The sequence below is a fragment of the Scyliorhinus torazame genome, chromosome 9, assembly GCF_047496885.1.
Source record: "Scyliorhinus torazame isolate Kashiwa2021f chromosome 9, sScyTor2.1, whole genome shotgun sequence".
Lineage (NCBI taxonomy): Eukaryota > Metazoa > Chordata > Chondrichthyes > Carcharhiniformes > Scyliorhinidae > Scyliorhinus > Scyliorhinus torazame.
In genome coordinates, this window is record NC_092715.1 from 92,775,344 (window position 1) to 92,919,522 (window position 144,179).

The window sequence follows — 144,179 nt, forward strand, 5'->3', positions numbered from 1 at the left end:
CCGGAATGTGGTGCAGGTTCGGGTTTCGGCCGCCCTCCTGATGGGTTGGTTGGGGTTACCACAGTGAAGAGCCTGGTGCATGCCATCGGCACCATTAGTGAAGGTGTCCAAGGTGTCGCGCAGTCGATGACGGCATGATCAAGGCACTGCGGAGCTTGTCCAATCTCAGGTGGGCATGGCTGAGGTGCTGCAAAGCATGGCCCAGTCACTGAGGAGCATCGCCGAGGGCGTCGACACCATAGTGCAGACATTGGGGAGCTGTCAGGGCTGGTGCTGGGGACACAGTGCTGCCTACTCACCCTGTCCGCTCTGAGGAGGACGGCCAGTTTTGTTCTTTACTGCAGGCCAGTCCGTGTTGCCCAGGGTACTGACGGCCTCTGCTACCTGCGTCCAGGCACGATGGACGGTGGCGGCTGGCAGCATCCTTCCCACCCTTGGGTACAGAGTCGCCTGCTTCTCCTCTACGGGATCCAGCAGGGTCTCGAATTCAGCGTCCGTGAAACAGGGTGCCGCTCTCCTTGCTGGCTTCTTGTGGGCTGGGATGGTATATGTGAGGAGTGAAGTGTGTATATGTGGCTGCAGCTTGTCAGCCTCCTGAGTGTCAATCCAGAACCCGGTGAATCTGGCACCATTTCTCATTGGAATTGATTGTGTTCCACGTGTGCCGCTGCTAGCCCCTTAACTGCTGGTGAATTGGTTCAATTACCGTCCCAATTTTGCTAACGTAGCAGTCCACGAATCCTGCACCAACGTCAACATTTAGTCTCAGGAACAGAGAATCTGGCTAGTTTGTGCCTGTTACCTAACTGCCTTTGCCTTGCATCAATAAATCCTTGTGTTACTACTGGAAGCCTCCAGCTTCCAGTGTATGTCTCGATCCACCACAGGAAGCATCACAAAAATGGACTAGTTTCATGTCATTTGGGTCACCTAAGGCTGGAAACATGACTACACAATTTTGTTAATGTTTTATTTGTCCTCAAAACCTCCTCAACTATAGCATGGCAGCACACTAGCACAGTGGGTAGCACTGTTGCTTCACAGCTCTAGGGTCCCAGGTTCAATTCCTGGCTTGGGTCACTGTCTGTGTGGAGTCTGCACGTTCTCCCCCTGTCTGCGTGGGTTTCGTCCGGGTGCTCCGGTTTCCTCTCACAAGTCCCGAAAGACGTGCTGTTAGGTAATTTGGACATTCTGAATTCGCCCTCTGTATACCCGAACAGGCGCCGGAATGTGGCGACAAGGGGCTTTTCACAGTAACTTCATTGCAGTGTAAATGTAAGCCTACTTGTGACAATAAAGATTATCATTATTATTAGCATGTTTCATCATAGCACTAACTTCCACTACCTCATAACTGACATCGGGTCTTGTCGGATTACATCACCAATTTAACTGTCCAATTCTTAACTGTTCTGTTTCTACTTTGGCTCAAAGATCACCTTTCTGTGATGATCTAGGATTTGGCAGCTGAAGTACCTGTGTGGAAGCTGTGTTTGTCACAAGGTGGCAGCACCAAGCACTCAAGTTCAACTGCATCAAAGGCTGAAATTGAAGCAGAAAAACGTGGAAATAAACAAAGGGTGCGGTTCACCTGAAAAATGACTAAATGTTATTTTGGGCGAGATTCACTGGATGATTTGTGCTTACTCTAGATTTAGAATTAGGTTTATTGTCATTGTCACAGTGAAAAGTATTGTTCTCCTTGCAGTTCAGGTAGTTCGTTCACTGTGTGAAAACATAGAACATATGATAAATACATGAGGATACACAATGAAAATACATTAACATAGACAGCGGGTGCTTTCGTTGGCAGCTATGAAGGAGTAGGTCACACATTTGGTGGCTCCCGCTCAGGTCGGAACTTTGGGTTTTTTGTTGGATCTGAAGTGGAAAATTGATATTGGTCGCAATTGTGAAGAGGAATCCTACATCAGTGCATGGAGAAGTGGACCAGGAGTGCTCGCAAAGGAAGAAATAGACGAACGGAGAAAGCTGAGGCTGCAGCGGGTGAAAGCATGGCGGAGGACCGGAATCCTGCCTTGACGACCCAGCGGTCGATGGAGCAGTTGATACAGGAGGGCTTTGCCAAGCAGAAACAGGAATGCTTGGGCCCGATTAAGGAATCGATTGCGCGACTGGAACTCAGAGTGGATGCTCAAGATCGGGCACTGACTGAGCAGGAGGAGCACCAAGCTGCAGGGGAGTTGGAGGTGGGGATGCTGAGAGACCAACAGAAAAGGCTCCAGGAGAAGGTGGAGAATCTAGAGAACAAGTCCTGCTGGCAGAACCTGAGAATCGTGGGTCTCCCGGAGGGATCCGAAGAAACGGACGTGGGGGCATACATAGCGGCTATGTTTAAAGCTACTAGGGGAGGGGATGTTCTCCCGATCCTTGGAGGTGGACAGGGCGCTAGCTAGGAAGCTGCGTGTGGGTGCCCCCCAGAGAGCAATTCCACAGGTACCTGGACAAGGAGTGCATTCTACGGTGGGCCAGGCAGACGTGGAGCTGCAAATGGGAGAACAGTGCCCTACGTATATATCATGATCTGAGCGCAGAAGTGGCCAGGAGAAGAGCAGTGTTCAACCACATAAAATCTACCCTTTTTAAGAAGAGGGTAAAGTTAGGACTGCTGTACCCGGCCCATCTTTGGGTTACGCACGAAGAGCAACATTTCTATTTCGAGTCGCCCAAGGAAGCGATGGACTTTGCGAGAAGGAAAGGGCTGGTATCGGACTGAGGTGTTTGGACTGAACTTTGCTGCAGTCCTCATGTGTTTTTTCTTTTTTGTTTTATTTTGGTTCTCTTCTCTTCAGTTATTTTATTTTTTTTAAAGAAATGTTTTTGTCTTTGGATGTTACTTATAATGCCGTTTGTATTGAGCTGGGGTCTGCAGACGAGCTGCTTGAGTTAAAATTTGCATTTGCACTGATGGGGGATGGAGGTTATAATGAGAATGTCACTTTAAGAAATGTCTGTCTGCTCATGTTACTGCAGTGATGTCAGAGTGTGGGTGGAGCTGAGCTCTGGCTCTGCTTTTTAGTTTCACTTTGAGAAAATCTTGGGTGTGTCTGTGCCTTTTTGGTTTTGTTTTATTTCTACATCTTTCTGTTGTATCTATTCACAGGTGCTATCCCACTACTGAACAGCACGGAGGCTTTGACCTTTGAACAGCGCCGCAGTGCTGGTGGCGACCCCGGCGGCGGCTTGGTCTTCGGTGACTCCGGGAGCGTGTCAAAATCCTCTTCATCCCTGGGTGTCAGCAAGGGGAGGACGGATTGTCCCGGAGCGGGGGCTGCGGTGAGGTGCGCCGGGGGGGGGGGGGGGGGTGCCGGGTCGGAGGGGGGGGGGGGGGTGTGGAACCAGCTGGTGCCAGGTCCCTGAGGGAGACTGTGTCTTGCCGGCCGTCGGGGTACGCTATGTAGGCGTACTGCGGGTTAGCATGAAGTAGCTGTACCATCTCAACCAACGGGTCCGCCTTGTGGAGTCGAATGTGTCTACGGAGGAGAACGGGTGCCGGAGCTGCCAGCCATGTCAGGAGCGAAACTCCGCAGGTGGACATCCTAGGGAAGGCAAAGAGATGTTCATGGGGGGTTTCATTAGTCGCGGTGCACAGGAACGACCGAATGGAGTGAAGTGCGTCGGGGAGGACCTCCTGCCAGGGGGAGGCTGGGAGATTTCTGGACCGTCCCATTCTCCCGCTCCACCTGCCCATTTCCCCGGGGGTTGTAGCTGGTTGTCCTGCTCGAGGCAATGCCCCTGTTGAGCAGGTACTGGCGCAGCTCATCGCTCATGAATGAGGATACCCGGTCGCTGTGGACGTAGGCGGGGAAGCCGAACAGAGCAAAAATGGTGTTGAGGGCTTTGATGACGGTGGCAGACGTCATTTCGGGGCATGGGATGGCAAAGGGGAATCGGGAATCTTCATCGACCACACTGAGAAAGTACGTGTTGCTATTGGTGGAGGGGAGGTGCCCTTTGAAGTCCGTTCAAAGAGGCATAAGGCCTTCACCAGGCACGCACGGTCTGGCCGGTAGAAGTGCGGTTTACACTCCGCGCACACCTGGCAGTCTCTGGTGATGGCACTGACTTCCTCGATGGAATAGGGCAGGTTGCGGGCCTTGATGAAATGGTAAAAACGTATGACCCCTGGGTGACAGAGGTTGTCGTGCAGGGTCCGGAGTCGGTCCACTTGTGCGCTGGCACATGTACCTCGGGATCGGGCATCTGGGGGCTCGTTGAGCTTACCGGAGCGATACAAAATCTCGTAATTGTAGGTGGAGAGCTCGATCCTCTGCCTCAAGATTTTATCGTTTTTAATCTTGCCCCACTGTGTGTTATTAAACATGAAGGCAACTGACCGTTGGTCAGTGAGGAGAGTGTATCTCCTGCCGGCCAGGTAATGCCTCCAATGCCGCACAGCTTCAACGATGGCTTTGGCCTCTTTTTCGACGGAGGAGTGCCGAATTTCAGAGGCCTGGAGGGTGCGGGAAAAGTATGCCACGGGCCTGCCTGCCTGGTTGAGGGTGGCGGCCAGAGCGACGTCTGATGCATCGCTCTCGACTTGAAAGGGGAGCGTCTCGTCGACCGCATGCATCGCGGCCTTGGCAATGTCGGCCTTGATACGGTTAAAGTCCTGGTGAGCCTCTGCCGTCAGAGGAAAAACAGTGGATTGAAGGAGTGGGCGGGCCTTGTCCGCATAGTTTGGGACCCACTGGGCGTAATACGAAAAAAAACCCAGGCAACGTTTGAGGGCCTTGAGGTAGTGGGGGAGGGGGAGTTCCATGAGGGGGCGCATGCGATCGGGGCCGTTCTGGACCACATAGCTGAGGATGGCTAAGCGGTTCGAGCTGAACACGCACTTCTCCTTGTTATACGTGAGGTTGAAAAGAGTGGCGGTGTGGAGAAATTTGGCAAGGTTGGCGTCATGGTCCTGCTGATTGTGGCCGCAGGTGGTGACATTGTCCAGGTACGGGAAAGTGGCCCGCAGCCTGTACCCGTCAACCATTCAGTCCATCTCCCGTTGGAAGACCGAGACCCCGTTGGTGACGCCGAAGGGAACCCTAAGAAAGTGGTAAAGGCGGCCGTCTGCCTCGAACGCAGTGTATGGGAGGTCCGCCTTGCGGATGGGGAGCTGGTGGTAGGCAGATTTCAGGTCTACTGTCGAGAAGACCCGGTACTGTGCAATCTGATTGATCATATCAGATATGCGTGGGAGGGGGTACGCGTCGAGCTGTGTGTACCAATTGATGGCCTGACTGTAGTCAACGACCATCCTGTTTTTCTCCCCAGTTTTGACCACTACCACTTGGGCTCTCCGGGGGTTGTTGCTGGCCTTGATGATGCCTTCCCGAAGCAGCCGCTGGATTTCAGACCTGATGAAGGTCCTGTCCTGGGCGCTGTACCGTCTGCTCCTGGTGGCGAAGGGTTTGCAATCCGGGGTTAGGTTTTCAAAAAGGGAAGGTGGGCCGACCTTAAGGGTCGCGTGGCCGCACACAATAAGGGGTGGTAGGGGCCCGCCGAATTTAAAGGTTAGGCTTTGGAGGTTGCACTGGAAGTCCAGGCCGAGTAGCAAGGCAGCGCAGAGGTTGGGGAGGACGTAGAGGCGGAAGCCGCTGAACTCCATGTCCTGGATAGTAAGAGTGGCGATGCAGTACCCCCGAATCACCACGGAGTGGGACCAGGAGGCCAGGGAGATTCTCTGGTTAGCGGGATGTACCGCGAGGGAGCAGCGCCTTACCGTATCGGGGTGAATGAAACTCTCAGTGCTTCCGGAGTCCAGCAGGCAGGAGATCTCGTGCCCGTTGACCTTCCCTTTAGTTGAAGCAGTCTCGAGGTTGTGTGGTCAATCGTGATCGAGGCGAGACGCGGCTGGTTGTTGGCGGTTGCAGGCAATGAGCAGCCGGATGAGGTGCCCGACAGGCATGGGTCCTGAGTCGGGTAAGATGGCGGCGCCCACGGGCCGCACGTGTCGTGGGAAAAGCAAGATGGCGCCGCCCATTGGTCCTGGGCGGAACAAGATGGCGGTGCCCACGGGCCTTACATGTTGCGAGTCGAGCAAGTTGGCGGCGTCCACTGGCTGCATGTGGTCCGAGGAGGGGAAGATGGCGGCGCCCTTTGGCTGCACGTGGGGGGTGCCTGGAGAATAGCGGCGATTGAGCGGGCCTGGCACACTGCAGCGAAATGTCCCTTCTTGCCACAGGCCTTGCAGAGGGCGCTCCGTGCTGGGCAGTGCTGTCGGGGGTGTTTTGACTGCCCACAGAAGTAGCATTTGGGCCCCCCAGGATTGGTTGGCTGCCGCGCGGCACAGGCGTGCGATTGGCTGAGGGCGGTCGCTGATGGGGTCCATGGTGGGGTGGCCATCTGCGGAGTCCACGATGCACAAGGGGTGTGGGCCGCACGGTCGGGGGCATAGGCCTGAATGTTGGGTGATGTGACCGTAAGTGAATGCACTAGTTTTTTGGTCGCCGCGCGGTCGAGCGTGGCCCCCTCTAAGAGGCGCTGGCGGATGTAGTCAGACCCTATGCCCGTAACAAATGCGTCTCTCATTAGCAAATTCAAGTGTTCCGTGGCCGAAACAGCCGGACAGTCACAGTCTCTAACTAGGGGGAGCAGGGCGCACCAGAAATCTTCCACCGACTCACCGGGAAGTTGACACTGCGTGGAGAGGAGGTGCCTGGCGTAGAGTGTGTTAGTCCGCTGAGCGTAGTTTTCCTTCAGTAGCGCCATGGCCTCTGTGTAGGTCGGTGCGTCCTGGACAAGTGGAAAGACGTTGGAGTTCAGCCGTGTGTAAAGGATCTGGAGCTTCTGTGCTTCTGGAATTTCATCTGGCGCAGACCCGATGTACGCTTCAAAACAGGCTAGCCAATGTTCAAAGACCTTTTTGGTGTTGTCTGCTTGTGGATGCAGCTGCAGGCGATCCGGCTTGATGCGGAGGTCCATCTTCTGAAAAATCAGTGTAATAAATTGATGCATGATCAATTACACAAAGACGAGAGTAGGATGTAATCGAGGCCTTATTACACTGAGATGTGTGGCCTCCTACAGCAGCTGACGAAATGGCTGCTGTACTGGGAGCACACATATTTATACTCTGCCTACTGGGCGGAGCCAACAGGCAGGGATCTACCCCCGTACCTGTAGTACAGGGGCCTTACCGTAAAGCACCTGTATCAACATCCTATATATACAATATATACATCAGTGGTGACTACCACAGTTGGGAACCGGGTCGGAGATTCTGCTAGGGTCAATAAGGCGTTCGAGAAATTCTACAGCAGGCTGTATGAGTCGGAACTCCCAGCTGGGCCGGAGGGGATGAGGCAATTCTTTGGGGGGGCTGAAGTTCCCGAAGTTTGATGAAGACTTGGTAGAAGGGCTGGGGACCCCCGATCAGATTGGAAGCGGATGGGCTGAAGGCCATGCAGTCGGGTAAAGCCACGGGACCGGATGGGCACCCCGTGGAGTTTTACAAAGAGTTCTCTGGGATGCTGGGGCCACTGCTGATGAGGCCATTTAATGAGGCAAGGGAGAGAGGGGGGCTGCCCCCACTATCTCATTGATCCTGAAGTGGGATAAGGACCCGGAGTTATGCGGGTTTTACAGACCGATCTCTCTACTAAATGTAGACGCCAAATTGTTGGCTAAGATCTTGTCCTCAAGGATTGAGACTTACGTTCCGGATGTGATTGGGGAGGATCAGACGGGATTTGTTGAGGGGAGGCAGTTGGCGGCCAATGTAAGAAGGCTGTTGAATGTAATTATGATGCCCCCAGAGGGTAGGGACTCAGAGAAGGCATTTGACCGGGTGGAATGGGAATATCTGTGGGAGGTATTGGGGCGGTTTGGATTTGGGCGGGGTTTCATTGACTGGGTCAGGCTGCTGTATCAGGCGCCCTTGGCGAGTGTTCGGACGAACAGGCTGACATCGGGCTATTTTAGGCTGCACCGGGGGACGAGGCAGGCATGCCCCCTCTCCCCGCTGTTGTTCGCACTGGCCACAGAACCGCTGCGTTGAGAGCCTCAAAGGGCTGGAAGGGATTGGTCTGGGGAGGGATGGAACACAGAGTCTCGCTATGCGCGGATGATCTGCTCTTATATGGGTCGGACCCATTGGAAGGGATGGAAGAAATTATGGAGATTCTGGGGGATTTTGGCTGGTTTTCGGGTTACTAATTGAACATGGGGAAAAGTGAGATGTTCGCGATCCAGGCAAGGGGGCAGGAGAGGCGATTGGAGGAGCTGCCGTTTAGAGTGGTAGGGGTAAGCTTTCGGTGCCTACGCATCCAGGTGGCACGGGAATGGGAACGGCTGCACAAGCTAAATCTGGCCCGACTAGTAGACCAAATGAAGGAGGATTTTTGGAGGTGGGTCATGCTCCCGCTGTCACTGGCTGGGAGGGTACAGACAGTGAAAATCACGGTCCTCCCAAGATTCCCGTTTGTGTTTCAGTGTCTCACCAGCTTTATTCCTCGGTCCTCTTTTAAACTGGTCAACAAAGTGATCTCAAGCTTTGTATGGGCGGGCAAGACCCCGCGAGTTAAAAAGGGGATGCTGGAGCGCAGCCGGGGGCAGGGCGGGCTGGCACTCCCGAACTTTAGTAATTATTACTGGGCAGCGAATATAGCCATGATAAGGAAGTGGATGGGGTGGGGGGGAGGCGGGGAGGGGGGGAGGTGTCGGTGTGGGAGCGGGTAGAGGCGGCATCCGATCCCAAGAGGGTCATTCAGGAGTCTGGCAACAACGGGGAAGAAGCTGCTTTGAATCTATTGGTGTGTGTTCTTAACTTCTGTATCTTCTGCCTGATGGAAGACATTGGAAGAGAGAATAACCCAGGTGGGAGGGGTCTTTGATTATGCTGCCCGCTTTTCCCCAGGCAGCAGGAGGTGTAGACGGAGTCAATGGATGGGAGGCGGGCTCGCGTGAGAGACTGGGCTGTGTTCATGCCTCTCTGAAGTTTCTTAGGGTCTTGGGTCAAGCAGTTGCCATACCAAGCTGTGATGCCAGATAGGATGCTTTCTATGGTACATCTATAGAAATTGGTAAGAGTCGTTGTGGACATGCCAAATTTCCTTAGTTTTGTGAGGAAGTATAGACACTGTTGTGGAGCATCGACGTGGGTGGACCAGGACAGATTGTTGGTGATGTGCACACCAAGTAATTTAAATCTGTCAACCATTTCCACCACAGCACCATTGATACAGACGGGGGCGAGGTCACCAGAGGTGATGGTCTCCCTGGATGCTGAGAAAGTCTTCGATCGAGTAGAATGGAGGTACCTCACAGAGTTGCTTGAACGGTTTGGGTTCAGAGCAGGATTCGCCACGTGGGTGACACTTCTATGGCGAGCGCACGGACAAACTCCACCAGTTCTGAATACCTTCGGCTGCACAGGGGAATGAGGCAGGGTTGCCCGCTATCCCCGTTCCTGTTCGCACTGGCATTGAGCCACTGACTATTGCCCTTGAATCGGCGGATTGGTTGACAGGCATCTGAAGAGGGGGCAGAGAGCATAGAGTTTCATTCTATGTTCCTGTACATGTTGAACCCCCTAGCCAGCATGGGAAAGATAACCAGACTCATCAGGTTACAAACTCAACCTGGGAAAGAGCAAAATCTTCCTGGTAAACTCCTGAGAGGGAGGTATGGAGCTGGAGGAATTACGGTTTAAAGTAACCCAGATCAAGTTCAGTTACCTGGGGATCCGAGTGGCCCAGACCTGGAGGAGGCCCACAAATGGACCCTGGTGGAAGAGGTGAAGAGGGGCCTGGAAAGATGGGACTCACTCCCTCTTTCACTAGTCGGAAGGGTACAGCCAATCAGAATATACATGCTGCCTTGGTTCCTCTACATATTTCGATCACTCCCAATCTTCAGCCCCAAATCCTTCTTCACCAAGGTTGACAAATTAATCATGGCTTTCGTCTGGAGGGAAGAGTGCCTAGGCTTCGGAAATCCATTCTACAATGAGGGTAGCCCGTGGGAGGCCTGGCCCTACCAAATCTTCTGTTTTACAACTGTGCGGCCAACGCGGAGAGGGTGAGGGAGTGGCTAAGGGAGACGGATGTGGATTGGGTCTGAATGGAGGAGTCGTCCTGCACAGGGACCTCTCTCCGAGTGCTGGCCACTACACCATTCCTGGTCCCCCCACACACACACTCTCCTGGAGCCCAATGATAGTAGCCACCCGAAGGACAAGGAACCAGTTTAGACTATATTTTGAACTGGGCAAGATGTCCACGGGGTCCCCCATCTGCAACAACCACAAGTCTGCGCTGGCAGGGATGTAAGCTATCTTTGGAACATGGTGAGGCAGGAGGGGGGGGGGGGGGGGGGGGGGTCGTGGGGGAGGGAGGGAGAGACAGAGAAATGCTGACGGTACAGGGCATGTATGTGGACAACACACTTGCGACCCTTGGGGGAACTCACAGAGAAACTAACTCCCGAAAGGGAACAAGCTCAGATATCTGCAACTATGTAACTTGCTCCACAAGGAGACAAAACTGTTCCCCCAAAGACCCACGCACACAATCCTGGACACAGTGGTAGGGCTGGACTGATTAATGAATGACAAGTTCGGTGACATATACAGGAGGCTCATAGAAAAGATCAGGACCCCACTGGACAAGACAAGACGGAAGTGGGGAGAGGAACTGGGCACGAAGATAGGGGGAGGATTCTGGATCGAAGCACTGCACAGGAGTGAACTCTCCTTTCTCCTGCGCCGGGCTAAGCCTGACGCAGCTCAAGGCTGTGCATAGAGCACACCTCACTGAGACTCGCATGAGCCGTTTCTTCCGGATGTTGGAGGACAATTGTGAAAGGTGCCCGGAGGGTCTGGCCAACTACATCCATATGTACTGGTCCTGCCCCAGACTCAGGGAATTCTGGACGGCCTTCTTCAAAGCTATGTCCAAGATGGTGAGGACCGAGATGGAGCCATGCCCGTCTTTGGCAGTCTTTGGATGTCAGAACACTCAGAGCTCTGGACCGGAAAATAGGCGGATACCCTGGTCTTCGCCTCACTGATCGCCAGGCTTCGGAATGACTCTCAGATCTGGCCGAATTCCTGAGGCTAAAAAAATTTAAATAAGAGAATCCAAAGAGAGATTTCAAACTACTTTGAGAAAATTCACAAGCCTTTTTACCAGCAGCCAGCCAAGGGAATAGGGGGAGGCAACTAACTGGGGGTAAGGGGGTTGGTGACGGTGACAGAAAAGGGGGGATAGGGATAGCTGCCCAGAGAGGGGCAAGCTTGAGAGGAACAGGGAAGGCATGGGGAGGAGGGCCACCTACTGGAGGGGGCACAAGCCTCCCATACGGGGAGAAACTGAGGTAAAAAGCAGACCAACCTCCCCTCAAAGGCCTAAAGACCAAGGGGACTTTCCCGCCACCATCCCACCAACGAATGAAGGCAACAGACAAGTGAGGGGAGGAACCTTAACCACACCAGGACACAGAAGGGAGAAACTGGAGATAGCCCTTACCGCCATGCAGCTGGCACCCGAGTGGAGCCCGACAAACCATCCTAAAAATCAAACATTGTTGTAAAAATGTAAATATTATCTAGCGTTAGGTAGCCCATAATAAGAAGGAAAGGGAGAAGATGGGGGGGGGGGTGTAATTCCAGAGTTGCATGTGCTCACTCCCTATGAGGAAAGGGCCCTGGAGATCGTGGGGTTGCCCGAGGGAAAAGCAGTGACCGACAGCGAGGTCAGCCTGTGCCAGAGAGGTAAGGACCTACTGCCCCTTCATCCAGGTGACTTGTCTCAAGTGAGTTGTTGGTCTCTGAAACAATTATCCTTCCCTCTCTGACCCCATGTCCATTGTCTTGCAAGATTAAAATCTAACGAGGCCGAGTCATCCGGAGTCGCTGCACCCCCACCACCCAAGAGACCGCAAAAGAGGAGAGCTCTGAGGAGAACACCGACAATGTGTCACAGATATCACCCCAACCTCCCACCATTGCAGAGACACACACCTCAGTGCACGAGATTAGCAGACAGTCTTCTGGGTCACTATCTGGTGAGTACCACTCAATGCTAATGCACATCAGGTGGGGGCAGGAACATCCAAGGGAGACGCCAATCAGAGGTTGCTAGATCCCAGACCCAGCTGGGCCCCAGCCTGATGCCAAGCCTCTGGACAAGGTTCTTCCTGAGCTGATGCAGATGCTAAGCCTGAGCCGTGAGATTCAGGAGGAGACGTCAATGATACTTCTGTGACTGCAAGGCCAATTGGAGGAGTTCCAAAGCTTTCAGGGCAGGAGATGGTGTCGCCAATGCATGGCACCCAGGCCAACACCGCTAGAGTGGCGACCACAGTGGAAAATCTGGAGCATGGCACCCGGGTCGTCGTGAGTGATGGTGCCATAGGCGTTGCTCAGTATCTAATGACCATGGCTAAGGGCCTCGACATCATGTCCCATCCACTGAGGGAAATGTCCCAGACACAGGTGGACATAGCCGAGGCACTCCAGAGCTTAGCACAGTCACAGAGGACCATTGTTGAGGGCTTTGACACCATGGTGCAGCCAATGGGGGCGTCTAGGACTGGCAGCACCAGATGACTTAGCGGTTTCAGTTCACTCCAGCTGCCCCTCCATCTCATGGAGTTACACAAGGCACAGGGCCCTACAGGAACACTCAGGGAGGAGGAGCCCCTACAGGGCCTTCCAAAAAGGAGACTACAGCGGTCTCCAGTTCTTTTGAATACCCCCCTCCTGACACCGGTGCATCTCAAGAGCAGTGGGCAGAACAGGGCGGCATGGTGACACCTGTGACACTGGCAAGTCGGCAGGGGCCCTACGGCTCCAGGCTCTCCAGAGGATGATCACCAAAGGCATCATAGGCTACAGGGCTTGGAAGACAGGAGGCTTCCTCCAACGTAGATGTACATCCTGGGACACACCTCAACTTAACAGTTGATCACAGAGAATCAAGAAGTTTTAGGAACACTGAGTGAGCATTAGTCAAGTCAGTATTCATAGCTAGGAGGAATGGATAATTGCCACATTAAAATGTTCACAAGTAAAACTTTTCACACCTGAAATATCTAATGCCTCTATCATTTTGATCTTCACAACAGTGTGGGTCTCCCTCTCCACCTAGTCGCTTTATGCTACAGGCCCCAAGAAACGGACACACATTCCTCTTCCTCCTCCGACATGTGACCCTGCTGCTGTGCCAGGTTGTGGAGGGCACAGCAGACCGCCACAGAGCGGGAGATCCTCTGGGGTGTGTACTGCAGGGCAACACCAGAGCGGTCCAGTCAGCGAAACCGCACTTTTAGCAGCCCGGTTCAGCACTCAATGACAGAATGGGTGGCAATGTGGGCCTCATTATATGTGCGTCTCCGCCTTCTGGCCCCTTCCTCCACCTGAGGGTGGCCGAATCTTGAGGTTGTGCGGCAGCCCCGTACAGATGTGGTGCAAGCTCTAGCCTGCGTTGGCCTTGATGCTTTTGCCGATGTCTGCCCGCCTTGGCTGTGACAAGCAGTACAACTGCAACCTCCGTGGGATCAACTCCAACATTCATCATTGTATCAGGAAGGATTTGGAGAAGGAGACCAACATTCGCTTCGGTCTTTCATCTCAGGACCCTCAAATCCCCCAACCCTCCCCCACCCTTACCACGACTGTCCCACCTTCTCTCAGAGTGCCATCCCATGAACCAATTGTTTTGATAAACTGCTTTGCACACTCACTCCCGGCCAGATCAAGAGCCCCTGGATTCCAGACCTCTGCCAGCAATATCAGGGAGGTCGTGCTCAGCTCTCTTCCTTTCATCTGGATAGTTACCCTTTGGCAGTGAGAGGGTCCTCAGTGGTGAAGCCCTGCTCTTCAGTGTTTGATTGTTGGCAGCTGCCTCTATGGTGCTGATGTACCTAGAGTACAGGCACACTGTTCAGGTGTCAAAGGTTGCAGGACATTCCAGGATCACAAGTAGGGTTCTGGTTGCCATATTATAAAAAGGATACAGTGGAAATAGTGCAATGAGGATTTACAAGGAAGATATCAAAATGACCAACAGACATTTGTATTTGTTCTGGATTTGTTATCTCATGAAAAACAAAAGGGTGAGGGTGACCGAATCGAGGCCTTTAAAATCATGAAAAATGTTTGACAGAATGGGTGCAGATGGAATCTTTTCTCTTTGTGCAGAAGAGCACAGCTAGATGCCATCATCATAAGTGGGTCACCAAGAAATCCAATAGGGAACTAACAAAAAACTTCTTTACCTAAAGAGTAGTGAGAATGTGGAACTCGCTACCATGGGAAATGGTTGAAGCAAATAATATAGAGACATTTAAGAGAAAGCTAGATAAGCATTGGAGAAGGGAATAGATGGTTAAGATGTGGAGTCTAGATGGCTGGAGCTAGATCTGGATGTGAACAGGACAGTCTGTGTGTCTTCGGGAGCTCTACACGTTCCACAACATAGTTGCTGAATGGTTGCAATGGTTTGACCTCGGATTGGTCTCATTCACCTAGTCCTTCAGAATCAGTCTTCACTTGTCAAGGTGGACAAATCACAAGGCACAAATTTAGGAGACATAACAGCTCCTGAATCTGATCTGGCCTCTCCAGCAACAATTTACATGGTTCTGACCACTGTCACATGCCAACATTATCTTGTACTACAGCTGAGATCTGGGTGAAAATGAAGACCAATACAAGATGAGCCACTCCTTAATTGTGTCTGTAAAATCTCAGATATTTTGACCAGCTTATTAGCCAAACGTTTTACCCAGGTACCTTTATAGATGAGGCGAACAAAGGACAATGCAAGTATATAAATCAAATAACTTTATTCAACACTAAAACACTTACCCTTAAATTAACCCATTATTAACAGCCCCAAGATTCTTAATACCATTGTGCTTATGAAGTCAGTCGCACTGGAGTCCGATTCCCTTGAGTCTCGTTTTCCCACTGTCTTTGCTGCGAAGGTGGATCTCGCACACTGCTCCCTTCCATCTCTCAACAGGCGTCTCGATTGCCTCTGCTTGGAGTCTTTGCAGCTGGGAGGTCCGGAGGTTTGATTCTTATATTCCTCCTTGTGCCTTTCCAGAATGTTCTGCTGCCCCCAGCTGAATAAATCACAGGTTGCGAGTAGCACCACCCGTGGAGGTGCTAATGGCCACCCAGCAGAACATTGGTGGTCCATTTCCTGGCACATTGTTTTGGAATAAGGGTACATACAAGCAATCGATCCACGAATAGAGCTGAATATCTCTTAATGGGTGATTGATTTACTCAACCATATGAATAGAGCTAATTGCTGCTTGTTGGGTGATTGATAGGGTAGGTCCAGACATGCCCTGGCAGCTTGAGTTTCAGTGTATTCAAATTTTTGGTCAAGTTTGAATTCTCATTAGCCTGCCTGGAGTTGACCGCAGTTTGATTTCAAATGCCCAATTCTTAATTTAGAGTGTCTAATTTTATCGGGCAGAAATCCAGCCCGTTCGCGATCACCACTCCTTCTTTGCGAGGTTTTACCTCTTTGTACAAACCTTACACCCTTGGTACTATGTTCGATGTAGAAAAAGACAGGATCAGCTGCAAGTAGGGCACAAGCACCATCCGTGACTGCTTAGGTTGAATGACCGGTTTTTGTGCTATATATGCCCTGTGTAATCCCACATAATTTTTTTATATCGCATCTTGTTAAGCATTAGAGAAGGGAATAGATGGTTGCAATGTTAGATTTAGAAAAGGTGGGAGGAGGGCCGAGTAGAACATAAGTACCGGCAGAGACTGGTTGGGTTGAATGACTTGTGTCTGAGGTATCGAATGACCTGTGTCTGTGCGGTATCTACTATGTAACCTGCCTTTATTTAGTACCTTGAATGTAATAAAGTGTTTCAACATGCTTCACAGGAATATTATAAAATAAACTTGAATATTGAGCCACATAAGATGGTTTTAGGTGAGAGATGAGGCCATAAGAAATAGGAACAGGAGTAGACCATTCAGCCACTCGAGCCTGCTCTGCCATTCAATAGGATCACGGCTGATCCGGCAGAGGAGGAAAGGGACATTGGGATGCAGAGAGGTTTGCACAGGGAATTCCAGAGTTTGGGGACAATTTACTGAGCTTGGAAATGTGGAGCAAACAAGCGAGACAAGGATATTCGAAACAATTCCTTGTACTTAAAAAGTACTCAGCAGAAAAATGCAAGTACCTGATAGTGCAACCACAAAAGAATCCAAATCTCTCACACACATATGAACGTATCTACCTCTACTTTAGCTCAGATGTACGAACACTGGAAAATGGTTTAAAGTTTGGCAGTCTGTACATATTTCAAAAAAATATTTTTATTCAATTAAGGACTATACAAAAACAATCAATAATAAAAGACAAAACACAATCTTCCAAATTTGAGATTTATTTCTCTTGTTTCTATGAAAACATTCCCTTTTTTCCTCCCCCCTTATCACATCTCCCTACCCCCCTCACTTTATCCAACAAATCGATCTGTAAATAGAGACAAGAAAGCTTTCATTTCATCTAGAATTCCCCATCTGAGCCACGAATGGGCAAAGTTAATTTTTTCAAGTTTAAGGAATTCCACAAGATCGCCCAACCATGTCGATATTTTTGGAGGATCTTCGGATTTCCATTCTAATAAAATTCGCCTTTGAACAATCAGTGTGGCAATGCTACCATATTGGCTCTTTTCCCTTCTATTAGTCTGGTATTTCCAACACTCCAAAACTTGCTTCAGGAGGTCTCGGTAATATTTCCACCTCAACAATCTTTGATAATATTTTAAACAGCCAGTTCTAAAACCCCACTAATCATGGACGTGGTTAGCTGGTCCTCCTTTATGATTTATCTTCTACTTCTGTGAAGAATCTGCTCATTCTTTCTTGTGTCATATGGGCCCTATGTACTATCGTGAATTGTATTAAGCTTAGTCTGGCACATGAAGGTGAAGTATTGACCCTGTGCATAATTTCACTCCATAGTCCCCATTCCAGTTCCAAATCCAACTTTTTCTCCAACTTGTTTTATTTCTTCAATTGGTGTTTTCTTTGTGTCCATTAGCCATCTATAATTGTGAGTAATTTTCCCATCTCCCAAATCATCTGGTAACAGCAATTTATCAAGGAGGTTGCTAGTTGGAAGTCAAGGGAAAGAGGATAACTCCTTTTCCACCAAATTTCGTAATTGAAGATATTTAAACTTCTCCTTCTGCATTTGCATTTTCCCTCAATTCTTCAGGGGTGGCATGGTGGCACTGTGGTTAGCACTGCTGCCTGCGGTGCTGAGGACCCAGGTTTGAATCCTGGCCCTGGAATGTGGAGTTTGCACATTCTTCGTGACTGCGTGGGTTTCATCCCCACAACCCAAAGATATACAGGCCAGATGGATTGGCCATGCTAAATGTCTCTTAATTGGAAAAACATAATTGGGTACTCTTCAAACTTTGCAAACCTACCTTCTAAGATTGGCTCAATCCCTCTTTCTGTTTGAATGTTATATCCAATCTTGTCATGGTGAATCGATGGTTTCCAGAAATAGGGGCTAGCGCCGACATGTTCCCCAAACCAGAATGTTGTCTCTTTACATTGGGCTGGATTCTCCACAGCCCCGTACCAAAATCGGGCTTGGCTATTCTCCAGGACCTGAGAATCGTTGTGATCGCGGAGTACTCTGCCCGGCTGGGGGCCCATTGCCAGAGGCCAGCCCAGCAATCCTCCGCTCCCGACCGACCGAGTTCCCGACAGCACGGAACTAACCAGCTGTTGCGGGTCAGGATGCTCGCGTGGCAGCTGTGAACTCAGTCCGCGGCCACCCTGGTGGGGTGCAGGGGTAATCGGACACTGGGGATCGGACACTGGGGGAGAGGGCCTTGTCGGTGGCGCGCGGCAGATCAGGGAGCTCTAGTTTATACGTGTGGCTCCGCGGTCTGAGTCCGCCATGGCGCTCGGCGCGGCCGCTGGAGGCCTTGTGCATACGTGGACTCAAAACCGGAAGTGCAGGGGCCCGTATCTGCAGCTAAAGCTGCGTGGATTATTCTGGACCCCTGCTAGCCTCCTGCAGGTCATTGAGTCAGCTCATCTTTTTTGCAGGAATCTCCAGAGTAAAACTCCAGCGTTTTTACACCGGCATGGTAGAATCCAGCCCACTGTTTTTTTTTTTTTAAACTGGGAAATGAACAATTTGCCCTCCCAACTGTAGCCCCAAGAGTCTTCTTAATAAAATCCATAATTCCTTTTTACAGAGATGAAACGGAGTACTATATAGATAGGACATCACACTAAGAAAGGTTCCCCTTAATACAAAACGCCAAGTTCTTTATCTCTATACCATGAGGTAAAAGTCCATTTGACATTATTCACCTTTTATGAGCTTCTATTTCCTTCATGGATGCTTTTGACTTTAATCAACCAGACTTAACATCATATTTCCTTGTCACATTCCATGTCATTACCCCCTCCCTTGAACTATTTCCAACCATCAAACCAACTTTCAGGGACTTGATTGTTCAAATTTGCCGGTTATCAATTGTTTATATTTAGAGCTATAATGGCTATCCAGTCCAAATGTTCTCATTTCTTATCAGACTACTGGCTTGGTTGTTGCGGTGGGCCTCAAGGTCTGGCATGCCAGTGTCAGGAGATTTAGTTCCAGGTTTTCATTTATGAGAAAACATAGGTCTTCCTTAGCTCTGAAGAAACAGGGGCAGCACGGTGGTGCAGTGCACTGCTGCCTCACGGCACTGAGGACCCAGGTTCGAATCTCGGCCCTGGGTCACTGTCCGTGTGGAGTTTGCACATTCTCCCCATGTCTGCATGGGTTTCACCCCCATAACCCAAAGATGTGCTGGTTTGATGGTGGATTGGCTATGCTAAATTGCCCATTAATTGGGGAAAAAATAATTGGGTACACTAAATTTAAAAAAAAAAAAGCTCTGAAGAAACAGCTATGAAGTGTTCAGCAGTTTTTATTTTACGTTGAAAAATCTGGCTTTGCAAAACATGCCGGTACATAGGGCACGATTCTCCCAAAAGGGCCCTCAGTTAGCGCATTTAACCGTGCGTTTATGGTGCTTGTAGTGCTTTTCCGTCGCAGCATGGCTGGTGGATCATGCCCATAGAGTTAGATTAAGTTACAACAAACCGTACAGTGGTAATCTGCATTCTTACACAGTGAAATGATTAAAATGAGGAATCTTGTTAGACAAAAATCAGAACAGCAAAGGGAGGGACAAAGCCGTATAGGGATTGGAAAATGAAGATGAGAATGTTAAAATCAAGGTGTTGTTTAACCGGGAGTCAATATAAGTATCAGGTATGAGACAGAGATTGCAAATAGTCTGGTTCAGCCTCAGCCAGGTACAGATACGGATTTGAAGGCTAGAGAATGGAGTTTGTGGAAGGAATCAATGGCTTCCCAATATTTAACTGGAGGAAATTTCTGCTCATCCAGGACCAGGTTTTAGTTTATGAGAAAACATTAAGGGCATTTGGATTGTTCTTTTTTGGAAAATAAAATTTTAGATGGCCCAACTGAAGTTTTTCCAGATTATACAAAGGGAATTAACAAAAGGATCTGGGCGAACTGTTCTCTATTGTAAAGAACAGATTATAAAATTAAAAATGAGTTTACATGTATTTCAGGCAGTATCTCTTCTCCCAGTTAGTATAGCTGTGGAAGATACCTAGCTGTGGATACTGAAAACGTCAACAATCAGTTCAAGACACAGTAGGGAAAATTTACCTCTGCACTGCAAGACGTGAACTTCACCAGTGAAAATGCTTGTCTGCCTGATAAGAGAATCCATTTTATTTTTATTCAATTGGCATTGGTGGAATACAAGTCAGAAGAGTTTAGAATGATGAGCAAACAGTTGCCTCTACCATGCGATCACAGGTGTGGTGGAATCAAAATATATCCTAAATGGGCGGCACAGTGGTTAGCACTGTTACCTCATGAAGCTGAGGACCCAGGTTCGAAGTTTGCACATTCTCCGTGTCGGTGTGGATCTCACCTCCAATACCCAAAGATGTGCAGGGTAGGTGGATTGGCCATTCTAAATTGCCCCTTAATTGAAAAAAAATTGGGTACTCTAAATTTATAAAATATATATATATCCTAAAACCGTGGGTTCCAGGAGAGGGAAGTAATTGAAAGGACACAGCAAATGGGGCTGACCTTTGGAAAAAGGACAGGCTTGATGGATGGACAGGCTCGCTGGACTTACAAGCTCTATCTTGTTCACAAAATGTTATATACTTTACTTAGCTGTATTGACTTCACAACCCCAAACAAATGCAAATATTTGAATATTTACAGTAGGATTTGGAAGCTTTGGAGGCTTGCACATCTCTTTAGAAGCATTTGTATTAATTTGGTTAGCTGCTAAATATGTGCCAGGGCAAATTGGAGCTAATTAGTTAGAAAAACAGCACACAGCAGCTGTCCCCAAACAAGTCTTCTCATAACATTGCTCAATTATATCATAAAATGCAAGTTGCATTCTGGGAAACACACAGAAGTACACAGTAATTAGATTACTTAAGTACAGCAGATTTTTCATGTCAGAACCTTCCGTGCAAAATACAAGTATCATAAAAAAAGTAAGATATAGAATATAACAGATCAGAAAAGCTGTGGAACTACAGTAATTCTTTATATATAGGGCAATAACTGAAATCTATATAGTGACTTTCGCATAATATAATGTCCCAAGGTGCATTATAAAACATAATATGACACTTGAGTCTCATAAAGGAGATATTGGGCTGGGTTTTTGTTCCCAAGGCAGGTAGTTTGAGGCGGAAAGTTTCTTGGCTCGGATGACACAATGTTCATTCTGGGGTTGGAGAAAGAGACATTAGTCGATTTGGTTCTGTTACCCCTGGACACAGCTTGGAGGCAGGCACAGGTGCTGCTGAGTGCAGAGGCAGGCTGATAAAAGGTCTGCTTCAGTTCTGTCAATTTGTACCATTTGTTTTATTAAATATTAGGCCCTCCAACCCTCTCCCACTCTCCATCCCTATACAAGCCAACTCATGCCAACCTATAGTTCCACACCCATGCTCACGGCGCCTTAAAGTCCCGTGCCAATCTAGTGCCAAGTCATGACCCCTTTTATTCCCATGGCTCATTACAGGCACTTGGTAACTTTGTGTCAACTTATGCCAATCCATCCCCTGAGCAGCATCCTTTGTCTCTACACCCACCTTAATGCCAAATGATCCAGCCAGTATCCATTGGCGGACCTCAAGAGTCATGCCGAGATAAAATAATTTTTGAAGTATATAACAATGTTAAAAAAGACCCATTTATGAAAGTCCATTCAATATATTTAAATATCTTTAAGTATTTAATTCCTGATTATGACAAACATTTGAATTTATAACCCCACATTGAAGACAGCTAATTCTTCAATATCCTCTTTGAGCTGTCAACTTACAACCCATTATCCGATAACGATAATAGGTTATAGAAAGCAAACAAACATTAATAATGCTGTTATAATAATTGATTATGGAAAGCAGCCAAGCATTAATGTTATAATAACACGCAAGCTTATGTCAACAAATAGCTATTATTAATATCTGCGAGATCTGGGGCTGGATTCTCCGCCAGTGGGATGCTCTGTGTTGCCGGCAGCCCGGGGGTTTCCCAACGGCGTGGGGAAACCCTATTGACCAGCCGGCGGAACGAAGCATCCCGCCGGCGTGCTGAAACAGAAATGTGGCACGGCGGGGAAGAGAATCCAGCCCCAGATTTTTTATTCAACTTTCACAGACCTCCCATAAGTCCTGAAAGATGTGCTGTTAGGTCATTTGGACATTCTGAATTCTCCCTCCATATACCCGAACACGCGCCGGAATGTGGCAACTAGGGGCTTTTCACAGTAACTTCATTGCATTGTTATTGTATGCCTATGCCTACTTGTGACAATAAAGATTACTACATGTAGGCAGCTTTTTAATTTCTACAGGGTGGACCATTTAAATAACTTGACAGTTCCAAAGCCCTTATCCACCATTCAAAATCGTGATCTCTCGAATGTCCATAATGTGGGATAAGTCCTTGTTCCAGTGAAAATTGGATCAATTTGGACTCATCTGTATTTCATTTTCCCACATGCGGGAGCCATGACCCACCATCATTGCCCTCCCAGCAACAATAACAAGTTTGGAATTTTGAAAAAGCTAATTGAAGGGATGTGGCCATTGCTGGCTAGGCCAGCACTTATTACCCATAGATCATAGAATTTACAGTGCAGGAGGCCATTCGGCCCATTGAGTATCAAATTGTTCTTGGGAAGGCGGTGGTGAGCGGCCTCTTGAACTGCTGCAGTTCATGTGGTGTAGGAACACCCATAGTGCAGTTAGGGTGTAAAAGTAAAGGAACAATAATATATTTCCAAGTAAGGATGGTGAGTGGCTTGGCTTGGAGGTGAATTTCCAGGTGATGGGTGTTCCCATGCACCTGATGTTCTTAACCTTCCAGATGGTAGTGGTCAAGGGTTTGGAAGGTGATGTCTAAGGAGCCCTTAGTAAGTTTGTGCAGTGCATCTTGTAGGTGGTGCACACTGCTGCTACTGTGCGTCGGTGGTGGAGGGAGTTAATGTTGTGGATGGGGTGCAAGTCAATTGGGCTGCTTTGACCTAGGTGCTGTCAAGTTTCTGAGTGTTATGGAGCTGCACTCAACCAGGCAAGTTGAGAGTAATGTATTACACCCCAAAACTTGTGTAAATTGTGGACAGGTTTGGGGAGTCAGGAGGTGAGTTACTCGCCACAGGATTCCTAGCCTCTGACCTGCATTTTTGGTCAATGGTAACCACCAGGCTGTTGATAGTGGTTGATTCAATAATGGTAATCGCCTTGAATGTCAAGGGATATCCCGATCCTTGTCCCACCCAGTGAGTCCTCAACTCTGAAAATGTGGTCTATTAAGTCAGATGACCAAAAACTTGGGAAAAATGGTAGTATTTAAGGAGTGTTTTAAAGGAAAGGGACATAGCGAAGAATGGGCAGGGTATTCCAGATATTAGACTCTAGGCAACTGAAGGCGGAGCCACCAATGGTGCAGCAACTACAAATGGAGGTGATACATGCCAGAATTAGAGGAGCGCTGATAGCCCAAATTTTTGTGCGGGGCAGGAGGAGTTGCAAGGATAAGGAAGGGAGAAGCATTGGATACATTAAAATCAATATATTGCTTGAGCAGAAACCAGTGTTGGTCAATGAACACAGTGATGCTAGGTTAATGACATTTGCTGCGAGTTAAGAAACAGCTACCAGAGGGTGGTTGTGCAGGTGCAAATAGACAGTCTGAGTGATAATGTAGATGTGTGTTTGGAAGCTCATTTGAACAGCAAATGTGAACAGACTGGTTTAACCTCAAACCACTGGAAAATATATGAAGATGTTGTGGAAAATAGACTGGAAAATATATGAAGATGTCATGGAAAATAGAATCAGTGAATAAAATACTGAGCAGTCCCATAAAATAGACAAAAACCAGACAGCTTTGTTTGACAAAGTATGACAGGAATCCCACTTCTGTGCCTTAATGGGGTTTTGTGCTGCACTTCTGGTGAAATAGGGCTGGCAGAGTGGAAATTATTTCAACGAATCCCCCGTCATAGAGTTTTGACTTCCAGGAATAAAGATTTGTAAAGAAAATAATAATTCAGTTATTTAACAAAAGTGTTTAAAGAACATATTGTTCCATGGAACTTAAATCTTGGTTCTTTTGGGGGAAAAAACTAAATTTGCTGTCTTGTTTCTGCTGAAAATCAGAGATGTTCATTCGTCACATTTGAAACAGCAATGAGCACAGAAGAAGCAGATAATCCAGGATCTCGCATCATCAAAGTAATGCCTTCATCATTGCTGCGCCTGATTTTCAGGAAGATAAAAACATGGAAAATTTAATTCACAAGCATAGTGACCCTGAGGTATTATAATGCCAAAACATGTCTGTGTGTGTCATGGTGTCAACTAAAGATATTACAACAATACAGATGTGTGCAAATGTGTAAGGCATCAATTAACTGTTGAAATGAAAACTTCTATGGGGGCGGGGGGGGGGGGGGGGGGGGGAACTTCTATGGGGGGGGGGGGGGGGGGAAGACTGAAAATATATTCGAGAGAACAGAACCAACACATTACAGAACAATACAAAATTGTTCATGCAACAGCTGAGTTGGTGTTCCAGCAAATACGTTGTATTGTTTCAATGACCGCGACTAATTAACAATTACCATATCCTTGGGCACATAGCAAGAAAATAATACAACAGTTATAATGTCCCACTATAAATTAAATAAAGCTTTGGAATGGAGCTGAATTATGTCAGATGCCACAAGAGCAAGCCAATGTAGACATCATAACCCTCATCTCCCCAACCAGAGAACAAATGTAAACCTCAATCCATCGAACCTCTTAAGGTTTTTTATCCGATGTCTGGAAGCCCAGGTTCTGGTTGGTAAATAACAAGTCAGATTTCCCTGAAAAGGCAAGGATTACAGTGTGAGTATCCATTCAGTTTTCTTATTTGAGCTAGCTTAAAACAGTAAACCTCTGATTATTAAATCAGTCATATGAGAGCAGTCAGATGATGTCTGCTTGTAACCAGGAGATCTGCAGCAATACAATGGACACCAAATCTCATTAACAGTAACATCATTAAATCCCTAATGTTCTTCAAGTAAGCACCATCCTTCCTCGGTGGAGTCTGAAGCCAAAAATATCCTGTAAATCTGATTAAATGGCATTATCAGTGATAAAGGATCAGGGCCAAATAGATTTCTTAATAGCTCTCAAGGTGTGATGATTCACTGACGGTTGTTTTCTTTCTTTGAAAATCAGGACCCCTGGATTCTATTGCTCAAACCTTGTGTCAAGTATATATTATTTGTAAGCAAGTCTAAGCAGTGAATATTGGCAGATTTTCAGTGTTGGAGGTGCCTTTAAGTCACTGGATTGCAATTTGCAAATCCTGGGCAATGATTTTATCTTCCGAGGGGTGTAATGTGCAATTAAAAGCTTACCGAGGGTATGATGCATGAAATTACTGTAATCGAATTTGGTTGCATTGTGCACCAAAGTGTTATATTACGCTTTGTTGTAATATGTCATTATTCTTTGCCTTGTGATGCAGAATGGTTGGATGAGTTGATGATAAAGAAACCACCAATCTTTAGGTTAAAGCAAAACTGATTTATTGAATAACGATTAAATTAAAGAGTTTGAATACTCTACAGAGCTGTAACTACTAATAAAGTAAGACTGAGTCTGTTAAACAGTAACCTATAATCTAGATTAACTAATGATGTCCTTGTGCTACTGGTCTCTAATCTAAACTATTCCTTGAGCTGCGATCAATACTTCTCCTCTGCTGATACTTACTAAGATTACCCAAGATTCCCTGAATCTGATATTTATACTGGGAACTGGTGGTGTCCTCTCGTGTTCGAATTACACAGATGTAATAATCAACCTTTCACTGGTGTACCTATTCTGTCCTAACTCGCATCAGTCAAAATTTATATCTCTCTATTCGGATCGAAGAACGAAAGAAGGGGGGCAGTCATCAGTTGAGACGTTAATTCGAGCCATTCCTTTTGATGATTGTCGGTCCAATCAAACGTGGTGGACTTCTTTATGAGATTTCTGAGAGCAGTAGTTCTGGTTGATAGGTTGGGAATGAATTGACCTCGAAAATTCACAAACCTAAGAAACGCAAAATGGCCTTCTTGTGCTCTGGAACTTTCATTCATTGAATGACAGCAATCTTGACATTGTCAGGTCGCACACCATGGGCGGGATTCTCTGAAAATTGAGCTATGTCCGCACGCCGGCGGGAAAACCAGCAACAACCACTCCGGTGTAAACAGCCCCCGAAAGTGAGGAATTTTCCAATTTCTCGGGAGCTAGGTTGACGCCGGAGTGGTTCCCACAGCTCCAGCCAGCGCCGAAGGGCCGGCGCGAGTTCGCGCATGCGCGGAATGGCCGGCGTGATCTTGCGCATGCGTGGACCGGCCGCCATATTTCTGCGCATGCGTGGGGATTCCTTTCTCCGCACTGGACCCCAAGAAGACCCCCCACAGAACCAGCCCGCCCACAGATCGGTAGGTCCTGATCGCGGGCCAGGCCACCGTGGGCCCCCCTCCCCCCGGGGTTGGATCCCCACCGCCGCCACCCCCAGGACAGCCCCCACACACTTACCTGCCAGGTCCTGCCGGCAGGACTGGGCAAAACCTTACGGCTACCTGGCCCATCGGGGACCGGAGAATCGCCGGGGGGGGGGGGGGGGGGGGGGGGGGGCGCTCTCTTGGGAATGGGATAGTGCTCCCTCTTAATATTCTTGTTAAGATCTTTGTGGTCTATGCCTATCCTCAGATCACCAGAACGTTTCTTCGCACAAACCATGGAGCTGACCCAGTCAGTCGGTTCAGCGATTCATGATATAATGCCTTGATGTTGTAATCTTGCCAGTTCAAGTTTCAATCTCTCCCAAAGTGGTGCAGGAACTCTTCTCGGCGGGTGTACCACAGGTTTGGTATCCGGTCGTCACTGAATTTTGTAACAGTACGGGAGAGTACCCATGCCTTTGAAGACGTCTGGAAAACAATCCAGAATTCCTTAAATATGGTCTTGAATCATTGGTCGAGATGAATTAGCACTATAAATCCTCTGAATTAGATGTAAATGAGTGCAGGCTTGCGCACCTAAGCTTGAAGACTTGTTTGAATCAACGATCTCAAATCTTAGAGAAATCGCTATATCATGATTGGAAACTAACAAGTAGTAAGATCCCATTGATGTGATGATCTTGCCATTGTAGTCGCGTAGTTGACAAGCTGATTGATTTTTGGAGTTTGCTTTAGCTTTGTGAAGTCAAGCTTGGCAAGCAAATTGGCAGAAGCGCCTGTATCCAGCTTAAAATTGATTGGATAATCATTGACTTACAATACAATGTTCCAATCTGTATCAGAATTGATGGAGTGGACTGTCTTGAGAGGTGATGATACTTCTGTGGTTCTATCGTACTTCTCTATGATGCCGTCTTCCAAAGGATAAGCATCTGTATCATTGGAAAAAGTTTGTTCAAAACCTTCTTCCTTTGATTCTACACTTAATCTGTCTTGACTTTGCAGATTTAAATGAGTGTGTTGATCTGCACTGAGCAGCAAAGTGTTTTTGCTTGCCATATTGTGAGCATAGCTTTCCTCTCGCAAGTCATTTTTTTTGATAGTGGGTGGTTCCACACCTTCCGTCATAACATATACATCATCGCGCACGACACTTCTTCGCACATGCGTAGATTGGCCTTTGTCCGTCTCGCATCTTTTAACGAAGTGCGCATGTGTAGGGTTAGAATGTGCGCGCGTGCAAGATGACTGCCGTCCGAAACACACATCTTCTTCATCCGCGACACTGCCTTAACACATTCTACCTCGTGGTTGTTTTCCGCGCCTTTTTCACGGAGAAAAAAGTCATGGTACTGACTTTTCGATAACTGATAAATGACACATTTCAATCGCATTTTCAAATGTGTGATCTTTTTGCCTCAGCAAGCATTCTCTGAGCTTTTCATCAATTGTACCAACGATTATTTGGTCTCTGAGAAGTTACAAGATTGAGCTAGCAGTCGAAGATCAGTAACAAAGCAATCAATTGATTGACCTTTGGTTTGCATGCTCTTGTGGAAAATAAAATGCCCAAAAGTTTCATTTGTTTGAATTTTGCAATGATGATCAAACTTAGCCATTGCTACTTCAAATTTAGATTAATCTTGATCCGCTGTATATTGGAAAGAGTTCTAGATTTCAATGGCATGTGGACCAGCCATAGTTTGTAGAAGAGCTATTCTACATGCATCTGTAGTATTATTTAAATCGGAAGCCTCTAAATAAATTTGAAACTGCTGCTTGAACACCTGTCAGTTAATATCAAGTAAGCATACAAAGTGGCAAAGATTAGTGGGAGACTAGAGGACTGGTAAATCTTTAGGGGGTAACAGAAAGCTACTAAAAAAGCTATAAAGAAGAGTAAGCTAGATTAGGAGAGTAAACTTGCTCAGAATATAAAAACAGACCATAAAAGTTTCTACAAATATATAAAACAAAAAAGAGTGGCTAAGGTAAATGTTGGTCCTTTAGAGGATGAGAAGGGAGATTTAATAATGGGAGATGAGGAAATGGCTGAGGAGCTGAACAGGTTTTTTGGGTCGGTCTTCACAGTGTAAGACACAAATATCATGCCAGTGACTGATGGAAATGAGGCTATGACAGGTGAGGACCTTGAGATGATTGTTATCACTGAGGAAGTAGTGATGGGCAAGCTAATGGGGCTAAAGGTAGACAAGTCTCCTGGCTGTTGCTAGCTTTTGGTTGGCTCTTAATTTGGCTCTGTTTAATCAAGAGTCGCCAGGTATCTTTCGACACCGCCACAAGGTTCAGAACCGAATACTGATCAATGACTCGATACACCAGTTAGTAAGTTCAAAATCAATGCTCATTTATTTACACACAGTCAAATCTACTCATGCATAAACTCTACAAACTAAACTACCACTATTACTAAAGCCTATACTTAGCATCAGGTGCCCACTCAGAGGAACATTGTATTGTGTTCAGTTTTGGTCTCCTTACCTGAGAAAGGACGTACTGGCGCTGGAGGGTGTGCAGAGGAGATTCACTAGGTTAATCCCAGAGCTGAAGGGGTTGGATTACGAGGAGAGGTGGAGTAGACTGGGACTGTACTCGTTGGAATTTAGAAGGATGAGGGGGGATCTTATAGAAACATATATAATTATGAAGGGAATAGATAGGATAGATGCATGCAGGTTGTTTCCACTGGCGGGTGAAAGTAGAACTAGGGGGCATAGCCTCAAAATAAGGGGAAGTAGATTTAGGACTGAGCTTAGGAGGAACTTCTTCACCCAAAGGGTTGTGAATCTATGGAATCCCTGCCCAGTGAAGCAGTTGAGGCTCCTTCATTAAATGCTTTTAAGATAAGGATAGGTAGTTTTCTGATGAATAAAGGGATTAAGGGTTATGGTGTTCGGGCCGGAAAGTGGAGCTGAGTCCAAAAAAGATCAGCCATGATCTCATTGAATGGCGGAGCAGGCTCGAGGGGCCAGAAGGCCTACTCCTGGCCCCTAGTTCTTATGTTCTTATGTTCTACCGGTGATCCGGAATTGACGTGGAGCTTGAGTTTTCTCCCCATCAGTCCTGGATTCGTCGAAGTTCTTCAGTCACAGGTTGGTGCTTCGAGATTCGAATAGCTTCTTAGTTTTCTGTACTACATTCTTACTAAACTATACTAGTTAGCTACAGTAGACATTCCTGGTACCATGTTATTACGTGGTACATTAAAATTTAAAGATTTCCACTCCTGGAAGCATGTTATATTATCCTTTGTGGTAATATGCCGTTATTCTTTGCCTTGTGATCTCGAATGGTCAGATGAGTTGATGATAAAGAAACCACCAACCTTTAGATAGAAGCAAAACTGATTTATTGAATAACGATTAAATTAAAGTGGAGTTTGCACACGCTACAGAGCTATAACTACTAATAAAGTAAGATTGAGTCTGTTAAACAGTAATCTAAAATCGAGAATTAACTAATGATGTCCTCGTGCTACTTCTTTCTAATCTAAACTATTCCTTGAACTGTGATCAATACTTCTCCTCTGCTAACACTTACTAAGACTATCCAAGATTCCCTGAGATCTGATATTTATACTGGGAACTGGTGGTGCCCTCTAGTGTTTGAATTACACGGAGATGTAATAATTAACCCTTCACTAGAATACCTATATACTTATCATTACACTAATCTCTTTTAAAATTGGGGAGTGTGATTGTGCTCGTAACTTGAGCATAAATTATTCAACTTTTCCAAGATGACACGAGGATACAATCCATTCTGGAGAAAGATATCCCTGGTTCAGCATAGGCAACAAACAAACATCTTAAGAAGCATGTGCAACCAACTTCAGTAATGTTGAATCTTTCTCTCATAAGGGTGGCTCCGTGTATTTACCGACCCCTCTGCTGGCTCTGCACATTATCATACAAGCAAAATAATAATAATAACAATCACTTATTGTCACAAGTAGGCTTCAGTGCAGTTAGTGTGAAAAGCCCCTAGTCGCCAGATTCCCGGTGCCTGTTCAGGAGGCCGGTACAGGAATTTAACCCGCGCTGCTGGCATTGTTCTGCATTACAAGCCAGCTGTTTAGCCCACTGTTTAGCTAAACCAGCCCCAACAGCAGTCGGCCATTTAGTCCCAAGTCATTCAATATGATCATTTCTGATCACCTCTTCTGATCATCTGATCATACACATACTCTTATACTTCTTGGCAGACCTTGTGCTTACCTTGGGGTCCTTCAGGGAGTGTGTCATTTAAGCTGTTGTAGTTCATGCCATACTGAGTGTTAAAGTTGGTAGCCTCGCTGCTGAAAGAATGCAAGGGAATTGTACCAATAACAATTGGTAAATCAAGAGTTAAATTCAATGAGCTTGAGATCTCTAGGTAGACCTAAGAAACAACAAACAAACCTTCAAGAATTAAAAAGGGTAATTGCGTCAATTATTTTTTCCTTTATTTTTTACTTCGCAGAAAGCAGCAAGCCGAGTCAGAAAGCGTTTTCATATTACATGGCAACGCATCCAAGAGACTCTCTTCATATAACGATGCACAAATGTTGGGCTATGCAACTGTTTACTTCATTACCACAACACTAAATTGAGCCGCTCAAAACAGGCATAAAAATGTTTATCTGATCACCAGTTTACCATATTATTAGCCATCAAGGCATGTTGATTGCATCCTTAAAAATCTGTTCTGAAGAGTCCAGAGACACGTCAAGCTTAGATGGTATGTTGGGTCCTTTCATAGTCATGGAAGCAATGGCATGCGATGCAATAATGCCATTTCGGAGGTGACGGAGGATAGAAAACAGGCATCAAACCGACACCTTTTGGTGCCCAAACCCCAATTTGGGCTTCAGAAGGGATTCTCCGCCCGATTGCGATATCGGCATCAGGCAACGGTGAATCCCCCTCAGGAATTTGCAGTAGAGGCAACTAAGAAGGATCTTGTCTTATGTGGCTACTCATGTGTAAAGGTAATTACATCACGCTATGTCCAAGAAAACCTTATTGAAACAATTCTCAGAAACACCATCCATTACAAGTGATTGGTGTGCCCACTTCATTGGCACACCAATCAATACCTTATAAATTCAGTCCCTCTGCTGCCAGCACACAGTGGCAGCAAAGTGTACCATCTAGAAGATACACTGCAGCAACTTACTAAGTCTCCTTCAATAACTATGTCAATCAATCAGCGCACGGGCAGCACGATGGCACAATGTTTAGCACTACTGCCTCACAGCACCAACTCCGAATGTGGAGTTTGCACTTTCTCCTTGTGTCTGCGTGGGATTCTTCCTGGTGCTCCGGTTTCCTCCCACAGTCTAAAGATGTGCAGGTCAGGTGGAGTGGGCGGGGTAAAGTGGCCCTTAGTGCCCAAAGATGTGTAGGTTAGGTGGGACTATGGTGCTACAGGGATAGCATGGGGAAGTGGGGTAAGGTTCTCTTTCAGAGGGTCAGTGCAGACTCGATGGGCCAAATGATCTCCTTCTGCACTGTAGGGATTCAGCTTCATTTTAGCCTATATAAAGACCTCCTGCTGGGCTAATCAATTTGCATGTCTTGGAACTCAGCTAAGCATTGGGAATGAGACCATCTGTGAACTGTCTCAACAGAAACAAATGACCAGAAATATTTGGTGGCACTTTTCTGGGTGTCATTATTTCAACCATGGTGATAACCCTTTACTGGTGTACTGCTGCTGAAACAATCACATACTTACAATTGAAACGTCTCCAATATTTTGGTTAGCTTGGAGCCACTGGATCTAATGCTCTAGTTTACTTTGGCAAGCAAACCAAAGTATTTGGGCTTGGGGTGAGGGCAGATGAATGTGGAAGGTGAATAAAGAAACTATAAAGTAAGGGAATATAAGATAAGAGAAACAGTGGGGTAAGGCTTATTTTAAAGGCCTGGCATTGCTATGTGGAGTGTTAGCACTAAAGAATAATTCAGAAACAACCTACCATCAGTGAGTATTCCATCTGGATGATGCTGCAATTCATCAGCGTGGGAGGCACAGGTGGAATTTTCAGTTCCATTCCGTTCCAACTATCTGTTCTGCCGGCTAATACCGGCTCTCCTTTCAATTTGGTTACAAGTTCGGTTGACCTTTTTTTCTTCCCTCCGGCATGGAACGTCTGTGTTTTATAAATGGATGCAGCTGGCACTACTTTGCGAGAAGAATGATTCTCAATTTCAGCAAATATTCGAATCGATTCACCTGTAGACAATGCAGATTATTTTGTATATTCCATCCAGACTCTTCAGCAGTCTCATTGAAATTTAATTATGTTAGCAAGTAAACGTTTGGGCAATTAAAAGGAGGACCATCATGATGGCGGCGGCGGGGGGGGGGGAGGTGGAGAGAGAAACAAATTCCGCAAGCCATTAAGAAAGGCCTAACGGTACCTCAGTTAGTTAATAATTTTGCCATGACTGACAGGAATCATGAAACGACAGATGAAGAGAAGGTATTGAAAATCCTATGGTGCCTTTGAGCAAACATATATCTTTACAATAGATGCACAGTTCTGCAGTTGATTTGTTAGCTCCACACACCAATCCATGAAAGGGGTAGAGGGAGAGGTTAAGCCAACTCCCTCAGTTTCCGGTTGACTGAGAGAAGAAAATAGAAACTCATGGTCCAGGTTAATTTTAAACAAGGGCTACCACATGAAGCAATGAGGAGTTAGACTTCCTTTAAGAAGAAAACTGGCTGAGGATTCGATAGGCACCCTGGTTTAAAAAGGACGGTTGAATGGTATACCAGCATGGTATAAATTTTTATTATTTTCTTGGTTTACATGGAGAGGCTGAAGTTAAATGTCTGAAGATGTTAGTAAAATTGGATTATAAATATAGTGGGCAATTTAAGGGTTAAAAGCCGGAGATTAGAAATGGGCTTGTTTTAAAAAGAATTCTGTTCTGCAGTGATCATAGTTTTGAAAAGGATTTGGTTTTGTTGCTGGGGAATAGCAGGTGAAATTGACAAACGAATGGGGCAGCACAGTAGCACAAGTGGATAGCACTGTGGCTTCACAGCGCCAGGGTCCCAGGTTCGATTCCCCGCTGGGTCACTGTCTGTGTGGAGTCTGCACGTTTTCCCCTTGTCTGCGTGGGTTTCCTCTGGGTGCTCCGGTTTCCTCCCACAGTCCAAAGGCGTGCAGGTTAGGTGGATTGACCATGCTAAATTGCCCTTAGTGTCCAAAAAGGTTAGGACATTTGGTTACGGGGATAGGATGGAAGTGAGGGCTTAAGTGGGTCGATGCAGACTCAATGGGCCGAATGGCCTCCTTCTGCACTGTACGTTCTATGTTGTTCTATGAATGTGCTTTGCAGTCTGGGCTAATAAGTCTGTGGCTTGACTAGGTGGTCCCTGGGGAATTTGTGCTTCTGCAACCTGCAGAGAAGGCTTTGTTTTTTTAGCTTGGGGGAGAGCCAAGAAATGCAGAGAAACATTGAGAACTAGTGGAAAGAGGCAGTTTGGAGAAAGCAGTGGAGACAAGGTTTTGGAGAAAAGGCTTTCGGAAGTGAAATCTGCTCTGGCAACCCTTGTGTTTTTTAGACCACAGATGAAGATAATTTTATTTTCCAGTAAGGGGGGTGCGGGGAAGAGAAATAATATTTTAAAAGCAGCGGGGAATCGAACCTGAAGACAAGGAAGAGGCAACAGAGTGGAAGCAGCTATTTGAACATATTCAGCCAGAGTCTGAAGAGATTCTAACAAGAGCCAGAATTGGTTATTTAGAGGACAACACGGTGGTGCAGTGGTTAGCACAGCTGACGCGGAGGTCCCAGGTTCAATCCTGGCTCTGGGTCATTCTCCCCGTGTTTGCGTGGGTTTCACCCCGACAACTCAAAGATGTGCAGGGTAGGTGGATTGGCCACATTAAATTGCCCCTTAATTGGAACAAATGAATTGGGTATTCTAAATTTAAAATTTTTTTTTTATTTATTTTTATTTTTTAAAGAATTGGTTCTTTATCACAGGTTTTACTCTATGCCCTGCTAATTTTAAGTTGGTTTAAGAGTTGTATGTTTCTTTTCTTGGTTGTTTAATGGAAACTTGTTTCAGCTATTCGTTTCAGGTGTGGAGTCCAATACTTTAATATAAAGTATTTATAATAAAGATTTTGCTTTAGAAACAACAAAGCCCCATTTCCTTCATGCAATAATCCTTTCCGCTCAGTCTTAAAAGAAACTAAAAATTGGGGTTTTGGTCCAGTATCCTAGCCACTATTGGGGTCTGTTCTGGGATCATTTGCTTTGAAGTAAGGTTTGCGCCATTACTCTTTTAGCTATGATCCTATCCAGCTGCCGGTATGAGAAGTATGCAATTAGACTGACTAATACCCCTACGGGTGTGAGATTCCCTGGAAGCTGCCATCTATATTCCTGTGGTTATATGGTCATGGGGAAAACAATGAATTATGCACAAATCATTGCACTCCAAATAAGACTTGAGGTTTGGGGAAATAAATGGACACAAACCTGTCACTGGCTATCAATTCTGTCACTGGCTGAATTGCTGGTGGGTGAGACTAAGAGAGAGACCATGGAATCACAGTCTGGGCACATCTACCCAAATGGGAACAATCTCATAGCGAACCTGTTTAGCTGGGTGTTTCCCGGCATTCGGAGCGCTGAGAAACATCACGCTAATGAACTCCCACTTGGGTTAATACAGGACCTCAACGGGGTACGCCCCAACGAGGCCACACTTAGTCCCACTTTCTGCACTGAGCAGCTCCGCTCTCAACCCCCCAACACGACCCCTGCACACACCCCCCCCCCCCCCACCCCCCCCCAAGCTCCAACTCCCTTATAAGGGCCCCCCCACACGCACATGGTATCCCGGGGCCAGTCTGTAGTACAGGAAAAATGCCAGGTTGGCTCCTTGGCAGTGCTTTCATGGACTACAATGTATGCAAGCCATTTAAACATTTTTTTTACATAGTCCTTGGCTGATGAGAGTCAAACATATATATCAACAGGCACTAAAAACACAACTATTTCTAATAGTTATGGTGCACACTCACAAATGCATTGTGAATTACATTACACAAGGATGTCATAGAATATACAGTGCAGCAGGAGGCCATTCGGCCCATCGAGTCTGCACCGGCTCGTGGAAAGAGTACCCGACTTAAGCCCACACCTCCACCCTATCGCTGTAACCTAGTAACCCCAACTAACCCAAGGGCAATTTAGCATGGCCAATCCACCTAACCTGCATATCTTTGGACTGTGGGAGGAACCGGATGTTTATGAACCCAATTGGGACACATCGCCTTTGTGAAGAAACTGTTGGCTAGGATTCTGGACTTGGATACACATCAGTTGATCATAGTGGAACCTTCAACACGGTGCTTGATTCTGTGGTGGACCGGTCATGTCCCAAGTCCCTGAAGGTGTCTGGGGTGGCGATAGAACTATTGGGGTTCATGGGGTAGATGGTGGGTGTGGATCCATGGCGGTTTGTGCACTGAACAGTAAAAGAGTTTTTTGCACACATACATCGGGTGTACTCCTGTACTGAGATTTATTATAGAGAAGACATTGCTGGCGGGGGCGGCATATTTGGCAAACGTCGCATCAGACCATGCACCATGTATTCTGGATCTTTGCATGGAGAAGGGGGCATCTCAAAGAGCACAATGGAGGTTAGATGTAGGCTTGTTGGCGGATGAGGGGGATTGTGCAAAGATTGAGATCAACAAAAATGAGACCACTTCACCTTCCATACTTTGGAAGGTGTTGAAGGCTGTAATCAGAGGAGAGCTGATCTCAATTTAAGGATCCTAAAAGCAAAATAGAAAGGATGGAAAGGCGGAGGCTGGTGGAATCAATCTTAGCAGTTGATAGGAGGTACTAGGTGTCTCCTGAAGGACATTTATTAAAGGAGAGAATGAAACTCCAGATGGAGTTCGATCTGATATCGATGGGGAAAGCGATGTGAAGCAATTACAATGCAAATTATAATGTAACATTGATTATTATACAGGAGGTACACATAATTGTATCTTTTTTCCATGAATCACTCAGCCACAGGTTGGGAACCATTGTTCTATGGAGACAATCATCTCAGCAGGAACGATATCCTGTGAGCAATGTCCCAGACTGATTTCAAGGGCTTCACCTGCCAGGACAATAGAAAGACTGGGCTAAAACCCAGCTGCAGGGGTGGTCACAAGTGTGGCTGTTTTTAACGAGCTCCAGCTTCACTCATCTTTTAACTCATCTTTTCATCCTTGTGCACATTTTTTTGGGTCTTTTCTTGGTTTACATATGTCCCGAGAATTGTTGGCCGGAGTTTCTGCATGATGGCAGTGTTGGAATGTTTAAATCCTTGCTTGTTCGTGGTGGCTGTATGGCTGGCCTTCCCTCTCAGGGTGCCTGCCTGCAGATGTTTTGATGGTTGTTCTTCCTCAGGGCTGGGATTCCCCATTGGCAAGCTTCAATTTGTATGTCCTTTCTTGTTGGGTGGGGTGGGAAGGAGTGCCTTGTCATGATTAGGACACCTTGGTGGGGTGCAAGGTTTGAGTTTGCATGGACATTTCTGGGGTGAGGTTCTCCAGAGTTTCCTTCTGTTGCAGTGCTGGGCTAGGCGAGGCCCGGCGCTGTGGTCGGTAGGTATCCTAACGTTCCAAAGGAATGGGGGTGCTCTCCCTCAAAGCACCCATAGGGGGAGCCTGGTTATGGCTGGGTCTGGTACCTGGGCGAGCAATCACTTTGGGACGGACCAGGCGTTGTCCCGATGAGTTATCCTATTTTATCTTCTCCACCAAGATAGGAGGGAGGTCCCCATGTGGTTCAGTTAGCAGGCTCTCAGCCATTTTGGAATGCTTTGGGCGATAGCCCGGATATCAGAGTGATTAGTTCTGATAGTTCTTGCTCTTTCTCATCATCCTTTTTCTTCCTTCTGAGTGACCAGCTGCAAGTTCACGTATTTAGGAATCTCATCTGGACTTTTGTTTTATCAAATTGTGGTTTGGGCCGTGATAGTTCCCAAGGCAAATAATAAATTCAGGGATTGTGTCCGGGTTCACAAATTTACCAGTCGTAACAATATTAATTAAAACCACTGTAACAATTACACCAAACCGCCTCTGTGGTATATATTATGAACCCCATTGTCCCACCGATGTGCAAGTGGAAAAGACTTCACCAGAATCTATGTTCTATCGATTTGATCACATTAGTGTTCAATTTAATGCAATAGCAGCTTAACATAAAGTTGCTCAAATCAGTAAAGTCCTTAGCGTGATTTGGAGCTAAAGTGTAAATTGATCAATGTAAATGGGACATTAAAAAATGTGGGTACCTTATTCCAGAGCAGAAGAGGCAGGTCCCTCAGGCCACATGTTGGGTCTCGCATATTGGAATATTCTAGCTCTTAATCTGCATCAACAACCAGAAAATCCCAATTGTCACAGATTGAGGTCTACTTTGAAATGTTCAGCTTGTCCCCAATGCTGTGGACCTATCAGCACCAGTCAGTGCGAATATGTTGTTAGACCACAGTGCCATCTTTTCTCATCATCTCTGCTTTGGAATGCCCAGGAACCGTACCGTTTGGTTAATGAAACAGTGGCCAGGAACACTCTTCCCAAAACTTTTAAACAACCTTCTGGAGACAAAGACAAATCCACCACACTGCCACACATGGAAATGAACACTTCAGACATCAGGTGATAATGCTTCACAAAGAAACTGGGTCTCCATTCCTTTTTCTTGAGTGCTGTGACGAGGGAACTAATTGGCTCTGACAGACGTAGAGCTACAACGCCAATTTATTGATTCTCCAAACATCACAATGAAGTGCAAAATGGTTATAAACTTCATAAAGCAGCAGCACGGTGGTGCAGTGGTTAGCACTGCTGCCTCACAGTGCTGAGGTCCCAGGTTCGATCCCGGCTCTGGGTCACTGTCCGTGTGGAGTTTGCACATTCTCCCAGTGTTTGTGACGGTTTAACCACCACAACCCAAAGATGTGCAGGGTAGGTGGATCGGCCATGCTCACTTGCCCCTTAATTGGAACAAATTTATTGGGTACTCTAAATTATTATTTTTTAAAAATAAATAAGCATCCTAAAAATGCATAAACATTTGAACACATTTACAAGTTCATAGAATCATTGAATCATCGAATCAACAGTGCAGAAGGAGGCCATTCGGCCCATCGAGTCTGCACCGGCTCTTGGAAAGAGCACCCTACCCAAGGTCCACACCCTATCCCCATAACCCAGTAACCCCACCCAACACTAAGGGCAATTTTGGACACTATGGGCAATTTAGCATGGCCAATCCACCTAACCCGCACATCTTTGGACTGTGGGAGGAAACCGGAGCACCCGGAGGAAACCCACGCACACACGGGGAGAATGTGCAGACTCCGCACAGACAGTGACCCAAGCCAGAATCGAACCTGGGACCCTGGAGCTGTGAAGCATTTGTGCTATCCACAATGCTATCGTGCTGCCCAATGAAGTGTAAAATGGTTATAAACTTCATAAAGCAGCAGCACGGTGGTGCAGTGGTTAGCACTGCTGCCTCACAGTGCTGAGGTCCCAGGTTCCCAAGTTGGAGAAGATTCTGGAGTAAGAGACTACAGGTCAAAGTTAAGTCTGCTTCAGGCAGATGATTTTGAGTTATTGCTGAAAGGGACATGTTGCTGAAGCTTTTCATCTTGTAGTCATTGGGAAAGCTGCAAGAACGTCAAATTTCAAAGGGAGTAACAATTGATACTCCATAAGAAAAGGATGTTGATTCATTGGCAAGTCAACTCTGATTGCTTGAAGCCTTGGATATGCATCATGGAACTATGGACTCCTCATGTTTTGTTTAATTCAATAAATGGCACAATGTCTTGTCATGTTCCTTTTGCCAGTAGGGGACAGGTCCTCGAGTATGACTATATCTAGCTTCTGGAAAGCACAAGTGAGCTACATTGTGAGCTCGACAGATCACCTTAAATTATTTGTTTCCGTAATTCTTAAGAACACTTGGGATTGTTCAGTAGGTGCTATCCGGTCAAGGAATCATATCAAAGATTAGGCATTGTGTCCTGAGTTTTGCAAGCACAGGCAGAGTTGAGCAATTTTTTGAATTATTAAATGTGTGGGGGATAATAGTTCTCTGGTGCATTCGCCATGAAAATGCATCGACCAGAATTGGCTTGCCAACCAATTGGAACCCTTTTCTCTTGCAGTATAAACGGAGCTCCTTTTGAAATGTGGCATTCTTACATCTTCTTTGATGAGTGCAAAACAAAAACTTCACCAAAATAAGAGTTCCCTACTCCAAGCGACTATTTTGAAAAGCATAATACAAGAAAGGTGTCTCAATCACAGGTAGATATATGGCAAGTATAGATGGTTTAGCTACTACAGGAAAGCATATCAGAAATTGTGTGGACTGGTAAATGATTATCAGGAAGTCCCTGTGTGCAACGCTTTTAATATTAAGTTACTCTACACACTCGCAGTATCACAATTCCCAGATTTGTACCTGATGTGAAGCCCTGCCGTTCAATTTTGGCACTTAGGGTTATTGGTCCTGAGGCACAGCAGCAGCAACACACAGTTTTCTCATCTGTAGCTACCCGTGGTGACTGGAAAAATCAATAGAAAGCACAGTAAATACTTCTCCTTCCATCAAAGTCAACTCTTAAATTACCTAAAAAATCTCTGGCGAGATAATTTTTAACTCAGGGTATTAGCGATTTGTCCAGAGAAATTTATTACAGGCATGTTGGCCTTGATATTTATGGCGAGGTAGGGAGGAGGATGGGAAAATAGCTGAGGGACCCAGCAAAGTCAGGAAGAGGGATGTCGTGTTATGTACTCTGGGATAACACAGGCTGCAACTGGATGCAGCTTTAACTAAAAGATACTCCAGACCTTGAAGTTAGTTCAATCTGATTTATTGAACCAGTAGCACAGTTCTCTACGAGTTCGACTCTCTGCTAACCTAAGTGTGGTTACTCTGTCTGACTGAACCAGACTAGCTGTTAGCCACTTGCTGGAGGTGTGATACTGTAAATACACCCTGGCTCACCCTGTAGATGTTTATCAGTGGAAAGAGGCGGAGTGTGAGTGCCTCATGTGTTTTTAGTGAAATACCACCCCCCAGTGTCCTGCCTGCTCATTGGTCATATCCTGTTCTCGGTGTTCATTAGCTGCCTGTCTGTATATCATTATCTGCATGTCTGCGTATCATGACATCTCCCCTTTTTAAAAAATGTTTTGTTGGCATATGGGAACACACTTACACGTGGTGGCCTATATTAACATATTTAAAAGCGGTGGCATATGTGAACGTATTTACATGTGAAGACAGCTGTCTCAAATGTGAGAAAACAGAACATAGCAAACAAAGCAAATGTTCATATGTCCAGTCTCTGGGGCTTGCGTCTGATCCTTGTTGACCACCGGAGAGGTGGTGGTGGGGACGATGGCGCCTTGACAGGCGGGATGGAAGCCTGACTGGTGGCCTCGTAGTTCAAGGTATCAGGAGGTGGCAAAACAACGGATGGAAATGGCGAAGAAAGAGGTTACGGGCAGGCAACTTTGCGCAGTGTCCGTCTGTTTCGTCGCACAACAGAACCATCAGCCAGACGTACAACATACGAGCAGGGTGCAGCCTGTCGAACAACGACAGCTGGAGCAGACCAGCCACCATCCAGTATCTTGATCTTGTCAGTGTCTGCCGGGGATAACATGGGCAAATCGGTGGCATGAGCATCATCGCCCTGCTTTTGCTGGTTTCGGAGCTGCTGCACCTTCAGGCAATCCCTCAGCGGAGCTGGGACCCGGCGTGGTGTGTGGACCACTGGCTTGGCATCAGGTCGTAGCAGAATCTTGTATCGATATGGCAGCGTGCCCATCCCGTTGAACATATCTGGATACTGAGCGAGGATGTCGTCAATGCCGGCCTGAAGATCCACATTGGAGGATGTCATTGTGTAAACCCGCTACACGAGGTTCAGCTGCTTGTAGGCATGCGCACCAAGTAGGGATTCCTTGTCTGGCTTGACAATTTCAAAACGTAACCGTGCATGGGTGCTCCGATTGGAGACGAGTAGATGGCAGGATCCCAGAGCCGTGATGACATTTCCGTTGTAGTCCAGGAGCCTGCAGGAAGGACCTTGGGGGCTTCTTGATGAGTTTGAAATCTGCCTGTGAGAGGAAGTTGGCAGAAGCACATGTGTCCAGCTTAAACTGGATGGAGCAGTGGTTGACTTGCATCACGCCATTCGGCTGCAGAATCCACAGCGAGGATGGATTGAATTTGTGAGGAGTTGGATGTGGCATATTCACATTTGGGAATGATGCCCACACAGTAGGCGGAGTCCAGGCATTCTTCCTCTGGATCCGTTGTGCTGCCAGGATCAGAATCCTGTAATCGTTGTTGCGCACTCTGAACGCGCCGTCGTCGGAATTGGGAGCGCTGGCCCCTGACTGGTGGTGCAGACCGGCACAAGGCTGCAGTGTGTCCAGGCTTCCCGCAGTTTAAACATCGCCTGCCTCTTGCAGGACAGTGTTTCTTTAAGAGGGCGTTGCCGCAGCTCGAGCACCCCATTCCAGGTACCATGTTGTGTTATGTACTCTGGGATAACAGGCTGCAACTACTGTAAATACACCCTGACTCACTCTGTAGATGTTCATCAGTGGAAAGAGGTGGAGTTGAGTGCCTCGTGCCTTTTATAGTGAGATACCACCCCTGAGTGCCCTGCCTACTTTCTTATATATCATATCTGTATATCATTATCTGCATGTCTGCATTTCATGACAAGGTACTGATTAATTTAATGGCAGGCCACATTGTCATTGTTTCCTTCTGTTTGACAAGTGTCAAATTAACAACCAGGCTGACTACTAAACTGGAAAGCCAGAGGCAGGAGGCCATAATTGGGGAACTTTGGGGACATTTCCCAGCAATTATGGGTGACGTGACAGGATGAGGGAAGCCAATGGAGATTGTGGCATGGAAAAGCCAGTGCTTTGTGCTTGGGGGTGGGATAAAGTCAACATTAATTGCAGCATAGAGAGAGCTTGGTGTTCTGGCTTGGAGGAAGGGCACCTATAATGGAAATGCTATGATTGACAGAGGGGAGGTTGATGGCTTCCTTGAAGGGCCAACTGGTGGAAGCATTCCTGCTTTTCTTGACCCCACAAGGAGTGCTGGAAATGACGTTTAGTTTGGGGATCAAACTATCCACCCTTGCCCCCTTTCCCTGGCGAGTATCCTGAGCCCTGGGAAAGGAAGTTTAAGGAAGGCTCCAAATTGTCCTGTGGGTGCCAGAGATAAATATATTATTACAGTGTTTTTGTCTGTCCATGGTGTGATGTCTGGACACCATGAAGCTCTCATAAGAAGTGCCACCTGCCATCAGTATTAACTATCCCGACCCGCTCCTGGCCATCATGATTCTGCTTGTAACAAGATTATTAATTCTACTAACAGTGTGCAATGCTGATCCCATATCTGGTGTTTAGATCAACAATCATATTCCTCCTGATGAACAAGTTAAGTGCCCTAATACTCAAACACTGATGTGACAGGTTTCCATTTAGTAAAATTGATTGAAAACTATAAATTAAACTCGATTTCCAAAAGCTCCTAGTTGTCATGAATATTTATATTGAAAAATTTAAGGAAATCACTGAATTTAAAATTAATAAACACAAACAGTCAAAATCTTGATGAGGAGAGGGGAGTTTGTAAGAATTTGTAATACTAATTTTGAGTTTATTATTGGTCAGTAACATCTATGGATTAGATTCTTTAACCACAATTTAAATTAAATGGTTTATTTGAATTTCTGTTAATGATACAATGGGCAATCCAGGCAGTTGGAATACTTCACAGCTGTTGTTTGTGAGGAATTCCACTTAATGGTTTTAGAATGATAAGTTTGTTGACATAACACGAAAACTTATCATTGCAACATTATTGGTTAACAGCTTACCATTATCACAACAGGGGGTTGTCAAGTCAGTTTGATTCACATTTCAAATAGATTATTAAAGGATTAGCTGTCTTTGATGTGGAGTTATGAATACAACTGTTTGTTTTTAGAAGGTTAAGTACGGGTAAGTATTTCAAGGGACGTAAATATTTTGAATGGGCTTTGATGAATTGGAGTGTTTTTCATAAATGTAATAGATGATTAGAACTTTATTTTATTTCATCTCAACATGGCTCCCAAGGTCTGCCCATGATTGGCATGGAGGGAATAAGGGCCAAGGGTGGTGAATGGATAGGCATTAAGGTGGCATAAGGAGCCATGGGTGGCAGGCATGGGAAAAGTCCCCGAGGCCAAGATTAGCCTTTTAAACAGTCTGCCTCAGCACTTGGCAGCCTGTGTGACCACCTCCAATTTGCATACAGGGGCGATAGACGTTGTTTGCAGTTATATGTTTGTTTATAAAAACTGTCAAACTGTAATATTCAAATAATTATTTTGGAGACAGCTTCCTCCCTCATGCCATGCTTGTCCAACACCATAATCTGCAAGTTCTTCTCTAAGCCATCCTGACTTGGATATATATCACCATTTCCACAATGTCACAGCGTCACCGTGGGTGCATCTACATGGATTGTTGCTATTCAAAATGACAACACACCACCACCTGCTCAAAGGCAATTAGGGATGAGTAATTGATGCTGGCCTAACCAGTGATGTCCACATCCCATGAAAGAATAACAAAAGAGACAGTTGTCAGGCAGTCATTTGTGAGTGGAGACTCCGAGCACTGGTGCTAGCAGTTTGAAAATTGGCGTCTTGGGTTTACCAATGGTATCACATAATTCCAAAGAACTTACCAATAGCAGTGGAGAGTTGATGTCAATCTGGTCATACACAGTAAATATTTCTTTCACTTTTATTCTAATTTTCCATGGCCTGTGCAGTTTGGCTGTCATCCAATAGCTCACATTGCCATGAGCACCTTTGAAGGTGGCAGGAAGTGGCGGTCTGACAGGGAGAAAAGGCATCATGGTGCATCAGTGACACATAATAGAATACTAATCTAAATGGTTTAACATCAATAGAATAATGTGCAATACTACAGCTATCCAAATCAGTCTTGCAATGATACTACGGGTGGGATTCTCCAATCTCGACCGTTATGGGACCCGTTGTGAGCAAGAATGGAAAATTTGTCCTTCCAGCCAAATCTCCATTCACTTTCAGCAGCATCGGAAAATCTCAGCCGCGAAAGACGACGGAAGATTCTGGCCTCGTTATTCTTCCTCCAATCGGACTTTAGTACTATCACCACTTGGATTTTGCAGTTTCCAATTCATTACATAGAAAACAAAATTAAGCATTGAAACAATCCATGCTCCACTGGAGTCTCTTCCAATATTTCATTATCCAGCTATTTAAGAATAACCCCTATTCCCTTCTCCTGGATATCCTTTATCTCCCATATCCAGCTCAGCACTTCCAAGATCTCTCAAGCATGGAGGGGGTGATTGGAATGTACTTCTCTCTTTGTTGAGGTTGATGTTTGTAAACAGTGCAGATACTGCACTTGTAGTGTTACTCATGCATGAATGAAGCAAGGCAAACAGCTGTGTTTGCAGAAGCTGTCAATCACACTAAAAGAAATGAATGAATGGCTTGCAGCTAAATAGGAGGGTTCTAAACACAGGTCACTTTTCATCTTTCCAGGAATGGACACATGATACTTCCTCTGACTGAACCAGCAGGTGTATGCCCAGGTGGGTGTTACAAGTGATCTTTTTCAGGTCTGCTTTCTAGCTTCCAGACAGGGGTCTCTTTTCTGGGAGAGGCATCCCTTTAGTTAGAGGGTCTCGGGGGGGGGGGGGGGGGTCCTTTATTTAGGGGATTCCTTTAGTTAGGGAGTCTCGGGGGGGGGGGCACCTATTCGGGGGGGGGGGGTTCTCCTCCCTATTCATGGGGTCTCAGTGAGGCAGGACTCCCCATCTAATAGATCTAGGGGGGGGGGGTGGGTGGTGGCGGCTCTTGTGTGGACTTTGCAGGCAACTACCGTAAGGGGTTACCCCCTTGGCCCTTGGTAAGATCCACTACTTTGGGGCCACACTGGTAAATACCAGTATTAATCTGCGTCCACATGACTCCCGGCCCAGAGGACTGGAGAATCAAGAGGTCCCGGAGACTCTGGTGCCGAGCTCGCTAAGTGGATGCAAATGGATCATTCGACCCACTTTCATCCAATAGCACCCTGCCACTGGTAAATTCTGCCACTAACGAGGGGTGGGAGCATTGCAGTTGGTTCGGTGACCGGCGTGAAGCTCAATTTTGGCCAGACGCCCGATCGCGATCCATGTGCCAGTGTTGCGGGGTGGAGTTTCCAGCCTTTATTCTGTGTGATGGTTTTATTAAGGGCCAAATATGAGTCTGTGAGACAATAATTAGCTGCATAAGAGTGATGTCACATTCAAAGGGTGATGTCACTTTATTTTCACGACCCCTCATGCCTTGTAATCTTGACCCTGCTTGCACTGCTCCTCGTGCCCCTGCTTGTGCTGATGACGTCAGTGACAAGCAGATGAGCGGAGCTGGAGTGCATGTTGGTGCCCATCCTGCAGTAAGCCTGGTCTCCAGTCATCTCAGATCTCCCCGTCACTGGGCCAAGACCTCGCTCCATTGGGACTGCGTGGTGGTTGGTGTGCAATGCCCACCCCACAGCCACGCACAGGCATCTTCCACCCCAACCCCACTGCACCCACCCAAATGAATTTTGGGACCTACAATGTCAGGACCCTCACGGCCAACCCCAATTGCAACAGACCTGAACGTCACACTGCCTTCATAGCCGGGATGCCACAAAATTGACATCTCTGCCCTGAGCTAGACAACTGGCAGGAGACAGCCAGCTTTATGGACAAGGTGGTGAATATCCCTTCATCTGGAAGGGCAAACCAGAAGACGAAGAACGCGGTCTCTACGGGGCCAGCTTCGCCGTAAAAAAATGAGTTGGTCGGACAGCTCAACAGGCCCCCTGTGGGGTGAGCGAACGACTCATGACCCTACGGCTCGCCCTGGCCCAGAAACAGCACATCACAGCCGTCAGTGCCTACGCCCCAACCTTAGATGCAACGGCCGAGACAAAAAGAGGCGTTCTATTCCAAACTCGATCAATCGCTGTCCTGCAACTCAAAGGGAGACAAGCTGATTCGTCTCGGTGACTTCAATGCTAGAGTCGGGAAGGACATAAACCTTTGGAAAGGCATGGCAAAACAAATGCAAATGGAGTCCTCCTCCTGACAAAATGTTTAGAACATGGCCTGGTCATCACAAACAACCTGTTCCGCCAGAGGGAACAATAATAATAATCTTTATCGTCACAAGTAGGCTTACATTAACACTGCAATGAAGTTACTGTGAAAAGCCCCTAGTCGCCACATTCCGGCGCCTGTAAGGGTGCACGGAGGGAGAATTCAGACTGTCCAAATGGCAACACCCCCACTCCCAAGCATTGGCGCCTAATGGACTATATCATCAGGGCAGGGCAAGGGATCGCAAAAACGTCCGCATCATTCACGCCATACCCAGTACCGGCGACTGCTGGACTGACCACCGACTAATGCACTCTACCGTCTCCATCACCCTGGCCCAAAACTGACACAGGCAGAAGCTTTGCTGCAGGAATTCAATGTGGCTGGACTCAAAGACCCCGAGAAGAAAGAGCGACTCAGCCGGTGCCACACAGCTAACCTGATGACAACCAATGAGTCTGAGCCACAGAATGTCCACAGCGCCTGGTCCGTACTAAAAGCCACCATAGTCAGCACCTGCGAGGAGACGCTCGGACTCTAGATCAGGAAGCACCAAGATTAGTTCGATGAGAACGATCAGGAGATCCAGGAACCCCTTGACCACAAACGCAAGGCATTCCTGAACTGGCAGCTCCAGCAAAACGCAAGTGAGAAGAAACAAGCCTACAGGCAACTGAAAGCTGAGGTGCAACAAAGAACTTGTGACGTAAAGAACAAGTGGCGGGTGGAAAGGGCACAGAAGGCTCAGCAACTCACCGACAACCATGGTTTCTTCACCACAATCAAAACCATCTGCTGTCCGAGTACCCAGGGGCACATCCCACAGAGCCAAAAACGGAGACGTGCTCATCAAAAAGAGGCAGTCAATGCCCGCTGGAGAGAGAACTTAGAAGACCTCCTCAACCAAGATACAGCATTCGACACAAGCGTCCTCACTACCATTCTGCAACACGCTACCCGTCACCATCTCAACGCAACCCCAGCTCGCCGCGAGGTTGAAAAGGCCATCCGTCAGCTAAAGAACAACAAGGCCTCTGACGCAGATCGAATCCCTGCAGAAGTACGAAAATGCGGTGGAGATACACTCGACAAGAATCCACAACCTCATCACCCTTGTCTTAAAGGAAGAGCACATGCTGGATGACCTCAGAGATGCCTTAATTGAGGGCGGCATGTGGCGCATTGGATAGAACTGGGACTGCAGCGCTGAGGACCCGGGTTTGAATCCTGGCCTTGGGTCACAAGTCTGTGTGGAGTTTGCACATTCTCCCCATGTCGGTGTGCGTTTCACCCCCACAACCCAAAGATGTGCCGATTAAGTGCCAAATTGCCCCTTAATTGAAAAAAAAAAAAATAATTGGGTACTTTAAATTTATAATTTTTTAAAAAAGAAATACCTTAATTGTGACCATCTTCAAGAAAGGAGACTGGTCTGACTGCAGACATTACATTGGGATTTCCGTATTCTCCACCACGGGAAAGGTAATCACAGAACCTCAAACACCTCCTCCCAGTAGCTGAAGAGCTTCTCCCGGAGTCTCAATGCGGCTTCCGCCCATCAAAAGGCTCAGTGAACATTATCTTTAGCGCCCGACAAATCCAGGAAAAGTGCAGGGAGCAGCATCAACCTCTGTACATGGCCTTCTTCGATCTTGCAAAGGCCTTCCACTCTGTCAACCGTGAGGGATTGTGGAACATCCTCAAATTCAGCTGTCCCCAGATATTCGTCACCATCCTCTGCCAGCTCACTGATGACATACAAGCAGTGATCCTCATGAACGGAACCACCACAGACCCAATACATGTGTAAACTGGAGTCAAACAGGCCTGCGTCATCGCACCAACACTCTTCTCCATCTTCCTTGCAGCAACTCCACCAAGTCGCTGGAATAGAGCTAACTATTGGACAAGTGGAAACAGTTCATCCTCTGATAGCTCTCGGCTAGAACCAAGACCACCTCAACTTTTGTCATCGAGCTGCAGTACGCAGATGATGCCTATATGTGCACATTCAGAGGCCGAGCTACAAACCATCATCGACACATTCACCAAGGTATATGAGTTAAAGGGCCTCAGTCTAAATATCTGGAAAACAGAGGTTCTCTACCAGCCCGCTCCTGCCACACAAAACTGCCCCCCAACCATCAAGATCCACGGTGAGCCCTTGGACAATGGGGATCATGTACCATTCCTCGGGAGCCTCCTCTCAATGCAAACAGACATCAATGACAAAATTCAACATTGACATCAATGCACCAGTGCAGTCTTCGGCTGCCTGAGGAGTTGAGTATTCGAAGACCGAGACTGAGACCTCAAACCCAGCACCAAGCTCATGGACCAAGCCGTGGGCCCTGTATGCATCAGAACATGGACAATGTACAGCAGACACCTAAAATCCTTGGAGAAATACCACCAACACAGCCGCCACAAAATTCTGCAATTCCACTGGTAGGATAGTTGTACCAAAAGCCTAACTCTCAGGCAAATATCCCAGTATCGAGGCACTGGTCACGCTCGACCAGCTGCGATGCCCGACACAAGACTCACAAAACATGTGCTCTCCTCCGAGCTCCGCAATGGCAAGCAATCACTAGGAGGACAGAGGAAACACTACAAGGACACTCTGAAAGCCTCCCGAAATAAATGGAACACCCCCATTGACATTTGGGAATCACTTGCCTTCGAATACACAAGCTCGACGAAAGCATCCGCAAAGGCACCAATCGCCTTAAGCATCAGAGGGTGGAGAATGCGGAAGCCAAGTATAGATAATGGAAGGAGAGTGCAGAATTCTCAGGGAAGGTAACCAAAACTGCATCTCACCCACCCACCTCATCAAACAGCACCCACTAAACCTGCGGCAGAGTCTGCAGATCCAAGATCTGACTACTCAGCCACTGTAGAACCTACCTCCCTGGAGTGTTATATTGAAGGCCTTTAATTTTGCTCTTTCCTTCAGTGGAAACATTTTCTCAATGTCTACACTATTGAAACCTTTACTAATTTTAACAACCTCGATTAGGTTATCCCCAGCTTTCTCTTTTCAAAACAAAAGAGACCAAGCCTGTATATCCTTTCCTGTTCACTCTAAGATTGAATTTCTGTTCCCATCTTCCGCTAGTAGGTCAGAGCAAAAGAAAATATATTGTTGGCTGAAAGCCCTTAAACAGGGTCATTGAGACTGTACGGAGTAAGTCTGCTAGTCAGTGTAACCTCTTTCATGCCATTAACAGTCACATACGTGAGACAAAGCTTAATGACTTCACAAGTGACCAATGCAAGTTCCGTTGTCGATTTACATCCTGTACTGTTAACAAAGGGCTTATTCCTTTGTCTCCCATGCTCTTTCTCTATTCACTTGGGTCACAGAGAAATTATTTATGCAAACAATAAAGCACAATTTGAATATATATCCATTCTATTAACTCAGATTTTGCCACAAGGGTTTCTGCCAGTCCTCAAGGATAGTGCATTTTAAAAAGACAATGAGCCGAGCTTCATCATCATGAGATGCAAGTATGCAAAGCAGGAAAAGGTAGTTTCCTTTACAATCCTTTAATAACCTGTTGTTTACTTCCGCCAAAGGAGTGTGGCAAACAGTCACCAACAAAGAGGGCAAGGGTGTCGGAGGAAAAACACCAATACTGAAAATTCAGAATCTACACATACAAGAAAATCTTGTTTTTCTCAGCATGGTGAGAAAAATTCCTTCCTCTATCAAAACCAATAAAAAGAGCCCAAAAGATTATTCAGGGGACCTTGCTGTGTACTTCTCGGTTACAATCACGGCTCTCATATTAATAATGACTGCACTTCAAATTAAATGATTGTGAATGGTGAGGGAGCAATGTGGACACATTTGCATCTATAAATTGATGCACATTACTGTTGGGAAGGTCAATGTTATGAGTGGGCAATACAGATATTTATCAAAATCAAAACAAAATTATATTTCTGAATCCCGGCTCAATCATAGCACACATCACACCCACGTCAGGTGGATGTCGGCTCAAGCCCTATTTCACCACCCAGAGATTGAGCAATATGATCAGCAGGTTGTCAAAAATCACTCTGTAGCATGCAGAGGACACCGATTTCCAAGATGCAATGAAAGGTGCCAGGGAGCCATTATGTCTGGTGTTGCTGTTGGTCACCCAACAAGCAGTATGGAAGGTCTCCCTGATAGCGACATATACTCTGAAGAAAGTGGATAACTGGGGTGTATGTGTATCGAAGGTGGTGGGGAAGGTTAAGAAAGTGGTTAAAATGGCATATAGGGTTTTAGAAATAGAGCCATAAAAGTGCAAAATAAGTGAGGTAACAAAGAACCATTGAGCTTTGTTTTAGTTGGACTAAATACGGAGGAATTAATGAAGTATGATCATAAAGTGGGTCCACTATGCCCACCCGAACATGATAGTGAGATGTACACTGCTTTGAAGCTCAAACCTTGTTGCCATAGAGTGTGCTGTAAATGTTGCACACAGACCACACAAGTGTTCATGCCCATTTCCTGTCTAGCTGTACTAATGGTCAACTATGTCAAGGGTGCTAGTTTGGCTCAGTTGGCTGGACAGCTGGTTCATGATCCAGAGCAAGGCCAACAACAGAGATTCAACCTCCTATATCAGCTGAGGTTATTCATGAAGGCCCCGCTTACTCAACTTTGCTTCTTGCCAGAGGTGTGTGATCCTCGGGTTAAATCACCACCAGTGGGCTCTCCCCCTGAAAGGGGAAAGCAGCAAATGGTCATCTGGGACTTTGGCGACTTCACTTTATTTTAATATCAACTGTCATGACAAAAGAAGACATGGTGCTGAGAGGAAGCACAATAAAAGGTCTTTTGAAAAAATTTAAGAGGTGCTGATACCCCCTGATATTTTAGCTCACCATGACCCAGAGCTACCCAGTATTATTGCTGTAGATGTAACTTCTACAGGATACTTACAAACACTTATGAAGCACCATTTTGGTTTTACCTGGAATATTCAGTCTAATCAAATTTTAGAAAGGATGTGAAAGCCTTCGAGAGGCTGCAGAAAAGATTTGAGAATGGTTTCAGGGATGATGAGCTTCAGTTACATGGATGGATTAGATAAGTTGGGGTTTGTAGAGAACATCGAAGTGCAATTTGAAAGACATACTCAAAATCATGAGGGGTCCAAACAGAGTTAACAGGGAGAAACTGTTCCCATTGGCAGAAGGATCAAGAACCAGAGGACACCAATTTCAGATCACTGGCAAAAGAGCGAATAGTGACCTGAAAGAACGAACTGCGACCTGAAGAAATGTTTTTATGATCAGCGAATGTATGGGAACACCACCACCTGCAAGTTCTCCTCCAAGCCACATGCCAAGCTGACTTGTAATTATATTGCCATCCCGTCAATGTTGTTGGGTCAAAATCCTGGATTCCTTTCCTAAAGGCATGGTGTGTGTTCCTACACCACATGGAGTGTAACAGTTCAAGAAGGCAGCTCACCACCACCTTCTGAAGTGCAATTGGGGATGGGGTATAAGTGCTGGCCTAGCCAATGATGCCCACATCCCATGAACAAATAATTTAAAAAGAACGATTAAGATCTGGAATACACTGCCTGAGAGTATGGTGGAGGTTGCTACAATTGGGTTTTTAAAAAGGGGAATTAGATTAGCACTGGAAGAGAAAACGTTTGCAACGCTACAGGAGACTAGCTGAATTGGTCCTGGCGATGTGGACACGACAGGTTGAATAACTTCCTTCTGTGTTACACCCATTCTATGATTCTAATTGGATGGACGGGCTAGACGTACCAATCTAAAGTGCTGTCAGTACTTTGTTAAATTATACTTATACTAACTCACGTTTGTGGAAGCACAAGGCTGAATGGATATGCATGTCTGCCGGGAGGTAGAACAGTAACTTGTTCAGAGCCATCTGAAAAAAGGCAAATATCAATGAGTTAGTATTTAGAAATACCAAATGAAAGTCATTCATGAGCTACATAGAAAGCAATAAAGGAAGCGCATAATTGCTGGGATCTCTGCCTCTCAGACAGTTCTGCAGACAACATATGGTACCGTGTTGGTAATGTAGGAGACTTTAAAATTGGATCTTGATGTAAGAGAAAAATTGTGGATGCACAATCTTTTTCAAAGATTATTGGCCCTTAGAGGACAAACAAAAGGAAGTGCATCAATAAACGATTTTCTTTTCCGAAGAGTGGACCACCCGAGAGAAAAAAAAAGAGGGAAATAATTTATTGCAAGTGTCACTGAAAACACTCATTGTAAATGGCCACGAAGAATGCTTCTCAGATATATTCATAGCATTACTGAGCTTTGTTAAACACGGGGGAATTAATGAAGTATGCACAAAATGGGCACAAAGTCTACTATATTCAGTCTTATTGCTGCAGATGTAATGTGTACAGGATACTTACACACATATGAATAACGAGCAGGATTAGGCCATTCGTCCCTTAAAGCCTGTTTCACGATTTGATTAAAACATGACTGATCTCCACTTTCCTGTTTATGTCCTATACCCTTTGGTGCCCTTGTTAGCCAAGAATGTATCTCACTCAGGATTAAAAATATTCAATGGGCTGCCTCCATTGCACTCTGAACAAGAGAATTTCACAGCCTAAAAACTCACAAGGGAAAAAATGTCTCCTCATCTTCATCTTAAAAATGGGAGGCCGCTTATTTTTAAAACTGTGCCCCTACTTCTCCTCTCTCCACAAGGGGCAACATAATTTTCTCATCCACCCTTTCAAGTCATTTCAGGATCTTGGCCGGGATTCTCCGCCGGCGTGATTCTCCGTTATGCCGGCACCCGGGAGTTTCCCGACGGCATGGGGCTGCCCCACAATGGGAAACCCCACTGACTGGCCGGCGTAATGGAGCATCCCGCCGGCCGGTCGGGGCAGAAATGTGGTGCAGCGGGGCGGAGAATCCCCCCCAATGTTTCAATAAGCACTCTCTCATTCTTCTGAACTCCAATGGATGCATTACCTATTTAATGGAAACCTATTTTAAGAGCATCTCTTTCTAGTTCGAGAGCTACCTTCGCATAAACATTGCCAAGAGAACCAAGAGAAATAGGAGTAAAGCTTTACAAAATTTGCTACATCGAGACCTTACAAACCACAGGGTTTTCTTTTGTGAGCCCAGTCTCTGAACAAACATCATGCAATCTATTGTCTGCATCAGCAAAACTTTCAGCCATCTCTCCCTTGTACCCTGGAATTGCTTTCCTAAACTCTTCTGCTTGCTCATTTTTTTTCATCTTTGGATGTCTCTTTAACAGGGACATATTGAAGCCATATTTACAATAGTGTGTACAGTTTTGGTCCTTTTATTTAAGGAAAGATATAAGATCAGGATGATCGCAGGTATGGAAGAACTACCGTATGAGGAAAGATTAAACAGATTGGGTCTGTATTCCTTGGAGTTCAGAAATATCAGAGGTGATACGATCAAACACAAGATTCTTAGGCGGTTAGACAGGGTAAATGTTGGGAGGATGTATGACCAGAGAGCATAGTCACAGTTTAAGTGGGTGCTCATTCACGATGGGTTTGTGGATGAATTTCTTCTTTCAAAGAATGGTGAATCTTTGGAATTCTTTACACCAGGAAGCTGTGGAGGCCGAGTCCTTGAACATTTTCAGGGCTGAGGTCGATAGGTTTTAATGAGCAGGTTTTAATGAGCAGAAGTAAGGGTTACAGAGATATGGCAGGAAAGTGGACTTGGTGAGTGTTAGATTAGTCACAATCTCATTAAATGGCGGAGCAGGTTTGAAGGGCTGAATAGTCCACTTCTGTTCCTATTTCTGACGGTCTTATCATTTTTGCCTTGGAGTCCTGCTCGGGGCCTTTAACCCCCCTGCGACCCCCAGTAAAGTGCCCTGAAAGCTTTGCTGTGTGAAAGCAGTATAAGCATCCACATTATTGCTGCCATTGTTATTATGATGCTTGCAATTCCCTTAACCAATCAACCAAGTATTCAATTTCATTCTATTCACAAACCATAAGAAGGGAAAACAATTACTGGTACATTTATAGGTCAGCGTATTTGTTACTAATGGATGTTGACGTGATGCCATAAGAACTGCTCGTTCTGGCATTCAGTCAGAAATTCTTGAAGCTGAGGGATTTAAACACATGGCTTTGAGTTTTACACAGACGACTTTGCCACTTTAATGTAATTCCTCCCACTATCCTCTCCCTAGTGGCTGTCCTCCCTCGTTGGATAGGCCATCAATTCCAAAGTCTGCTGAAAGTACTTTTGTAATCATTACTGGACAGTTGTTTGCGTGCACAAGTTTTTTCTTTGTATCTCTGCTTCATGTTTACCATTGCCAAGGCTGAAAATTCACTACATGATAAACTGATTGGGAGCTGTATTCTTTCAGATACAAATAGATGGAAAGTATAGACCAGTTTGCTGCACATCCCGTCAACTGACAGGGACTGATTAGAGATATGCAATGTTACAGTAAGAAGCATTATCTGTTACATGCGCTTGTGAAAAGTTTGCAAGTTCTTTTTGCAGGCTCCACTTCAAGATAGAGACAGACCTCAAACCCGAAGTGACACTCTCACATATCATGGAGTTGGCAAAATATCTCTGTATCTGTACCATGCTTCAGGCAGATGGTGATGAGGTTGAGTGCAAACACAGTATGTTCCAGAAAGGTAAGACCTGAATAGGGTTGATGTAGCCCTTGTTGAAAGGGTAGAAACCATTGCATTGACAACAAAGAACAGTACAGCACAGGTACAGGCCCTTCGGCCCTCCAAGCCTGCACCGATCATGATGTCTGTCTAAACTAAAACCATCTGCACTTCCAGGGTCTGTACCCCTTTATTCCCATCCTATTCATGTATTTGTCAAGATGCTTCTTAAAAGTCGCTATCATACTTGCTTCCATCAACTCCCCTGGCAGTGAGTTCCAGGCACTTACCACCCTCGGCGTAAAAACCTTCCCTCGCACCTTAAACCTATGTCCATTAGTAATTAACTTTTCCACCCTGGAAAAAGAGCTTCTGACTATCCACTCTGTCCATGCTGGCCAATTCTGTAAACTTCTATCAGGTCGCCCCTCAACCTTCGTCATTCCAGTGAAAGCAATCAATCAATCAGAGTTTATCCAATCTTTCCTCGTAGCTAATATGCTCTGTGGTGTTGGTTGCTCGGAGGTACAGATGAACCAACACGGTTGCGATTGGTACAACGCAGTTTTATTCCAACTTGTTATTTACAGATCTGTCTTGGTACTCAGCACGTGGTGACTGTTTGAGTGTCTTTTTAATCAGGTCCTGTCCTTGTCCTGTCTCCAGATCGACTGACCACCAGGTGTCGTGTTTCTTGTCTTATACTGTCTCTGTCCTTGTCTGTGATTGGCTGTCGTGTTATGTGTGCTAATTGGTCTGTCTATCATGATGTGTGTGTTTGAATATCATGACATGCTCCAGATCAGGCAACATCCTGGTAAAACTCTTCTGTACTCTCTCCAAAGGCTCCACATTTTTCTGGTAGTCTGGTGTTCCGAATTGCACGCAATATTTCAAGCGTGGCCGAACTAAGATTCTGTACAGCTGCAGCATGACTTGCCAATTTTTATACTCAATGCCCCAAAGAAATAGTGAGGCTAATGAATCAGTGTGCTAAATTATATGTACTACACAAATCAGATATTCTTTTTACCAAATAAGGGGCAATTTAGCCTGCCCATTCTACCTACCCTGCACATCTTTGGGTTGTGAGGGTGAGACTCACGCAGACACGGGGAGAATGCGCAAACTCTACACAGCAAGTGACCCAGGGCCGGGATCGCATCGGGGGTACTTGGCGTCGTGAGGCAGCAGTACTAACCACTGCACCACCATGCCGCTCTTTAAACGGAATTCACCTCTGCCAACAAAGGGATTCGAACTCAAGGCCCCGCAGGAACCTAAATCCATTGCCTTAGACCACGTTACCCCAAAGCAACAGGACCGCGTGACGTTACAACCACAACAGCGCCAGCAATAACTCAGGTACTGATGAAATCAGAGTTGCACAGAAATCTGAAGAAGAATGTGCTCAGGATGGCCAATATACATGCCACACAATCCCATTCAGACAGTACTACGAATAGAGAGGAAACACCTCGTAATGAGAGAGTCCAAGAGTTCTGAGACTCGATGTACTGCAACAATCAATGTCGCGTCAGAGCAAGGTTTGGTGACCACATTAAAGTCATTGGAAGAAGTGGCATCAAACTGTATAACATCTGCTTTTCATCATCAAGAGACAAGATATCATCTTCCTTTCCATCAAAAGGATCTTGGGATGGAGCTTTGCAAACACAGAAGACGCTCTGGACCAAGAATCAAGCAACTGCAGGGTCATGTTTCTGAAGCATCGGTTACCTCATTGTAGGAGATTTTTCAACACATGGAATCTCAGACTTATTCACCTCAGACAATGGACCACAGTTTGCTAATAATTACTTCATTGAAGGCATTTTGTAGCCATCTGGGATGGCCACTGACAATAAGGAACAGGAAAGGTTGCAAGGCATAACGAACAGGGAAGGTCGCAAGGCATAACGAACAGGGAAGGTCGCAAGGCATAACTGGAAAAATGGACAATTCAAGGTTCAGGCGGGCTCAGAGCCTGAATATATATTTGTCAGCGAGGAATCCAGGCGGTATCGAAACCCCCAACCGATTAGCATTTTGATGGCCCATCTCCGCCAGACAAAGGACTGCTACTTGAGCGACCGATACAATCCCAGACATTTTGGCACACTCCCTGTACTCGGGAAGCGTAAACAACAGGGTCAATGACCGCTTAGGACACGTCCAGCCATCAAGGCACCTGCCCCTTTATTGGTTCGAATCAAACACAGTGATCAAGAATTACCCAATTAATGGGGTCCAAACTGAAGGACTGCCCAAAAGAGCACGAAAACCCCCAAGAATAAAAATAGAGACCACCGTGTGTTCGGCCTCTCTTGGACCTGGCGCTCCGGCAACGTCTAATTCCAAGTGCAGCACCACCAGAAGTAAGTTCAAGTTCAACGCCAGCTACCTGACGGATGAGCCTAGCTGAGCAGCAGTTACTTCTACAGACCCGATAGATACGGATCCGAACAACGGCCACTGTTCCTCTGACCTAAGCCGGGTGCCTGAAGTTAAGTACAGGTTGTCATAGTTGATAGGTGTAGTTCTATGTTGCATGATTAATTGTGTGTAAATAAAATACCCTTGATCTTGAACTAACTAACTGGTATTTGGCTCTTTGATCGATATCCGGTTGAACATTGTGGTGGTATCATCTAATACCTGGTGACTCTGAGCAATATAATATTGATATCCAAAGAATTAAGGGCAACCTCATTGATTGCCATATTTACAGTAGGTAAAAATGGCAACAGTTATTGGCGACATCTGACGGGACCCGACCCAGAAGTGATCATGTCACTCCGAGAGAACCCACAAAACGGTTGAATTAGAAGTCCAAATTGGGAAAGTAAAAGAAACCACAAGCGAAGCCAGTATCGATCAAACCTCCAAAATTCGGAAGTGTGTAATAACAAAGGGATATAAGGTAACCGCGATAGATTTTGTTGCGTAAAACTTTCGGGAGTTGCATAAACCGGAAAATAGCTTGAGCCGTACCTGTATTTGCACCACCGCTTTGTTCCCCCTTGTCCCGAATTCCCTGTAGAAACAGAGATAATTGTAGGGATGGCAATGAAGGCAATGGAACGCCTTATGTATCCACAAGTGCCAGAGGTCGCAGCGACCAACAGAGCAGAACAGTGTCCCATATGGGAAGAAGAGATTAGGAAATACCTAAAGGGGAAAGGATGGTCGGAATTTTGTGCGAATGAGGAAACAGGTCCTGGCAGCATAGGACAAACTTGGTGGGACAGCCTGACCGAGATCCACAAAAAGAAATATTCGTAAGCCGATGGCAATCGTGTCCTGCTTGGCACAATTGCGAGGCACAGAGGAGGTCGTGAGGACGCTCCGTAGACAGCTTGAGGAGAAAGAGAGGAGTAGAGAGGGAAATGTTAGCGAGTGTGAGAGATTAAACGAGCAACTCCGAGAGCAGCTAGCGGCGAAGGACACGGAGATGGCTGATGTCAAGAGGGAACACCAATCTTGTCTCGCCCACCTCAGCCGCTTTCAGATTCAATACGATAAGGCCTACCAGGACACGCAACATGCGGTTATGTTAAGAGAGGAAACGAAGAACCACGCAGGACAGTTGAGAAAACAATGTGAGGGTTTAAAGGCAGCCCAACGAGCACTCCACAGTTCTACCACTGAACAGTGGCAGAGTTCGGTGGATCATGCCAAGTGCAGGCAGCAAATTGCAAGATTGCAATCACTGCTATCCGTTCAGAACGGGTTCAGAGATACCTTTGGCCCACAGTTAGATCAGGAGGATGGCCCCGATTGGCAGGAACTTAAGTGAAACGGCCCAACGACACGTGAACGAGACCGAAAATCAGAATAGAGCCCCCCAGGCCCCGAAAAGGAAAGCACCCGCACCACCGACTGCACAGGCAGCACCCAACCCAATGAAGCCCATCACCACGCAGCGTAGAATAACAACAGAAGAGCAATCCAATTTTGTGTACACCACCCCATTAACCATCACCCAGTTAAGAGATGCCCACGATAAAATTGAGACTTTTCACCCCACGTCTTCGAACGAGTTAGACAACAGACCCTCATGTACGGTCTGGACGAGCAGGAAGAAGTAAAGCTCATAGGTGATGAGCCTTGACCCGTCGGTTAGTTCAGCCCTTCCCGACCCACAAAATGTAGGAGGAGGTAACCTCCACGATATGAAAACAGCCATTTTAGACGCCATTGGCTACAATAGAGGAGATCCAGTAGAAGGACTCAACCGGTACAGACAGAAAAAGGGAGAGCATCCAACAGCATTTGCTGGACGCCTCTGGATCAACTTTACCGCAGTATTCAGTGATTTAGCCCACGCCCATTTATCTGCAGACAATACGGCCAAATGGACCCGTATTCTAGTCTCCCATGCCACAGAGGCAGGACAAAAGGCATGTACAAATTACGACCCCTCAGACCCGGCACACAATGAAGTGTGGGTACTGAAGCGATTATCTAGAGCTTGGGAATATTCCCTCCAGAAAAAGACAGACCAGGAAAGAGTAGACGCCAACATGAATCCAGTAAGGGCACACCAAGACCCCCGCATGGGTAAAAATGAAGACAGAAGTAACACACAGCACCCTAAAGCGCAGGAATGTTACAATTGTGGACAGAAAGGACATTATGCACGAGAATGCCAAGCCCCCCCAAAGCAGCAACGGAATCAGCCCACAAATGCCCCCCTAGAAACAATGCCAGTCCCATCCACAGCGTTAGCGCCCGATCAGATAATTTGGCCATAAATGGCACCGATTGACAGTGTTCGGACTCCCCAACTTGGGTCTGCGACACACTTTGGGATAAGTCCGAAAGACCGGTAGTTGCAGGCACAGTCCGGGGACACCCAGTAGAATTCCTTTGGGACACAGGAGGGTCCCGAACCATGTTAAACTTCTCTACAACGTACCAGCGAGATATATGACCCACTACGGACACCATCACCCTTAGTGGCTTTACAGGTCACCTCCAGCAGGGACACATTACAGCCCCTGTGGATATCCAAATCGGTAACATTAAAACTAAGCACTCAGTCATTTTGGTAGATTTACCCCAGACAGCAGAACACATCTTGGGAATAGATTTTATGAGCTCACACAACCTTTCTTTCGACCCCGTAAATAAATGTGTGGGGAAAATGGCCAAAGCAGCACGAGCCCCCGCCATGTTCACAGTAGGTGACTACGCACACAGGATTAGCTCAGTGGGAGAATACAGATTTGATCCACAAACCATTACCACAGACAAAACGGTTAGAGAAGTCTTGAAAAGACATAAAGCATTGTTTGCCCAACACAAGCACGATTGCGGCAAAATTCCAGGAATGGTCAACATTACAGGTCCCGATCCTAAGCCCCAGAAACAATACGGTTTTCCACAGCATGCAGAGGGAGAGATAGCCAAAGTAATCCAGAGTTTATTAGACCAAAGAGTAATTCGGCCCATAGCATCAACGAACACTGCCCCGATATGGCCCGTACGAAAACCAGATGGTTCATGGCGACTGATGATCGATGAAAGGGAATTAAACAAAGTGACTCCCGTTAGAAGCCCCCACCGTTGTCGTGAGTCCTGAGACCATGTTAAAACAGGGAATTCAGTCAAATTCTTTCACAGTTTTGGATATTAGCAATGGCTTTTGGTTCATTCCATTGGACCAAATGTGCTAGTACAAATTTGCGGTCACTTTCCAGGAACAGCAGTACACGTGGATGTGCCTTCCACAACTCCCCCTCCATTTACCACAGATAATTGGCGAACGGCTTATCAAAATTTTCCCGGCCTGAATGCCTTGTTCAGTATGTGGACGACTTGCTCCTACAGACTGACACCAAGGAAGAGCACATTTCACTTCTTTTGGAACTATGAGGACTCCTAACAGAAATTGGATGCAAAAGTAACCCCAAAAAGGCCCAAATTCTCCAGGAAAACGTCACTTATTTAGGTACGGTCATCACGCATGGTCAGTGTGAAATAGAACAGAAACGGATAGATTAGATTGTAAAATCGCCCTTGCCCCAAAACGTTACAGCCCTCCGGTCATTTTTAGGACTGGTCGGTTACTGCAGGAACCACAGACGGTTTCGCCACAAAAGCAACCCCATTTTCCGAGCTCCTTAAGAAACAGGCCCCATGGAAATGGCTTCCACAACACACGGATGCCGTAAACACATTGAAACGCACCCTAAGCACAGCCCACACTTTGCAGGCCCCAGATCCACACTCCGCATCCGCGATAGAGGTAGCGACGACGGACCGAACGCTTTCGGCCGTACTCATACAGGAAAGGCACGATTATTTAGGACCCGTAGCATATGCCTCACGAGTTTTAGACCCCGTAGAGCAGGGATTTTCAGCCTGCGAAAGGCACCTGCTCGCAGTTTTCTGGGCAGTACAATACTTCTCGTACGTAACAGGACTCAACCCTGTAACCATTTTGACCGAGCACACCCCGACACAGCTTTAATTAGACGGTAGATTAAAAGACGGCACAGTAAACAAATTTCGAGCAGCGCGCTGGACACTATTCCTACATGGACGCGGCGTTACTGTAAAACGAACAAAGACGTGCGCGTTTCTGGCCGACAATTTACATTATGCAGGAACCCCACGAGTGCGAGATCATTGCACTCAAGCACAGCACAGGCCCCTATGATCCCAAATCGGTGCCGAAAAAGACAGGCATCCGACCACAGTCGACCCAGCCCACAGATTAAGCTCAAAAAATGTATGTAGATTACTCCTCCACAGTTCTTGATGAAAAAAGAATCACAGGATGTGGAATTTATGTAGAGGACGTGCAGGGATGCATTTTAGAGGAAATCTCATTAAAATTGCCTGGACACTTAGGTTCACAGGCAGCCAAGTTAGCAGCCATCGCTTACATCATGCAGCACCCAGATTTGTTCCCAACCCAGGCAGACATATATTCGGACAGTTTGTATGTCTGCAACAGCCTGACAGAATTCCTGCCCCTGTGGGAATCTAGAGGATTTATATCCGCCGACGAAAAACCCCTACCCTCAGCGCCATTGCTCAAACACATCCTCCAGACAGCGAAAGGTAGAAAATACAGAATTGTTAAAGTTAGAAGCCACCATCGCTCCTCCCCACCCGGTAACGTGAAAGCAGACACCCTAGCGAAAGCAGGCTCACGACATGGCCACTTTTTGCACCCCCCCCCCCCCCCCCCCCCAGAGAGCACCAGTACATGTGGTCCAGGTCTCACAGACCAACATTCAAAATTTACCCCAGGCACAAAAAGATGATGATACGTTAAAGGAAATTTTAAAAGGAGACTTCCCAGCTCCCTATGATAAGTTTAAAGACATGTTAACAATTCATGAGGGAATCGTTTTAAAGGATGGTATTTATGTGGTCCCCACCCAGGATAGGAACCAGATTATTTGCAAATTCCATGACTGGCACGGACACCAAGGGATAGAGTCCACCCTTGCCCACATCAGACCTCTCTGCTGGTGGCCCGATTTAAAAACCGACGTAATCCATTACACTGAGAATTGTTTGATATGCGCCCAGAACAACCCGGACAGAAATGCAAAGAAAGGCCAGCTAAGACACACCCGCCCTGTTAACGGCCCATGGACGAACCTGCAGTTAGACTATATTGCCCCCCCCCGCTGCAGAAATGGATACAAATGTGTTGGTCGTCATCGACACATTCACAAAATGGGGAGCGGCATTCCCTTCAAGAACAAATACGGCCAAAGCCACAGCAAAAATTCTAACTGAGCACATTTTCACTAGATGGGGACTCCCCTGTCGTATTGAGTCGGACCAAGGTGCGCACTTCACAAGCAGAACTATGAAAAACGTCCTGACGATTTTTGGCATAAAACAGAAGTTTCACATTGCCCATCACCCGCAGTCCAGCGGCACTGTGGAACGCATGAATCGGACCCTAAATGCCACACTTGGGAAGATGGTAAAGCAGCATAATACGACATGGGACACAGTGCTCCCATTCGCACTGATGTTTATTAGAAACACGGTGTCAAGTTCGACAGGATACACCCCCCATACCCTCATGACCGGACGACCCATGAAGGGTGCCGAGTATTTATTTGGACAGCCCTGCAGTCACCACCCTTACCCATGAAAAAGCGGTCTTAAACATGTTGGAGAATATTAAAGCAGCACAGCTCGCTGCAGCTGTTCGACTAGGCGCTAGGAAAAAGCAGAGTAGGAGATAGAACATTACAGCGCAGTACAGACCCTTCAGCCCTCTATGTTGCGCCGACCTCTAAACCACTCTAAAGCCCATCTGCAATATTCCCTTATCGTCCTTATGTCTATCCAATGACCATTTGAATGCCCTTAGTGTTGGCGAGTCCACTACTGTTGCAGGCAGGGCATTCCACGCCCTTACTACTCTCTGACATCTGTCTTATATCTATCTCCCCTCAATTTCAAGCTATGTCCCCTCATGCTAGACATCACCATCCGAGGAAGAAGGCTCTCACTGTCCACCCTATCCAATCCTCTGATCATCTTGTATGCCTCAATTAAGTCACCTCTTAACCTTCTTCTCTCTAACGAAAACAGCTTCAAGTCCCTCAGCCGTTCCTCTTAAGATCTTCCCTCCATACCAGGCAACATTCTGGTAAATCTCCTCTGCACACTTTCCAATGCTTTCACATCCTTCCTATAATGCGGCGACCAGAATTGCACGCAATACTCCAAATGCGGCCACACCAGAGTTTTGTACAGCTGCAACATGACCTCATGACTCCGAAACTCAATCCCTCTACCAATAAAAGCTAACACGCCGTACGCCTTCTTAACAACCCTCTCAACCTGGGTGGCAACTTTCAGGGATTTATGTACATGGACACCGAGATCTCTCTGCTCATCCACACTGCCAAGAATCTTACCATTAGCCCAGTACTCTGTCTTCCTGTTATTCCTTCCAAAATGAAGCACCTCTCACTTTTCTGCATTAAACTCCATTTGCCACACCTCAGCCCAGCGCTGAGTAAGGCCTGCTTTGACAAAATAGTACACCCGACAGAATATACAGTCAGACAGCAAGTCATGATCCCCCTGTACAATCCTAGTTCATTCCTCTCCCCTAAATTTGCAGGACCCTACTCAATCTCCAACAAAGTAAGCTCCTCAGTTTACAAGATCACATATCCTAATGGACAATCAGGATGGTTCTATATAAACCAGCTTAAGGTTTATGGAGCGCAGTGCAGCCACTCACACCACCACTCATTGGCAATGGCAGGCAACGAAGACCCGCCCACTGATAACCCGATCCAGCCCTCCCCCAGCCAGGACAGCACATTCACAGACACGACCTCGACTCCGACCCCAGAGTCCAATTTCACCCTAACACTTGATTCGGCTGTTAGCGACAGCTATAGCGACAGCACAACGGACGCCCTTGATAGACCCGAACAATGGAAACACAGACCAGGCCCCAGTCACTACAGCCCCAGTGACACCGACCACGATATGTTCAGCCCCTCTAATTTATTTGCTGTTACCAGAACCTGGCTCACCACCCGACGATGGCGATACCCCCCTTGCCCCTACCGCCCTACAGAATACGAAACATTGGCACCGCGACTGACCAGGAATGACAAAATGGACCCCACATCGGCCCACGTCGCAAAGGCACTGAAACTCCAGGCATGAGTTTGGCGCCTGGGAGATGGTGATGCCTAGAGTCTGACTCCCCCCATGCTAACCCCTTTGAGATCCTTTTTGGAATGGAACCTGGAGGTGTCCAGATGATGAGAGAAAGGAACCGATTGAGATTTACAGTGTCCTATTCCCTGATGGAACCTGCCCGCTTTCTTCTTTAGTTTGTTTTTTTCATGTTGAATGTTCTCTCTCTTGTACGACTTCGACCCCAGGCACGTTTCTTGATACAGTTATGACTACTCCTCTGATGCCACATGGCAGTTAAAGGCACAAGTTTGCTGAAGTCCGTATACGCTCAAATTCTTACTGTTGCTCAGAAGGGAAGGGGGGAGAGGAGTAGAGCGTTAGTCATTGGAGACTCCATAGTTAGGGGGATAGTTAGGAGATTCTGTGGGAATGAGAGAGACTCGCGGTTGGTGTGTTGCCTCCCAGGTGCCAGGGTGCGTGATGTCTTGGATCATGTTTTCGGGATCCTTAAGGGGGAGGGGGAGCAGCCCCAAGTCGTGGTCCACATAGGTACCAACGACATAGGTAGGAAAAGGGATAGGGATGTGAGGCAGGAATTCAGGGAGCTAGGGTGGAAACTTAGATCTAGGACAAACAGAGTTATTATCTCTGGGTTGTTACCCGTGCAACGTGATAGCGAGACGAGGAATAGGGAAAGAGAGGAGTTGAACGCGTGGCTACAGGGATGGTGCAGGAGGGAGGGTTTCAGATTTCTGGTTAATTGGGGCTCATTCTGGGGTCGGTGGGACTTCTACAAATGGGATGGTCTACAGCTGGACCAGAGGGGTACCAATATCCTGGGGGGGAAATTTGCTAATGCTCTTCGGGAGGGTTTAAACTAGTTCAGCAGGGGCTTGGGAACCTGAATTGTAGCTCCAGTACACAGGAGGTTGAGGGTAGTGAGGTCATGAGTAAGGTTTCAAAGTTGCAGGAGTGTACCGGCAGGCAGGGTGGTGGTTTAAAGTGTGTCTTCTTCAATGCCAGGAGCATCCGGAATAAGGTGGATTGGTACCTGGGACTTCGATGTCGTGGCCATTTCGGAGACATGGATAGAGCAGGGACAGGAATGGTTGTTGCAGGTGCCGGGGTTTAGATATTTCAGTAAGCTCAGGGAAGGTGGTAAAAGGAGAGGGTTGGCATTGTTAGTCAAGGACAGTATTACGGTGGCAGAAAGGGCGTTTGATGAGGACTGGTCGATTGAGGTAGTATGGGCTGAGGTTAGAAACAGGAAAGGAGAGGTCACCCTGTTAGGGGTTTTCTATAGGCCTCCGAAAAGTTCCAGAGATGTAGAGGAAAGGATTGCAAAGATGATTCTGGATAGGAGCGAAAGCAACAGGGTAGTTGTTATGGGGGACTTTAACTTTCCAAATATTGACTGAAAACGCTGTAGTTCGAGGACGTTAGATGGGTCCGTTTTTGTCCAATGTGTGCAGGAGGGTTTCCTGACACAGTATGTAGATAGGCCAACGAGAGGCGAGGCCGTATTGGATTTGCTACTGGGTAATGAACCAGGACAGGTGTTAGATTTGGAGGTAGGTGAGCACTTTGGTGATAGTGACCACAATTCGATTACGTTTACTTTAGTGATGGAAAGGGATAGGTATATACCGCAGGGCAAGAGTTATATCTGGGGGAAAGGCAATTATGATGCGATGAGGAAAGACTTAGGATGCATCGGATGGAGAGGAAAACAGCAGGGGATGGGCACAATGGAAATGTGGAGCTTGTTCAAGGAACAGCTACTGCGTGTCCTTGATAAGTATGTACCTGTCAGGCAGGGAGGAAGTGGTCGAGCAAGGGAACCGTGGTTTACTAAGGCAGTCAAAACACTTGTCAAGAGGAAGAAGGAGGCTTATGTAAAGATGAGACATAAAGTTTCAGTAAGGGCCCTCAAGAGTTACAAGTTAGCTAGAGAGAGAGCTAAGAAGAGCCAGGAGGGGACATGAGAAGTCTTTGGCAGGTAGGATCAAGGATAACCCTAAAGCTTTCTATAGATATGTCAGGAATAAAAGAATGACTAGGGTAAGAGTAGGGCCAGTCAAGGACAGTAGTGGGAAGTTGTGCTTGGAGTCAGAGGAGATAGGAGAGGTGCTAAATGAATATTTTTCGTCAGTATTCACACAGGAAAAAGACAATATTGTCGAGGAAAATACTGAGATTCAGGCTACTAGATTAGAAGGGCTTGAGGTTCATAAGGAGGAGGCGTTAACAATTTTGGAAAGGGTGAAAATAGATAAGTCCCCTGGGTCGGATGGGATTTATCCTAGGATTCTCTGGGAAGCTAGGGAAGAGATTGCTGAGCCTTTGGCTTTGATCTTTAAGTCATCTTTGTCAACAGGAATAGTGCCAGAAGACTGGAGGATAGCAAATATTGTCCCCTTGTTCAAGAAGGGGAGTAGAGACAACCCCGGTAACTATAGACCAGTGAGCCTTACTTCTGTTGTGGGCAAAATCTTGGAAAGGTTTATAAGAGATAGGATGTATAATCACCTAGAAAGGAATAATTTGATTAGACATAGTCAACACGGTTTTGTGAAGGGTAGGTCGTGCCTCACAAACCTTATTGAGTTCTTGGAGAAGGTGACCAAACAGGTGGATGAGGGTAAAGCAGTTGATGTGGTGTATGTGGATTTCAGTAAAGCGTTTGATAAGGTTCCCCACGGTAGGCTACTGCAGAAAATACGGAAGCATGGGATTCAGGGAGATTTAGCAGTTTGGATCAGAAATTGGCTAGCTGGAAGAAGATAAAGGGTGCTGGTTGATGGGAAGTGTTCAGACTGGAGTCCAGTTACTAGTAGTGTACCACAAGGATCTGTTTTGGGGCCACTGCTGTTTGTCATTTTTATAAATGACCTGGAGGAGGGCGTAGAAGGATGGGTGAGTAAATTTGCAGATGACACGAAAGTCGGTGGAGGTGTGGACAGTGCGGAAGGAAGTTACAAGTTACAGAGGGACATAGATAAGCTGCAGTGCTGGGCTGAGAGGTGGCAAATGGAGTTTAATGCAGAAAAGTGTGAGGTGATTCATTTTGGAAGCATTTTGGTGCGAGAATATCAAAAAATGGCACTCCCTTTCGTACACAGTAGAAGCCCTACTGGTTATAGCTATACTTTGCAGTGTCATCCAGATGATCAGACTTTGGAAATGGCTCCCGCCCATCAGTATACACACTCAGAGCCCCTTTCCTCAGACTCCAGCAAACCCCACACTCTTTCTGAACCCCTGCCTCCCTAATAAATTCCACGGTTGTTTTAAAAAAAAAAGTTACTTTCTTTGTACATGGACATTAGTGATAAGTAGGAATGTGATGCTGCTATTGTGCATTTTGTATTGTAATACAAGTTCTTTGGTTATTAGATAGCAGCATGAGTGTAGTTTAGTTAAAGACAGTTAGAGGTTCCCTTTTTGTGTAAAGAGACTGAAATGCATGTTTGAATGTTATAGTGCCCCCTTAGCATTTTTTAGAGATGTGTTGAATTAGGGAAAACTTAGGTAAATGTTTCGACCCATAGGACAGAGTAGGATAGAACCTGTCCTTGATTGAGGGTACCCGATTGAGCCTAGCTGAGCAGCAGTTACTTCTACAGACCCGATAGATATGGATCCTAACAACGGCCACTGTTCCTCTGACCTAAGCCGGGTGCCTGAAGTTAAGTACAGGTTGTCATAGTTGATAGGTGTAGTTTAACTAGTAGTGTCTATGTTGCATGATTAATTGTGTGTGTAAATAAAGTACCCTTGATCTTCAACTAACTAATTGGTGTTTGGCTCTTTGATCGATATCCGGTTGAACCTTGGTATCATCTGATACCTGCTGACTCTGAGCAATATAATATTGATATCCAAAGAAAGGGCAACCTCACTGATTGCCATTTTTACAGTAAGTACAAAAGGCAACAATTTCATGGATTTGTTCCTATTACCATCTCACCATGGTACCTCAAGCTTTTAGAAATGAAATGAAATGAAATGAAAATGAAATGAAAATCGCTTATTGCCACAAGTAGGCTTCAATGAAGTTACTGTGAAAAGCCCCTAGTCGCCACATTCCGGCGCCTGTTCGGGAAGGCTGGTATGGGAATTGAACCGTGCTGCTGGCTTGCCGTGGTCTGCTTTCAAAGCCAGCGATTTAGCCCTGTGCTAATGTTTTTCAAACTTTTCTCCTGGGATCCACTTTTACCAACTTGCTGACCTTTAGGATCCACGCCGGCTGTCCTTCAGGACCCACCAATTTTGCTTACCAGTTATACGCAAGTCTGCTTGGTCCTCATGATCGCACATTCTTTTCCTCCTGCAGAATAATTTTCGAGCGAGAGTGTTTAAAAGTTGGCATTCTTGCATTTGTCCTGAGATGTGCAAGATGAAAAACTTTGCCAAAATGTCTCTCCGCAATAACTGAGAAAGTGTTAGATTAATAGATGAGGAGGAGTAATTTCTGAAACGTGTTCAGAAGAAATTACTTGATCAGTATATCCTCAGCCCAATTTTTTTTTGAGAAGTAACATAGAAAGTTGATGAAGAGAACGCAATGAATGTTAGTTATCGGGATTTTAAGAAAGCATTTGATAAAAGACCACATTAAAAACTGGTTAACAAAATTGATGCTCACAGAATAAAAGTCAATGTTAAACTGGATTTTAAAAATTGGCTGAAGGATAGAAGCAGTCATGCCAAATGGTTATTTTTCCAGAGTGGAGGATGGGTAGATAATGATATTCTTCAAGGGTCAATGCTAGGAACAGGTCTTTTGGACTTGGATACTAGAAGTCAGATTAAAGTTTCAAAACTTGCCGACGATGCCAAGTTTGGAGGAGTAGCAATGAGGAGGATACTAATCAACTGCAAGACAACACAGATAGGTTAACAGAGTGGACAGAGAAGATCGAATACAATGCCACAAAAGTGAGGTGTCGCATTTTGGCAGTGGGATGACTGAGATAATCTAGACAGCGGCACAATTTTAAAGAGGGGCCTGTGGGTGCATATGTTTAAACCTTCGCAGGTAACAGGACATAGTCACAGAATCAGAGAAGAGGCCCTTTGGCCCATCGAGTCTGCACCAACACATGAAAAGTATCTGACCTACCTACCAAAATCCATTTGCCACCACTTGACTCAATGCCTTGAATATTATGGCGTGCCAAGTGCTCATCCGGGTAGTTTTAAAGGATGAAGCAACCGGCCTCCCAGGCAGTGCATTCCAGACCGTCACCACCCTCTGGGTAAAGGTTTTTTCCTCAACATCCTCCCTAAATCTCCTGCTCCTCACCTTGAACTGGTGTCCCCTCGTGACCAACCCTTTAATAATAATCTTTATTATTGACACAAGTAGGCTTACATTAAAACTGCAATGATGTTACTGTGAATATCCCCTAGTCAACACACTCCAACATCTGTTCAGGTACACAGAGAATTCAGAGTGTCCAAGTTACCTAACAGCACGTCTTTTGGGACTTGTGGGAGGAAACTGGAGCACCCGGAGGAACCTTACCCTGACGCTGTGAAGCAACAGTGCTCACTGTGCTACCGTGCTGCCCACCTTCAACTAAAGGGAACAGCTGCCCCTTATCCGCTTTGTTCATGCCTCTCAATCTTGTACACCGAGATCAGGTCGGCCCTCAAGTCTTCTCTGCTCCAATGAAAACAACCCAAGCCCGTCCAACCTCTTCATAACTTAAATATTCCATTTCAGGCACTATCCTGGTGAATCTTCTCTGCACCCCCTCCAGTGCATCCTTCCTACAATGTAGCTACCAGTATTGCACACAGTACTCCAGCTGTGGCCTCACCAAAGCTCTATTCAACTCCAATCCGACCTCCCTGCTTTTGTAATCTATGCCTCGATTGAAAAAAGCAAGTGTCCCATATGCCTTTTTCACCACCCTATTAACCTGCACTTCTGCCTTCAGAAATCAATGGACAAACATGCCAAGATCCTTTATTCCTCAATTTCCCAGTGTCACGTGTTCATTGAATGCTTCCTTGTCAACTTGCTCCTTCCAAAGTGTATCACCTCACACATTTTTTAGGGTTAAATTCCATCTGTCACTTACCTGCCCATTTGACCATCCCTTCTAGATCTTTGTGTATCCCAAGACACTCAACATCACTGATAACCACACGGACAATCTTTGTGTAATCCGCAAACTTACTGATCCTACCCCCCCCCAAAGTCATCTATGTCATTTATATAAATGACAAATAATAAGGGCCATTGGACACTGGCTTCTAGTCACTAAAGCAGCCTTCTGTCATCACCCTGGCCTCCTACAATTGAGCCAATTTTGAAGTCACCTTATCAAATTACCCTGTATCCCATGTGTATTCGTCTTCTTTATAAGTCTCCCATGTGGGGCCATATCAAAGGCTTTGCTGGAATCCACATAAACACCATCAATTGCATTTCTACACTCCTGGTCACCATGCTCAAAAAATATAAGCAAATTTGTTCGGCTTGATCTCCCTTTGTTAAAGCCATGCTGACTATCCCTGATCAAACCTTGCCTTTCCAAATGGAGATAGATTCTCTCCTTCAGAATTTTTTCCCAATACTTTCCCTACCACTGATGTGCGGTTCACCCGTCTGTAGTTCCCTGGCTTATCTCTACAACCTTTCTCAAATAGTGGGACCACATTAGTTGTTCTCCAATCCTCTGGCACCTCCCCCGTGGCCATAGAGGAATTAAAAATTTGGGTCAGAGCCCCTGCAATCTCCTCCCTCGCCACACAATTCATCCGGACCTGGCGATTTGTCCACTTAAGCTTCCCAACACCTCCCAGTACCTTGTTAGTCCCTACATCCATTTGCTCAAGAACCTCAGTCTCTCTCCCAGAATTCCATACTTCATTCTCCTGGGTGAAACACCCTACCAATGTCTTCTGGTTCCACCCACAGATGTTACCCTTGGTTGCTAATGGGCCCAACTCTGTCCCTGGTTATTCTCTTCCCATTGATATACTTGTAGAGTATCTGGAGATATTCCCTACTTTTACCAGCCAGAGCTCTCTCATATCCTCTCTTTGTTCTTGTAATTGCTTTCTTAAGCTCCACCCTGCTCTTTCTGCACTCCACTCATGCCTCTGCTGATTTGCTGCCCATGAGCCTGCTAAAAACCTCTCTTTTCCTACTCATTGTATCCTAAATACCCCTGATCATCCATGGTTCTCTGGTTACTCCTTTCTATCATCCTAGAGGAAACATGTTGGGCCTGTACCCTCCCCATTTCCTTTTTCAACGCCCCCCCCCCCCCCCCCCACTGTTCTTCTGTAGATTTCCCCACAAGTAAATGTTCCCAGATTTCCTTGGCCAGATCCTGCCTTATTTTACTAAAATCCACTCTTCCCCGAATCCAAAACTATTTTTTGCAACTTGTCTATTTCTTTGCCCAATACAAGCTTAAATTGAACCATGTTGGGGTCACTATCGCTAAAATGCTCCTCCACCACCACCTCAGCCACCTGTCTGGCTTCATTCCCCAGAATTAGGTCCAGCACTGTGCCATCCCTTGTTGAACCCTCCACATATTGACCAAAAAGGTTCTCCTCTATACATTTTAAGAAATCCACTCCATCCAAGCCCTTAACACTATGGTTACCCCAATTAATGTTGGGAAAGTTGAAGTCACCTAAAATAACTCAATGTTATTACACACCTCTGCAAATTGTGCACATACCTGTTGCTCCATTTCCTGCAGACTATCTGGGGTTCTATAATAAACACCTAGCAATGTGGCAGTCCCTTTTTTATGCCTAAATTCGAGCTACAAAGTTTCATTTGATGCCCCCCTCCATTATCGCAATTGATGTCTTAACTAATAATGCAATGCCCCCTCCTCGGTCTCACCTGAAGATTCTATATCCTGTGAGTTGCCAATCTTGCCCCTCCCTCAACCATGTCTCTGTGATGGCTACAATATTATAATTCCACATGACCTTGTCCTTAACTCATCCGTTTTACTTGTAATACTCCTGTTATTAAAGTAGAGGCCATCCAGCCTTGTCTTACTCCCTTGAAATTTACGCCCGTTGTATTCCATCTGACTTGATTTCTTTCCTGCATTAAGCTGTCTCTCTATTCTGCTAATACTGTGTCCCCTCCCCCGGCCAAATTAGCTTAAAACGCCTCCCAAAAATACAAGCAAACATCCCCACCAATATGTTAGTTCAGCTCTGGTTCAGATGTAGACGGTCCCACTTCTACAAGTGACACCTTCCCCCAAAATAGTCCCAGTGATCCAGGAATCTAAAACTGTCCATCCTGCAGCAACTCTTAAGCCACACATTAATCTGCGCTATTCTCCTATTTCTGTACTCACTATCACTGGGAGTAATCCAGAGATTACAATCCGAGGGATCCTGCTCTTTAATCTACGCCTCGCTCCCTGAATTCTTGATGCAAGACGTCATCCCTCTTTCTACCTATGTCATTGGCACCAACATGTATCATGACCACTGCCTCATCACCCTCCCCTTTGAAGATGGCTTGCAACCATTCAGTGACATCCCGGATCCAGGGAGGCAATACACCATTCTGGAGTTTAAGTTGACGGCCACAGTAACACCTGTTTCTCGGACTATGGAAACCGACATATTGGAGAGAGTAGCTAGCAAAATTCACGATATTTTTCACTTCATAAATGGAGGCATTAAGTACAAAAACAGGGAAGTTCTGCTGAACCTTAATAAAGCTCTAACTAGAGTATTGCATCCAATTCTGAATTTAAAACCTGAGGAAGTGAAGGTCCTCAAGAGGGTGCAGAGGAGATTTACTGCAAAGGTTCCAACAAAGAGGGATTGTAGTTGCAAGGTTAGGTTGGAGAAGACATTGTTGACAGAGGCATTGTAATGACTGATTGTGAAAAGCAAATGACACAAATGGCAGAATATTCAACCTTGCACAGTTACTCAGTGGCCTGCATGAGACTTGCTGTCTGTGAGGACACAAGGATAAAGTTGGGACCACACAATATATCGGCTGAAACTGCTGAAGGAAGCTGCAATTTCACAAGCAGAAGAGGTGATTTGACAATCATGCAGTTTGGTATTGAGTCACATAGAGAGTGGATGCAATGCCATGCTTCAAAGCAGCATCATATCTAATAATCCAGAGCTCAGTCTGGAACAAGAAAGGAAATAGTTTTAGTGGATGAAAGAGCAGTTTGTGCCAACTGAAAGCTTTTGCAGAGATCATCTCGACCCTTTCATTGGGCTGACAACCAGTGGTAACAGCATCGAAGAGGGCTGTGTAAGACGCACATTGAGGAAGGACCCTCAAAAACATCTCACTCACTACTGAAAAATCTCATGCCAGAAATGTTCTTCGGTAGAGGGGACGGTATTGTAGTGTGGGCTAACTTACAAGGTGCCCTGCAGCTAAATCCATCTGAGAATTGTCACGGTCTGATGGAAGTTGACATTTTATTGGCCAACTACCCTCAGGTCCCATTGAGAGAGAGCATGTAGTGCATGTTGCTGGTTGTGAATAAGCTCCTTTGGACTGCTGCCACCACAGTAGGGGCCATCTGCAAATATAATGACTGTAATTTCCTCTGGAAGATCACCTAGAACATAGCATATCAGGACACAGCATGTCAATTCGACAAATGTTGTTTGAGGCATGCACATGGCAGATGGAATGTCTACATGTATACATTTGCAGGATGCGACCATTCCACATGGAAGATCATGGTAAGGAACCTGGTTAAAGGAAATGGTTAGATCTATTGCAATGACTCATTTCCATTGGCAATCTAGTGCAAGGTTGAGCCAACATCTGGCATGAGGAAAATCTATGGCTGACCTTACATCCCGACATTGGTGACAATTCAAAAACCCCCATCTGACTTCTTCACATGAAATGATGGGTTAAGATATTCCACATTGATCTTCATGATCTCATGATGAGCAAAGACTTTTCAGACATTTAAGGTCATCAAGTTTTTGTTGCAAAAGTTGAAACTGCCCGGTGATCCAGGTAGAGGGAAATGGCAGCACAGACTGCCTTGAAAACTGCAGATATGTGAATTTCTTCCAACACCAAGATCTGTGGTTTTACAGATGCCTGGATGCTTAACTATTGCTCGGTAACATACTTCTGCTTAGCTAGACATGCTAAGATAGAGTGAATGAGTGTAACAAATGTAGAAACAGTATATTCTCCAGTGAGGGTGACATTTCCTCATTCTTGTCAAAAGGTTAACTGCGATTCCCCCTTTCTGCCAGAGACTATCCTCTGATGTTGATACAGCTTCTCATGCCTCTAGTCTGATTTTGAATTCAGTCAGGCTCTAAGAGATGGGCTCAAACATCAAATTGTAAATTAGATTCTGATGCCAGTGTTCAAATGAATTTGATCATTCCCAAGCACCACTGTTTTAGTGCCCAATGCGGGCTGCAATAGTTTTCACGGTTCAAGTATTGTGGACTAAATAGAAGTTAATATCCGAGTATTGCCAAATAAACACAATTTCCTTCTGTGGTGGTGGGAGGCACGGATGAAACACTCTGATGCTTCCACCACGCCTATCGGCTGTGTTAACTTTCAGACTGTACTGTGATCCTGTGAACGTGGCAAATTATTCGAGGTGAAAACATAAAGTTTTAATCCAACCGCCAAAACAACACTATAAAACGACGAGCCTGCCGAGTCTGTTCTGCCAATCAAGGAGATCAAGGCTGATCTGATATGATAACCCTCAACTTCCCCCTTATCCTCTTAACCCTTGATTCCCATTACTGATTTAAAAACTATCTCAGCCTTGAACATACTTGACGATCCAGCCTCTACAGCTCTCTGCGGTAAAGAATTCAACAAATTCATTACCCTCTGAAAAAAAAAAATTCCTCCTTATCTCGGTCTTAAATGAGTGGTTACCCATTACTCTGAGATTATGCCCTCTGGTCCTAGACTCTCCCACAAGCAGAAATAACCTCTCAGCATCGACCCTGTCAAGCCCCCCCCCCTGGCAAGCCCCCCACCCACCCACCCCCCCAGGATCCTATATGACTAAATAAGGTCACCTGCCATTCTTCTAAACGGTGCAGGTCCAGGCTACTCAACGTCTCCTCATAAGAAAATCCCTCCATACACGAATCACCGAGTGAACCTTCTCCAGACTGCCTCCAATGCTAGTGCATCGTTCCTTAAATAAGGGGACCAAAACTGTTCATGGTATTCCAGATGTGGTTGAACAAGTAGTGGCTTGTATAGTTTCAGCATCTTTATACTCTATTCCCTGTGAATAAAGGCCAACATTCCATTTGCCTTCCCTCTTGTCTGAACATAGAATCCCTACAGTGCAGAAGGCAGCCATTCAGCCCACCAAGACATTAGCGAAAACTTAAAAAACAGTAAACACAAAAGGCTGTGGATGTTGGAAATCTAGTGCTGGAAATGCTGCTGTTTGCTTACAGCGAAAATGCAGCGTTGGAGAACTCTTCCAGACCTTGCCTCTTCCCAGGTGATCACCGTACTGGCGGGGTGGGGCGGGCGACTACATGGAGTCGCAGAATTTGAAAAGGTTGTTCATGCTTGAGACGCACTTACCGATGAGCAGGTTCTTGTGCTTGAAATATTTGACCCGCTGACTGTAGCTCTCACTGTCCGAGTCCGATGCACTACTCTCCGTCCAGTGAACATACGCTTGTCCTTTGGCGTGAATTTTTAAAGCTTTCACCTCGATCTGAGCATTAACCTCCACAACAATTTGTCCAGAGACCCATTCCCCGCTGGTGTAGGTCGGGACGATGTTGTCAACAGCTCGGTCATAGAGGATCGTCAAACTCTTCACTTTCCCCATTACTGCGGCCGAAGTGCTGAGAGGCAATTTGAGATCATTTCCTGTACTAATGGGAGGAGTATGAAGCGGCTTTGGGATGATCAGGTAGCTAGTTTTTTGAATCGAGAGGACACACCGCCCTATTTGAAGTTGAAATCAACACTATTTGGGTTGCTAACTCACTGCTTCTACTTTGAGAAATAAGGATAACAGAACTATTGAGTCATTTAATTGCAGTTCAAACTCACCATTAGAAAGAAGAAACAGCTACGTTTCTTGCTATTTTATAGCACCACCTTCCTTTTTCAAACGAGGTATTGGAGAGTTGCTGGCTAAAATAAGAGCTCCCAAAAGAGGTACTTGGTGATCACATTGCATAATTAACCTATTCATTGCCTAAAGTGAGTGCTGTGCTACTTGTAAAGTTGCTGGTTGTGTAGTAATGATGATGAAGGAGTACAATGTAAGCAGGTTTACTATAAGATGTCCAGCAGCTCTTACACCTGGTGAAAATTTCTGGACTATCAACACATCACTTCCTGTGTACTGGTCATGGCAATATAAACATAAGTACACATTCTACATCCTCCCCATTGGGGGCAATCCATACTGGCAAGTGATGCACAATCAATAACCTCAGAAATGAGATTGGAGACTATTGAAGGCTTTAATACGCTAGATGTTTCCCCCAGCAGCGCAGGTACAGAAGGAAGCTGCTGGGGCGGCACGGGCTCTTATACCCCGCCTTGCAGGGCGGAGCTAACATACAAGCTTAACCAATGGGAACAAGTACATTCTCCACCAATGGTATTCCGGCATTACCAGGTATCGTAATCCTCCGAACACAGACTACCACATTCACCCCCTGTTAAGAAAGAGTCCGGCCGGGGTGGTGGCTTCATATTACAATGTGGTAAAAGTGGTAGAAGTTACAGTTATGAAGGTACCGTAATGCCTCCGTACAGCGTTTTGCCTCATTACATCTTAACTATTTACAACAGTAATATACATTTCAAAATGAAGCAATTAGTCGATCGGGGGCCCTGGTCGTCCTCTGCAATCGTCGTAGCTTTGATGGTGATGCCGGTGGAGGTTCGGGCGTCTGTGACTCCGGGAGCGAGGTTTCAGCTTCTGTGGCAACTTCGTCACCCCTAGACGGGGCTGGTGGAAGGGCCGACTGACTTGGGAAGGGGGCAGCTGTGGGGTGCGCCGGTGGGCAGGGCCTAGACGGGGTCAATGGAAGAACCGATCAACCTGGGAAGGGGGCGGCTGTGTGGTGCGCCGGTGGGAGGGAGGGTGGGACTGGTGGCGGGGGTGCGTGTGGGGATCCAACGGGTGTCAGGTCCCGTAGGGAGACCGTATCCTGTCGGCCGTCGTGGTACGCCACGTAGGCTTACTGAGGGTTAGCGTGGAGGAGATGGACCCTCTCGACCAATGGGTCCGATTTGTATCCCGCACATGCTTTCGGAGCAGGATGGGTCCGGGAGCTGCCAGCCAGGTTGGGAGCGAGGTCCCAGAGGAGGACTTCCTGGGGAAGACAAGGAGACGTTCGTGAGGTGTTTGGTTGGTCGTGGTACAGAGCAGTGACCGGATGGAGTGGAGGGCATCCGGGAGTACTTCCTGCCAGCGGGAGACTCGGAGATTCCTGGATCCCAGGACCAGTAGGACGGTCTTCCAGACCGTTCCATTCTCCCTCTCTACCTGTCCGTTTCCCCGGGGGTTGCAACTGGTCGTCCTGCTCGAGGCAATGCCCTTTCTGAGCAGGAATTGACGCAGTTCGCCGTTCATAAATGAGGACCCCCTATTACTGTGTATGTAGGCGGGGAAACCGAACAGCGTAAAGATACTATGGAGGGCTTTGATGATGGTGGTTGCGTTTCCGGGAGTACTCGTCAATCACGTTCAGGAAGTACGTATTGCGGTCGGTGGAGGGGAGGGGGCCTTTGATTCCATACTGAAGCGTTCAAAGGGACGGGAAGCCTTTATCAGGTGCACTTTCTCAGGCCTGTAGAAGTGTGGCTTGCACTCCGCGCAGATTTGGCAATTCCTGGTGGCTGTCTTTGCCTCCTCGATGGAGTAGGGCAGTTTGCGGGTCTTGATGAAGTGGAAAATTCGAGTGACCCCCGAGTGGCAGAGGTCCTCATGGCGGGCTCGGAGGCGGTCCACTTGTGCGTTGGCACATGTGCCGGGGGACAGGGCATTAAGAGGCTCGTTTAGCTTCCCGCGACAATACAAGATCTCATAGTTGTAGGTGGAGAGTTCAATCCTCCACCGTAAGACCTTGTCGTTTTTTATCTTTCCCCGCTGTGCATTGTCGAACATGAAAGCAACCGACCGTTGGTCAGTGAGGAGAGTGAATCTTCTGCTGGCCAGGAAATGCCTCCAATGTCGCACAGCTTCTGCTATGGCCTGGGCCTCCTTTTCAACTGAGGAATGGCAGATTTCGGAGGTGTGGAGTGTGCGTGAGAAGAAGGCCACGGGTCTGCCCGCTTGGTTGAGGGTCGGACGCGTCGCTCTTGACCTGGAAGGGGAGGGACTCGTCGATGGCGTGCATCATTGCCTTTGCAATATGATGCGGCTGAAGGCCTGGCTGGCCTCTGTCGGCAGGGGAAAAACTGTGGATTGGGTCAGTGGACAGGCCTTGTACGTGTAGTTGGGGACCCACTGGGCATAGTAGGAAAAAAAACCTAGGCAGCGATTCAGGGCCTTGGAGCAGTGCGGGCGGGGGGGGGGGACGGGGGGGGGGACTCCATAAGGGGGCACATACGTTCAGGGTCGGTGCCTATAACTCCATTACGCACTACGTAGCCGAGGGTGGCTAGGCGGTCGGTGCTGAACACGCATTTATCCTTGTTATACGTGAGGTTAAGGATTTTTGTGGTCTGGAGGAATTTTCGGAGGTTGGTGTCGTGGTCCTGCTGGTTGTGGCCACAGATGGTGACATTATCGAGGTACAGGAATGTGGCCCGTAAACCATACCGGTCAACCATTCGGTCCATCTCTCGTTGGAAGACCGAGACCCCATCAGTGACACCGAAGGGAACCCTTAAGAAGTGGTAGAGCTGCCCATCTGCTTCGAAGGCAGTGTATTTGCGGTCACTAGTGCGGATGGGGAGCTGGTGGTAGGCGGACTTAAGATCCACCGTTGAGAAGACCTTTTATTGCGCGATCCTGTTGACCAGGTTGGATATGTGGGGAAGAGGGTACACGTCAAGCTGCATAAACCTGTTGATGGTCTGACTGTAGTCGATGACCATCCTATGCTTCTCCCCTGTCTTTACAACCACTACTTGAGCTCTCCAGGGGCTGTTATTGGCTTCAATGTATGAAGCTCTCCTCACTCCCAGAGTCTATTAGGCAGGACGTTTCATGCCCATTGATAAGCACCGTCGTCATAGCAGTCGATAGTGTTCGGGGCCGAGACTGGTCCAGGGTCACCGAGGCTACTCGTGGCAGCAGTTGAATGTTTTCTTCGGGCGGTGTGTGGTCAGCCGAACTGGGGTCCTGGGAGTCCATCCAAGATGGCGGCACCCATTGGTCGCACATGGCTGGAGGTGCACAAAATGGCAGCACCCATCCCTCACATGTGGCGTCCGCGGGACAAGATGGCGGCGCCCGGAGGCCGCACGTGGCCCTGGAGGAGGACGATGGCGGCACCTGCTGGCCGCACGGGGACCATGGAGAGGGTTGTGGTGACGGTCCGTATTCACCTTTGGAGAACGCAGCGACCGCCCGGGCCTGGCTACCGCCACAAAGTGGCCCTTTTTAACCGCATCCCTTGCAGGTGGATGAACGGGCCGGACAGCGCTGTCGGGGCTGCTTGGCTTGCCCGCAAAAATAGCAGCGGGGCCTCCCGGGGTTGCCAGGCCGTCTCGCAGCACAGGCTTGTAGGGGGTTGGGAGATGCCTCGGGGTCAGCCGCAGGGGGTTCCATGCTGCCCAGGGGGCTGCCACACGGTCGGGGACGTAAGTGCGGGCGTTTCGGGAGGCCACATCCAGGGAGCCGACAAGGGCCCGTGCCTCCTTGAGGCCTAGTGTCTCTTTCTCCAGCAATCGCTGCCGGATTTGGGAGGACAGCACACCTGCAATGAAAGCGGCCCAGATCAAAAGTTCTGTGTGGTCGCTCACAGAAACTTGCGGGTAGCTGCAGTTTCTCCCCAACACCAGGAGCGCACGGTAGAATTCTTCCAGTGATTCCCCAGGGATTTGTCACCTCGTCGCTAGTAGCTTTCGGGCGTAGACCTGGTTTACAGGGCGAATATAATGTCATTTCAGCAGCTCCACTGCTGCATCGAAATCGTCCACGTCCTCGATGAGGGTGTAGATTTCTGGGCTCACCCTCGAGTGCAGGACTTGTAGTTTCTGTTCTCCCGTGGGTGTGTTTTCGGCCGGTCCGAGGGATCCGTTGAAACACGCCAGCCCATGCTTGAAGGTTGCCGCTGAGTTTGTCGCGTGGGGGCTGACTTGCAGACACTCCAGCTTGATTCGGAGCTCCATTCTTTAAAACTTAGTGTAATAAATTTATGCACGATCAATAACCTCAGAAACGAGATTGGAGACAATTGAAGGCTTTAATAAGCTAGTTGTTTTCCCCAGCAGCGCAGGTACAGAAGAAAGCTGCTGGGGCGGCACGGGCTCTTATACCCCACCTTGCAGGGCGGAGCTAACATACAAGCTTAACCAATGGGAACAAGTACATTCTCCAGCAATGGTATTCCGGCATTACCAGGTACCGTAATCCTCCTAACAGACTGCCACAGCAAGTATAGAACAATGTTGAATGCAGTAACAGAACATTGAACAGAGCATAAGCTTGTGTCAGAAAACCAGACAGAAGCCCAAGTGCCCCCCCTTCAAGAAGAACGACATTTATATATACAACTAAATCAGTACTATAGTCCTCGTGCTTTGAGTTTGGTCTGCTCAGCTGCCCTGGGCATGTTATTCCACCAGTTTTCTGTGCTTCAGATGCACCCGTGTTATTGTTCAAATGGCGGATGGAATTATGCCTGCTTGGGGTGTGCACAGTGATGGCATAGCTTGCTGCAGTGGTAGGGGTGAGCGCCAACTCCACCAGTGTAGGGACACAGATTGTGGACTCAGTGTGTCAACCTCTGGGGTAGTTGTAGGTGCTGGTTCAGGTACCTGTAACAGATGATGCCAGTTTCTGACATACGAGACACGTATGACCATGTGACCATGTAACTGTTTGTTGCGAACATGGCTGTGGGCCACTGTCAGTTTGCCATAGCCGTGTGTGGTTTGAATTCTAACTGGCCCAGCTCCAGAGTGCAAAGCCTGCGGATGGTATGGTCTTAGTACCTTTTCCCTCTTTGTTGCTGTTTCATGAGGGTCCTCCTCCCGTTAGTTTCCACTTTGGGTTGCAACAGGACCGTGGCAACAGGGATCATGGTTCTGGTGCATCTGGAGAACATTCTCTGCTCAGGCAGACTCACCCTTGGCAGTTTACATGAATTAATAGTGTGGCGTAGATGTCTGTGTTTTCACGAAGGCATTTTTTGAGGAGGTGCTTTGCTGAATGTACTGCACCTCCACCAAACAATTTGATTATGGATAAAGGGGGCTGCTTTTATTATGTTCATTGTACCATGTATGTGCAAAATCCTTGAACTCTCTGGAGACAGACTATAGGGTGTTGTTAGTATTCATGGAATGCCATATGCTGTTTTGTGTTACTTCAGATTTCCATTTGCTGTGGTGCTTTTCATCTTGGGCAAGTAATCAACTTCATTCCACTCTTGAAAAGGAATCAACAAAGACCAGATTTTGTCTCCAACTCCACTCAAATATATCTGCCACTTTGAGTGACAATAGGGTATGACATCTCATGGAAGTGCAGTGATTCCCTGGTTTGATGAGGCTTGAGCACATTGCATATTGCACTTCTGGACACTTCCATCTCCGTGTCACCATACAGTGAGGGCTAGTACAGTTTCCTTTAACCAACACTTTGTTCCTTCCACCCCCAGGTGTTTTTGGTGGAGTTGCTGTCTGCAGTACTTCTGTAGAGACCTGGCAAAGACGAACATCCGGCCATGCATCATCAGCCCATCATGCACAGTTAACTCCACTCTTTCAACATAAATTGTGCGGAGCCAGTTAAGAAGATCTTTTGATGTCACAGGCAATCCTTTCACAACGACTTCAGGGAATTGCCAGCTTTGAGTTCCTCAATTCTGCAGGATGACAGCAGTTGAATTGCCATTATATCACCTCATGATCTGAGATGGGTAAGTAAGCCATGAGAGTGCATCGGTGAGGTATAGCTCGTTACTGCGCTTGTAGATCACTTTGAGGTTGGAGCTTGAGCTGAAGGTGTGGTGATACATTATGGAGGGGCGTTTTAAGGATAGTGATAAGCAGATGGTGATCAGTTTCAGTGTTGACAGGGGGGCCATAGATGAAATCATGGAATTTCTGACATGCGAAGATGAGGCAGCTCCTTCCAAACCCATGACCACAACCATCTAGAAGGACATAGGTAGCATGTCCTGGGAACACCACCATCTAGACGTTCCCCTCCAAATTACTATCGTCCTGACTTTGAAATATATTGTCATTCTTTCACGGTCACTGGGTGAAAATCCTGGAACTCTCTCCCGAACACCAACACCTCTAAGACTGCAGCATTTCAATAAGGTAGCTCACCACCACCTTCTCAAGGGCAACTGGGGATGGGCAACAAATGCTGGCAACTCCCAAATCCTGTAAATTAATAATAAAAGCATACAGCTATACTGGTTCAAATTTTTAAATTCTACCTCCGAGCCCTTTTGGTCTTCTCCCCTTGGAAGATGAAGGATTCGGATTTTTCAGCCGTCTTCAGGTCCACTAGGTTCGGCAGCGTTGTCATGAGAATGTCGCTTTAAGAAATGTTTGGCTGCTCATGTTACTGCAGTGATGTCAGAGTGTGGGTGGAGCTGAGCTCTGGTTCTGCTTTTTAGTTTCACTTTGAGAAAAGCTTGAGTGTGTTGCAGCTGAAGTCAGCCAAAGCAGCTGTATTGTTGAGCTCTCTGCCATGAAGGACTATCTCTTAATCATTTGGTGAATTCAGAATTATAAATGTTTTCAGTATTGAATGTAAACTCTGATGTGCTTCTGTTTAAAGGTTTGTTCAGTCTTTTGGGTGTAAAAGGACAGCATACAGGTGACTTAGTGTTGCATTCTTTGAGGGTGTATTTGATTTACTGTTGCTAAGATATTCACCGTTTGTTTTAAAAAGGTTAATTTGAGTTCATAGAATAAACATTGTTTTGTTTTAACAAATACTGGTCCATTTCTGCTGTACCATGGCTGTAGAGTGAGCCGTGTGCTCCCCATACCACAATCTATTAAAAGTTGTGGGTCAGGTGAACTCCATGATACACTTGGGGATTCTCTAAACCCTGACCCGTAACAATTGGGGGCTCGAGGGGGATAAAAGTCTATCTATTGGATTGGCTTAGTGAACTTAAAGACAGGGAGGGATGAGCATATTGTGGTTGCTTTTCAGGTGTGGTATTTTAGTTTAAGTAGGGGGGGTGTTGTGGACAATGGCTCTTTCAGAGGCTCTGATGTTTTTGGGGGTGGAGACGGTCACACGCAGTACCTTACTGACAGAGACTAAAAGCAGACTGTTAGATTTGGCAAAAACATTGCAGTTAGCATTAACTGACAAAATGCGAAAAGATGAGGTAATTATGGTGGTGGTTAAGCATTTAAAGTTGCCTGAGATACAGTTTGACTCATTGGAAATGGCAAAAATTCAGTTGCAAATTAAACAAATGGAACATGAGAAAGAATTAAAGCAGCTTGAATACGAAAGAGAGAGAGGAAAAGGAAAAGGAGAGAGAAAAAAGGAGAAAAGAAGAAAGAATAGCCCTAGCAGAACAAAAAGAAAGAGAAAGGGAGATACAGATCAGGGATAAAGATAAAGAGAGTGAGTTTGAACTTCAGAAAATGGCCATGAAACATGCCAGTCAGTTAAAATTGGCAGACGTAAAGGGAAATGTACAGTTGGATGACAGTGATGAGGATAGTGAGAAAGAGCGTCAAAGTCGAAGGCTTGGTGGGAATCTATTTACATATGTCCAAGCATTGCCAAGGTTTGATGAGAAGGAGGTGGAAGCCTTTTTCATTTCATTTGAGAAGGTAGCTAAACAAATGAAATGGCCACAGGACATGTGGGTATTACTGATTCAAACAAAGCTGGTAGGTAGAGCTAGTGACGTGTTTGCATCACTACCGGAGGAGGTATCTGGGACGTATGAGGAGGTGAAAAAATCAATCTGAGGTGCATATGAACTAGTGCCTGAAGTTTACAGACAAAGGTTTAGAAATGTAAGTAAAGAATTTGGTCAAACATACATGGAGTTTGAAAGGCTCAAACAGAGTAATTTTGACAGGTGGATAAGGGCTTTGAAAATAGACCAAATGTGTGAAACTCTCAGAGAAATTATACTTTTGGAGGAGTTTAAAAATTCAATTCCTGATGTAGTGAGAATTCATGTGGAAGAACAGTGGGTTAAAACTGCGAGATTAGCAGCAGAAATGGCAAATGATTATGAATTAGTTCATAAATAAAAGTTTGGTTTCCGACATTAGTTTCAGCCTGTGAGAGGTAGAAACTGGGGACATGAGAAATACTCAAGTGGTAGAGGTAAAGGTGATCTGATGGGAGATGTTAAGGAGAGTGTACCTCAGACTAAAAAAGAAATCCAGGAGGGTGGAAGAGACATGAAAAGTTTCAAATGTTTCACAGTAATAAACTAGGCCATGTAAAGTCACAGTGTTGGTGGTTGAAGAAAAGCACTGGGAAGGCTGATGTGGTAAAACAGGATAAGACAGTGGGGTTTGTTAAAGTGGTAAAAGAACGCCCAAGTGAAGCGAAGGAGGTGCAAAAGATTGTACAGCCTGATCAAGAGGTGATTGATAGGAAGGTGCCAGATGTCTTTAAAGAATTTACTTGTGTGGGTAAAGTTTACTCATGTGTATCGGGAGGAGCAGGTAAAGAAGTCACAATTTTAAGAGCTACGGGAGCTAGTCCATCTTTAATGGTAAGAGATGAGGAGTTATGTCGTTTGGGAAGAATGTTGCCAGAAAAGGTGGTAATATGTGGAATTCAGAGTGAGAGGAGGAGCGCTCCATTATATAAGGTGAGGTTGGAAAGTCCAGTGAAGAGTGGTGAAGTGGTAGTAGGAGTAATAGAGAAACTATCTTGTCCAGGATTACAGTTTATCTTGGGTAATGATATAGCTGGATCGCAGGTGGGAGTGATGCCTACTGTGGTTGATAAGCCAGTAGTAAATCAGACAACTGAAGTGTTGAAGGACAAATATCCTGGGATTTTTCTGGATTGAGTAGTAACAAGGTCGCAAAGTCACAGGTTAAGACAAGAGGAGAAATCAAAGAGTGAAGATGAAGTTGAAGTGCAATTGTCAGAAACGATTTTTGATCAGATGGCTGAAACAGAACAAGAACAGGTAAAGGATGAGGCGGATATTTTTAGTTCAGGAAAATTGGCTGAGTTACAACAGAAAGATGTAGAAATAAAATGGATGTATCAGAAAGCAGACACGGAAGAGGAATCTGAGTGTATATCAGAGTGTTATCACCGTAAAAGTGATGTCTTGATGAGAAAATGGAGACCTTTACATATGGTTCATAACAGGAGACAGCTGCAAAGGATGGAGTGCAAGGCCGTCAGCATGAGTTAACACTCTGGAGGGGAGGTGCTGATCATATGTGCTTAAGCTATGATTACTGGAGGAATTGATGATGAGGATGGCTGCATACTGAATTCTCCTGCTCTCTTCCACTCTTTCTTCATGCCCTAATCTCTTCTGACTCAACCAGCCGCAAATGATATAAAGGACAGCCTTGTCAGTTCTTCTTCTCCCCCATACCACAACCCAATCCTCTGTCTTTTTTCTACACAAGAATGGAATCATCTCAGTGACAGCAAGAAGAGACATTGTAGATGAAGATACCAGCATTCAATATTACAGGCACCAGCTCAATGGCTGCCGCCGAATGCACTTTAGAGGCTAGAATAGGAGAGAGGTTTGCACATGGTTAAACTCCAGGAACAAGTGGGCAGAAACTAGGCTGGGGACGGGTCGGTGATGGTAATGCATGTACCAGCTCACTGGAGAACCAGATTGTGCACCAATTACAGTGCAGAGATGTCAGATGATGACTGTAAAAGCTAGACACATTTGTAATTGGCACCTTCACCATGGTGGGGGTCAGAAAGGGGGAAATCATGGGAAATCCAATGTGTCTCTCACATTGAAAGGCATCCTGTACCTCTTGACAAAGTGGCTTCTCTGGTAAATGGTGAGCTGTTGCATGATAAATATTGGCCGCTTAGTGGTTGTGGTAGTCGGTATGAGAGGTATTACGGCACCCTGTAATGCTGTAAGACCATTGGTGCAGGAGGTACTGTTTTCATTGGTTAAGCCTGCCTGCTGGTTCCGCACAGTAAGGCGGAGTATAAGAGCCCGTGTCTCCCCAGCAGCTGCCTTTTGTACCTGCGCTGCTGGGGGAAGCATCTAGTGTAATAAAGCCTTCAATTGTCTCCAATCTTGCTTCTGGAGTTATTGATCGAGCATCAATTTATTACACGAGATTTTAAAGAATGGAGCTCCGAATCAAGCCGGAGTGTCTGGAACTCAGCTACTACGCGGTAAAATCAGCGGCAACCTTCAAGCACTGGCTGGCGTGTTTCAATGGATATCTCAGGACGGCCACAATTACACCCACGGAGGACCAGAAAATGCAAGTTCTGCACTCGAAGGTGAGCCCAGAGATCTACACTCTCATCGAGGACGCGGATGATTTTGAGGCCCTAATGAATCTGCTGAAAGGACACTATATTCGCCCTGTAAACCAGGTCTACGCCCGACATCTATTAGCGACGAGGCGACAAATCCCTGGTGAATCGCTGGAGGAATTCTACCGTGCGCTCCTGGTGTTGGGGAGGAACTGTAACTGCCCGCAAGTTACGGCCAGCGACCACACAGAGCTTTTGATCCGGGACGCATTTGTTGCAGGTATGCTGTCCCCCCAAATCCACCAGCGATTGCTGGAGAAAGAGACACTAGGCCCCAAGGAGGCACGGGCCCTTGCTAGCTCCCTGGATATGGCCTCCCAAAACGCCCGCGCTTACATCCCCGATGGCGCGGCAGCCCCCTGGGCAGCGTGGAACCCCCCCGCGACCCCATCCCCCCACAAGCTTGTGCTGCCAGGCTGCCAGGCAACCCCGGGGGGCCCTGCTGCTATTTTTGCGGGCAGGCCAAGCACCCCCGACAGCGCTGTCCAGCCCGCTCATCCTTCTGCAAAGGATGCGGCAAGAAGGGCCACTTCATGGCGGTATGCCAGGCCCGGGCGGTTACTGTAGTCTCCAGAGGTGAATCGAGACCACTACCACAACCCTTTCCACGGGCCACGTGCGGCCAGCGGGCACCGCCATCTTCCTCCTTCAGGGCCACGTGTGGCCTCTGGGCACCGCCATTTTGTCTCTCGGACATCACGTGTGATGGATGGGCGTCGCCATCTTGTGCACCCCCAGCCATGTGCGACCAGTGGGCGCCGCCATCTTGGCTGGACTCTCAGGACCCCGACTCGGATGACCACACACCGCCTGAGGAGAACATCCAGCTTCTGCCATGACTAGCCTCGGTGACCCTGGACCAGTCTCAGCCCCGAACACTCTCGACTGCAACGACGACCGTGCTCATCAATGGGCATGAAACATCCAGTCTGATCGACTCTGGGAGCACGGAGAGCTTCATACACCCCAACACGGTAAGGCGCTGTTCTCTCCCCGTTCACCCAGTTAACCAAAAAGTCTCCCTGGCCTCCGGGTCTCATTCAGTGGAGATCAAGGGGTTCTGCATATCGAACCTCACAGTCCAGGGAAGGGTTTTAAAATTACCGGCTCCACATCCTTCCCCACCTCTGCGCTGCCACACTCCTAGGGTTAGATTTCCAAAGCTTAACCTTTAAATTTGGCGGGCCTATATCCCCCCCACCCCCTCACTGTCTGCAGCCTTGCGACCCTAAAGGTTGATCCGCCTTCCCTGTTTGCGAACCTCACCCCGGATTGCAAACCCGTCGCCACCAGGAGCAGATGGTACAGTGCCCAGGACCAGACCTTTATTAGGTCGGAGGTCCAGCGATTACTGAGTGAAGGTGTCATTGAGGCTAGCAACAGTCCCTGGAGAGCTCAATTAGTGGTTGTAAAGACCGGGGGAGAAGCATAGGATGGTCATCGATTATAGCCAGTCCATCAACAGGTATACGCAGCTTGACGCGTACCCTCTCCCTCGCATATCCGATCTGGTCAACAGGATCGCACAATACAAGGTCTTTCTACGGTGGATCAAAAGTCCGCCTAACATCAGCTCCCCATCCGCCCTAGCGACAGCAAATACACTGCTTTCGAAGCAGATGGGCGGCTTTACCACTTCCTAAGGATTCCCTTCGGTGTCACTAATGGAGTCTCGGTCTTCCGACGAGAGATGACTGAATGGTTGACCGGTACGGTTTGCGGGCCACGTTTCCGTACCTCGATAATGTCACCATCTGCAGCCATGACCAGCAGGACTACGACACCAACCTCCGAAAATTCCTCCATCCCGCAAATATCCTTAATCACACATATAACAAGGATAAATGCATGTTCAGTACCGACCGTCTAGCCATCCTCGGCTATGTAGTGCATGATCGAGTTATAGGCCCAGACCCTGAACGCATGCGCCTCCTCATGGAGTTCCCCCTCCCTCACTGCTCCAAGGCCCTGAAACGCTGCCTGGGATTTTTCTCTTATTATGCCCAGTGGGTCCCCAACGATGCGGACAAGGCCCGCTCGCTAATCCAATCCACGGTTTTTCCTCTGTCGACAGAGGCCCACCAGGCCTTCAGCCGCATCAAAGTGGACATCGCAAAGGCCACGATGCACCCCATCGACGAGACTCTCCCCTTCCAAGTCAAGAGCGACGCATCCGACGTAGCTCTGGAGGCCACCCTCAACCAAGCGGGCAGACCCGTGGCCTTCTTCTCACGCACCCTCCACTCTTCAGAAATCCGCCATTCCTCAGTTGAAAAGGAGGTCCAGGCCATAGTAGAAGCTGTGCGGCACTGGGGGCATTACCTAGCCGGCAGGAGATTCACTCTCCTCACTGACCAACGGTCGGTGGCCTTCATGCTCGATAATGCACAGCGGGGCAAGATAAAGAACGACAAGGTCTTATGATGGAGGATCGAACTCTCCAAGTACAACTATGGGATCTTATAACGTCCCGGGAAGCTAAACGAGCCTCCTGATGCCCTATCCCGCGGCACATGTGCCAACACACAAGTGGACTGTCTCCGAGCTCTCCACAGGACCTCTGCCACCCGAGGGTCACTCGATTCTTTCACTTCATTAAAACCCGCAACCTGCCCTACTCCATCGAGGTCAGGACAGCCACCAGGAACTGCCAAATCTGCGCGGAGTCCAAGCCGCACTTCTACAGGCCAGAGAAAGCGCACCTGATAAAGGCTTCCCGTCGCTTTGAATGCCTCAGTATGGACTTCAAAGGGCCCCTCCCCTCCACCGACCGCAACATGTACTTCCTGAACGTGATTGACGAGTACTCTCGGTTCCCATTCGCCATTCCCTGCCCCGACATGACCGCAGCCACCGTCATAAAAGCCCTCCACAGTATCTTTACGCTGTTTGGTTTCCCCGCCTACATACACAGCGATAGGGGGTCCTCCTTTATGAACGACGAACTGCGTCAATTCCTGCTCAGCAGGGGCATCGCCTCGAGCAGGACGACCAGTTACAACCCCCGGGGAAACGGACAGGTAGAGAGGGATAACGGAACGGTCTGGAAGACCGTCCTACTGGCCCTACGGTCCAGGAATCTCCCAGTCTCCCGCTGGCAGCAGGTCCTCCTGGATGCCCTCCAATCCATCCGGTCACTGCTGTGTACCACGACCAACCAAACAGCTCACGAACGTCTCCTTGTATTCCCTAGGAAGTCCTCCTCCGGGACCTTGCTCCCAACCTGGCTGGCAGCTCCTGGACCCATCCTGCTCCACAAACACGTGCGTGCGCACAAGTCGGACCCATTGGTCGGGAGGGTCCATCTCCTCCACGCTAACCCTCTGTACGCCTACGTGACGTACTCCGACGGCCGACAGGATACGGTCTCCCTACGGGACCTGGCGCCCGCTGGATCCCCACACACACCCCCACCACCAATCCCACCCTCCCTCCCACCGGCACACCCCAAAGCCGCCCCCTTCCCAGGTGGATCGGTCCTCCCACCGGTCCCGCCTGGGGGTGATGACGCTGCCGAAGAAGCCGAAGACACGTTCCCGGAGCCACAGATGCCCAAGCCAGTGCCTGCATCACCCCCGAATCTACGACGATCGCAGAGGACGACCAGGGCCCCCGATCGACTAATTGCTTCATTCCGAATTGTAAATAAATTTTGTAAATAGTTGCGATGGAACGAGGCAAAACCACTGTACTGATGTATACCGGGTACCACCATAACCGTAACCTCTACCACTGTGTAATGCGAGGCCACCACCCCCACCAGACTCTTTTTTTAACATGGGGTGAATGTGGTAGTCGGTATTAGAGGTATTATGGTACCCTGTAATGCTGTAAGACCATTGGTGTAGGAGGTACTGTTTTCATTGGTTAAGCCTGCCTGCTGGTTCCACCCAGTCAGGCGGAGTATAAGAGCCCGTGTCTCCCCAGCAGCTGCCTTCTGTACCTGCACTGCTGGGGGAAACATCTAGCGTAATAAAGCCTTCAATTGTCTCCAATCTCGCTTCTGGAGTTATTGGTCGAGCATTAGTGATCCAGCTCTGCTGTGGATGACACAGATGAAAACGTTCAAGGCTCCAGCTTTCAAAGACTGACCAGTGCACACCAACAATTGTTTAGTCCAATGGATAGCCAGCTAGGAAATTTTGCCAACAGGGCAGACAGTGTGGAGTAGTCTACTTCCAACATTTGTGGGGTCAGCAATAGTTGACATCGTAAGTGACTTCATTGGAGACACAGCAATCTTTGAACATCCCATGTTGAAGCTAATGGGGGCTAATGGGAAGCCGATGGGCAGCACGGTGGCACAGTGGTTAGCTGCCTACAGCGCCAAGGACCCAGATTCAATTCCAACCTTGGGTGACTGTGTGGAGTTTGCATGTTCTCCCTGTGTCTGCGTGACCTACCGTCAGGTGCTCCGGTTTCGTCCCTTAGTCCAAAGATGTGCAGGTTAGGTGGATTGGCCATGCTAGATTGTCCCTTAGAGTCCAGGAATGTGCAGATTGGGTGGGATTATTGGGAAAGGGTAGGGGAAAGGGCCAAGGTAGAGTACTCTTTCAGACTTGCTGGGTTGAAAGGCATCCTTTTGCACTGTAAGCATTCTATATTTTACTGTGCACGAAAACCAGGATAGGTTGGAGCAGAGGAGTTTATACCAGAGCAGAGCTTGAGTTGGTTTTTAAAAGAGACCCAGTGGGATCTTGCCTGCCAGCGAGAGCCCATGTTGCCTCTTTGATGAAAGGCCTAATCAGGCACATATCTGGACAGTGACAGCTGAGAGCTGCTGACCAAGCAGAGCCTGGCAACTTTACTGGGTGGCAGCACCACCGGAAATACAATGGCTGCTGCTGGTAATGCATATCCCACCCCCAACTACAAACATGGATCCAGGCACTGGTGAGTAATGCGGTGGCGGACTGGGTCAAGTGGGAAGAGGGAGATTGACAGCAAGGGCATGGGTTGGTTCTCAGAGAGTCCACCCCTCCCGATGCCTGGCTCTTTTATCAGGCACTGAGTGTCTTCGAATGAAGGACCCCTTCCTTGGGAGGCCGCAAACAACCCACACTGATTGGCTTATTCCCTGCATGATGGGCTCCCTGCCTGCCACAGGGTTAAAAACACTGGCAGCAGAATGAGGCCATTGACTGGGCATGAGCTGCAGCGGGAGGGGAAGACCAACCACAGGCCTTGCCACCATGGACTTAATCAGAGTGGAGGCCAGAGGGCTGTGACGACCCCAGGAGCCACCCTCCCGCCTGATTATATGCCTCCCCCACCATTAAACTAGCCAAGGGGAAGGAAAGTAAATTCCTTCCTTACTTTCTGGATTTCAGTGTGCCCATGAACAATATTTGTTTTGTTGACTTCTTGGTGTGCTGAATTTATTTCATGATTATTTCTTACCCAGGTGTGATTTGACAAAAATATTCATGCTGCTGAAAAGAACATTTGGATTCTGCAGCAGGCCCAAGGCATCATTTACATATATTAATTAGGCCTGCTAAATGCCTAATAATTAACCCCAATCTGAATTGTAACAAGTGCATGTTGTGAGACACCATGACCCATGTTTCAGGGTCTTAACATCCATACATTCAGATGCCTGTTGAAAATGAGTTCCAAATTAAAACAATGACTTTGCAACCGGTCATAGATGTTCCTCAGTACTTTTCTTCACTCACAATAAACATTGTACAAAAACATATTTTCTCCAAAGAAGTTCAAGACAATTCACTTCAATAGTTCATGTGATGAACGGTTACTGCCTTATCATCATGTAAGGTGATGTCCCCTTTAAGACCGGGCTTGGAACCCTGGGGACTCCGCCTCTGGCTCCGCCCATCTGTGAGCCATATATAAAGGGCTGCCTCATGGGCTGTGTAGCAGTCAGCACTTGTCTCAGCTCTAACATAGTTCTTAGTCTAATAAAGCCTTCTTTACAGTTTAATTTCTAAGCTTCGTTATTGAGGGTACCTCAATTTATTAGACTAAACTAGATTCAGGATGGACGCAGGCCTAAAACCAGAGAAGCTCAATCTGGAAGCACAAACTCCGGAGGCGAAGGAAATGTTTAAATACTGGCTGCGGTGCTTCGAGGCCGACCTGGACTCCGCAGAGACTCCCATCCTGGGGCCACGCAAGCTGCGTCTACTCCACGCCCGGGTGAGTCACAGAATCTCCGCCACGCTCGAAAAGGCGACAACTTATGATGAGGCGGTCGAGTTACTCCGCAAGCGGTTTTGTCAAACCCGTCAATGAGGTGCACGCCCGGCATCTGCTCTCTACCTGCCGGCAGCGCTCGGGGGAAATCGCTTGACAAGTTTGTTGAGAAACTCACCGCGCGTGCCAGGGACTATGACCCTCAATATGTGACAGGGGAAGTCCATATGAACCTGCACATCAGAGACACTTTCGTGTCCGGCATCCGCTCAACCTACATCCGGCAGCGACTGCTCGAAAACGGGGCAAATGACCTCCAGGACACTCTAACGCTCGCCTCCTCGCTGGAGGTGGCCCGACATAACTTGGGTACGTACCCCGCGGACTCTGCCAGCCCCCCCCGGACTTCCTCCGACTCAGCCGTATTACAGTCCTGCGCCACTCGGTGACCCGCTCACCATGTGGGCACACCGTGCTACTTCTGCGGACAGGGCCAGCACCCACGCCCACGATGCCCAGCCCGCTCCGCGATCTGCAGCGACTGCGGGAAGAAAGGGCATTTTGCGAGGGTCTGCCTGGCCAGACCCAGGGGCCAGAAAAACAAAGAACAGCCGGCCCGAAAACCAGGCTTTCAGGCCCACAGGCCTCGCAATGCTGCTGTGCACCGACCCGACACGCCCCTTTCTGATGCGTCATCAGCCTCATGCGAATCATGGGAGCGGCCATCTTGTCGGTGGCCATCTTCTCGACCCGACACGTGCGACCGACGGCGGCAGCCATTTTCCGAGTCCGACTCGGCTGAGGACTCCGACTACCCGCGAGTGGGTGCGATCACCCTCGACCAAACTCGGCCAAAACACCTGCAGAACTCCATGATGCCAGTCCAGGTCAACGGGCGCGACACTGCATGCCTCTTCGACTCCGGGAGTATGGAGAGCTTTATCCACCCTGAAACGGTAAGGCGCTGCTCCCTACGTACCCATCCCGCATCCCAAACCATAGCCCTCACATCTGGGTCCCAGTCGGTGCAAATCAAGGGGTACTGTATTGCGGATCTCTCGATCCAGGGTGCCAAATACACCCGTTTCAAATTTTATATCCTCCCTCACCTCTGTGCCCCCCTGCTGCTCGGACTGGATTTCCAGTGCAGCCACCGAAGCCTGACACTGAAGTTCAGCGGACCCCTCCCCCCCCTCACGGTATGCTGCCTTGCGACACTGAAAGTCGCACCCCCCTCACTATTCGCGAACCTCACTCCCGACTGTAAGCCCGGCGCTACAGTGCCCAAGATATGGCTTTTATCAAGTCAGAGGTACAGCGTTTACTGGGAGAGGGGGTCATCGAGGCTAGCAACAGCCCTTGGAGAGCGCAAGTGGTGGTAGTCCGGTCCGGGGAGAAGAAACGGATGGTCGTGGATTATAGCCAGACCATAAACCGATTCACGCAGCTTGATGCGTACCCCCTTCCTCGCATCGCGGGAATGGTAAATCGGATCGCCCAATACCGAGTCTTTTCCACGGTCGACCTCAAATCCGCCTACCACCAGCTCCCCATCCGACCAAAAGACCGCCCCGATACTGCCTTCGAAGCAGCCGGCCGGCTCTTCCACTTCCTCAGAGTCCCCTTCGGTGTCACAAATGGGGTCTCCGTCTTTCAAAGGGCGATGGACCAAATGGCGGACCAGTACGGTTTGCGGGCTACATACCCGTACTTGGACAATGTCACCATCTGTGGCCATGACGAGCAGGACCATGACGCTAACTTCAAAAAGTTCCTCCAGACCGCCCGAGCCCTTAACTTGACCTATAACGAGGGCAAATGCGACTTCCACATCACCCGGCTGGCCATCCTCGGCTATGTCGTGGAAGACGGGGTCCTAGGTCCCGAACCCGACCGCATGCGCCCCCTTAAGGAACTCCCTCTCCCCCGCAGCCTCAAGGCCCTCAAGCGGTGCTTGGGGCTTTTCTCCTATTACGCCCAGTGGGTCCCCAAGCATGCGGACAAAGCCCGCCCACTCCTAAAGACCACCATTTTTCCCCTCTCGGCTGAGGCTCAATTGGCCTTCAACCGCATCAAGGCCGACATCATCAAGGCACGTGGTGGACGAAACCATCCCTTTCCAGGTAGAGAGCGATGCATCAGACATCGCCCTGGCTGCTATCCTCAATTAGGAAGGCAGACCAGTAGCGTTCTTCTCCCGAACCCTCACCGCCTCCGAGGTTCGACACTCTGCAGTCGAAAAGGAGGCACAAGCCATTGTGGAAGCTGTGCGGCGCTGAAAGCACTACCTCGCCGGTAGGAGGTTTACCCTCGTCACCGACCAATGGTCAGTCGCCTATATGTTCGATAACACGCAATGGGGCAAAATAAAAAACGATAAAATTTTGAGGTGGAGGATCGAACTCTCCACCTACTCGTATGATATCAAGTATCGTCCAGGGGAGCTCAACGAGCCCCCAGGTGCCCTGTCCCGTGGCACATGCGCCAAAGCGCAGGAGGACCGCCTGCAAGCCATCCACAATGACATCTGCCACCCGTGGGTTACCCGGCTCGTCCATTTTATCGAGTCCCGCAACCTACCTTACTCAACCAAGGAGGTCAAGGCCATGGTCAGGGCCTGCCAGGTCTGTGCGGAGTGCAAACCGCACTTCTGTCGGCCAGACAAGGTTTGGCTCGTGAAGGCCTCGGGTCCCTTTGAGCGACTGAGCGTGGACTTCAAGGGGCCCCTCCCATCCACCAATTGTTATGCCTATTTCCTCACCGTGATCGATGAGTTCTCCCGTTTCCCATTCGCCATTCCCTGCCCCGACATGACCTCAGCCACTGTGATTAAGGCACTGCATGGCATCTTCACCCTGTTCGGTTTCCCCGCTTATATCCACAGCGACCGGGGTACATCGTTCATGAGCGATGAACTGCGTCAGTATCTGCTCAGCAAAGGCATCGCCTCGAGCAGAACGCCCAGTTATAACCCGCGGGGAAACGGGCAGGTGGAGAGGGAGAACGCGACAGTGTGGAAGGCGGTCCTTCTGGCCCTGCGGTCGAGAAGTCTCCCAACCACCCGCTGGCAGGAGGTCCTACCCGATGACCTACATTAGGTCACTCCTCTGCACGGCCACGAATGAGACCCCTCACAACCGATTGTTTCTCTTCCCCAGGAAGTCTACCTCCGGGGTCTCGCTTCCACCTTGGCTGATGGCTCCGGGACCTGTTCTTCTCCGGAGGCACGCGAGGAGCCATAAAACTGGTCCCTGGTCGAAAGGGTCCGGCTGCTCCACGCCAACCCCAGTTACGCCTGCGTTGAGTACCCCGACGGCAGGCAAGATACGGTTTCCCTCCGGGATCTGGCACCCGCTGGATCCTCCACACACAGACGTCCCTTCCCGCACCGCTCCCCTGCAGGACCCAGCGCCCCCTACACCACACCCCCTTCCGGCCCTACCCCCCCGTTGGTGAGCACCTACCGCGCGCCCCCCCTTGCACCCCCCCTTGACACACCCCACCGGCGCCGGCACTGCTACCCCCGGCCCTGCCTAGACCCTGCCTCGACCCGGACCGAAGCTCCAACCGCTGTGCTCCCGGATGTGCCCTGAACCGGGACGTCCGTGCCCGCCGCACCACCACCCGAATTGAGGAGGTCGCTGAGGACGATCCGGCCACCGAGATGGATGGACTTATGATGGCACTTCACCCCCGCCGGACTCTTTTTAAACAGGGGGTGAATGTGATGAACGGTTACTGCCTTATCATCATGTAAGGTGATGTCCCCTTTAAGACCGGGCTTGGAACCCTGGGGACTCCGCCTCTGGCTCCGCCCATCGGTGAGCCATATATAAAGGGCTGCCTCATGGGCAGTGTAGCAGTCCGCACTTGTCTCAGCTCTAACATAGTTCTTAGTCTAATAAAGCCTTCTTTACAGTTTAATCTCTAAGCTTCGTTATTGAAGGTACCTCAGTTCAGAAAATGAAAGCAGTACAGGACAGGAAGGGCACAGGAACAAGTTCTGCTTTTGTGGTTATACTCTGCATAAACAGTGGTATATTGCAAAACCTATGCCAGTACAAGTCATTTTGCCTCATGGACTGTAATAATCAAATATAATGATGTAATGTTTAGGTTATGATAGAGGGGCTTGCAGTTTTAAAAACTAGACCAGTATTTTCTGCTCAAATTTCACCAGTTCCATTTTTTGTCAATGTAGTTTAAAGGGAACAGTGTCTCTGACCACTACTACAAGTGAAGTGGGCAGAAAATATATTAAAATATGGACAGTTTCAGAATCACACAAGGAATGTCGAAAATCTGTCATGCAATGTATTTTTCACATATTGCACCTTCGCGACTCTGTGACCAATGGACGGTTTTGAGTCATTGGCAATCAGTATTAGGAACATAGGAATTAGGAGCAGAAGTAGGTAATTCAGTCCTTTGAACCTCCTCCGCCATACAATCAGATCATGGCTGATCTCTTCCTGGTCTCAAATCCACCCCACTACCTGATCCTCATATCCCTTTAACCCATTTTTTATCAGAAATATATTTAACTCATTCTTGAAACCATTTAATGACTCAGACTCCATCGCACTATGGGGCAGCGTGTTCCACAGATTCACCACCCTTTGCGAGAAGTAGTTCCTCCTCATCTCAGTTTTAAATCTACCGCCTCTCAACCTATACCTCTCGTTCTAGATTGCCCCACTATAGCGTTGTATAGGTAATGGCAGGAGGTAAGTTGAATGGCTGGCGAGCCTATGCAACTGATCACAGGGGGCAAAATCTTCCAAGGAGTGGCAATCACTGTTGGATTGCCACTCCACTCCTATTTACTTAACTTGCACCAGAGTTCTGAACCTCCGAACCAGGCCTACCGACTCTGGGAGTTCTTTCTCCTGGTGGGAAGCCAACCCCTTTTTTGGCACTAGCTGCCTGTAGGACCCAGGCAAGCGACCACGAGAAATCGATATTGGATATGGAACATGAATGTTTTAATGCACAAAGAACAAGTTACACTCACCATTCCCTGAAGGGTCTCCACACTTGCGTCAGGGATTTTATGTCCACAGAGCTAGGGTTCAGCTCCACCCGCTCATCAGGCGAGGCCACGGGGAACCTAAAGGTCCAGACCTTGTGACCTCCATGAGGGTTATAACACCCCAGCCCCGCCAAGTCCGAAACATCGTCAATCTCAATGGCCCCGAGTATTTCTGGCCCTGGGTTGTCGGTCAGGTGTTCATTGCACCGGATCTGGATGTGTGTAACACACTGAGAACATTGCTTATGAGGTGAGTGTTGGCGCCTTGGACTGCCACCATATCCGTGGTCACCTCAGTTGGCTGGGTCTCCATGTCTGAGCCCAGGTCCGATGTGTCGGCATCCCGCATCTCCATGTCGTGGGGCATGTGCACCTCAGAAGGTGGTGCTGGCAGCAGTGCCGGAGGGAATGGCAACATTGGCAGGTCCATATGCCTGTTTGACTCCTTGCCCTGTGCTCACACCGACTGGGAGACCGGTCCCATCTGTTGTAACACAACCCCCGGAATCCACAAGACTCCATCAGCAAAGTTCCGACAGTAGACCGCTTCACCTGCAGAAAAGTGTCTAAAGAGCATGCGTCTGCCTGAATCAGAGGCGGAACATTCCTGCCTGCTATGGATCTTCCCACCAATATCACGCAACACAAGGCTCAATTGAGTGTGCAGTCATCACCCCATCAGTTGTTTGGATGGTGCAACCCCAGTGGTGGCATGAGGCATGGTTTTGTATAGAACAAAAAACAGGCCAAGCGGGTCTCCAGAGAACCCATGGTCTGTTTCTGCATGCTTTGCTTAAATGTTTGCACCACTCGTTCGGTCAAACCATTCGACGCCGGGTATTACGGCGCGGTCCGTGCCTGACTGATGCCGTTTGCCCATAATAAGTCACCGAATTCCATGTTGGGGAAAGCCATTGCGTTGTCAGATACCAAAACCTCCGGAATTCTGTGGATGCTGAACGTTGGCAGAGCTTCTTGACCATGGCCAGCAACGTGGTGGAGGCCATGTGGTGGACGTCCAACCATCCATGACGAACAGAAAATGAGCTCTGAAAGGGCCCTGCAAAATCAACTTGCAGTCTTGACCATGGTCTGCCCAGTCATTCCCAGGGATGGAGGGGTGCTGCCTGAGGCAGCTTTTAGTGTTTCTGGCATTGTACGCACTGCTTTGCAAGAGTCTCGATGTCCGCATCGATGTCAGGCCGCCATATGTCGCTGCGGGCCAGCATGTTCATCTTTGAGACCCCCAGGTGACCACTGTGAAAGTCCTTCAGGATGGGCCTGTGAGCTTTCTCCGTCACCACCACACGCGAACCCCACAGCAGGATCTCGTCTTCAACATTGAGTTCCACTGCTTTTGTTGTGAACGCTCTAAGGTCGTCCAGCAGTGCAAGACGGTGAACCCCATACAATACAATATGACGGACATGGGCTACTACTGGGTCTGTCTGAGTCCAGACATTTATTTGTACTGCTGTAACAGGCAGTGTGCCCATGAAATGTAAGGCCACTATCACTTTGTTGGTACAAACAGGCGCGGTGACCTGGTTGGCAATGGAAGATGGCTGAGGGCATCCACATAGGGAATCTCTGTCCCCGATCTGTGCTCCAGGATGTATTCGTAGACCGCCAATAGCAATGTCCATTGCTGAATCCGCACTGATGCCATGAGCGGAATTGCCCTGTCTTCCTTGAATAACTCCAATCAGGGTTTTTCATTCGTAAGGGGCTGCTTTAGCACACTGGGCTAAATAGCTGGCTTTTAAAACAGACCAAGGCAGACCAGCAGCACGGTTCAATTCCCGTACCAGCCTCCCTGAACAGGAGCCGGAAAGTAGTGACTAGGGGCTTTTCACAGTAACTTCATTGAAGCCTACTTGTGACAATAAGCGATATTCATTTTTCATTCAAGTGCCGTAAATGCGTGTCTATATATGTACTGGTGAAAATGTTTCTTCATTTCTTCCTTCGGTATGGGTGCTTGTCTGATCGTTCTTACCTTGTCTTCGAACGTGTGCAACCCTTAACAGTTCACATGATATCCGAGATAGACCATATCTCGGGCGTTCCTGGGTGTGAAATACACTTCCTCCCTCCATAATCGGACCCCTGCCACCTCCCTGCTGGTGCACGTCTGTGATGTTCTTCATGTGTTCTTGGTCCGACAACCCAGTGATCAAAACGTTGTCCAGGTAGACTGCGACTCATGGCAACCCCGAAAGTATATTCTCCATGACTCATTGGACAATGGCGATACTCCAAAGGGCAACCTGGTGTATTTGTATAAGCCACTGTGTGTGTTCACCGTCACAAAGTTCCACGAATCCAGGTCCCAAACCAACTGCAAGTGTGCGTGGCTCATGTCGAGCTATGCATAAAGGTTTAAATGGGAAGCGCAGTTTACCATCACCTTGTAATCCCCGCATAACCTGATGGTGCCATCAGATTACAAGACTGGCACTATCAGTGCCGCCCAATCCACGAACTGCACCGGACGGATGATGCCCAACTGCTCCAGTTGGTTTAGCTCCATGTCCAACTGCTGGACTCCCGACCACATGAGGTGGAACATGCAAAGGCATTTTGGCTGCCATTTGTAAATCAAGATGGGTTTCGGCCAACAGCCTCTTCAGGTTTCCGCGTCCCCGATGCCACAAACCAACCTGTCTCTTAGTGCCTCGGAATGTGCCGTTCCAAAATTGACAAATTCGGCATGTTTTTTCAGGCGGGCCAGAAAATCAGTCACCCATTCCCCTTGGTGTTGTGTGATGGTGTGAAATCTAAAGAGCCTTACTATAATGGGTGGCTTTGGATTAAAATCTCACCCATCAATACGACCATCTCTACGAACGACTGCGTATCAGGTGCATCTGGGTAGGTTAAACTCTTTATGATGCTGTATGCAGCATGGTAGCATAGTGGTGAGCACAATTGCTTCACAGCCCCAGGGTCCCAGGTTTGATTCCCGGCTTGGCTCAGTCTGTGCGGAGTCTGTACGTTTTCCCAGTGTGTGCGTGGGTTTCCGCCGGGTGCTCCGGTTTCCTCCCACAGTCCAAAGATGTGCAGGTTAGGTGGATTGGCCATGCTAAATTTCCCCTAGTGTCCAAAAGTGCCCTTAGTGTTGGGTGGGGTTACTGGGTTATGGGGATAGGGTGGAGGTGTAGGCTTGGGTAGGGTGCTCTTCCCAAGAGTTGGTGCAGACTCGATGGGCCGAATGGCCTCCTTCTGCACTGTAAATTCTATGTGGGTGGCGGCCCTGCAAATCATGAGGGTAACCATCTGTCTATAATTTCCAATGATTGCATTCAAACGAAAAAAATACTGCATCAGCTGGATGTTACTGGGCTCAATCACCCGCATCGGCATCAAATGAGTCTAGCTTCCCTATATGCAGCATGCCTGTTGCCTGAGCAGAGGCCTCCTGAGGCCTTTGAGAAGTGAGCAGAGTTCTGAGGAAACATTGCCTCCGGCAGCTCCACTTGATCCTCATCGCCAGTGCAGGATCCAGACAAGCAACCACAAGGAAGCGATGTTGGATATGGAACAAAATGGTTTAATATGCGAAGAACAGATTACACTAATCATCAGCTGAAGAGTCCCCTGCTCCGACCCACACTTCGGTCAGGGATGTTATGTCCACAGAGCTTCCTGGATGTAGTTCCGCCCCCTCATCGGGGAAGTTTGTATTCAAGTGAGGCCACAAGGAACCTAATGGTCCAGACAACATGACCTCCATGTGGGTTATAACACTGCTATATTCTGCCAAGTTTAAAAGGTCCCAAAGCCGCTTTGAGAAGCTATGGATAGAATGTAAGCGGGTAAGGTAAGTAGGTGAAGGGGCATGCTGGCAGGTGACTGGTGGGAGAGGAGGTGGGTAGGGTGGATGAGAGGGTAGGCTGGGAGAGTAGCAATTAGGTGAGGGATAGAGTGAAGGGGTTGGGCAGGCGTCAGTTGTATAGTTACCCAGGAGTTAAAACTGTTTTTAATACTTCTAACCTTTTCTGGGTAACAATTTTGGTAAGTAAAAGTCAGACCCATCTGAAGCCTCCAACGCAGTTTCACAGGGTTCCAGACAGAAGGGAATTAATTGCCCTTCTTAAGTCCAAACGTACAAGACAATTCCCATGCAGCCTGTATGTGGGGACGTCTAAGGGGTACCCAGCACATCTTGGTTGGGGGTGTACTTCCTGGGTACAAACATCTGGATGTCAAACATTCTGGGCCAGGGTAATCAGTTTCAAAGACAATAAAACTTCTAAAAATTCACATTCACAGGTTCCTAGCCACGGAACATTATGAAAGGTCTTTAACACTTGCCACAGATTATCTTGAGCTCCAAAGGGACACTGGAGAAACTGCTTAAATATATTTGTAGGGATTGCGCATTCTCCCCGTGGTTGTGTGGGTCTGACCCTCACAACTCAAATATGTGCAGGGTAGGTGGATTGGACACACAAATTGCCCCTCAATTAGAAAAAAAAATTGGATACTTTAAATTTATAAATACAGATATATATATATTTGTAGAAAATTGGCTGGTGATAGATGAACACCCTTGTGGTAAGCTGTGGGAAATTGTAAAAATGTTGTTTAATTCATTTAGGAAGGTGTACCTATTAATATGTTGATTGGATTTTGTGGAGAAGTGTTGATTAAATAAATGTTTGATTGTACTGTTGCTAAAGATTAAGCACTTGCCACAGATTGTTGCTCCTGAGCGTGGCCCAGTCACAGCAGGTCATGGCTAGGAACATCGGCAGCATTGCCCAGGCGCTGGCCAATATAGTGCAGACACAGGGGGAGGTGGCCCAGTCCTAGAGGAAGATGGCACAGTCACTGGCTGATGCGACACATACCCAGAAGATGGTGGCGCAGTCGCAGCGTGATGTGCTGTAGTCCCAGATGGAAATGGTCCACTCCCTGAGCTCCATGGCTGCGAGCGTGCGGACCCTGGCCGAGACGGGAGGGGCCTCCAGGACTGGCAGCGCCAGGTGTCGGGGGAGCCTCAGTGGACAGCTCCGCTCATACCCCCTTCCCATGAAGTAGCCCGGCGGCCATCGGACACCCCGAGGGAGGAGGAAGTGACAGGGCCCGTGCTGGTGACTCCGGCAGGGGAGGTGCTGGTACACCGCAGCACCTCAGATTCCCCTCTCCTGTCCATGGTGCATCTGGTGGGTGAGGTACCCTCAATAATGATGCTTAGAGATTAAACTGTAAAGAAGGCTTTATTAGACTAATAACTATGCTACAGATAGAGACGAGTGCTGACTGCTATACAGATCATGAGGCAGCCCTTTATGTATGGCTCCCAGATGGGCGGAGTCAGAGGCGGAGTCCCCAGGGTTCCAAGCCCGGTCTTAAAAGGGGACATCACCTTACATGATGATAAGGCAGTAACCGTTCATCACAGTGGGCAGCGGGCAGAACAGGGCAGCACCACAATACCTGGGACACCTGAGCAGCAGCTGGGCCCATCCAGGCCTGGTCATCCCAGAAGACGCCCGCCAACGAGGGCCCTTGTCACAGTGCGAGAATCACAGCAGGCCGTCCACACTCCTGCTGTACTGTCTGGGGATCCATCTAGACATAGCGTTCGGGTGCGTAAGGCCAGAAAGGTAGGCGCCAGTTAAGTTGGCACGGGTGCAGGGCACAGTTTAGTTATGGGGCTAGGGCACAAACCCGTATGTATTTGTTCACAAGAAGCACCTGTTACCACTGTTACAACCTACCTTGGTGCTCTGTCTGATCGGTGTGAGGGGTGGGCTGGCCTGGGCTGGCCGGGGGAGGAATGGGAAATGGGTGGACTTTGGGGGGGGGGGGGGGGATGGGTAGACTCTGTGGGTGGCCCGTGCTCCCCCCCTCCTCATCACCCCCCCACCTGACTGTCCCACCCGACCGTCCCCACCACCGCTATCCCAGGGATCCGATGGGACCGTGTGATGGAATGGCCGGCTCACATGCAGGGATCAACCAGGTGGACGGTGGAAAGTGCTACCAAGGGCAGGAGTCAAATGTTGTATGATGCGGAGCACCAGAGCTCATCGCAAAGCGGGTTGTCATCATCCTCCATCCCATGCACCAGCCCATCAGTCTTCTCGCGATCAGCAAAGTGATGGAAATGTCGTTGACAGTGCTATCAAGTGATGCCCATTTTGGGTTCTGTCAGTGCCACTCAGCTCCTGACCTTATTACAGTCTTGGCCCAAATATGTGCAAAAGAGCTAGAGGTGAGAGTGAGAGTCGTCAAGACAGCATTTGACTGAGTGTGGCATCAAGGAGCCCCAGAAAAACTGAAGTCAATGGAAATCAGTGGGAAAACTTTCCAATGGTTGGAGTCAAACCTAGCACAAAGGAAGATGACTGTGATTGTTGTAGGTCAATCAGCTTCATTCATCCCAGGACATCACTTCAGAATTCCTCAGGGTAGTGTCCAAAGCTCAACCATCTTCAGCTGCTTTGTCAATGACCTTCCACCCACCATAATATCAGAAGTGGGGATGTTCGCGGATGATTGTACAATATTCAGTACCATTCAAAACTCCTCAGATTGCGCCTATGCAGTTAATATACATACCTATGTACTGTATGATCTGGACAACATTCAGACTCGCAGTGATAAATGGCAAGTAATATTGGTGCCACACAGAGCCAGGTAATGACCATCTGGGCAGCACGGTGGCGCAATGGTTAGCACTGCGCTCCACGGTGCTGTGGACCTGGATTCGATTCCGGCCCCGGGTCACTGTCTGTGTGGAGTTTGCACATTCTCCCTGTGTCTGCATGGGTTTCACCCCCCACAACCCAAAGATGTGCAAGCTAGGTGGATTGGCCACACTAAAAATAGCCGCTTAATTGGAAAAAAATAATTGAGTACTCTAAATTTATAAATAAAAAACAAAAGAGAATCCAACAATATCCTCTTGACTTTAACATCATTACCATCGCTGAATCCCACATGATTAACATCTGGAGGTGGGGAAAGGGAGTTACCATTGACCAGAAGCAGGACTACACCAGCGATATAAATACTGTGCTGACAAGAACAGGTCAGAAGCTGGGAATTCTGTGGAGAGTAATCCACCTGTTGACTTTCCAAAGCCTAACATCTACAACACTCAAGTCATCCAGAACAAAGCAGCCTGCTTGATTGCCAATCCATCCACCACCCTCAACATTATCTCCCTCCACCACTCATACACTGTGGCAGATTTGTGCACCATCTATAAAATGCACTCCTTCAACAACACATCCCAAACCCATGACCTCTACAGTCTAGAAGGCAAGGGCAGTAGATGTAAAGGAACACCGCTACCAGAAAACACCCCTTTCCGGCACACATATTCCTGACTTGGAAATATATCACCGTTCCTTCATTGTTAATGGGTCAAAATCCTGGAACTCACTCCCTAACAGCACTATCGGTGTACTTACATCACATGGAGTGCAGCAGTTCAAGAGGATAGCACCACCCGACCTTCCCGGGGGTGATTAAGGATGGGCAATAAATGCTGGTATTGCCAGCAACACCCACAAGCCATGAATAAGTGGAAACGGTGATGAATGTAGGAAATCATTATACATTATATTTTATATTTTGTTGTAGTTAAGTTATTGAAAAGCCTGGGTTCAAATACATACAGGCAGTATGTCTGCTGACGCTGTGGTTAAGGAAAAATAAAGGTGATTTTAATTATTTACTTGAGAGATGACTAATGGAATATTGTTTCGAGAAAGGAGATTTCCTGGAGTGTAGATAATTGTTTAGTCCTAGATAAGCAGGTCATGGGACATATTTGTGAGGCACAGATGATATAATTATGGAAGGAGTCAGGTCTGTCTGGTTTTGGCAGTTTTACCACAGGAGGTGAGTCTGAAAAAACAGAAAGATTTTCAGGTTGGTCCTGAAAGGGTCTCTCTCCTAAGGTCTGCACAGAAAACAGCAAGCAAACCTGATTGCTAACTTTATTTATGAATACATGTTGAACTGTATTGGGTTGCTTAGTTGGAATCAGGGGCTGGTTTAGCACAGTGGGCTAAACAGCTGGCTTGTAATGCAGAACAATGCCAGCAGCGCGGGTTCAATTCTCGTATTGGCCTCCCTGAACAGGCGCCGGAATGTCCCGACTAGGAACTTTTCACAGTAACTTCATTGAAGCCTACTTGTGACAATAAGTGTTTTTTATTATTATTATAATATATATATAGTGACAGGTATAGATAGTGGAGTTGAAGATTTTCCTTTCATTTAAGAACTGTTTAACTATTAATTGTAAAGCTATTTTCTTTGATGCTATGTGGTTAAATCTGTGTTTAAACTAAACATATAAAAGATACCTATTTGTCAGTGAATCACTCCAGTGGTGAAGCATCCGTTACTCAGAGTTTTACAAATTGTAAACTGTTTGAGGTTTCTCGTCTGGTATCCTAAAAAAAATTGGGGTCTGGTCCAATATCATAACAAAACAATTGAAGTAGCATATACCCTTTGAGATGGTAGCCAATCTGATCCAGGAGTGAGTTGACCAATAAATTTAAAGCAGACAAGGGGAACGTTTCTACCACTGCAGTGCCCCAGCGCCGATCCATGCGCATTGCTGGAGAGATCCAAATTGGGCACCGGGCACAAAATCTCGCATGAGTCACCCAGCCTGCAGCACCCAGCAAGATCTGGATCATGCCTTCGCTAGCCGCAATCCAGATTATCATATTCAAATAAACCATTCAGCTCATTTAAATATGTGCGGGCTACTTGTGGCCATATTTTCCTGACATATGTGAGTCAACGGCCGCAGCAGCAAGGCCTCAATAAGCGGAGACCAGGCGTGATGGCCACTCAGGCGTCTAGGAGGCCATTGGTGCCACCCCCCCCCCCGGGTTGTCGGGACAGGGCAGGGCAGTAACCTATGTTAGGCGAGGGAGGTATTAGGATTGGGTCCATAAATGGGATTGAAGATGCAGCAGGCAATTTAGCGGTTAAACAGACTGAGGGAAAAAGCTGCTTGCATGGAGTCAGAGGGATATGTCCACACCTCACATTAGTTACATTGTCCCGTTCAAACTTAAACTCGTTAGTGGGAATACACAGGATGACCCTGTTCAGCAAGGGTGAGTCATTTGAGATTTATTGTCCTTCGAGAAGTGCCTTCCTGATCAGCTATTAGCCCATTACAGAGTCTGGTGGCCTCTTTGTCCATCAATGAGAGGTTAGTTGCATATAATGATGATGGGTTCAAATCTGGAAATCCGAAGAAAGAACTTTTGCTTGAAGGTTTTGACGTAGCTTAAAGAGAGAGAGAGAAAGCATCTTGTTTTGACCAGGTACAGGAAGAAGCTTTGAAAAGCCCAAGGCAAGCTTTGGAAAAGGGTTCTGAAAGAATTTCCCTAACAGAAGAAAAATTGGCAGATTAACTTTAATGCAGCAAAATGTGAGGTAATGCATTTTGGTAGAAGAAACATGGGGAGACAATATAGGCTCAATGGTACAGCTTTGAGGGGAGTACAGGAGCAGAGGGTCCTCGGGATTCAAGTGTATAATTCTTTGAAGGTGGCCAGGCAAGTTGGAAAAGTTGTTAAGTGGGCTTTCAGCATCCTTGGGTTTATAAATAGACGCATAGAGTATAAAAGCAAGGAAGTGATGCTACACTGCTACAAATCTTTGGTAAGACCATATTTGGCGTATTGTGTTCAGTTCTGGGCACCTTATTTAAGGAATGATGTTAAAGCCCTGGAGAAAGTGCAGAGGAGATTTACTAGAATGATACCAGGAATGGGGAATTTTAGATACAAGGAAAGATTGGAGAAATTGGGCTTGTACTCCTTGGAGCAGAGAAGATTAAGAGATGACCTTATTGAGGTGTTCAAATTTCTGAACAATTTTGACAGGGTAAAGAAGGATATTCTGTTTCCACTAGTTGGTAAATCAGTGACTAGGGGGGTCACAATTTCAAGATAGTCATCAAGAGACCTAGGAGTAAGATCAGGATGAACTTCTCTACTCAAGAGTTTTTGGGGTTTGGAATGCACTGACTAGGAGAGTGATGGAGGTGGATTCCATTTGAGGTTTCAAAAGAGAGCTGGATATATATTTGGAAGTAATGAATTTAGAGGGCTACGGAGATAGGGCTGGGGAATGGGACTAGCTAGGTTGCTCTTTTGGGAGCCAGTGCAGACACAATGGGCCGAATGGCCTCCTTCTGTGATGTAAATAACAAACTAGCAAATGTAAGTATCACCTTTGCCTTTCTGTGTAAGTGGAACAAGAGCTGCATGTTGATTGTTAGTGCTGTTTAATTGGAACTATTGGGCTACAGTTAAGAACAAAGAACAAAGAAATGTACAGCACAGGAACAGGCCCTTCGGCCCTCCAAGCCCGTGCCGACCATGCTGCCCGACTAAACTACAATCTTCTACACTTCCTGGGTCCGTATCCTTCTATTCCCATCCTATTCATATATTTGTCAAGATGCCCCTTAAATGTCCCTATCGTCCCTGCTTCCACCACCTCCTCCGGTAGAGAGTTCCAGGCACCCACTACCCTCTGCGTAAAAACTTGCCTCGTACATCTACTCTAAACCTTGCCCCTCTCACCTTAAACCTATGCCCCCTAGTAATTGACCCCTCTACCCTGGGGAAAAGCCTCTGACTATCCACTCTGTCTATGCCCCTCATAATTTTGTATACCTCTATCAGGTCTCCCCTCAACCTCCTTCGTTCCAGTGAGAACAAACCGAGTTTATTCAACCGCTCCTCATAGCTAATGCCTTCCATACCAGGCAACATTCTGGTAAATCTCTTCTGCACCCTCTCTAAAGCCTCCACATCCTTCTGGTAGTGTGGCGACCAGAATTGAACACTATACTCCAAGTGTGGCCTAACTAAGGTTCTATACAGCTGCAACATGACTTGCCAATTCTTATACTCAATGCCCCGGCCAATGAAGGCAAGCATGCCGTATGCCTTCTTGACTACCTTCTCCACCTGTGTTGCCCCTTTCAATGACCTGTGGACCTGTACTCCTAGATCTCTTTGACTTTCAATACTCTTGAGGGTTCTACCATTCACTGTATATTCCCTACCTGCATTAGACCTTCCAAAATGCATTACCTCACATTTGTCCGGATTAAACTCCATCTGCCATCTCTCCGCCCAAGTCTCCAGACAATCTAAATCCTGCTGTATCCTCCGACAGTCCTCATCGCTATCCGCAATTCCACCAAACTTTGTGTCGTCTGCAAACTTACTAATCAGACCAGTTACATTTTCCTCCAAATCATTTATATATACTACAAAGAGCAAAGGTCCCAGCACTGATCCCTGTGGAACACCACTGGTCACAGCCCTCCAATTAGAAAAGCATCCCTCCATTGCTACTCTCTGCCTTCTATGGCCTAGCCAGTTCTGTATCCACCTTGCCAGCTCACCCCTGATCCCATGTGACTTCACCTTTTGTACTAGTCTACCATGAGGGACCTTGTCAAAGGCCTTACTGAAGTCCATATAGACAACATCTACTGCCCTATCTGCATCAATCATCTTAGTGACCTCCTCGAAAAACTCTATCAAGTTAGTGAGACACGACCTCCCCTTCACAAAACCGTGCTGCCTCTCACTAATACGTCCATTTGCTTCCAAATGGGAGTAGATCCTGTCTCGAAGAATTCTCTCCAGTAATTTCCCTACCACTGAAGTAAGGCTCACCGGCCTGTAGTTCCCGGGATTATCCTTGCTACCCTTCTTAAACAGAGGAACAACATTGGCTATTCTCCAGTCCTCCGGGACATCCCCTGAAGACAGCGAGGATCCAAAGATTTCTGTCAAGGCCTCAGCAATTTCCTATCCAGCCTCCTTCAGTATTCTGGGGTAGATCCCATCAGGCCCTGGGGACTTATCTACCTTAATATTTTTTAAGACACCCAACACCTCGTCTTTTTGGATCACAATGTGACCCAGGCTATCTACACCCCCTTCTCCAGACTCAACATCTACCAATTCCTTCTCTTTGGTGAATACTGATGCAAAGTATTCATTTAGTACCTCGCCCATTTCCTCTGGCTCCACACATAGATTCCCTTGCCTATCCTTCAGTGGGCCAACCCTTTCCCTGGCTATCCTCTTGCTTTTTATGTACGTGTAAAAAGCCTTGGGATTTTCCTTAACCCTATTTGCCAATGACTTTTCGTAACCCCTTCTAGCCCTCCTGACTCCTTGCTTAAGTTCCTTCCTACTTTCCTTATATTCCACGCAGGCTTCGTCTGTTCCCAGCCTTTTAGCTCTGACAAATGCCTCCTTTTTCTTTTTGACGAGGCCTACAATATCACTCGTCATCCAAGGTTCCCGAAAATTGCCGTATTTATCTTTCTTCCTCACAGGAACATGCCGGTCCTGTATTCCTTTCAACTGCCACTTGAAAGCCTCCCACATGTCAGTTGTTGATTTGCCCTCAAACATCTGCCCCCAATCTATGTTCTTCAGTTCCCGCCTAATATTGTTATAATTAGCCTTCCCCCAATTTAGCACATTCATCCTCGGACTACTCTTATCCTTGTCCACCAATACTTTAAAACTTACTGAATTGTGGTCACTGTTACCGAAATGCTCCCCTACTGAAACATCTACCACCTGGCCGGGCTCATTCCCCAATACCAGGTCCAGTACCGCCCCTTCCCTAGTTGGACTGTCTACATATTGTTTTAAGAAGCCCTCCTGGATGCTCCTTACAAACTCCGCCCCATCTAAGCCCCTGGCACTAAGTGAGTCCCAGTCAATATTGGGGAAGTTGAAGTCTCCCATCACCACAACCCTGTTGTTTTTACTCTTTTCCAAAATCTGTCTACCTATCTGCTCCTCTGTCTCCCGCTGGCTGTTGGGAGGCCTGTAGTATACCCCCAACATTGTGACTGCACCCTTCTTATTCCTGATCTCTACCCATATAGCCTCACTGCCCTCTGAGGTGTCCTCTCGCAGTACAGCTGTGATATTCTCCCGAACAAGTAGCGCAACTCCGCCTCCCCTTTTACATCCCCCTCTATCCCGCCTGAAACATCTAAATCCTGGAACGTTTAGCTGCCAATCCTGCCCTTCCCTCAACCAGGTCTCTGTAATGGCAACAACATCATAGTTCCAAGTACTAATCCAAGCTCTAAGTTCATCTGCCTTACCCGTAATGCTCCTTGCATTAAAACATATGCACTTCAGGCCACCAGACCCGCTGTGTTCAGCAACTTCTCCCTGTCTGCTCTGCCTCAGAGCCACACTGTCCCTATTCCCTAGTTCTCCCTCAATGCTCTCACCTTCTGACCTATTGCTCCCGTGCCCACCCCCCTGCCATACTAGTTTAAACCCTCCCGTGTGACACTAGCAAACCTCGCGGCCAGGATATTTATGCCTCTCCGGTTTAGATGCAACCCGTCCTTCTTGTACAGGTCACACCTGCCCTGGAAGAGCTCCCAGTGGTCCAGATAATGGAAACCCTCCCTCCTACACCAGCTGTTTAGCCACGTGTTTAGCTGCTCTATCTTCCTATTTCTAGCCTCACTGGCACGTGGCACAGGGAGTAATCCCGAGATTACAACCCTCGCGGTCCTGTCTTTTAACTTTCTGCCTAGCTCCCTGAACTCCTGCTGCAGGACCTCATGCCCCTTCCTGCCTATGTCGTTAGTACCAATATGTACAACGACCTCTGCCTGTTTGCCCTCCCCCTTCAGGATGCCCTCTACCCGTTCGGAGACATCCTGGACCCTGGCACCAGGGAGGCAACATACCATCCTGGAGTCTCTTTCACGTCCACAGAAGCGCCTATCTGTGCCCCTGACTATAGAGTCCCCTATTACTATTACTACTCTTCTGCGCTTTGACCCTCCCTTCTGAACATCAGAGCCAGCCGTGGTGCCACTGCTGTGGCTGCTGCTGTTTTCCCCTGAAAGGCTATCCCCCCCGACAGTATCCAAAGGGGTATATCTGTTCGAGAGGGGGACAACCACAGGGGATTCCTGCACTGACTGCCTGCCCTTTCTGGTGGTCACCCATTTCTCTGCCTGCACCTTGGGTGTGACCACATTTGCATAACTGCGATCTATGACGCTTTCCGCCACCTGCATGCTCCTAAGTGCATCCAACTGCTGCTCCAACCGAACCATGCGGTCTGTGAGGAGCTCCAGTTGGGTGCACTTTCTGCAGATGAAGCCATCCGGGACGCTGGAAGCCTCCCGGACCTGCCACATCTCACAGTCAGAGCACAGCACCCCTCTAACTGACATTGCGTCAATTAATTAAAATTAAAATTAAAATTTGTCTTTTTTTTTACATGTAATCTGTTGGACACTAAGGGGCAATTTAGCATGACCAATCCACCTAACCTGCACATCTTTTTGGACACTAAGGGGCAATTTCACATGACCAGTCCACCTAACCTGCACATCTTTGGACTGTCGGAGGAAACTGGAGCACCCGGAGGAAACCCACGCACACACGGGGAGAAAGTGCAAACTCCGCACAGTCACCTGAGGCCGGAATTGACCCGATGACCCTAGGGCTCTGAGGCAGCAGTGCTAACACTGTGCCATCATGCCACCAAGCGGGTGGGGAGGCGGCCATGGAGCGAGGTAGGAATAGGTGTGAGTGTGTATTGTGTCTGTGAGAGGAAGAGAGAAGGAGGTATGTTTGTGTGCACACACGTGTGTGCATGTGTTTTTGTGAGAGAGCGGGTATGAGTGAGTGAGAGGGTGCGTGTGTCTGTGGTAGAGGTGAGTATGTGTGTGAGAGGGTGAGAGGGGAGGTGACAATCTGAGTTTGTATATGTATGTGTCTGTGAGAGAGGTGAGTGTGTGTGAGAAAGAGAGGTAAAAGCAGGAGTGTGTATACTTGAGAATATATGTGTCTGTTTTGAGAATCCAGCTCTCCAGCAGCATTCCTAATATTTAACAAATGTGTCAGCAAAAGAAGTAGCATCACTCCTCCCATTAAAAAAATAAAGGTAAGACTTAAGTATGTTGATATAAAAGATAACTTTTAAATTATAATACATGTATACATAAAAGAAATAGAAATACTTTTAAACATTCGTTTTTGATTGTAGCTATTGTGCAAAACAATCACTTTTTTCAACCCTTCAACATAATAAGAATGTTTCTTGGCAGCTCTGTTAATATTCTTGGGAGGCCAAAATTATTCGGTGGCTGGGAAGCATTGGGAAACCCTGCATTGAGGAAGTGTCACAAACAGCAATGTACTGATTATGGTCCACTTTTTGCATCTTTTATAAAAAAGTGAAATCAAGATTGGGATGTATTGTGCGATTAACGTAGAACTTGAAATATCATAAACAAACTTGAGGAGTTTTTGATCGTCTTTGTCCCTCCATTATCATAGAATTTACAGTGCAGAAGGAGGCCATTCGGCCCATCGAGTCTGCACCGGCTCTTGGAAAGAGCACCCTACCCAAGGTCAACACCGCCACCCTATCCCCATAACCCAGTAACCCCACCCAACACTAAGGGCAATTTTGGACACTAAGGGCAATTTATCATGGCCAATCCACCTAACCTGCACATCATTGGACTGTGGGAGGAAACCGGAGCACCCGGAGGAAACCCACGCACACACGGGGAGGATGTGCAGACTCCGCACAGACAGTGACCCAAGCCGGAATCGAACCTGGGACCCTGGAGCTGTGAAGCAATTGTGCTATCCACAAGGCTACCGTGCTGCCCTGTGTATTATAAAATACGTTCACAACACCAGGGAGGTTCTCCAGCAGTGACTATGTTTTAGTGCTCTGTTTAAAACCCACTCACCTCTCATTCAATAAGGCACTGCTCTGAATTTCAAGGACTTTCACACCACGTGATTTCTCAATTTCAATCTGGGAGGACGTTTAAAAAGCGCGCCCTGTGGCAGAGAGAACAGCGTCCAAATGTGCCTCATTTACTGCGGCTGGGGTTGCTGACAGTTCTTTATGAGTCACAAGATCCGGGACTTTGATGCAAACACAACTAAATATTTGCAAATTGTGGGGTAGTTCCAACATGACAGAGCCTCGGGGAATTCGCCCAACCCTGTTCCTCCACTTCAGTTAGTACAATGGAAAAAGGCAGCTTGTGCCCCTGAACTTTTACATGTGTAAAGTTAGAACTGGTTTAATGCTGTCAACAGAATCACTTCCCGTTTGCGAAAACTTAAAAATAGTCAAAGCAAAATGCTGCTGATGCTGGAAATCTGAAATAAAAACACAAAGTGTTGGAAAGATTCCAGCGTTGTGAAACATTGAGCATTTCCAGCACTTTCTGATTGTTCTTCATAATAAAAATGCAGTGTTGTCGAGAATGCGCCCAGAGTTTGTGTTTCCCAGGTAAGCGGAAACTACATGGAATCGCACAAAAGAATGTTTACAAAGGAGCCACACTTACCTGCTCCGATCAGCAAGTACTTGTGCTTGAAGTATCTGATCTGCTGAGAGTAGTGTCGAGTGTTAGAATTGGAACCTGATTTGTGTCTCTCCGTCCAGTGAACATACGCTTGTCCTTTGGCGTGAATTTTTAAAGCTTTCACCTCGATCTGAGCATTAACCTCCACAACAATTTGTCCAGAGACCCATTCCCCGCTGGTGTAGGTCGGGACGATGTTGTCAACAGCTCGGTCATAGAGTATCGTCAAACTCTTCACTTTCCCCATTACTGCGGCCGAAGTGCTGAGATCATTTCTAATCGGTGGAGTTGAGGCGGGTTTTTGATGATCAGAGAGACATATATTTAGACCGAGCGGAGGACACACCTACCACCCTGACTGGAGTTTAAAATAATGAGCAGCCCCACGGTGCCTGGGATGTGAGCTAACTTTGCTTCAATTCTGAGAAACTTGCATGTCGGAATTATTCTGTAAATTCACAAAACACACGCACTGATTCATGGCAATTCAATTTCACTGAGAGAAGGGGGAAAACAAGCCATTGAATCTTTGCAGTGCAGAAGGAGGTCATTCGGCCCATCGAGACTGCGTGACCCTCTGAAAGAGCACACAACCCAGGCCTACACCCCGCCCTATTCCTGTAACCCCATCGAACCTGCACATCTTTGGACTGTAGGAGGAACCCGGAGGAAAACCAGGCAGACACGGGGACAATGTGTAAACTCCACACAGTCACCCAAGGCCAGATTGAACCCGGGTCCCTGACGCTGTGAGGCAGCAGTGCTAACCGCTGTGCCACCCTATACAACTATATTTTAATACTCTTTAATTGTATAATATCCCTCCTGTTTCGGGGGAAGGAGGATAAATTTCCCATTTATTTTGTGTCACAGTTAGCATGTTAAATTGACGCAGCCTTGTGTTTTAAATCAGTGCTGGGTACAGCCAGTGCGCAGAGTACTACTTAAGTGCTGCCTATACTTCTTTAAAGGAGATGCACTGTGACTGCAAGAAATATTGGGAGTCCTTTAAGTGAACTTTGCTGTATGCCTTCGAGGCATGGCTGAGCATGCTATTCAACTATAAAAGCCATATCATCCTAACATAATTGCAGGGCACTCACTGACATGCTTCCTTCTTTCTTACAGGAGAAGGTGATGCGTAACAGGAGACAGCAGGAAAGGATTTGGAGGGTTGACAAATCCTATTGCATGCTTTAACACCCTTGAGGAGGCAATAATGACCATATGTGAAGAGGCATTACTACTGAAATACTGATGTTGTTAGTTAAGGATGAAATTAGTGTAATAGTGAGAGAGGATATTGGCTCAGAAAATCTGGATGTAGAATCAGTCCGGGTAGAACTAAGAAGCAACAAGGGACAGAAAGTATTAGTGGGAGTTGTCTATCGGCCTCCAAACAGTAATGGTAAGGTAAATTCATAAGTTCGTAAGATATAGGAGCAGAATTAGGCCATTCGGCCCATCATGTCTGTTCTGCCATTCTGTCATGGCTGATATGTTCCTCATCTGCTACCTACAATGTTACAAACCAAGAGCTGGATTGCGAAATCAGCCAGAGCATCTTCTCCCTACAACACATGACCTAGGAGCAGGAGTAGGCAATTTAGCCTCCCGAGCCTAAACACCCTCAATGTGATCATGGTTGATCTCATCCTGGCCTCGACTCCACCGTCCTGCCTGTTCTCCATAACCCTTCGATCCAGTGCCAATTAAAAATCTGTCTTTACTCCTCCTTGAATTTACTCACTGTCCCTGCATCCACCGCACTCTGGGGTAGCAAATTGCACAGATTCACAACCCTTTGGGAGAAGTAGTTTTTCCTCAAATCTGTTTAAATTTGCTATCTCTTATTCTAAGATTATGACCTCTCATTTTAGAATGCCTCACAAGAGGAAGTATCAGTCCACATATACTTTATCCATACCTTTTAGCATCTTGTATACCTCAATTAGATCTCCCCTCATTCTTCTAAACTCTAGAGAGTATCGGCATAAACTATTCAATCTCTCCTCATACAACAAACCCCTCATCTCTGGAATCAATCTAGTGAACCTCCACTGACTGCCTCCAATGCCACTATATCTTTTGTCAAATAAGGGGATCAAAACTATGCACAGTACTCCAGGTGCGGTCTTACAAATGCCTTGTAAAATTGCGACAACATTCCTTACCTTTATACTCAATTCCTTTTGCTATAAATGCCAACATTCCATTTGCTTTCCCTACTATCTGCTGCACCTGTATGCTCGTTTTCTGTGACTCATGCACGACGACTACCTGATCCCTCTGCATCGGAGCACCCCAAAATCTCTCCCCATTTAGATAATAAGTTGCCTTTCCATTTTTTCAACCAAAATGCATGACCTTACACTTAACCATGTTAAACCCCATCTGCCACATTTTGACCCACTCTCCTAACTTATTTATATCCATTTGAAAGGTTCTTATTTCCTCATTTCAACTTCCTGTCCCACCTATTTTTGTGTAATCTGCAAATTTGGCTGTAGAACCTTCTGTCCCTGCATCCAAGTCCTTAATATAGATTGTAAATATCTGGGGTCCAAGGACTGAACCCCGTGACACCCCACTAGTTATATCTTGCCATCCAGAAAAAGACCCATTTATCCCAACTCTCTGTCTCCTGTCCATCAGCCAGTCTTCTATCCAAGCTAATAAATTACTCCTAATCCCATGTGATCTCACCTTGTGAATCAGGAGTCCAGATATACTACATCTACAGGATCCCCATTATCCACTTTGCTGGTTACATCTTTGAAGGACTCAAGCAAATTAGTCAAACATGATATGCCCTTCGTAAAACCATGCTGACTCTGATGGATAGCACTTTCGCTTTCCAAATGTCCTGATATTCCATCCTTGACAATTGATTTTAACAGTTTTCAAACAACAGATGTTAAACTAACTGGTCTGTAATTTCCCACATTCTGCCTCCCTCCCTTTTTGAATAAGGGCTTTACGTTAGCATTTTTCAAATCCACTGGAACCTTTTCCATGTCCATGGAAATTTGGAATATCATAACCAATGGATCCACTATCTGTGTTGCCACTTCCTTTAGCAACCTAGGATGTAGGCCATCAGGCCCTGGGGACTTATCTGCTCCCAATCCCAAGAGTTTGTTGAGTATCATTTTCCTATTGATTTTTTGAAAAAAATACTTTTATTCTCCTTTTTCACATTTTCTCCCAAATTTACACCCACCAACAATAAACAATAATCAGCAACAAATCTGTCAATCCCCATAACAATAACAACGATCCCACATGATTAGCGGGGCCTCCCCCACAACGCTCGCACACATCGTCTACTCCTTCCAAGAATCGGCTCATCCTCGCCCTCGTGAGGTGTGCTCTGTATACCACCTTCAGCTGTATCAGCCCCAACCTCGCGCACGAGGTGGAGGCATTTACTCTCCGGAGCACCTCACACCAGACCCTCTCCCAACTCTTCCTCCCACTTTGCTTTGATCCCTTCCAGTGGTGCCTTATCCTCTTCCAAAATAGCTCCGTACACCACTGACACTACCCCCTTCTCCAGTCCCCTTGTCGTCAGCACCTCCTCCAGCAATGTGGAGGCCGGTTCCTCTGGGAAGCTCTGTATCTCCTTTCTGGCAAAATCTCAAACCTGCATGTACCTAAACATTTCTCCCTGCTCCAGCCCATACTTCGCGTCCACGTCCTTCAATCCTGCAAACCGACCCCGGAGAAACAAATCTTTTAGCGTCTTAATCCCCTTCTCCTCCCATTTCCGAAAATTTCCATCCCACCTCCCTCGCTCAAATCTGGGGTTCCCCCAAATTGGCATTTCCCTTGACCCTGCCCCCAACCTGAAGTGTTTGCGAAACTGCCTCCAGATTTTCAATGAAGCTATTATTACCAGACTCCCTGAGTATTTCCCCGGAGCTATCGGGAACGGCGCTGTTGCCAGTGCTTTCAGTCACGATCCCCTACACAAACTCTCCTCCATTCTGACCCACTGAGAATCAACCCCTCTGACCCAGCTTTGCACCTTCTCCGCATTCGTCGCCCAGTAGTAGTACAACAGGTTCGGAAGACCCAAACCCCCTGCCTGCATTCCCCTCTGGAGCAGTCGTTTTCCTATTGATGCTGATTTTTCCAAGTTCCACCCTTTCTATTACCTCTGAATTGCCTGCGTACTAGCCCAGGATGTCATAACAGTAGCAGCAGTATGTGCTAGCATTGTATTTGTGGTTGTACCTATGCCATATGGACTGCAGCGGTTCAATAAGACAGGCACACCCCACCTTCTCAAGGGCAATTAGGGATTGTGAATGAATGCTGACCTATCCAGTGAAGCTCTCATCCCTTGAATAAATAAAATAAATATTGTTGTGCGAGGACCTTTAGAGAACAGAGACCATATATGATAGAATTCTTCATTAGAACGGAAACTGAAGAAGTCCAAACCAGAGTCCTAAATCCAAACAAAGGAAACTATGAAGGTATGAGGCATGGGTTAGCTCAGATCGAGCTAACTTCATTAAAAGGCATGATGGTGGATAGGCAATGACTAATATTTCAGGAATGAACATGCATTGCAACAGTTATTCATTTCTTTCTGGCATAAAAACACAACCAGAAAAGTGGCCCATCCATGGCTTACAAAAGAAATTAAGGATAGTATCAGAACTAAAAAGGAGTCATATAAAGTTTCTAGAAAAAGTAGCAATCCTGAGGATTGGTAGCAGTTCAGAATTCAGCAAAGGAGGCCCAAGATATTGATTAAGAGGGTAAAAATAGTGTATGAGAGTAAACCTGCACGTAACATAAAGGTGGACTTAATAGCTTTTCGAAGTATGTAAAAAGAAAATGATGAGTGAAGTCTAATGTAGATCCCTTACAATCCAAAACGAGAGAATTTATAATAGAGAAGGTTGACTTAATAGCTTTTTGAAGTATGTAAAAAGAAAATGATTAGTGAAGTCTAATGTAGGTGGTCCCTTACAATCCAAAACGAGAGAATTTATGATGTGGAGATGCCGGCGTTGGACTGGGGTGAGCTTGGTAAGAAGTTTTCCAACACCAGGTTAAAGTCCAACAGGTTTGTTTCGATGTCACGAGCTTTCGGATCGCTGCTCCTTCCTCAGGTGAATGAAGAGGTATGTTCCAGATACATATATATAGACAGATTCAAAGATGCCAGACAATACTTGGAATGCGAGCATTAGCAGGTGATTAAATCTTCACAGATCCAGAGATGGGGTAACCCCAGGTTAAAGAGGTGTGAATTGTGTCAAGCCAGGACAGTTAGTAGGATTTCGCAGGCCAGATGGTGGGGGATGAATGTAATGCGACATGAATCCCAGGTCCCGGTTGAGGCCGCACTCGTGTGCGGTACTTGGCTATAAGCTTCTGCTCGGCGATTCTGCGTTGTCGCGCGTCCTGAAGGCCGCCTTGGAGAACGCTTACCCGGAGATCAGAGGCTGAATGCCCTTGACTGCTGAAGTGTTCCCCGACTGGAAGGGAACATTCCTGCCTGTTGATTGTCGCACGATGTCCGTTCATTCGTTGTCGCAGCGTCTGCATGGTCTCGCCGCACCCCCACTACTTGCCTTCAAACAACCGCGCAACCTCAAACAAACCATTGTTTGCAGCAAACTACCCAGCCTTCAGAACAGTGACCACGACACCACACAACCCTGCCATGGCAATCTCTGCAAGATGTGCCAGATCATCGACATGGATACCACCATTACACGTGAGAACACCCACCAGGTACGCGGTACATACTCGTGCGACTCGGCCAACGTTGTCTACCTCATACGCTGCAGGAAAGGATATCCCGAAGCGTGGTACATTAGCGAGATGGGAGCCGGACGGTTGCTTTTCAAACTGTTAGGCGCCTGGCGCAGTTCTCATTTTCAACTTCTTCCACAATTCACCAGCTCGTTTCACTTGAGTAAGAGCGCAACGAGCCTGAGAATCATGCCCTATGTGTAGCTTCCCAATGGTTTTGCAATTGAATAGGTCTCTATATTCCATCAGTTCTGGGGCCTGGTGCTGCAGTGTGTGTATATCTGGACCAATGTGGATTAACCCCAGTGTGATGCTGTCCCGAAGAACCAAAAGCGGATTTGTATTTTGGTCAACGACATGAAACTGAAAACTGCCCTGCACACAGTGGAAAAACACCACACCTTCTGTGCAGATTGTTTGCCTGCCATACATCTTGAGGGGGAAGTGTAGGAGCAAGAAGTTCTGGGAACCCTGGATGTCAAGGACAATCCAGGACAAGATAAGGAGGAAGAGAAAGGTTTTTAGCAAGTCCAAAGGGAGAAATTGCGGGAAGTTCAAGAGGGAACTTCAGAAAGCAATTAGAAGAGTAAAAAGAGGGCATGACTTGAGAAAAAAGGACTTGCGAATAAGATTATGGTGAACCCTAAGATGAACTAATCCTAAGATGCACTATGAATACATTTAAAAACAACTTCTTCCCGCTGTTACCAGACTCCTGAATGACCTTCTTATGGACTGAACTGATCTTTCTAGGCATCTTCTCTACTGTTGTAGCTCTACACTCCGTATGTTTCTCCCAATGTCTATGTCTATGTATTTACATTGTGCATTTATCTTATGTTTTATGTTTTTCATGTATGGAATGATCTGCCTGCACTGTACATAGAATAATACTTTTCACTGTACTTCGGTACACGTGCAATAAATCTAAAATCTGAATCTAAATCTTACGGGCAAGAGGTCAACCAGGGAAAGAGTAGGGCTCATTAGAGATCAAGGGAAAAATCTGTGTGTGAAGCTGCCGGACATTGCTAGGGTTTTGAATGAATACTTCTCAATGGTTTTCACTCAGGAGAAGGCGGCATAGGTACAGAATTCAGGAAATGGGACGGCGGGGACCATGAGCAGTTTGATGTAATGACGTGGAGATGCCGGCGTTGGACTGAGGTGAGCACAGTAAGAAGTCTTACAACACCAGGTTAAAGTCCAACAGGTTTAGAACATAGAACATTACAGCGCAGTACAGGCCCTTCGGACCTCGATGTTGCGCCGACCTGTGAAACCACTCTAAAGCCCATCTACACTATTCCCTTATCGTCCATATGTCTATCCAATGACCATTTGAATGCCCTTAGTGTTGGCGAGTCCACTACTGTTGCAGGCAGGGCATTCCACGCCCTTACTACTCTCTGATTTGTTTGGAATCACTAGCTTTCGGAGCACTGCTCTTTCCTCGGGTGAATGAAGAGGTGGATTCCACAAACACATATATGGACAAATTCAATGATGCAAGACGATACTTTGAATGCGAGTATTTGCAGGTAATTAAGTCTTTACAGATCCCGATGGAGCAACTGGAGAGAGGGATAATCACAGGTTAAAGAGGTGTGAATTGTCTCAAGCCAAGACAGTTGGTAGGATTTCGCAAGCCCAGGCCAGATGTTGGGGGATGAATGTAATGCAACATGAATCCAAGGTCCCTGTTGATGCCGTACTCATGTGTGCAGAACTTGGCTATAGGTTTTGTCATAATATACACCAGTATATCATGGTGCAGACGCACACTGATGGACACACAGTGGGACCAATCAACATACACAACACCGCAGCCAATCACCAGTGGGAGCACACGCACTATAAAGACAGGGGGCATCAGAGTTCCCGCTCATTCGAGTAGCAGCTAGCTAGGAGCACAGAGCTCACAGCCTGCAACACAGACATTCACCATGTGCTGAGTGCATCAACTGGTTAGGATAAGGCAAAGGTCTTTAGTTAAAGCTAGTATCGTATTTACCCATAGTTCAAGTATGTTTAAATAGTTAACCTTTTAGTAAAATAGTGTTGCACTACTTCAAGTGTTGGTGACCTGTGTGTGATCCAGAACACCCAACACATCAGGTTTCTGATGTAGGAAGTGAGGAGGTATTGGAGGCTTTGACGGGCTTAAAAATAGACAAATCCCCAGTAACGGATGAATTGCACCCCAGGCTGCTGTGGGAGGCAAGGCAGGAAATTGCAGAGGCTCTGATGCAAGTTGTTAATTCCTCTCAACCCAGGGGGAAGTGCCAGAGAACTGGAGAACAGCTTATGTTGTTCCACTACAGTCAGCCATCTGAGGGACCCTACTCCAACTGTTTCAGCAGCACCATCTCTTTCAGTGGAGCTGCTGAAGCTCTGAAGATACCAGTCCTTTTGTTGGACCAACAGCATTAGTAGCCTGCCTGCTCATTGGTAATAGGACGACGATCTGATTCAGTCTGATTCCCGGCACATTTGGGCTCAGGAGCTCCACTTGGTCCTGACACGGGCGGGAAAATCCTTCTCTAGCTCCCCCACATCTCTTTAAATTTCACTTTTCTTGTTTGCCCCCTTTCCTGTACCCAGAAGTAAAAACCAGTTGGGAGCAATAATCTTATTTCCTGTTTTACTGGTGTTCCATATTAAAGTATATAAGACGCGTTCGGAGCAGTATTCTTATTTCCCCATATTACTGTTTTTTTCTGGAATTAATTGCTCTCTTCATGGGCTGATATCTCCGCCGTCGGGATGCTCCATTTTGCCGGCAGCCCGGGGGTTTCCCAACAGCGTGGGGCTGCCCCACAATGGGAAACCATTGACCAGCCGGCGAAACGGAGACCCCCAGCAGCGTGCTGAACCAGAAATGTGGCACAGCGGGATGGAGAAACCCGCCCCATAATTTTGATGTATGGAAATCTCCCAAATATACATAGAATTTTATCTTTTTAGCTTTAAAAACTGAAAACTTTGATTATTCAAAATGCATGAGTATTTTTGAGGTTAAGGAACTCTAGTGACAGCCTGCAAATAGTAAACACGCAAGTGTTGTTTCTGGATGGAGGACAAAGATGGCCTCCCTCACCTGCTGAAATCGAACACAAAGCTGAGGCAATGGGCGGGATTCTCTGATCCTGAGGCTAAGTGTTGATGCCATCGAAAACAGGCCGTCAGGAGCAGCGATTCCGAACCCTCTCAGTAGGCCAGCACGGCACTGGAGCGACCCACGCCGCTCCAGCTGCCGATGCTGGCGTCAAATGGGGGCCGCGCACCTACGCATGCGCAGTGCGACCGGCACGAATGCGCGCTTGTGCACTGTGACTGGCGCGGTTGTGCGCACGCGCGGTGGCTCCCTTCTCCACGCCGGTTCCGACGCAACATGGCGTAGGGCTACAGGGGCCGGCGTGGAGCAAAAGAGGCCCCCAGCCCTAGAGGCCGGGCCGCCGATCGGTAGGCCCCGATCGCAGGCCAGGCCACAGCGGAGGCCCCCCCCCCCCCACAACCGGGTTGGACCCCCCTCGACCCCCCCCCCCCCACCACCACCAGGCCGCCCCCGGATGGATGCACGGCGAGCTCCCACCGGGTAAGACCACACGTGGACGGCGCCGGCAGGACAGGGATTTTTTTAACGGCCATCCCAGGAGGAGAATTGCAGGGTGGGGGGGGGGGCCGCTCCGGCGACGTGCCGACCGGGCCAGCGCCAAAGGTGCTGATTCTCCGCTCTTCGGAGAATCGGCGGACCCGCGTCGCGCGATTTGCGCCTGGCCCGGCGATTCTCTCGTCCGGCGTTGGCTGAGAGAATCCCGACCAAGGAGTTCCAATCAATAGTTTTTGCCTGGTTTTGCTCTATTCCGCCATCATGTGGCAAAACAGTGGTATTAAACTTAGTGATTTTTAAAAAACTAACAGCAGCTGAACAAAGGGCTTCATTTTCAAACTGTTGCTTACTATAATTCTTCTTTGTATGGCTCTGGAAGCAGTTAGAATTCAATGCCGAGGCTTCAGCTGATGCAATGTGAATGGTTGTGATGCCACCGGGAATGGATCTCTCGGGGCAGGAGTTCAGTATCTGGGTTATGGTCTGACTTGGATGGTCACTGTCACAATTTGAGCTGCTCCCCATGTCCCACTTTTGGAGAACGTCTTCCCTGGACCGTCTTCAAGTGGTTGTGGTTGTCTAGATTTTCCGTGGAATATTGAAACCTTGGACTTCATCACCCAGGTTAGTTTCCTTAGGCGGAATTTTATTGCTCCTCCCGCCAGCAGGATTTTGAGTCACTGGTACATATAATAATCTTTATTATTGTCACAAGTAGACTTGCATTAACACTGCAATGAAAATGATGTGAATAGCCCCTAGTCGCCACATTCCGGCACCTGTTCGGGTACACTGAGGGAGAATTCAGAATGTCCAGTTCCCCGAACAAGCATGTCTTTCGGGATTTGTGGGAGGAGACCGGAGCACCCGAGGAAACCCACGCAGACACGGGGAGAACATGCAGACTCCTCCCAGACAGTTACCAAGTCGGAATCGAACTTGGGACCCTGGCACTGTGAACCAACAGTGCTCACCACTGTGCTATCCTTCCACCCACATATGTTGAAGGGAGCCAGTGTGAGGACTGATCCCTCTGGGTGGCCATTGTTGAATATGTATGGGCAGCGGAGTTGGCCTCCAAGGTGCACACAAAGCTTTTGTTTGCTGGTCATGAGTTGATTGGTCATAGAGTTCTCACACAGCCAATGATTTTGGAGAGTTTCATAAGCATGCCGGCGTGTCACGCTATATCACAGGTATAGAAAAACTAAACATAGGTGGTTTCTGTCTGGAAACCTTTCTGGAAACCAGCCATAATATGTGAGGTCAGTATCAGGACCTGCTCTGAGCAACCGCAACCTGTGTGAAAACCTACTTGTTGCTGGGTGAGGAGCTATCACCACTTCCAGGGTGAGGCGTGTTTAGCAGAGGTGAAATGGGAAAGCAAAGCTTAATAACAACATGCACATAAAATTGTAATATAAGGAACCACGATGCAACTGCAAGACAATGTGGGAACTGAGCAGGGTGGGAGTTTTCTGACAAATATACAAGATGCTGGTAACTCAGTGTTGAAGGTGATATCTATAGTGTAAACATGACAGGCAACTAGGGGATTTCCACAGTAACTTCATTGCAGTGTTACTGCAGGCCTACTTGTGACGATAAAGATTATTATCATGAATCATTGCATACGTGCATGAATATTGATTGGGTAACTATTAAAATAGCAAATCATATTAATTTGTGATTGGTATGTGTTAATAGTTATACCTGCCCGATGCGACGAGGCTGGTAGATTGCACCCAATATTTCTGGATGTATTTCAGGCCTGTACCTTCCTCAGAGTGGAATTTTGACTCTTGATGGATTTACCTTCGCTGGGATTCCAAAACTCCTATCTCGCTGCATCTGCGTGGAGTAACTGAGGTGCAGAGAGGGAAGAAGAACCCCTTTTTAAACAGCACCTGCTGCCATAAAGGAATTGTTTAAAGGGACAATTAAAAGGTAAGTGATTAAGACAATGGGAGAGGTTTTCCTGATTCAGGGCAGCGCGGTAGCACACTGGTTAGCACAGTTGCTTCACAGTTCCAGGGTCCCAGGTTCGATTCCCGGCTGGGTCACTGTCTGTGTGGAGTCTGCACGTTCACCCCATGTCTGCGTGGGTTTCCTCCAGGTACTCCGGTTTCCTCCCACAAGTCCTGAAAGATGCACTGTTAGGTAATTTGGGCGGTTGAACTGGAGGGTCGTGGGGGGTAGTTGGACCAGAGAAGGGGGTGGCTGGGGGGGCTGAACCAGAGTGGGGGTGTCCCGTGCAATGCTGCATCTGGGTTTTTGATTCTGGAGTCAGAAATGATTATTTTCTTCTAACTCTTTCAGAGTAGATATCAAAGTAAAATTCGCAGAACCATCTGAAGTTTGCAATATAAATGGTTTCTGTCGGATGGTTCCCAGACCTGTGCAATTGACCAGGGAAAGTTAGAACTTAAGTAAGATAAAAGCAAATTACTGTGAATGCTGGAATCTGAAACAAAAAGCTTATGGAGGGGCTGTTTAGCACAGGGCTAAATCGCTGGCTTTGAAAGCAGACCAAGGCAGGCCAGCAGCATGGTTCAATTCCCGTAACAGCCTCCCTGAACAGGCGCCGGAATGTGGCGACTAGGGGCTTTTCACAGTAACTTCATTTGAAGCGTACTTGTGACAATAAGCGATTTTCATTTCATTTCATTTTCATGGAGGAAATTCCTGGAGGAATTCTCCAGTGAATCATTGGAGTATGCCCTAAATGCAAAGCTGGAGAACCAGGAAGTTATGGGCCATGGTTTCCCATGAATTCAGAATCCAGACGCAAAGTCCATTAGTGCATTATTTCATGGAACCAGCAGGTTGAAAACTGATGCTGGGTAATTCACTTTTCTAGTAGAGGTGACCTCCGCGAAGAGATAGGCACATCGAGATGAAATTGTTTTGCAGGTGGTGATACAGATGTTCAGAAGTTCCAGTTGAAACAGTGCAGGCGGGAAACCAGTACTCAAACCTGGATTGAGATTTTTTTCTGAGCTGCTGCCTGTTAGATATAAAATAGCAGCCTGAGCTTTGCAGCTCTAGCAAGATGAGGTAACTGGTTTGCTCAGCTAGGGGTGGTCATGTGATATTACTCCCACTTTGCAACTTTGGTTTGGATGTTGTGGTAGTCACCACTGATGTATATATTGCATATATAGGATGTTGATATAGGTGCTTTACGGTAAGGCCCCTGTACTACAGGTACGGGGGAGATCCCTGCCTTCTGGTTCCGCCCAATAGGTGGAGTATAAATATGTGTGCTCCCAGTACAGCAGCCATTTCGTCAGCTGCTGTAGGAGGCCACACATTTCAGTGTAATAAAGCCTCGATTACATCCTACTCTAGTCTTTGTCTAATTGATCGTGCATCAATTTATTACACTGATTTTTCAGAAGATGGACCTCCGCATCAAGCCGGATCGCCTGCAGCTGCATCCACAAGCAGACAATGCCAAAAAGGTCTTTGAACATTGGCCAGCCTGTTTCGAAGCGTACATCGGGTCTGCGCCAGGCAAAATTCCAGAAGCACAGAAGCTCCAGATCCTTTACACGCGGCTGAGCTCCAACGTCTTTCCACTTGTCCAGGACGCGCCGACCTACACAGAGGCCATGGCGCTACAGAAGGAAAACTCGCTCAGCGGACTAACACACTCTACGCCAGGCACCTCCTCTCCACGTGGCGCCAACTTCCCGGGGAGTCGGTGGAAGATTTCTGGCACTCCCTGCTCCCCCTAGTTAGAGACTGTGATTGTTAGGCCGTCTCAGCCATGGAACACTTGAATTTGCTAATGAGAGACGCATTTGTTACGGGCATAGGTCTGACTACATCCGCCAGCGCCTCTTAGAGGGGGCCACGCTCGACCTCGCGGCGACCAAAAATCTAGCGCTTTTACTTACGGTCGCATCACGCAACATTCAGGCCTATGCCCCGACCGCGCGGCACACGCCTCCTGTGCATCGTGGACTCCGCAGATGGCTGCCCCATCGTGGACCGCATCAGCGACTACTCTCAGCCAATCCCACACCTGTGCCGCGCGGCAGCCAAGCAACCCTGGGGGGCCCAAATGCTACTTCTGTGGGCAGTCAAAACACCCCCGACAGCGCTGCCCAGCACGGAGCGCCCTCTACAAGGTCTGTGGCAAGAAGGGACATTTTGCTGCAGTATGCCCGGCCCGCTCAATCGCCGCTATTGTCCTGGCAACCCCCACATGCAGCCAGTGGGCGCCGCCATCTTCCCCTCCTAGGACCACGTGCGGCCAGTGGACGCCACCATCTTGCCCGACTCGCAACATGTGCGGCCTGTGGGCGCCATCATCTTGTTGCAGCAAGTCATGTTGCAGCTGTATAGAACCTTAGTTAGGCCACACTTGGAGTATAGTGTTCAATTCTGGTCGCCACACTACCAGAAGGATGTGGAGGCTTTAGAGAGGGTGCAGAAGAGATTTACCAGAATGTTGCCTGGTATGGAGGGCATAAGCTATGAGGAGCGATTGAATAAACTCGGTTTGTTCTCACTGGAACGAAGGAGGTTGAGGGGCGACCTGATAGAGGTATACAAAATTATGAGGGGCATAGACAGAGTGGATAGTCAGAGGCTTTTCCCCAGGGTAGAGGGGTCAATTACTAGGGGGCATAGGTTTAAGGTGAGAGGGGCAAGGTTTAGAGTAGATGTACGAGGCAAGTTTTTTACGCAGAGGGTAGTGGGTGCCTGGAACTCGCTACCGGAGGAGGTAGTGGAAGCAGGGATGATAGGGACATTTAAGGGGCATCTTGACAAATATATGAATAGGATGGGAATAGAAGGATACGGACCCAGGAAGTGTAGAAGATTGTAGTTTAGTCGGGCAGTATGGTCGGCACGGGCTTGGAGGGCCGAAGGGCCTGTTCCTGTGCTGTACATTTCTTTGTTCTTTGTTCTTTGTTCCTCCCAGGACCAACGGACACCACCATCTTGCTTCCCCCACGACATGTGCAGCCCGTGGGCGCTGCCATCTTACCCGACTCAGGACCCATGCCCATCGAACACTTCATCCGGCCGCTCATCACCTGCAACTGCTAACGACCAGCTGCGTCTCGCCTCGGTCACGATTGACCACACAACCTCGCGACTGCTTCAACTAAAGTGAAGGTCAACGGCCACGAGATCTCCTGCCTGCTGGACTCCGGGAGCACTGAGAGCTTCATTCACCCTGATACAGTAAGGCGCTGCTCCCTCACGGTATACCCCGCTAACCAGAGAATCTCCCTGGCCTCCGGGTCCCACTCCGTGGCGATCCGGGGGTACTGCATCGCCACTTTCACTGTCCAGGGCATGGAGTTCAGCGGCTTCCGCCTCTACGTCCTCCCCAACCTCTGCGCTGCCTTGCTACTCGGCCTGGACTTCCAGTGCAGCCTCCAGAGCCTAACCCTAAAATTCGGCGTGCCCCTACCACCCCTGACTGATTGCGGCCCTTAAGGTCGACCCACCTTCCCTTTTTGCAAACCTAACCCCGGATTGCAAACCCGTCGCCACCAGGAGCAGACGGTACAGCGCCCAGGACAGGACGTTTATCAGGTCTAAAGTCCAGCGGCTGCTTCGGGAAGACATCATCAAGGCCAGCAACAACCCCTGGAGAGCCCAAGTGGGAGTGGTCAAAACTGGGGAGTAAACAGGATGGTTGTTGACTACAGTCAGACCATCAATCGGTACATGCAGCTCGACACGTACCCCCTCCCACGCATATCTGTTATGGTCAATCAGATTGCACAGTACCGGGTCTTCTCAACAGTAGACCTGAAATCTGCCTACCACCAGCTCCCCATCCACAAGGCAGACTGCACATACACTGCATTCATAGAATTTACAGTGCAGAAGGAGGCCATTCGACCCATCGAGTCTGCACCGGCTCTTGGAAAGAGCACCCTACCCAAGGTCAACACCTCCGCCCTATCCCCATAACCCAGTAACTCCACCCAACACTAAGGGCAATTTTGACAATAAGGGCGATTTATCATGGCCAAACCACCTCACCTGCATATCTTTGGGCTGTGGGAGGAAACCGGAGCACCCAGAGGAAACCCACGCACACACGGGGAGCATGTGCAGACTCCGCACAGACAGTGTCCCAAGCCAGAATCGAACCTGGGACCCTGGAGCTGTGAAGCAATTGTGCTATCCACAAGGCTACCGTGCTGCCCACCGTTCGAGGCAGACGACCGCCTTTACCACTTTCTTTGGGGTCCCTTCGGCATCACCAACGGGTTCTCGGTCTTCCAACGGGAGATGGACCGAATGGTTGACCGGTACGGGCTGCGGGCCACTTTCCCATACCTGGACAATGTCACCATCTGCGGCCACAATCAGCAGGACCATGACACCAACCTTGCCAAATTTCTCCACACCGCCACTCTCCTCAACCTCACGTATAAAGTGCGTGTTCAGCACAAACCGCTTCGCCATCCTCGGCTATGTGGTTCAGAACGGAGTTCTGGGGCCCGACCCTGATCACATGCACCCCCTCATGGAACTCCCCCTCCCCCACTGTCCCAAGGCCCTCAAATGTTGCCTGGGGTTTGTGGTGGTATGTATTAGGGGTCATGTGGGACTGTGAAGCCGTGATGCTATTGGCTGACAGATCCCTGGTCCTGGTTGGCTGTTGACCCCTGGCTCCGCCCTGAAGGCGGAGTATAAGAACCCGTGCTTCTCCCCGCAGCTCCATTCTGTTGCTGAACTGCTGGGAACAAGTCACGCTTAATAAAGCCTCATCGACTTCATCTCTACTCGTCTCTCTCGTACGTCATTGTGCGCTACAATTTATTAAGCGTGCTTAAAGGACAATGGAGCTCCGGATCGCCCCGGAATGCCTGCGGATCAGCCCCCACGCAGTGAACTTGGCAGCAGTCTTTAAACACTGGCAAGCTTGTTTCGAAGGCTACCTCCGAACGGCTCCCGGCCGGATCACAGAAGACCAGAAACTGCAGGTCCTGCACTCAAGGTTAAGCCCGGAAATTTACCCTCTCATAGAAGACGCAGAGGATTTCCCGACGGCGCTCGCAGCACTGAAGAGCATCTACGTTCGCCCCGTGAACCAGGTCTACGCACGCTACCAACTCGCAACGAGACGGCAAAGTCCCGGAGAATCGTTAGAGGAGTTCTACGCCGCGCTGCTAATTTTGGGACGGGGCTGCAGCTGCCCGCCGGTAAACGTGACTGAACACACGGACATGTTAATTTGCGATGCGTTTGTGGCAGGTATGAACTCTCCCCAAATCCGCCAAAGACTTTTAGAAAAAGAGTCGCTAGGACTTTCAAAGGCACGGGCCATTGCAGCCTCCCTAGATGTGGCCTCGCAAAATGCCCGCGCCTACGGCCCCGACCGCGCAGCAGCCCCTTGGGCTCCGTGGACCCCCGTCGCGTCAAACCCCCCCCCCCTCACAGGCTTGCGCGGTTAAAGCGCCGGATCATCCCAGGGGGGCCCGCTGCTATTTCCGCGGGCAAGCGTAACACCCCCGGCAGCGCTGCCTGGCCCGCGCAGCTATTTGCAAGAGCTGCGGCAAAAAGGGCCATTTCGCGGCTGTGTGCCGGTCCCGGGGGTCGCCGCGATCCCCAGAGAAGAACAAGCCCAGCGCATCCCAAACGCTCCCCAACCCCCCCAGCGCCCCATGTGCGACCCGCGGGCGCCACCATTTTGGGTCCCGGCCACCACGAGGGGAGGATGGGCGCCGCCATCTTGTGACTCCCCAGTCACGTGCGATGCATGGGGGCGGCCATTTTGTCCACCCCGACCACGTGCGATCCATGGGGGCGATCATTTTGTCCACCCCCGGCCGCGTGCGATTCATGGACGCCGCCACCTTGGATGACAACAAAGGACCCCAGCATCGACGGCTCCACGGGGTCCGAAGAAGACGCTGAGACACTACGACCACGACTGGCCTCGGTGACGCTAGATCAATCACGGCCCCGGACGCTCCAGACGACGACAACAACGGTGCTGATCAACGGACACGAGACACCATGCCTGATCAACTCCGGGAGCACCGAAAGTTTCATCCACCCCGACACGGTAAGACGCTGTTTTTTGATTATCCATCCAAGTACGCCAAAGATTTCCCTAGCTGCAGGATCCCACTCCGCAGAGATCAAAGGGTTCTGCATCGCGAACCTAACGGTGCAAGGGAGGGAGTTTAAAAACTACAGGCTCGACGTCCTTCCCCATCTCTGCGCGCCCACATTACTGGGATTAGATTTCCAGTGCAACCTGCAGAGCCTAACGTTTCAATTCGGTGGCCCAAAACCCCAATCACTATCTGCGGCCTCGCAACTCTCAAAGTTGAACCGCCGTCCTTGTTTGCAAACCTCACCCCGGATTGCAAACCCGTCGCCACTAGGAGCAGACGGTACAGCGCCCAGGACCGGATATTTATTCGGTCTGAAGTCCAGCGGTTGCTGAAGGAAGGCATAATTCAGGCCAGCAATAGTCCCTGGAGAGCACAGGTGGTAGTAGTAAAGACCGGGGAGAAACAAAGGATGGTCATAGACTATAGCCAGACCATCAACAGGTACACACAGCTGGATGCGTACCCTCTCCCCCGCATATCCGACATGGTAAATCGGATCGCCCAATATAAGGTTTTCTCCACCGTGGACCTCAAGTCCGCCTACCACCAGCTCCCCATCCGCCCAGGTGACCGCAAGTACACAGCCTTCGAGGCAGACGGGCGTCTATACCACTTCCTAAGGGTCCCATTTGGTGTCGCGAATGGGGTCTCGGTCTTCCAACGGGAGATGGACCGAATGGTTGACCAACACGGGTTGCAGGCCACGTTCCCATATCTCGACAACGTAACCATCTGCGGCCACGATCAGCAGGACCACGACGCCAACCTCCAAAAATTGCTCCAGACCGCAAACGCCTTGAACCTCACATACAACGAGGAAAAGTGCGTTTTTAGCACAAACCGGTTGGCCATCCTGGGATACGTAGTGCGCAATGGGATAATAGGCCTCTACCCCGAACGCATGCGCCCCCTTATGGAATTTCTCCTCCCCCACTGCTCCAAAGCCCTGAAACGTTGCCTGGGGTTCTTTTCATATTACGCCCAGTGGGTCCCCCAGTATGCAGACAAGGCCCGCCCGCTAATACAGACCACTACCTTCCTCCTGTCGACAGAGGCTCGCCAGGCCTTGAGCCGCATCAAAGCGGATATCGCAAAGGCCACGATGCGCGCCATCGACGAGTCCCTCCCCTTCCAGGTCGAGAGCGAAGCATCCGACGTAGATCTGGCGGCCACCCTTAACCAAGCGGGCAGACCCGTGGCCTTTTTCTCCCGAACCCTCCACGCCTCAGAAATCCGCCACTCCTCAGTGGAAAAGGAAGCCCAAACCATAGTGGAAGCCATGCGACACTGGAGGCATTACCTGGCCGGCAGGAGATTCACTCTCCTCACTGACCAACGGTCGGTAGCCTTCATGTTCGATAATGCACAGCGGGGCAAAATTAAAAATGACAAGATCTTAAGGTGGAGGATCGAGCTCTCCACCTTCAACTACGAGATCTTGTACCGTCCCGGAAAGCTGAACGAGCCGTCCGATGCCCTAACCCGCGGCACATGTGCCAACGCACAAATAGACCGTCTCCAAGCCCTCCACGAGGACCTCTACCACCCGGGGGTCACTCGGTTCTACCATTTTATAAAGTCCCGCAACCTCCCCTACTCTGTGGAGGAGGTCCGTACAGTCACCAGGAACTGCCACATCTGCGCAGAGTGCAAACCGCACTTTTTCAGGCCGGATAGAGCGCACCTAATCAAGGCTTCCCGCCCCTTTGAATGCCTCAGTTTGGATTTCAAAGGGCCCCTCCCCTCCACCGACCGCAACACATACTTCCTGAACGTGGTGGACGAGTACTCCCGTTTCCCCTTCGCCATCCCCTGCCCCGACATGACAGCGGCCACAGTCATCAAAGCCCTTAGCACCATATTCACACTGTTCGGTTGCCCCGCATATATCCATAGCGACAGGGGGTCCTCCTTCATGAGTGACTAGCTGCGTCAGTTCCTGCTCAGCAAGGGTATAGCCTCGAGCAGGACGACCAGCTACAACCCCCGGGGCAACGGGCAAGTAGAGAGGGAGAACGGCACGGTCTGGAAAACCGTCCTACTGGCCCTACGGTCCAGGGATCTCCCAGTTTCCCGGTGGCAGGAGGTCCTCCCGGACGCTCTCCACTCCATCCGGTCGCTGCTGTGTACCACCACTAACCAAACGCCTCATGAGCGACTCCTTGCCTTCCCCAGGAAGTCCTCCTCCGGAACGTCGCTGCCGACCTGGCTGGCGGCCCCAGGACCCATCTTGCTCCGAAAACATGTGCGGGCGCACAAGTTGGACCCGTTGGTCGAGAAGGTTCACCTCCTCCACGCGAACCCGCAGTACGGGCGTACCCCGACGGCCGACAGGACACGGTCTCCCTGCGAGACATGGCGCCTGCCGGCAACACACACACACCCCCGACACCGATCATCCCCTCCCTGCCACCAGCGCACCCCGCGACCGCCCCCTTCCCGGGAGGATCGGTCCTCCTCCCGTGTCCGACCAGGAGTGAAACAGAAACAAACAACGAAACGCTCCCGGAGACGACAACACGGGAACAAGCACCTGCACCACCACCGGGGCTGAGGCGATCGACGAGGAAGACCAGACCGCCCGCTCGACTCGTGGCATCGGTGTGACATCAAGAATGTTGTTGGGACTGTAACAAAAATGTTCTTTTCTCTTACGGATATTGTAAATAGTTCACAAACCTTGTACATAGTCCAGTGTAGGGCTAAAATTGTAATGACATGCCCAAAATTTTCCTCCCAGGACCAGCCTTGTAAACCCCTACCACCATGCGAACCACCACCCCGCCGGGTTCATTTTTAACAAGGGGTGAATGTGGTGGTATGTATTAGGGGTAATGTGGGACTGTGAAGCCGTGATGCTATTGGCTGACAGATCCCGGGTCCTGGTTGGCTGTTGACCCCTGGCTCCGCCCTGAAGGCGGAGTATAAGAACCCGAGCTTCTCCCCGCGGCTCCATTCTGTTGCTGAACTGCTGGGAACAAGTCACGCTTAATAAAGCCTCATCGACTTCATCTCTACTCGTCTCTCTCGTCAGTCATTGTGCGCTACAGGGTTCTTTCCGTATTACGCCCAGTGGGTCCCAAACCATGCGTACAAGGCCCACCCACTCATTCAATCCACTGTTTTTCCTCTGACGGCCGAGGCTCACCAGGCCTTTAACCGTATCAAGGTCGACATCGCCAAGGCCGCGGTGCACGCGGTCGACGAGACACTCCCCTTCCAAGTTGAGAGCAATGCATCAGACGTCGCTCTGGCCGCCACCCTCAACCAGGCAGGCAGGCCTGTGGCATTCTTTTCTCGCACCCTCCATGCCTCCGAAATTCGGCACTCCTCTGTCGAAAAAGAGGCCCAAGCCATCGTTGAAGCTGTGCGGCACTGGAGGCATTACCTGGTTGGCAGGACATTCACTCTCCTCACTGACCAACGGTCGATTGCCTTCATGTTTAATAACACACAGCGGGGCAAGATTAAAAACGATAAAATCTTAAGGTGGAGGATCGAGCTCTCCACCTACAATGACGAGATTTTGTATCAACGAGCCCCCCGATGCCCTATCCTGAGGTAATGTGCCAGCGCACAAGTGGACCGACTCCGGACCCTGCACGACAACCTCTGTCACCCAGGGGTCACACGTTTTTACCATTTCATCAAGGCCCACAACCTGCCCTATTCCATCGAGGAAGTCAGTGCCATCACCAGAGACTGCCAGGTCTGAGCTGAGTGTAAACCGCACTTCTGCCGGCCAGACCGCGCACACCTGGTGAAGGCCTCCCGCCCCTTTGAATGCCTCAGCGTGGACTTCAAAGGGCCCCTCTCATCCACTGACTGCAACACATACTTTCTTAATGTGGTCGATGAGTATTCCCGATTCTCCTTCGCCGTCCCATGCCCCGACATGACGTCTGCCACCGACATCAAAGCCCTCAACACCATCTTTGCTCTGTTCGGCTTCCCCGCCTACGCCCACAGCGACCGGGGATCCTCATTCATGAGTGATGAGCTGCACCAGGACCTGCTCAACAGGGGCATTGCCTCGAGCAGGACGACCAGCTGCAACCCCCGGGGAAACGGGCAGGTGGAGAGGGAGAATGGGACGGTCTGGAGGGCCGTCCAACTGGGCCCACGGTCCAGAAATCCCCCGGCCTCCCGCTGGCAGGAGGTCCTCCCCGACGCACTTCACTCCGACTCAGGTCGCCCCTGTGCACCGCGACTAATGAAAACCCTCATGAACGTCTCTTTGCCTTCCCTTGGAAGTCCACCTCCGGGGCTTCATTCCCAACATGGCTGGCAGCTCCAGGACCCATTCTCCTCCATAGACACGTCTGACTCCACAAGGCGGACCTGTTGGTTGAGAGGGTACAGCTATTTCACGCCAACCCGCAGTACGCCTACATAGCGTACCCCGACTGCCGCCAAGACACTGTCTCCCTCAGGGACCTGGCACCAGCTGGTTCCACCCCCCCCCCCCCCCCCCCAGCCCAGGCACCACCCTCCCCTCCCCCAGCGCACCCCGCTGCAGCCCCCGCTCTGGGACAATCCGTCCTCCCCTTGCTCACACCCGGGGATAAAGAGGATTTCGACACACTCCCGGAGTCACCGAAGACCAAGCCGCCGCCGGAGTCGCCACCAGCACTGCGGCGCTCTCAACGCCAGATCAAGGCACCGGACCGCCTGAATTTGTAATATTATCTGTACTTTTAAAACACAACTTTCTGTATATGTTTCTCCACCACCCCCGCCGGACTCATTTTTTACAGGGGGTGAATGTGGGAGTCACCACTGATGTATATATTGTATATATATGATGTTGATATAGGTGTTTTACGGTAAGTCCCTGTCCTACAGGTACGGGCGTAGATCCCTGCTGGTTCCGCCCAGTAGGTGGAGTATAAATATGTGTGCTCCCAGTACAGCAGCCATTTCGTCAGCTGCTGTAGGAGGCCACACATCTCAGTGTAATAAAGCCTCGATTACATCCTACTCTCGTCTTTGTGTAATTGATCGTGCATAAGATGTATATTCTTTTTTCTGGATTCTTGAAATAATTAATGTTCCAAAAGAGGTTTTTCAGGTTCCTTTGTCCGATAAGACTGTTACTCCCTATTGGCTAGAACTGGCCTTAGAAATGTAATTTGGCTTTGCACAATTGCCTTGGATTTGACCTCTGCAGTCATTAGCATCTCTTTAGAGATAATGAGGTGTCAGCTTCTCTGAATGCCGGAACATTCCTTTTGCTTGAGTCACAACCACGGAAGGCTTCAGTCATTTTAAAGCCTTTGCTCAGTTTTTAAACATTTTTTCCAATTCAGGGGCAATTTAGCATGGCCAGTCCACCTCCCATGCACATTTTTGGGTTGTGGGGCTGAGACCCACGCAAACACGGGGAGAATGTGAAAACCCCACATCGACAGTGACCCGGGATCAAACCCAGGTCTCAGTGCCATGAGACAGCAGTGCTAACCACTGTGCCACCGTGCCACTGCCTTTGCTCAGTTTTTAAGATTTTATAAATTAACCATGTAAATATATTATTAAGAAACAGAGCTCTGTCTTAGCCCCCTGACACAATCCCGATTAACGGAGATGAATGGAGCATAATAGTTTAACTACTATCGTCATCCCATCACATTCTACCACCTAACCAAACCTTTTTGACCCTCTCTTTTATAGTGTACTAAATCCTGGAGGCCAATGCATTTAAATTGTATTGTATTAATCATTTTTATTTGTGTAACTGTGCTTTTATTTCTTTCCTATTAATGAATGTAAGCTGGTTGTGGTGCAGTCCTATGCGCAGAGTTTGATATCACTGAGGCTCATTTTGATTTTATTTATTTATTTATTTATAGTCACGTGTACCGACGTACAGTGAAAAGTATTTTCTGATTACAGTCCTGGCAGATTGTTACATATGTGAATACATAGAACATAGTGTAATAATTAATAATTATAGAACATACTATAATAACGGTTATAAAAGATGTAGGAAGAGGGTGTGTAGGGAAGAGCTCGCAGAGAGAAGCCACACTCTGGCCGTCTTTGAAAAGTACATTTTTAAAACTTTTAAAATCCAGCTCCAGCCTGTTGTTGTTTTATTGTGCCTGGTGTCAGTCAGGAAGAGGAAGAGCTGGTCCAATTCCCTTGTAGTTGGCCTCATGGTTGTAGAAATCAGGAACAAATCATCCGCCCCGTGGATATTCAAAGGCTGACCCCGCTTTCTGCCTGAGGGACCAGGCCTCCTCCAGCTGGCTCAGCTCCACTCCACTGTCGGTCAGGCTGAGCCTGATGATCGGATCTTCACCCAGGCCCACCTCCAGGGGGCAGCATCGCAGTGACCACAATCCTCCATTGAGCTGCGGCAGAAGGACCGCAGTCAGCAAGCCGAGCAGCACGGCAGTTGTTACCGCCACGGACACCCACCTGCAGCTCAGGCCCATAGTGAGCTCTGCAGGGCCACCGCCGCTGCCAGCTCTAATGCATGTTCCTCATGGATATACTGCAGGGTGTTCTCTCCCATCAGCAGACTTCCATCCTGATTAATGCTGTGCTTTTAAGGCTGCCACGCTCCGACCCACTTGCCCACCGAACACTGAAGAAAGGTCCTGGCCGACCTTGCAGCCAGGGAACAGGCAGGAGCTTTCACCCATTTGGAACTTTGTAAAAATAAAAACAAATTACTGTGGATACTAAAATTTGAAACAAAAAACAAAAATGCTGGACAACCTCAGCAGGTCTGACAGCATCTGAGGAGAGAGAAAGGAAATAACGGTTTTGAGTCTGGATGACGTTTTGCCAAAGCTAGAGAGGACTAGAAATAGGGTCAGCTTTACGCTGTAGTGGATGGGGGGGGGGGGGGGGGGGAGAGGCGTGGAGTGGATGGGGGTTGGGATAGGGGGCCAGTGATAGGTGGAGATGTCATGTCAAGGACAGAAAGACAAAAGGGATATAAAGGGTGGTGATTAAGGCTAAGAAAGATGCTGATAGTGGCACATCAAGAGATTAGAATGTGTGAATAGCAGAACAAAGGTTAGCCGTATGTCAAAGGGCAACTAGGAACAGATAGCCCCAAGTGGAGTGGGGCGGAGAATGATGGTGTGGGATAAACAGATCGATGGAAGAAATTAAAATAAATTGATAGAAATAAAAATGGGGTGAAGGTGGAGGGCAGAGTTCACAGTCTGAAGTTGCTGAACTCAAAGTTAAATCTAGAAGGCTGTAACATGCCTAATTGGAAGATGAGGTTCTGTTCCTCCAATTTGCGCTGGGCTTCACTGTAACATTGCAGCAGGCCAAGGACGGACATGTGGATGTGGGAGCAGAACGGTGAGTTGAAATGGCAAGCAACAGGACACCAGGAGGCCTTGTTTATGATGGCTGGGATATTCAACAAGGCCAACCTCAAGAATGTACTGCCAAAATTCCATCAACACATCTCCTGTCCCACCAGGGGCGCCAACGCTCTCGACCACTGCGACACAAAAATCAAGGGCGCCTACCGATCCATCCCCCGACCGCACTTCGGAAAAGCGTACCATAGGACTTCCGGTGACGGCGGGCGGGAGGCAGCTGCACATTGGAGGGCTCCCGTTCGGGAACGGCATTTTCGCGGAGTAACGCCCGGTCCTAGGGCCAGCGACGGCAGTAAAAGTCGGGAGATAGCACAAGGAGAAGAAGGATGTTGAAAATCACCAAAAAATAGGCCGGGAAAAAAGCGGCTGAAAGGCCGTTGGAGAGGGGAAAGGTCACCGCGGGGTCAACAAAGAAAATGGAGGCTGGAGCATCAGGGGAGGCCGCAGTGCTTACGGCTGAAGAACTAACTAAGGTAATGGCTGCGGAATTCCAAAAGCAGTTGGCGCAGATTGAGAAATGTATGGAGATGGTGAGGAAGGAGATGAGGGAGGTTTTGAATGTGCTGGTGGAGGAGGCGGTTTCCCCGGTGAAGACGGCGGTGGCGAGCGCAGTGGCGTAGGTGCGAGAGCAAGGGGTGGCACTGAAGGAAGTGGAGGAGACGGTATTGCAGCACGGTGATCAACTTGCCTCGATGGGGAAGGAGATGCGGAAGGTGATGAACACGAACAAGAATCTGAGAGGAAAAATGGAAGATCTGGAAAACAGATCCAGGCGAAAGAATCTGAGGGTCATGGGGCTGCCCGAAGGAGTTGAAGGACCAAAGCCGACTGAGTATTTTGCCGCGATGCTGGCAAAACTACTGGGGGAGGGGGAGGACCCCTCCCGATATGAACTGGATCGGGCTCATCGGTCATGGAGGCCTGTACCAAAGGCGAGTGAGCCGCCAAGAGCAGTGACTCTGTGCTTCCGTAGGTACAGTGTGAAGGAGAAGGTCCTGAGCTGGGCCAAACAGAAGCGGGTGGTGCAGTGGGCTGGAGCTGGTATACGTGTATACCAGGACTTTACGGTGGAGCTGGCGAAGAGGCGGGCTGCCTTAAACCGGGTGAAGAGGGCACTGTACATTGGCAAGGTGCAGTGCGGCATTGTATATCCAGCGAAGCTGAGGGTGACTTACAAGCTCAGGGACTTTTATTTTGGAATAGTGGAAGCAGCGGAGGAGTTTGCGAAGGCAGAAGGACTGTGGCAGAACTGAGAAATTGAGGAATGGTCATGTGCCGATGTAACCTCATGACTGTATTTTCTTTTTTTTTGTATCACTGCGCGCAGGTGTAGAGGCTAAAGGAGCCAATGTTGCATATATTTGGACAAGGGAAGGGATAGGACTTTCACTCGAAAGGAGGGCTCTTTGGGGTGTAGGTGGATATGCAGGGTTTGTGTGCTAAAAGGGGATCTTTGGGCTTTCCTAGGGCCGGGCAAGGGGGAAAGGGCCCCGGGCGGGGGCCTCCACGCTGGCTGGTTTAATCCGGCCAGTGAACGGGAGTGAGGTGGGGGAGGGGCTGCGGCCATCGGAGCCTGACAGAACGGGGTCCGAGTGGTCTAGCCGGGTTGGAAAGTTGGGGGGAGGGAACCGAGGTTGGGGGAGGGAACCGAGGTTGGGAGGAGGAGTTTTACAAGAGGCATTGGACGGGAGGAGGTGGAGACTTGGGGGTGGGGGGGTACAACTTTGGGGTATCATGTACGGTACTCTCTTAGAGGCTGGATGGCGTTGGTTGGGGGGTGGGTGGCTGGAGAGCCGTGTAGATTAAGGGTGACTACGGGTAATCCCTGATTCCTTTTTGTCATTTGTTTATGTAAACAGGCGGGTTGAGGTTTGGGGGTTGGTGGGTAGATGGAATCGTTATTATGGGGATTGACATATCTTGTTGATTATTGTTTATTGTTGATGGGTGTAAATGTGGGAGAAAACGTGAAAAAGGAGGAGAATAAAAAAAAAATTTTGTAAAAAGGAAAAGCGGACCATAAGATGGTGTTCCTTCTCCCGGCACACAAGCAGAAACTTAAGCTGGAGAATCTGATCAAGAAGGTCGTACAGTGCTGGTCCGAGGCATCAGAAGAGCTTGGAGTCAGCGGACTGGTCCATATTGGATTGGATTGGATTTTTTTATTGTCACATGTCCCAAGGTACAGTGAAAAGTATTTTTCTGCGAGCAGCTCAACAGATCATTCAGGACATGAAAAGAAAAGGAAATAAAACAAAATACATAATAGGGCAACACAAGGTACACAATGTCAAGCCTGCAAGAAAAGACAAAAGAGAGAGGTTAATAATAATGTTAGTCTTAGAATTAAATTTTAAAAGATTAGAACAATTGCAGTTAAGTGAAAAGTGGATCTATTAGGGAGAGGTCGCAGAGAGTCGCCTCGCTCCGGCGCCACCTTGTGAGAAATTTCAGAACTTAGCGACCAACCTAAACGAGTATGCCACCACCATCACAGACTTTATCAGCAAATGTGTAGATGACTGCGAGCCAAAGAAAGTAGTATGTATGTTCCCCAACTGGAAACCATGGCTTAATTGGGGGAGTTAATCCCTACAGAAGGCCAGGTCTGAGGCGTTCAAGACAGGCGACCCTGACCTATACAAGAAATCCAGGTACGACCTCCGCAAAGTCATCAAGGATGCCAAGAGACAATATCAGACCAAACTAGAGACACAGACTAGCGTCACGGACTCTCGTCGGTTGTGGCAAAGCTTAAATAACATAACGGGCTACAAAGCAAAGCCGAGCAGAATCTCCTGCAGCAGTGCAACCCTCCCCGATGAACTCAATGCATTCTATGCTCGGTTCGAGCAGGAAACCATCAAATCGCTGTCAATTGCCCCAGCAGCCCTGGACACACCATCACAGTTTCTGAAGTTAGATCAGCCTTCTTGAAAGTGAACCCTCGGAAGGTGATGGGTCCTGACAGGTCCCTGTTCATGAACTCAAATCCTGCATGGACCAGCTGTCAGATGGGTTCGTGGACATCTTCAACCTCTCTCTACTCTGTTCCGAGATCCCCACCTGCTTCAAGAAGACCACCATCATACCGGTGCCAAAGAAGAATGAGGCAACATTCCTCAATGACTATCGTCCGGTGGCCTTGACATCGATCATAATGACATGCTTCGAGAGTTTGGTCGTGAGGCATATCAACTCCATACTCCCAGAATGCCTAGACCCACTGCAATTCGCATATCGTCACAATCGGTCCACAGCAGACGCCAACTCCCTGAAATTACGTCACCGACTTCAGGAAGCAAAATGTTATACATACCCCTGTCTGCATCAGTGGTGACGAGGTGGAGATGGTTGATAGCTTCAAATTCCTAGGTACGCACATAACCGACAATCTGTCCTGGTCCACCAATGTCGATGCTGCGACCAAGAAAGCACAACAGCGCCTGTACTTCCTTGGAAAACTAAGGAAATACGGCATGTCTACATTGACTCTTACTCATTTTTACAGATATGCCGTAGAAAGCATCCTATCTGGCTGCATCACAGCTTGGCATGGCAACTGCTTGGCCCAAGACCATATAAAATTACAGAAAGTCGTGAACACAGTCCAGTCCATCACGCGATCCCACCTCCCATCTATTGATTCTGTCTACACCTCCCACTGCCTTGGGAAAGCTGACAGAATAATCAAAGACCCCTGGGTTATTCTCTCTTCCAATCTATTGTATTGGACGGAAAATACTAAAGTCTGAGAACACGCACCAAGAGATTCAAAAACACCTTTTTCCCTGCCATTACCAGACCCCTGGATGACCCCCTTATGGACTGAGTTAATCTCTCTACACATCTTCTCTACTGTTAGCTCTTCACTCCGTATGCTTCCCCCGATGTCTATGCCTATGTGTATTTGTCGTATGTCCTATGTTTTTCATGTATGGAATGATCTGCCTGGACTGTACGCAGAACAATACTTTCACTGTACTCGGTATACATGACAAAAAAATCTAAATCTAATGTGATGTTGATGAGGTTTATCAGTCCAGATCAGCGATGATCTCATTGAATGGCAATGCAGATTCAACAGGCCGAATGGCCGACTCCTGCTCCTACATCTTATGGTCTCATAATAATAATAATCTTTATTAGTGTCACAAGTAAGCTTACATTAACACTGCAATGAAGTTACTGTGAAAATCCCCCCCGTCGCTACACCCCGGCGCCTAGGGGCTAGTTTAGCATAGTGGTCTAAACAGCTGGCTTGTAATGCAGAACAAGACCAGCAGTGCGGGTTCAATTCCCGCACCAGCCTCCCCGAACAGGCGCCGGAATGTGGCGACTA

The 144,179-nt window shown here is 48.0% G+C and overlaps 1 protein-coding gene across 4 annotated transcripts; it reads right to left on the reverse strand.

Moving 5' to 3' along the window:
* Positions 1-18,938: 18,938 nt before the first annotated feature.
* LOC140429376 (arrestin domain-containing protein 3-like) lies at positions 18,939-115,567 on the reverse strand. 4 transcript variants are annotated; one of them, XM_072516268.1, is made up of 8 exons: positions 114,975-115,566; positions 52,269-52,341; positions 43,980-44,130; positions 39,660-39,762; positions 32,114-32,370; positions 30,369-30,531; positions 24,416-24,483; positions 18,939-20,826 (listed from the first exon to the last, which is right to left on the reverse strand). In XM_072516268.1, the coding sequence occupies exons 1-7, from the start codon at positions 115,237-115,239 to the stop codon at positions 24,419-24,421; spliced, it is 1,077 nt and encodes a 358-aa protein (XP_072372369.1). In that variant the 5' UTR covers positions 115,240-115,566; the 3' UTR covers positions 18,939-20,826; positions 24,416-24,418. The 4 variants fall into 4 exon arrangements, with proteins under 4 accessions (XP_072372369.1, XP_072372368.1, XP_072372370.1 ...); XM_072516267.1 differs by having other exon boundaries at positions 18,939-23,872; positions 114,975-115,565; XM_072516269.1 differs by lacking the exon at positions 114,975-115,566 and adding an exon at positions 76,320-76,600 and having other exon boundaries at positions 18,939-23,872.
* Between the last annotated feature and the right edge of the window lie 28,612 nt (positions 115,568-144,179).

Excerpts from the sequence above, each read along its gene's own strand:
- LOC140429376 (XM_072516268.1), bottom strand. The coding sequence starts at position 115,239 with ATGGGGAAAGTGAAGAGTTTGACGATACTCTATGACCGAGCTGTTGAC. Across the intron at positions 39,763-43,979 it reads TCAACTCTCCACTGCTATTG|TCACCACGGGTAGCTACAGA; the intron begins GTAAGTTCTTTG and ends TGATTTTTCCAG. Across the intron at positions 24,484-30,368 it reads ACTCCCTGAAGGACCCCAAG|GGAAATCTGACTTGTTATTT; the intron begins GTAAGCACAAGG and ends TTGCCTTTTCAG.